Consider the following 144,179-nt stretch of genomic DNA (forward strand, 5'->3'; position numbering starts at 1 on the left):
GAGTTCGATCCCTGGGTCAGGAAGATTCCCCCGGGGAAGAAATGGCTACCCACCCCAGGATTCTTGCCTGGAGAATTTCATGAGCCTGATGAACTACAGTCCATGGGATCGCAGAGAGTCAGACACGACTGAGCGACTAACACTTTCACTTTAGGGTCCCTAGGATTTTCAGAATGGTAAGTGAATACGAAACTTAACTTAAAATCACCAGCTGTGTTTCACCCCTAATGACAGAGTCAACCTGTCCCCTGGAGCTTTGAAGCCAGGCGCTGACTTCTCCTCTCCAGCTCGGAAAGTGCTAGATGGCATCTTCTCCCAATAGAAGCCTGATTTGTCTACACTGAAAATCCATTATTTAGAGTAGCCACGTTGATGGATTATCTAGATCTTTTGCACATGATGCAGCTTCTACGTCAGCACGTGCTGTTTCACCTCCAACTTTAAAGAGACGGCTTCTTTCTTTAAACCTCATGAACCAACCTCTGTTAGCTTCAGACTTTTCCTCTGCAGCTTCCTCATCTCTCTCAGCCTTCCTAGAATTAAAGAGAGTTAGGACCTAGCTCTGGATTAGGCTTTTTTTTTTCCCCTGCTTCAAGAAAAGTGTTTTGATCTTCTTTCTACACAGACCCCTAAAACTTACATATCAGCAATTAGGCAGTTTCCCTTTATCATTCTTCTGTTCACTGGAGTAGCGCTTTTAATCTCCTTCAGGAACTTCTTTGCATTTGCAACTTGGCTGTTTGGCACAAGAGGCTGAGCTTTCAGCCTGTCTGGGCTTTCGACATGCCTTCCTCATTAAGCTTAATCACTTCTAGCTTTTGATTTAAACTGAGATACATGTGCCTCTTCCTTTCACGTGAACACTTAAGAGGTCATTGAAGGGTTATTAACTGGCCTAATCTCAATACTGTTGTCTGAGGGAACAGGGAGGCCTGCGGAGAGGGAGAGAGATGGGGAACGAGCAGTTGGAACACACACATTTATGGACTAAATTCATCATCTTATATGGGCATGGTTTGTGGTGCCTGAAAACAAACAGTAACATCAAAGACCACAGATCACTGAACGAAGCATAATAATGAGAAGGTTTGAAATACTGGGAGAATTACCAAAATGTGACACAGACATGAAGTGAGGAAATGCTATTGGAAAAATGGACTTGGCCCACATAGGGTTGCCTCAAACCTTCAGTTTGTATAAAACACGGTGTCTGTGAAGTGCAGTAAAGTGAAGGGCAATAAAATGAGGTGTGCCTGGATTGTTTTTTTTCCTGTGAAAATCTCTTTTCAATTTAAGAATTTGCTGCTGCTGCTAAGTCACTTCAGTCGTTTCCGACTCTGTGCGACCCCATAGACGGCAGCCCATCAGGCTCCCCCGTCCCTGGGATTCTCCAGGCAAGAACACTGGAGTGGGCTGCCACTTCCTTCTCCAATGCATGAAAGTGAAAAGTGAAAGTGAAGTCGCGCAGTTGTGTTCGACTCTTAGCGACCCCATGGGCTGCAGCCTACCAGGCTCCTCCGTCCATGGGATTTTCCAGGCAAGAGTGCTGGAGTGGGGTGCCATTGCCTTCTCCAAAGAATTGTCAAGGGAACAGAAATTCAGACTTTTAAACTGATTTCCTACCCAGGGCTGCATCTTCAGTTAGTGTTGTTAAATGACTGTACTCTATGCAGAGATAGCTTGTATATTTAACATGCTTATGCACTGATACCCTGTGGGGAGTTGCCTATGAAGGGAGAATTTTAACATGTACAAAAGTAACTGATGCTGAACATTCTTGCCTCTAGATTTTCTTACAGTTTTAAAATATTGGCCAAACATTTACCTTGTGGGGCTAAGAGTTGGAAATAGCCATAGAGAGAAATTAAATGCCTAAAGCATTTCATTGATTTGTCATGAGTGGGTAAATACATCAAATGAAACCCGCCCCCCTCGGGTTTCATTCTATCAAAGAGAATGTGATGTTTCTGGAAGGGCTAAGAGGTGAATGCAGACAACAGTGTAAGCACATTCTATTATACTTGGAATAATATTTTTCATCCCCAGAAAACTACTCTTCTTGTTATGCTAGCCGTGTTGCATGTGGCTTTACTTTTTTTCCCCCCTTCTTTCTCCAGAGAAAAATTAAGCCTAGTTCAAAACTTATAGCTTCAGCAGAAAAACAGAATCATTTTGTTGTCTAAAAATTCACACTTAAAAATTATTCATGAACAAAGTCAGTATTCAAAAGAAGAAATAACTTCCTTTCAGCTAAAAATAAATGTTTTTTCGTTTTCTGGGTGGTTTTTTGGAGGTGAACTTTCAAGGCAACGCTAAGCGTCATGCTCTTGAAAAGCCACAAACAGAGACATGACGGCAAGTCCCCCCACCCCACATGGACACAGATGAAACACTGATCTCTTGAAACAGATCCCTTGAAATTGATCCCTTTGGTGCTTCCAGTTTAGGAAAGGTCCACAGCTGGTTGCAGTCTATTTGGAGGCTATTTCAAGTTGGCTAACGAAAACTTTTACCCCAGAAGCTACTTCCTATAAATGTGGCCATGGCTGTAGAAATCTCTCTCTCTCTCTCTCTCTCTCACACACACATACACACACACACACACACACATACACAGAGAACATAAAAACAGGCTTCTTCCTCATGACTGTTTCCAGAAACAGACCTCTTAGGTTACAGTTTCTCTGCCTTTCATGGAGACTTAACTGCAATACAAAGCACTTAAAAATGCACCCAGCAATGTGAGATAATGTAAAAAAAGAATATATATGCTTATATATAAAGTGTATCACTTGCTGTGCTCCTAAAACACAACACTGTAAACCCACTGTATTTCAATTTAAGAAAAATTGACACACGGCAGGTACGTGGAAGGTGAATATGCTTCTGCGAGTGTGAGAGGGGAAGATGGACAGGGAGGCGGGGCACACAAACCCTGACTAGTTATTTCAGCTTTTCCTGCAAAACCAGCAAGTCGCAGGCTGTCCGGGTGACGCCTGGGAACAGAACTCCAGAAAGATCGCAGGCAGGGGTGAGCTGCAGAAGCCGAAGCATTGAGACCACAGGTGGGGCTCAGACAGGCCTCCCGTGCCCCCATTCCCGGCCCCCTCCCCGCAACCACTTTGGACCCACAAGCCAAGAACATTCTCTACTGCTCCTTTCAAAGGTCTGGGGTGGGTGTCATTAGACACTGGAGAAATCCCAACTCTCCTTCTCATACAGGGGGAAACAGAGCTTGGATGAGGAATCAGAGGAACAGGAAAACCAGCATGAACAACATACAACAGAAAGAAAACAGCACCGCCACACGAGCAGAACGGTGGGGGGCCAGGTCCACGGTGTTCGGCGGAACCGCTCCTGCTCACCAACTACACTAACATTTCTATGGTTTTTTGTTTTTCAAAAGAGGCTCAGTTTGAAAAATCACCCAAGGTACACTGCCGTGCCAGCAAGAGCCATCTTGCCCGAGAACACTTCCTCTGAGCGCACATCTGCCTCCCAAACGGGCATCTTCCTACTGTCTCCTAAGAGCTGATAACAATGTTACAAACGATTCAGGCTGGAGCCTAGAGATTTGGGACCTTCGGGTCACACATGTTCCACTCAATATGGGACCTCTGTCTCTGGGATCAGCAGGATGGTTTTAAGGTGCATGCAAGTATTTATTCTTTTAATGGTTACGAGTTTATTGTAATCAGTGTTAGAAACCAAACCACCAGCGCATCAGCCACGGTGCTCAGAGCATCACTTAAGGGGGGCTCATTACTAAGCTTCAAGGTTAGGCTCATGAGATGCTTTTGATGCCAACCGGTCAGCGTGTGAGAATCATGGATGCCAACGACCCCCAGGCTTGGGGAGATGGATCTCTCCGACACACTGGCCTGTGGACAGTGTCTCCCGGCAGTATCAACCCTGGGCAACACTGTGAGGGTGAAGAACTCCCCGCAGCCCCCAGCCTCAGGCTTCAGCAAAAGGTCTCCTTTCTTGAACGAGACACCATGTTACCCTGGATTCTGCAACATTTAATCAAAAGAGAATCTAGCATTTTTAAAAGTTCGGTTTATAAACTTGATGCATTCTTCGTATCAGCAGTTCATCTCTTTCTACATTGCCTAAGAAAATAAGGTCTATGAAGACAGCAACAAGATAGTTAAAGAGTTCATCAGAAGCTACAGCAGATAAGTATCCAGTTTAATTGTAACAAACCAGTGTGAGCAAATTTAACTAAGTATATAAAAACATTAGTTAAATACAAATCTCTGGAAATATACATTATACCTACAGGTTTGTTTTTTGTTTGTTTGTTTGTTTACAGTGAGTCTTCCTTTTTTTCCCCCCTTTTAATTTTCAAAATGGTGAATCACTGTATGGTCCTGGATCTCCAAGCTATAAAACTGAAATAAGTGTTTCCAGCGTAGCAGATGGTAACCAGGAAGGCAAAGAACTGGAGAAAACAAAACACAATAGAAAGAGGGTTTAGGATGCATCCTAATTAGCAAAAGTCATCACTTTACTTCCGTCGAATAATGTACTTATAGCACCCCTTGACTCCAAGTTTTCTCATCTAAAACTGCTTTATTGGTTCAATTACCTTCCTTCTGGAATGGATTTGGGCTGTTTTTGTTCCTTGGGACTATCTGGGAAGCCTGTCGTTTTACACCAAACCCCTGCCCTCCTCCAGGGGATCTTCCCAACCCAGAGATCGAACCCGTGTCTCTTACATCTCCTGCCATGGCAGGAGGGTTCTTTACCACTAGCGCTGCCTGGGAAGCCTATATATATATATTCTTTCTCATATTATTTTCCATTATGGTTTATCACAGGGTGATGAATATAGTTCTCTGTGCTATGCAGTACGACCTGGTTGTTTATCCATCCTATAGATAATAGTTTGCCACTGCCCAGCTGATTCTGGCTGTGTGTGTTAACTACAACAGACCATGATTTTTAATCTCATGTGGACTCATGCTGTTTACCTTCAAATAGGGTAAAGCACCTGCTCCATCCTTACCTGGAGAATCCCATGAACAGAGGAGCCTAGTGGGCTACAGTCCATGCGGTCGCAAAGAGTCAGACATGAATGAAGCAACTTGGTATGCATGCATGCAGAGATTTTGAAATATAAGTTTAAAGCACTGGCACAATAAACACCCATGTATCACCCATCAGCTTTAACATCATCCTGCTGGCCTTCCTGTGTCACTGCCCACTGCCCCTAACACTTCTGATGCTGGTGAAATATTTTAAGGCCAATCTCAGAGCAACTTGAAAAATTCGTTTTTTAAATTTGAAAAATACACACGATTCAAAAATGCCAACAGTACAGAAGTACATGAATTAAAAAGCAGAAGCCTCTCATCCCACACCCCTCATGGTCCATCACAGTCCCTGGAAGGAACCTCCGCTAGGGTTTATCCCTCCAGGCATCGTTGGGGCGTAAACAACAATTTCTACTTAAATAGAATCCTAGAGTGCTCATCTTCTGTCCCTCCCCACAGCTGATGCTGTAGGCAGCAGAATTATTCTTAGAATGCCTCAAATGTTTTCTCTCCCACAAATATTTATTTTGTTCCAGAGTCTGGCTTTCACTCCAGTGCACTATTCCAGCCTCTTCATGCTCCAGGCCATCGGAGGCCCCATGATACGCAAAGCAGAAGTTCGTTGCCAAGAAGGTCCCCTGGAAGGTGACGCTTTCCCTACAGGTGAGCTGTCCTCAGTCGCTCAGTCGTGTCCGACTCTTTGTGACTCCATGGACTGCAGCCCACAAGGCTCCTCTGTCCATGGGATTGTCCAGGCTGTAATACTGGGTTGCCATTATACTGGGGAGTGGGTTGCCATTCCCCTCTCCAGGAGATCTTCCCAACCCAGGAATCAAACCCGCGGCTCCTGCACGTCCTGCCCTGGCAGGCAGTTTCTTGACTGCTGAGCCGCCTAGGAAGTCCTGCAGGCAACTCTGTCCTCTGCCCTCTGATCCCCAGCCGGCCTCAGAGAGGAGGAGACCCCCGGGATGACAGGCTCACTCACCGACGAAGCCGCCCAGCTGTTGAAGTTGTGACTGTCTCTCTCTGGGGAGACGGAAGATGCGTCCACAATAGCGGCTGAGAGGTATAAGGCGAAGGCGCTGCCGTTAAACCACAGACCCTGGAAAGCAGAGGTGCAGAGTGTTTAGGGAGCCTGGGAAGGTCTGGGCACCCCCAGACCCCAGAAGCAGCTAGAATCGCACTTGGCAAGGTGCTCATGTGGATGCAGGAAGAAGGCAGTGCATCAACAAGGATGCATCAACAAGGCTAATGAGAAGGCGGCTCCTTGGTGCCTAAGGGGTCCCTGGTGCATGCCACTTCCTCCACTTACACAGGCATGAGGGTTTGCAAAAGGGCTCCTCAATGAAAGCAGCAAATAAAATATCCCAACTAGAAGACAGACACACCTGATCTTTATTAGCATCCACTGGCAGTACATGAAATTTTCAAAATTTGGCTGCAAACATCTTCGAAATGGGGGAGCTGAAACAGAAACCCAGATTTCTGGATTCTCCAGGGAGGAGGAAAAAGCCAACAACAGAAGACCTAGTGATCCTGGAAACACAGCCTATTTCTAGTTGAAGACTATTCTGCAGGTGTTTAAGTCCGTGGGCCTGGGTGGCAAGGATTCTATACTGTTTGAGTTTACACTCACTCGTCTGACCTTCTGGTCTCCTCACATGTGTGAGCATGCAGCTCCTGATGCAAAGGGGTCTCCTGGCTGCTGGCCAGGGTTCTAATTACTTCTCAGGCAGAGAAACACCCAGAGCAGGATGACGGCAGGAAAAAACTGCTGGGTGGAAGTCGAGAGACATGGGTCCAGCTGTGTGTGAATGTAAGCAAAGTCAGGAAGCTTCAAACCTCAGCTTCCTTATGGTAGAATGGGGACATGCCTCATGATGACAAATTCTGAAAATGCAAATCAGAGCATTTTAAAACCAGGGAGTTTCAGAAGGAAGCATCGTTAAACAAGTAAAGAAAAAAAAAAGTAACATTACAGGCAATGTTTTAAATTTTTAATGTAATAGATCAATGAAGGAATCTTAGGCTTGGCGGAGAGAAAGAGACTAACAGATGTTGTAGGCTGAAGGTCAGCAAGATAAAGAATCCTGACTAGCCGTCAGCAGAACGAGACTTGAAGTCCCTTCAGAAGCGTTTAATCCCTTTGTTGCATCAAGAAAGACCATCGCCTCTCTCTCAGGGCTGCTCACCCACGTGTGAAAAGGCCAGAGAAACTCAGTCTACCAGTTTTTTTGTTTTTTACTTTTTTGCCTGCACCGCTCACAACATGTGGAGATCTTAGCTCCCCAATCAGGGATCGAACTCGTTCCCCCTGCATTGGGAGCACTGAGTCTTAACCACTGGACCTCCAGACCTGCCAGTCGTTATGTAAAAAGTTTTGCTGAAGCACAGTCATGCTTGTTCATTTGCTAAGTGTCTAAGGCGGCTCTCCCATGGTGAGCGGAGCTGAACGACTGCGACAGAGAAAGTCTGCCAGCCTCTGGTCCAGAGCATCGGCTCGAAACGGAGACTTGGGCAGAGGCGGAAGTCAGGGTCCTGCCCATCCCCATGTCTGGACCACTGCCTCCCATGTTACCTCTTCCAGGCTCATCTTCTTTCCAGCACTCAAGCATTTCCTTCAAGACCTAGCTCAAGACTCTTCTTCCTCCAAAACAGCTTTCCTTAAATTTCCCCAACTCACTGTGATTGCCCCTCACCTGGATCCCCTGTGCCATAACTTCGGGGTGCCTTCTGTGACTCCCTCATCTAGATGAGGCCGTCTTTCCTGCGCCTGCCTGGGAAGCAGGGGGCCAGTTCCAACAGGGCTGCCTCCACTGCCCCAGGCCTGTGTGGGACCACTTTGGACTTAACTCTCAGAAACTGCACCCAGTTCCTGAAGGTCTTTATGGGGAATCCTCACTTTTGTTTTTGGGTAAACAGACAGGAGTCAGTCAAACTGCTTCCCCAAATACAAACGTGGGCACCCCACTTGGTACATCCCCCCACGCTAGTATGTATCACAGAGTGCTGGGATGGTTAATCTGACATGTTAACTTATGCTGGTACACTATTCTGGATGTGTACCAAGGTGTTTTTAGATAAGATCGATGTCTGAATCAGCAGACCGACCGGGTAAAGCAGGCTGCCCTTCCAAGTATGGGTGGGCCTCACCTAGTCAGTAAAGGTCTGACTACAAAAAAAGGCTGGCCTTCCTGTGACTAAGAGGGAACTCCTGCCAGACTGCCTTGAGCTGGGACCACCAGTCTTTGTTCCTGCTTTTGGACTTCAACCGAAACTTCAGGTCCTCTTGGGTCTCAAGCCTGCTAGCTTTTTTTTTATTTTTATTTTTTTATTAGTTGGAGGCTAATTACTTCACAACATTTCAGTGGGTTTTGTCATACATTGAAGCCTGCTAGCTTTTGGATTAGAACTTACAGCAGCAGCTCTCCTGGTTCTCAGGCCCATTAGCCCTCCTAGGCCTCCAGCTTGCTGTCTGCAGGTCTCGGGATGTCTTAGGCTCCATAAGCCCATGAGCTGATTCTTAGAGCAAATCTTTTTATATAGATAAACATTCTATTACTTCTATTTCTCTAGAGAACCCTGATGAATACAGAATTTGGGGCAGAGAGTTGGGTACAGATTTTGGAACTAGAATTAGAGTGTGTCTGTAACAGGAAAAACTATGACCAACCTAGACAGCGTGTTAAAAAGCAGAGACATTATTTTGCCAACAAAGGTCTGTATAGTCAAAGCTATAGTCATATATGGATGTGAGAGCTGGACCATAAAGAAGATTGAGTGCTGAAAAACTGATGCTTTTCAACTGTGGTGTTGGAGAACACTCTTAAGAGTCCCTTGGAGAGCAAGTAGATCAAACCAGTCAATCCTAAAAGAAATCAACCCTGAATATTCATTGGAAGGGCTGATGCTGAAGCTGATGCTCCAAATACTTTGGCCACATGATGCAAAGAACGGACTCACTGGGAAAGACCCTGATGCTGGGAAAGACTGAAGGCAGGAAGAGAAGGAGGCAACAGAGGATGAGATGGTTGGATGGCATCACTGACTCAATGGACATGAGTTTGAGCAAACTCTGGCAGATGGTAAAGGACAGGGAAGCCTGGTATGCTGCAGCCCATGGGGTCACAAAAAGTTGGACACGACTTAGCAATTGAATAATAATCTCAGTAGAAGCCATGAACAAGTAAGGGATTATACCAGTAGAAACACTGCCAGTTTGAACAGAAGGGGATGGAAATAGGCCAGAATGAAGGAGGGGTGCTGAACGTCTTGGATTCTGCAGGACAGAACCACAGAACTATATGCCTATGACATAGCTTTATCTTTCACAAAAAGAAAGGCGATTCAGAGATCATTGGGGCTGGCACTCCTGTCACGGGCCCACTGATCAGGCTGGCTCCTCCTCAGTTTCAAAGGGTGGGGCTACCTCTCTGGTTTCTGTGATCCGGCATGTCCCCACCCAGTGTCCCAGGGGGAGGTCACCCTGCAGAGGCACTGGGGTTACTGTGCTCTCCCGATGGATCCAGAAGATAGCACACTGAACCAAAAAGGACTATGATGGCGCCTTAAGATCAGATGGAATTTGTCTTGTAACTTTCTGGGCTTGCTGGAGACCTCTCACCCCTTCCTTCTTTCCTATTTCTCCCTTTTGAAATGGGAGTGTCTGTCCTGCCACTGTATTTTGGAAGCATTCAACTTGCCTGGTTTCACAGGTTCTTAGCTGTAGAGGAATTTTGCCTCAGCGTGAATTGTACCTCAAGTCTCACCCATATCTGACACAGATAATATTTAAAGGAGACTTTGGTTTGGGGGGAGGTTTTTGTTTGTTTTTTAAGCAGGATTAACACCTGTCTGATTTATCTTTATTTTTTGTTTTATTTACTTTTACGTGCGGCATGAGGGATGTTAATTCCCTGATCAGGAGATCAAACTCATGTCCCCTGCACTGGTAGTATAAAGTCTTAACCATTGGAGCACCAGGGAAGTCCCTTAAAGGAGACTTTGGATCTAGACTTTAGTTGATGCTGGAATGAGTTTGAGGGACGTTGAGATGGAATGAATGCACTTTGCATGTGAGATGGGTGTGATATGGGTGGGCAGAATATTATGCCCACCCAATTTTTTTTTCCCCCGAATTCATATGCTGAAGCCCTAACCCTCAATGCAATAGTATTTGGTTAAGGGGCCTTTGAGGTACTTAGGGTCAGAGGAGGTCATGAGGGTGAGGTCCATCTGAGAGGGTTAGCACCCTTCTAAGAAATGAAAGGGAGTTCACATCCTCTGTTCTCTTTCTGCCACGTGAGGACACAGCAAGACTGGCAGGCATCTGCAAGCCAGGAAGAGAGCTCTCACCAGAAACCAACTCTACTGACACCTGATCCTAGACGACTAGCCTAGACGGCACGAAATTTCTGTCACTGAAGGTCTAGGGTATTGTTCTGGCGTCCAAGCAGACTAAGGTTCTGTAATCTATACGTTTTCTTAGCCATCCACGGCCCGCATCTCCGGACTCTGTTTCCCTTTGTTATCCTGCATCCCGCATGGAGTCAGGACCACAATCCAGTCACTTTTGACTACTCCTGCTCCCAAATATGAGCACACCTAGTTGTCCTAACAGTGCTTTTCATTTTTCATTTTAACTCTTTGCATCTCAATATCAAAGAACTCTGCTGCCCAAAGAGTTAAAGCCACGACATCAGAAGGGGCTGGAAGGATGAGAGATCTACTGCGGTTGTGCCCTGACATAGCTGTATCCAGCTGTCACTGTTTATTGAGAATTAATAAAACAAGAGGTTACACAAAAGAACAGAGCTTCTCTTGGCTCAGTCTTCTGAGGACCGCTTTGCTACTTTGCCTAAGAGGAATTCCTGGACCTTCCCACACGATGCTCCACACTCAGGCGTAAAACACCAGTGCGGGGCTCTCCCCGGCTCTGCCCTCTGCTTTACTGGCATAGAGACAATCGCAAATTGACTGGAGGACTAAACTCCATCCCACCTCAGGGGCAACGGGCAGGAAGAACACTCATGGTTGGCTTACCACCGTGGTCCAGGGCACCTGGGGGATCCTGGTGTAGGTCATCGTTAGGTAGATGATGAGGAAGAAGACGGTGAGGACCCAGTAAAACACAGCTACGAACATGACCCAGCCAAAGGCAGGGACCCGGAAGTACTCCGTTCCAGCGATGAGTGTCCATACCAGCAGTCCCAGAACCTGTCAAACGGGAGAGACAGTGGGAAGGAAAAGGGAGATGGAAGAGAAAATAAAGGAGGAGGAGGAAGTGGAGACAGAGAAAAAAAACAATCAGGCAAAGTGTCAACTACAAGTTTCATGCACACATATGGATACATGTAACAAATGTGACTGGGGCGCAAACTCACATTCCCAGGAATACCAGAAAGGGAAAATGAATGAACAGGGCAGGCTGGGCAGAGACCAGGGCAAGCAGGAAGCCCATGCCTTGTCTCTGCCCAGCTCCGGCCAATTGCTGTGGGCTGGTTTTCTCGCTCTTTCTCCCCGCCTGCCCCCAGGAAAACACAGAAACTCAAGTTTGTATGTGCTGGTAATCTTGATTTTTAAATGCCAACCCTGGAATTCCCTGGCAGTTCAGTGGTTAGGACTCGGCACTCTCACTGTGAGGGCCTGGGCTCAATCCTTGGTCAGGGAACTAAGAGCCCGCAAGTCTCATGGTGCAGCATGCATGCATGCATGCATGAATGAATGAATCAACAAATGTTAGCGCTAATAAAGAGGGACAAAACAACACACATTTGTGGCTGGAATCTGTTCCCGACACCTGTCAGGGGAACAAGAAACAAGCTGTAGGTTTATTCCAGCAACACTCTCCCGACTTCACCGCTGCTGCTGGGTAGGACCAGCCCGAAGCTCTGTCATGTCAGCACTGAGTGAAAGAAGGATGCTGTGGGGGTTTCTGGTTCTCAAGGAGGGAGGCCACAACGAAGTGTCTGTCTCCCACCAGGGAGGCCCTGACTCCCTCCAGGGCCCAGGAGGACTGCATTCCTGAGTCACAGGCAAGTTGGCATCTAAACCCTATCCCCAGGGGACAGCATCAGGTATCTGGGACAGGCGCTGGCTGCTATGACTCGGATCAAGCAGTTTCCTTCCTGTCTCAGCTCTCTCCATGGGATGTGACACAAAATGGACTCTGATCACTCTGGTCATTCGGCCTTGACACCTGAGCACCTACCATGGGCCAGGCTTCCTGCTCATGGGCCCCGGGGACAGAGCCAGGCAGAAACCAAGCAGACCTGCTCAACACACTGCTTAAGAGTCTTGTGAGGGGAGATACACAAACAGAACAGTCACAATTGTGAACATGCTATGAAGGAAATGAAGGGTGTGACCAGAGTCTCTAATAGGGGGCCATGAGCTTGCGGGCAGGAAAGGCATGAATCAGAGGGGGCCATGCTGAGGAAGAGTCTGAAGACCCACTAAGAGCATGAAGACGGCTAGGCGGATGCTGTCCCAGGCAGAGGGCATGATGTGAGCAGAGAGCTGCAGGGGAAGGGGCTTCTAGAACCTGTAGAAAAGTGGAGAATGTTAGGACATGGGTACAAGATGTTAGAAGGCTTGGCGATGGTCAGATTCTGTGTGCTGGGACACCTAAGGACTTTGGACTTTATTCTAAGAGATAAGGGAGGGTGTTGAGCAAGACAATGATATGAACAGGTTAAGTTTTTGTTAAGATCACTTTGGCTGCATGGCAAGAACGGGTATGTAGGTGGCTGGGTTGTGGGGTGGAGAGACAAATTCAGAGACTGTTGTAATAATCCAAGTGGAAGAAGAAGACGATGTGTTTAAGATTAAGACACTGGTGAGTACTGGGAAGTGAATGATTGAAGGCAAATTTCAGAAGGAGTCAGGACCTTCATGGATTTGATGGATTAGATTACGATAAAGTGGAAGTACACCCGGGTCGCTGGAAAAACTCCCCAGTGGATTAGGTGTCACCTCCTCAGCTGAAAAGATGAAATACAGGAACAGGTTAACAGGGCTGATCTGGGCTCAGGTTACAACCTTGCCCATTGGAGCGAGCCTGGGACCTTGGGATGGGGTTAGAAGTGGATGGTCCAGGGGAAGAGTTCAGGCCCTGCTTTAGGAAGGAAGACTTCCTGGGAGCATCACTGAGTGAGCATCACTAAGACAGGTTTCCAGGGGACCTCTGAAAGTGCTCATGGAGACAAGCCCACCTCCCTGTCAAAGTCTGGATGTCTGCACTGGGGAGCAGAGAGCAGACTCTGAACACTGCTACTTTCCCCCCCTGGAGCTGAAAGCTGAGGTTCTTCTATCTGCCTGATGTCCTATGTGAATCCAAAGAAGTGTTTATGTACTTTGGGGCGCACACCTGTGGCAAAGGAATTTATTGAAAGCAAAGAAGTATCAAACAGGATAAAATTCCAGAAAGTGTCAAGACTCCCACCCCTGGGGTTATGGTCCAGAATTCATCATAACTGACAGGTAACCTACACACACACAGATGTGACATTCCATTGTATCAATAGGACAGGTAGCACATGTCATCTGGCATGGCAGGATCTGAAATAACATCAAGGGCTTCTTGATTCAAACTGAAGGGGTGGGAAGGGTCCTTTGTTGAGGATTCACCCAGGAAATAACCATGGGAGGAGCCACTGCTAATGGGGCTGGTATCTCTCCAGGAGCATGGAAGGGTTTGAGAGTTGCCAGGATAAGCTCATATCCAGCTACATGGGCTTAATGAAAAGCTCTTGACTCTGAATATGAAAATGCTTTTCATTACTAAAAGCAAGTGGAGTCCAGCAGTGGTCATCTTTTACAGACAAGGATGGTATCTCTAACTGAGCTATCAAAGAGTAGGAATCTTTGACCCAGTATCTCATCAGCAAACACAGGAAAAGAACCGTCAAGAAAAGACAGTTTTCTTGGAAATTGTCTTCAAGAAAATTCCTACTCAAGTGAATGTCTTGGGCAACTGAAATACACCCGGAAGCAACTTTTGTCTCTCACTATAACCAACGCTGATGAAAACCACTCTACAAAACCACTCATCTCCTGTTGTGTGTGTGTGTGTGTGTGTGTGTGTGTATGTATTTAAGACAAACTCTACATATTTATTTGCTTAGACTTCAAAAATACTGTTTGTTTTTCACTGACAAGCATTATTTTAGGCTAATACTTTTTTTGGAATGGTAAATCTGAGACCTAAAAAAAACTTTTGAAAGTGATAAATGCAGGCAAAAATAAACATGGCAGTAGACAAAGCATATATAAAGCATAAAAAGAAGTTATAACCCCCAGCTACCAGTTGTAAATTCTCAAGAGAAACCAACATAAAAATTTTATGTCTACCCTTCTTAACTTCTTCCGCTTGCATTTATCACTATCATTACCACCTGCCAATTCTTTTCTCTTTCCTTTGAAAATATGGACCACTCGGTACAGGGTGCCTATAACTTCTGTCTTTCGGTCAGCCGTACCAAGGAGGCCTTTCGTCCAGATCTATTTCGATTCTAACAGCTGCCCAGTTTTCCATAATTCATGGGACCTGTTCCCTATGGAGAAAAATTTAACTTGTCACTTTTATGCTTCTACAAAACATGTCCAGGGAACATTCTTATAGGATGTATGCTGCTGCTGCTGCTGCTGCTAAGTCGCTTCAGTCATGTCCGACTCTGTGTGACCCCATAGACGGCAGCCCACCAAGGCTCCCCCATCCCTGGGGTTCTCCAGGCAAGAACACTGGAGTGGGTTGCCATTTCCTTCTCCAATGCATGAAAGTGAAAAGTGAAAGTGAAGTTGCTTAGTCGTGTCTGACTATTAGTGACCCCATGGACTGCAGCCTACCAGGCTCCTCCATCCACGGGATTTTCCAGGCAAGAGTACTGGAGTGGGGCGCCATTGCCTTCTCCGATAGTATACACCCCTGCAAACCCGAATTCCCGAATAACAGTCTTAGAAATGCAATTTCTAGGCTATTTTAAGCTTCAGAGGTACTGTCAAATTAGCCATCAAAAATCTTGTGCTAACTCATCTTCTCATCAGAGCATGCCTGCTCTTCCTTTCCAACCTCATTAAATGCCCAGGTCTTAAATGATTAAAAACCTGATTTTAAAAAAGAGAGAATGAGATCTTGTTTGCCTTTCACTGCTTGGCTGAAGTACAGCGCAGAGGAAAGTGCATAAACCCTAAGCGAACAGCCCAGTGGATTCTCACAAACTGGACTAACCTCTGTCACCAGCACCCATCTCAAGAAACAGAGCACTTGGGGGCTCCATCCTCTCTCCTAGTTAACTTCTTCCTTCCTCCGATGGGAGCAAGGCCCCTGGCTTCTATCATCTGTGGTCTGGGACTTCAAAGACATGGAATCTTATCATCCACGCTCCCATGTTTGGTTTCTCTCACTCAGCAATGAGAGTTTCATCCACGACACTGGCCACTGTGTTTTCACAGCACCAGTTCTCAAACATCAGAGAACCGCCTGAAAGGGTCATTAACCCTCAGGTGAAGAGGCTCCGTGCCAGAGTTTGTGATCAGGAGCAGATCTAGGAAGGGACCTGAGAATCTGTGTTTCCAACAAATTCCCAGATGGTGCTGTTGGTCCAGGGACCGCACACTAAGAACCACTGATGTACAGTATTCTTATTTTAGTCTGCATTTTCCTGATCAGTTGTGAGGATGGAAGACATCAAAGGCTTATTAGCCACTTCCAGTTCTGATTTACGGATATTTTTACAAAATCATGTCCTTACTGATCTGTAGAGATCTTTACGTAACAGGAATGATAACCACCAACACTTGCGGCAATCTTTTCCCATCCAGTTTTTTTCTTAAACTTCAGTCTTCAGTCACATGGGAGTTTAAAATTTTTACACAATTAATAGGTCACTCTCTGAGCCTTCTTTTATTCCTACGTGCTTAGGAAGGGCTTCCTCAGCACCAATATTATAAAAATATTCTCTGATATTTTCTGAGAGCTTTGTGTGTTTGCTTAATCTTCAAACAAACTAGAACTGAGTTCCACAGATAGGGTGAAGAAGGTCCAATTTTCTTTCTTTCTCGCAAATGGTCAGGTGATCTGTTATCACACACTGGTGACGTCTCACATACTGGATCAGTGTCTGAAATCTTTATTCTGTTCCACGCATCTGTACCGACTGCTATGAGCTGTGCTCAGATGCTCAGTCGTGTCCAACTCTTTGCGACCCCAAGGACCTTAGCCTGCCAGGCTCCTCTTTCCATGGGATTCTCCTGGCAAGAATACTGAAGCATGTTGCCATCTCCTCCTCCAGGGGATCTTCTCGACCCAGGGATAGAACCTGCATAACCTGTGTCTCCTGCATCGGCAGGCAGGTTCTTTCCCACTGAGCCACCAGGGAAGCCCTATTGTGTCCACCTGGCAATGCTATGCCAGTGCCAACTTCTATAGCTTTGGCGTATATTTCAGGTTTGGGGAGAAAAGATGTCAAAATGAACACATTAATCTAATTTTGTTCCTTTCCCAAAGCCTTTTAAAACTTTCATCAGAATGAGATGAATAGGAAAGGAGACAAAAGTAACATATTTTTCTGAGCTTGGATGCAGAAGGGGCCCCCCTGAGTACCCAGCACAGTGGATGAACACAGACTCCACTGAGGCTCAGCATGAAATCTTAGAACCTCAGGTGCAAAGAGAAGATGCTTCAAACGACCAAAGACTCACCAAGGATCAGAAATCAGAATGGCTTTTCACCTTTTCCAAAAGCAGACAGGATGTTAGAAAATAATGACAAACGGTTTCAGATAGGAAAGTGATTTCTAACCCAGAAATGACCCAGGAAAATTACCAATCAAGAGCAAGAGACAGACACTTTTTTTTTTTCCTCCAGATATGCAATGTCTAAAAAAATCCACCTTCCACACATTCTTTCTCAGGAATCTACTGAAGGATATGACCCAACAAAGTGAGGGCATGAACTCTAAAAGAGGAACAAAAGAGTAAGCCAACAGAACTCTGGTAAGCTCCCAGAGGAGGGGAAATCTAGACATGATAGGCACCCCAGGCACAGACAGTAACCAGGTCAGACTGGAGCCAAGTGACTCAAAAGACAGACATGGTGACGGCCGTCAGCTGAATGCTATTTTCCCTACTTTTTCACCTGGTGAGACTATTGGGGAACTTGCTCCACCTCAAGTGAGGGAGGAAGCCAAGAAAGAGGAAGATAAGGGATCCAGGGAACAAGACATTCAGCCCAACAGAAAGGTATAAGGGGTTTCAAGGTGAAGGGAGATCCCCAGGAGAAATTTGCCCAAGTGAAAAATGAGAACTCTGATTATCGGATGGGACTGGCTTGTGGGAGACTTTACTGAAAGGCTATTGGACAAATGTGAGAGCAATTAGCTACAAAGACAAGTGAGCAAATTTTTAAAAATTATGCATGCTACTGACTTCAGTAAAAACGAAAAGAGAGTTGTTTGTAGTTATGAGTTCACTCTAATACGCGACTCTGATACTCACATAGAGATGATAATAAATATTGGATACTGACCTGAACAAATGATAATACAGAGGAGGAAAGCAATAGGGATGGGACTTCCCTGGTGGTCCAGTGGCTAAGACTCTGAGCTCCCAATGCAGGGGGCCTGGGTTCGAATCCTGGTCAGGGACTTAGATCCCACCTGCCACAGCTAAAGATCCCACATGCTGCAACTAAGAAGCAGCACAGCCAAATAAATAGATTTTTAAAAAGAAAAGCAATAGAGATGATGCAATGAACTGAATTCTTCAGTTACTACCTTGAGGAATAAGATTCCTTGCCCCATCCCCACTCCCAGCCCCAAATGGTACCAGATATCCGTGTTTTTCTATGAAGAAAAGTTTTTTAAATTGAAAGCCTTCCTCCTGGTGACCTCTTGAGGTTGTCACTGAGCCTGGATGGCCCTCTGCGTGTACTCGCCCACACACAACTTCCATACCCTCTGTCCTGTGAACCAAGGAAACAGATGCCTTAGGTTTTGCAAAATGACACTGAGTTTGTCCATGAGGACTCTCCTGCCTGTGAAGCCTCTGAGCCTTTGACAGCTGTTCTGCTATAGAGAGGAGTTCAAAGGGCCTCGTTTATTCAAATGTCTACTGAGCATCTCTTATGAGCCAGGGCTTTTTCTAGGCACTACCGGCTGGCTGATTTCTTTCTGACTTTAGCCTGGAACCAGCATGATTACCATCTGTCTTTCAGTCTTCAAAATAGACAGGTGACTTCTGATGACGAACTAGGCTACCCCGGGAGCAATGTACCAGCTGTTCCCAGCTGCCTTTGCTCCTCGGAGCTGCACTGATCCAGCAGGTGAGCTCAGCACACCTCTGAAATACCTCATTGGACTTGAGATCATTTACCATATTAATTCCTTGCAGCAAAATAGCATTGGAGACCAGCTCCTGTAGATTTACTCTTACGTGTCCTACAAGGAGAAAACAGAATAATATGACCACGCTGAGTGGTCTCCTCTTGCTATGTTTAATACCACACACATGTGACAACATTCAATCAAAAAGCTCAGAGTGTGCCCTGGTGGTGTCATGATGAGCGAAGCAGACATTTCTGCCCCTGGAGAAGGTCCATCAATGGATATCTGACTATGAACTGTAACAAGTTCTACACAAGGAAACTAGGCTGATGCAAGACCATTAAGCACAAGGTCCCAACCTCATCTGGATGGTCAGAAGCAGTTGAAGACTGAGTAGGCAGGGACTTCCCTGGTGGTCCGGTGCTTAAGAATCCACCTTCCAATGGAGGGGACGCAGGTTCGATCCCTGGTCCAGGAACTAAGATCCACATGCCAAGGAGCAACTAAGCCCTCACAGTACAACTACTCAGTCTGCATGTGCTAGAGCCCATGCCCCACGATGAGAGACGCCTGTGCACCACAACTAGAGGAAGCCCGCATGCCACAACGGAGACCCAGGAGAGACCCAACAGAGGCTGACACCAGAGCATCTCTGCTGCAAGCCAGATGCAGGGCTGGTGCTCAAGGGTCCAAAGGTGAGCAGGGCATGAGTGCCTGCCCCTGAGGACTTGGCTACCTCATGTGAGAGATGAACACAGTCCAGCTCCTTCTTCTGCACAGGGGTTGATAACCATGGTCCATGGCTACCCTCAGCCCACTGCCTGTTATGTACAGTTCACAAATGTAGCCAGTGCTCATTCATTTAAGCACCATCTAAGGCTATGACAATATAAGTTAAATAAGCAGGGTGATAATATACAGCCTTGACGTACTCCTTTTCCTATTTGGAACCAGTCTGTTGTTCCATGTCCAGTTCTAACTGTTGCTTCCTGACCTGCATACAGGTTTCTCAAGAGGCAGGTCAGGTGGTCTGGTATTCCCATCTCTTTCAGAATTTATTGTGATCCACACAGTCAAAGGCTTTGGCACAGTCAATAAAGCAGAAATAGATGTTTTTCTGGAACTCTCTTGCTTTTTCAATTATTCAGCGGATGTTGGCAATTTGATTTCTGGTTCCTCTGCCTTTTCTAAAACCAGTTTGATTATCTGAAAGTTCATGGTTCACGTATTGCTGAAGCCTGGCTTGGAGAATTTTGAGCATTACTTTACTAGCATGTGAGATGAGTGCAATTGTGTGGTAGTTTGAGCATTCTTTGGCATTGCCTTTCTTTGAGATTGGAATGAAAACTAACCTTTTCCAGTCCTGTGGCCACTGTTGAGTTTTCCAAATTTGCTGGCATATTGAGTGCAGCACTTCCACAGCATGATCTTTCAGAATTTGAAATTTGATGCCAGCTCAACTGGAATTCTATCACCTCCACTAGCTTTGTTCATAGTGATGCTTTCTAAGGCCCACTCGACTTCACATTCCAGAATGTCTGGCTCTAGGTTACATCATGAGAAATGCTGGGCTGGAAGAAGCACAAGCTGGAATCAAGATTGCCAGGAGAAATATCAATAACCTCAGATATGCAGATGATACCACCCTTATGGCAGAAAGTGAAGAGGAACTAAAAAGCCTCTTGATGACAGTGAAAGAGGAGAGTGAAAAAGTTGGCTTAAAGCTCAACATTCAGAAAACGAAGATCATGGCATCTGGTTCCATCACTTCATGGGAAACAGATGGGGAAACAGTGTCAGACTTTATTTTTCTGGGCTCCAAAATCACTGCAGATGGTGACTGCAAGCCATGAAATTAAAAGACGCTTACTTCTTGGAAGGAAAGTTATGACCAACCTAGATAGCATATTTAAAAGCAAGACATTACTTTGCCAACAAAGGTCTGTCTGGTCAAGGCTATGGTTTTTCCAGTGGTCATGTATGGATGTGAAAGTTGGACTGTGAAGAAAGCTGAGTGCCGAAGAACTGATGCTTTTGAACTGTGGTGTTGGAGAAGACTCTTGAGAGTCCCTTGGACTGCAAGGAGATCCAACCAGTCCAGCCTAAAGGAGATCAGTCCTGGGTGTTCATTGGAAGGACTGATGCTGAAGCTGAAACTCCAATACTTTGGCCACCTCATGCGAAGAGTTGACTCATTGGAAAAGACCCTGATGCTGGGAGGGATTGGGGGCAGGAGGAGAAGGGGACGACAGAGGATGAGATGGCTGGATGGCATCACTGGCTTGATGGACTTGAGTTTGGATAAACTCCGGGAGTTGGTGATGGACAGGGAGGCCTGGCGAGCTGCGACTCATGGGGTCGCAAAGAGTCGGACACGACTAAGTGACTGAACTGAACTGAAGTGAAGGCTATGATGGCAGGGTCCATGGTCTTTGGCTGCAAGGCCTAAACTATCTATTATCTGGCCCTTTATAGAAAAAACTTAGCCAATCTTGTTGACCACCGGTCCCCAACCTCTGATATCTAATGCCTGATGATCTGAGGTGGAGCTGATATGATAATAATAGAAATAAAGCATACAATAAATATAATGCGATTGAATCAGCCCCAAACTGATCCCTGGTGCCAAAAAGGGTGGGGACCACTGCTGTGACCATCGCACTTAGTCTCTGCATCAGGAAATATATACACATGCACATACTGTTGTTTTATTTGTTTCCTGCATTGTTTCAAATAAATCAGATTATTAATATATTGGGCCACAGGAGATGACAGAACAATAGCCTGTATCTCTTCTCTGCACCATCAAAGAATCACACCCTCCTCAAGATGATGGCTCCCAACACCAGTGGGGCTCTGTTTAGTCACCCCCACGTCACACATCAGCAGTGCTTCTCTTTTTTTGAGTTTCTATTGTGTCAGCTGTGTCCAACTCTTTGTGACCCCATGGACTGTAGACTGCCAGGCTCCTCTGTCCATAGACTTCTCCTGGCAAAAATACTGGAGTGGCTTGCCATTCCCTTGTCCAGGGGATCTTCCCGACCCAGGGATCAAACCTGGGTCTCCTGCACTGAGGGCAGATACTTTACCAGCGGAGCCACCAAGAAAGCCCAAGTTTCTATTAGTAATCATCAATAACTATGTTTTATCACATGCCAGTTAGATTTTAAGAAATTTTCCATCCATATGGCAAATGTATGTATCTTAAATTTTTAAGAATCTATTTTTCTCTTTTTTTTATTTCTTTTAATTGGAGGATAACTGCTTTACAATATTATAAAGCAATTATCAGCAGCATTTCTATTCAGCAAGCATGGCCACGTTTTCCATTTATCCACTAGAGGGTGACCAAACCCTGCTTATGCAAGAGTCAGGAGCTCCAGTCCCTGTTCAGTGGGAAGAAATCAGAGTTTACCATCTGTCTAGAGGCGTTCTTCCACTTGAAGCACATTCCACAGAGGTGGCAAGACGCCGAATAAACTCGGTCCAGAACTTATCCATTAGACCCAGACGCAGCCTGGAAAGAGATCCGACAAGAAATGTAGCCAGCAGCTGCGGTAAGGATTAGTCAATACAAAGACTTGGGAAGGCAAATTTAATCTGTGCACCCCTACGAAGTTTTACTGAAGTGTGCTTAATACCTGCTGCTTTCACCAACAAGAAACTGTGCCTCTTTGGGCCTCTGATTTCTGATCTGGGAGGCGGGGAAGGTCTAGTTAGAAAAACTGTTTTCAAATGGGAGTAGGCGGCCAGGACCTAGGAAATGCAGACCGGAATGAAATGCAGATCGGAATGACCCGGGGAGGGGGTGGGGGTGGGGGGGTGGAGTGTGCTTCGAACCACTTTCTTCTTGGTCATCTTCCCACTTTCACACATGCCAAGGAGGTGGGTGTCTCCCCCTGGCCCTCCCTGACCCCTCCTCAAATGCCACTATAGGAGACCCTTAGGTGCTGCAGAGCAGAACGAGGCTTGGCCTTAGGTGATGCTAGTAGTTTGTGACTTCACTTTGCTTTTACTTAGAACTTTAGTCTGACATGTATGACCAATTAAATCACTGAGGGGGCCTTCTCTGCTGGTCCAGTGGTTAAGAATCCACAGTGCAATGCAGGGGATACGGGTTTGAGCCCCGGTCAAGGAACTAAGATCCCACATGCTGCAGAGCAACTACTAAGCTCGTATGGTACAACTAGAGAGTCCATGCTCTGAAACAAAAGGTCCCGGATGACACAGTGAAGACCCCATCTGCCACAACTAAGACTCAACACAGTCAAATAAAGAAACAAATAGTTAAAAATTTAAATCACTGAGGGAATCCACAGAAGCCCAATAGTGCCATCAGGCAATGGAATGGAGATCTGCATACTGGGCTGGTTTAAAAATGTATCTGTGTTTAATGGGAGGTTGCCTGTCTGAATGGGAGTGGGGTTTGGGGGAGAACAGATGCATGTATATGGTATAGCTGAGTCCTTTCACCGTTCACCTGAAACCATCACAACATTGTTAACTGGCTACACCCCAAAACAAAATGGGTTTCCTGGGTGGCTCAGCAGTAAAGAAGCTGCCAGCAATGCAGGAGACCCAGGTTCGATCCCTGGGTCAGGAAGATCCCCTGGAGGAGGGCATGGCAATCCACTCCAGTACTCTTGCCTGGAGAATCCCGTGGACAGAGGAGCCCAGCAGGCTACAGTCCATAAGGTCACAGGACTAAAGTGACTAAGCAGCAGGAGCAATGTAAAATGCTTCTGGTGTTAAAAGAAAAAAATTTTTTTAAATATATCTACGAATTCTTTGACTCACTTCTTGGATACAAGCGTCCCTCAAGTGATTCTTATGAAGTGTGTGGCAGAAATCATGCTGTGTGATTTGGGAGACTAAGTCATGGAAAGGGTCATGTTGTGAGCACACACAAGCGGTCTTGAGGGGAGAACCAGAGAGAGAGGAACAAGGTCTCCACCAGCTTGCCAGCCAGGTGAGCGGCTGCCCTGGAAGTGGATTTCCAGGCTCAGTCAAGCCTTAGCTGGCTGCAACCCATGAAGATACCAGACTGACCCTCAGGTAAACACCTGATCCAGAACTGCCCAGCTAAGCAGAACCTGAATTCCTGGTCCACAGAAACTGCGAGTTGTAACACGTGTTTACTGCTGTTTCAAGCTGTGATGCTTGGGGATAATCTGTTACACAGTAAAAGCTTCCCAGAGGACGCTAGTGGTAAAGAACCTGCCTGCCAAAGCTGGAGACATGGATTCGATCCCTACTAGGTCAGGAAGATCCCCTGGAGGAGAGAATGGCTACCCACTTCAGTATTCTTGCCTGAAGAAGCCCATGGACAGAGGAGCCTGGCAGGCTACAGTCCATAGAGTTTCAGAGTTGGATACAACTGAATCAACTTAGCATGCACGTAACAGATGACTAATACCCCAAGTGCATCCAACATGAACTGTATCCAAGAAGCAGAGTGGTAGGTAGAGAGAACCAAAGACCTAGGTTCATCACTAACTTTCTGTCCCCGCTAAGCCTCAGTCTGTGCCTCCATAAGATGGGTATAGCACTACCAAGGTTGCTGCAAGGTCTGAAGGTGCTTTGTGATCTCCAAAGATCTAGGTAAACAGCAGTCATTACCAGTCTCATATTTTTCTCCTCCAGAGGATGCTTAACAGAGTCAGCATCTTGGCAGTTAAGGGTCCAAGAGTAGCCAGTCGAAGAAAGTGGGGTCTGTTCTTGTAGTTAGAACCATGGGGCTCAGGTGTCAAGGACATGCTACAGTAGGTGCGGGCACATTTTTTTCTGGGAAAGGCTACAGAGTGAACATTTTGGGCTTTCTGGGCCACATGATCTCCATCACGACGACTCAGTTCTGCCCCTGTGGCATGAAAGGGGCCACAGACACACGCAGGAGGATGGGAGTAACCGTGTTCCAAGAAAACTACAAAAGCAGGTGGCAGGGACTTCCCTGGCGGTCCAGGGGATAGGAATCCACCTTTCACAGGAACAGAGATGCAGACACAGAGAAGAGACTTGTGCACACAGCAGGGGAAGGAGAGGGTGGGGCGAATGGAGAGAGCAGCACTGAAACATACACACTGCCACGTGCAAAGCAGCTGGCTCGTGGGAAGCTGCCGGGTAACACAGGGAGCAGGGCTCGGGGCTCCGTGATGCCTAGAGGGGTGGGATGGGGGTGCTGGGAAGGAGGCTCAAGAGGGGGGGGACAGATGCATACTTAAAGCGAATTCACCTTGTACAGCAGAAACGAATGCAACGTTGAAAAGCGATTATCCTCCAATTAAAAAAGCAAAGAGAACCCATCATTCAAATGCAAGGGACTCAGGTTCAATCTCTGGTCGGGGAAACTAAGATCTCACATGCTCCGGGGCAACTAAGCCAGCACGTCCCAACCAGAGGATCCAAGTGCTCTAGAGCTCACGCTCCGCAGCACGAGAAGCCCCCTGCAGGCCACAAGAGACCAAAGGCAGCCAAGAACCACTAAATAGATGGCAGGTGGGCCATCGTCTGCCGCCTCTGCCCTTGAGCCTTGCAGAGGCAGAGGGTGTGGTCCCCACTGCAATGCGGTCACATAGGCGCCCCCCATCCTCCCGCCCTGCACCATTGGCACCCCACACCCTCCCGCCCCGCACCATCCTGAGCTTGTTAGAAATGCACTCTCGGGCCACCCACGAGTTCTCACAAGTCTCCAGCAGCTTGCCTTTGAGAAGGCCCTTCCTCTTCTCTTCCTTCTGACTCCCTCAGGAGCCCCATGGCGCCCGGGACTTACAACGGATCTTGGGTGACAATGACTTGATCAGAGATCTCCTCACAAGGGACACACACCAGCTCCAATATTCTCCAGGAATCCGTGAATAACACTTGATTCATGGTCCTGGGTAACCAATAAGCAAAGGAGAAGCCAGTCCTGGTCAGAAGGCGTAGAGTCTTCCAGAACCGAGAGTGGTAGCCACACTCTCGGGGTGAGAAGACTGGATTTGGCGACACCCCCAAGGCCGCCTACATCCTCACGGCTGAGGGAGCCCTCTGAGGTCAGATGCCCGCCTGGCTCCCAGCCCTGCTGGCTTCTTTCAGCAAAATTCCTTGCTGATTTCCTTCCGTTTGGGTGAAGTGCAGGCAAAGCGGGGAAGGAAAAGGGATACCTTTTAAGGGACAGCAAAGAGATGACAGGCTTATAGGGGACGTCCCTGATGGTTCAGTAGCTAAGGATCTGCCTGCCAATGCAAAGACATGGGTTCAGTCCCTGGTCTGGGAAGATTCCCACATGCCTCGGAGCAACTAAGCCCATGAACCACAACTCCTGAGCCCACACTCTGCAGCATGAGGAGCCCCAGCAATGAGAAGCCCCAACAGTGCAACCAGAGAGGGGCCTCCACTCGCCTTAACTAGCGAAAAGGCCTCCACTCGCCGTAACTAGCGAAAAGGCTTCCACTTGCCATAACTAGCGAAAAGGCTTCCACTTGCCGTAACTAGCGAAAAGGCTTTGCAGCAGTGAAGACTCAGTGCCTCCAAAAATAATCTTTTTTAATTTCTAAAAAAAGAAGAAGGAGGAGGAAAAAAAGGCTTATAGGGAGGAAGCAGCAGGAAGGAAAAGGAAAAAGGAACTGTGGGGTGCGGGGAGGTGAGAGTCGCTACGAAGCAGCACCTCCCTCTTCTCCATGGGGGAAGCTCTCAGCGGCATCACTGTCTGTCCATGGTACCGCCACTCGTAGCACGCATCTCATTCAGACACACACAGCCGCATGGTGCAGAGGGTCACGGCCCCCTGGGCAAGGTCAGGTCCAAAGCCGCGGTCTCCAAAGCCGGGTCTGGGGTTTCTCTTGGCTACGGGCCCTCCCAGGACCGCCCACAGGGGCACAGCTCCACCTGAGGTCAAAAACCCATCTTTGATGAACTAGTCTTCCTGTATGCTGCCACCGCTGCATCAGGGCCCCCTGCAGGCACGTGCCCCTGGGTGAGTCCGTGTCCACGATGCGGGCAGGGATTGCCACCTCTGTCTTCCCTCCGAGGCACCAGGAAGGGAGGAGATTAGACGGAGCGGTTCACACACGGTCAACACTACAGCATCAGGAGCCATACGTCCACTCTTTAATGTCAGCCTTAAAAGCCCTGAAATAAAAGCCAAGCACAGAGGTATGACCTGCTTCCCTCTGCCAAGGGTGGCAGACACTCGCCCCACAGCGGTGGGTGTGAAAAGTTACTGACATGTCAAGGAAGTTGGACCACTGCATTCCAGGTCAGGGAGCTCTGCAGCTGTCTGTCCAGGCTGCTGTCCTTCCCTCGGTCCACACGCTTTGTGGGTATCTGACTGCCTCTGAGTGTAGAAAATAAGGCTGTGCATCTTTGGCCGAGAGCTCGGATCTCTCGAGTGGCAGATCCCTTTCCTTCTAGGAAGCTGGAAAGGCCATTCTTGATTCCGTGGTTTATGATTATCAGGCCTTTTTGTTTCAAACAGAAGGAAACTGGGGTGAGTTATACACCATAATCCCTGGAGAAGGAAATGGCAGCCCACTCCAATATTCCTGCCAGGAAAATCCCATGAACACAGGAGCCTGGCGGGCTACAGTCCCTGGGGTCGCAAAGAGTCAGACACGACAGAGTGAGCATGCAAGCACACATACATCATAATGGTCAGTCCAGGAAACACCTGGGGCCAGGCAACCTTCATCACATGCTTGACCCAATTAGCCTTTGCCCTTGGCACCAGCTAGACCAGGCTCAGAGGGGGCTGAAGGCCACGGTCAGTGAGGTCAAAGCTGAGGAAATGGAGAAAAACAACCATCTAGCCCCTAGAAACAATCAAGAATGTCAAACTCTGAAGGTGAGTCCGACCTCCACGTTTTTATGGACACCTCCTCGGAGTCCCACCACCTGCCAGCTAGTGCAACTGACCCCCAAATACCAGCTCAGTCTACACCTGTCAGGACATGAGCACAAACACGCTGCAGGCAGGAAGACTGGCACCAACAGGAAGGCACCATACTGTTCCCACTCTCCCAGAAAGAGAGCTGTGAGGGCTGGTGCAGAGGGGGCAGCCCCACACCAGCTGGACAGACCCATGAGTATCCCTGGAGATCAGCTCTGGCCCTTCCTTCCTTCCTTTTCAGCCAGGAAAGCCCTGGAGTTCTTGCCCCAGGCTGTCAGAGAGTAAGAAAGAGGTGTATTCTTTTTGGGGAAGGTGAAGAGGGTTGAGAGGCATGTGGGATCTTGGTTCCCCAACCAGGGATCAAACCCACGCCCCATGCAGTGGAAGTCACCAGGGAAGTCCCCGGCAGAGGTGTGTTCTTACTCAGGGAGCAGACAGGCACCTAAGGAGAGACCTAGCACCTGAATGTTAATTCTATTTTTAATTTTTTGATGAAGCTTTATACACTTTTTTCCATAGCAGCTGTAGTATTTTACATTCCTACCAGCAGGGCACATGGCTTCCCTCATAGCTCAGTTGGTAAAGAATCTGCCTGCAATGCAGGAGACCTGGGTTCAGTCCCTGGGTCAGGAAGATCCCCTGGAGAAGGAAATGGCAACCCACTCCAGTTTTCTTGCCTGGAGAATCCCATGGACAAAGAAGCCTGGTGAGTTATAGTCCCTGGGGTTGCAAAGAGTTGGACATGACTGAGTGACTAAACCGCCACCAGCAGGGCACAAGGGTTCCAATTTCTCCACATTCTTGGCAACACTTGTCATTGTGTCTTTCTGACAGCTGCTACCCTACTCAGTGTGAGGCAACATCTCATTTGATTTTGATTTGCATTTCTTTAATGATCAGTGACGTTGAGCAGCTTTTCATGAGCTTGTTGTTGACCATCTGTGTATCTTTTTTGGAGAAATGTCTAGCCAAGTTTTTTGCCCATTTAAAAACAGAATCTCTTGTTAAGTTGTAGGAGCTCTTTATATATTCTGGACTTTAATCCTGTATCAGACACTTGACTTGCAGATACATCCTCTCATTCTGTCAGCTGCCTTTTTAGTCTACAGATGACGTCCTTTGCTGTGCAGAAATTTTTAAAATTTGATGTAGTCCTATATTCCCTACTTTGGCTTCTGTTTTGGGTGTTACATCCAAGAAATCATTGGTGAATACAAAGTCATTAAGATTTCCCCCTATGTTTTCTTTTAGGAGCTCTATAATTCAGGTCTAACCTTGAGGTCTTTAATTCATTTTGAGTTCCTTTTTGTATATGATGTAAGGTAAGGTGTCCAACTTCATTGGATGTATCCAACTTCATTATTTTGCCTGCGGATATCCAAATTTCCCAATATCATTAGTTGAAAAGACTGTCCTTCCCCGTTGCTTAGCCTTGGCACTTGTGTTGAAGATCATGTGACCATAGATGTGCATGCTAAGTCGCTTCAGTTGTGTCCAATTCTTTGCAACCCTGAGGACTATAGCCCACCAGGCTCCTCTGTCCATGGGATACTCCAGGCAAGAATACTGGGGTGGGTTGCCATGCCCTCCTCCAAGGGATCTTTCAGAACCAGGGATGGAACCCACGTCTCTTAAGTCTCCTGCACTGGCAGGCGGGTTCTTTACCACTAGCACCACCTGGGACCATAGACATGAGGGTTTATTTCTGGGCTCTCTATTCTGACCCACTGGGCTCTATGTCTGCTGTTGGGAAAGACAGTCTTGTCTGTGCAGTCTTCTGACCCTCACTCAGCTGTATAAGAATGAGCCTCGGGCCTGGAATGCTGCATTACCCAAGATAAAGAACCCAGAGAGCCTAAGCAGGGCTTATCACCTTGCCTGGGAATATCTCTTCCTGTTTCAAGTGCAACGAATGTTCCTCTGTCCTCTGTTAGTATGTACACAACAGCCCTCAGGCACTCCCCCAGCTTTCAGTGTTTCAGACTACACAGGGGAAGGGTTGAGGTCTTTCCACTGTGGCTTAAGAGGGGTGCTCACAGGCCAACTGCCCTGTGTTGGCTAATGAGGAGAACCAGTGAATGAGGAGTGACTGATGTCTACTATTGAAACTGGTGTCTGTTCACCATATAGGTAAAGCCTTGGTAACTCTAATACCAAGATACGATGGCAGAAGAGTCTGGAGTCCTTCCTGAGATTGGTAATCAGTAAGAGACATTCTGCTCCCTTGGGATTGTTAAATAGTGATAGTACTCAGCTTGACATCTGTCTTTATGCCAGTACCATACTGTTTTGATGACCGCAGCTTTATAATAAGTTTTGAAATCAGGAAGCGTAAGGCTGCTAGCCTTACTTTTCTTTCTCAAGATGTTTTAGACATTTCGGATCTTTTGAAATTCTATATCAATTTTAGGATTTTTTCCTGCTTTTGAAAAAAAAAGTCCTTTGGGGTTTTGATAGGATTATATAGAATCTGTAGACTGCTTTGTGCAGTATGAACATTTTAACAATATAAAGCCTTCCAATCACAAACACAGATGTCTTTCCACTTATTTGTATCCTCTTTAATTTCTTCCAGCAGTGTTTTGTAATTTTCACTGTACACATCTTTTGCCTCCTTAAGTTTATTCCAATGTATTTTATTCTTTTTGATGCTATTATAAATGGGATTATTCCTTTTTGGACTGTTCCATGTTAGCTTATTGAAGTAGAATGGATTTTTGTGTGTAGATTTTGTATCCTGAAAGTTTGTTTAGTTCATTAATTTGTTCTAACAGTGGCTTTTTTTTTTTTTTTTTTTTTGGTGGAATATTTAGGGTTTTCTACATACAAGATTATGTCATCTGTGAAGAAAGGTAATTTTACTCCTTCATTTCCTATCTGCTGCTGCTGTTGCTGCTAAGTCGCTTCAGTCTTGTCCGACTCTGTGCGACCCCATAGACGGCAGCCCCATCAGGCTCCGCCATCCCTGGGATTCTCCAGGAAAGAACACTGGAGTGGGTTGCCATTTCCTTCTCCGATGCATGAAAGTGAAAAGTGAAAGTGAAGTCGCTCAGCTGTGTCCGACTCTTAGCGACTCCATGAACTGCAGCCTACCAGGCTCCTCCGTCCATGGGATTTACCAGGCAAGAGTACTGGAGTGGGTTGCCAAGGCCTTCTCCGCATTTCCTATCTGGATGACTTTTATTTCTTTTTCTTGACTAATTTCGTTAGGACTTTCAGTACTCTGTTGAATGGAAGTAGGGAGAGTGGACATCCTTGCCTCATCTCAGACGGAAAATTTTCAGTTTTTCACCACTGAGTACAATGCTAATCATGGGTCTTCATAGACAGTCTTACGTGGAGGTTGTTCCTAGTTTGCTGAGCATTTTTATCTTGAAAGGGTGATGAATTTTTTCAAATGTTTTTTTTTCATCAACTGAAATGATCACGTAGTTTTTGTCCTTCATTGTGTTAATGTGGTGAGTTATACACTAATTAACTTTTTTTTTTTTTTTTTACTAATTAACTTTCATATGGCGAACCATCCTTGTATTCAGTAATACATTCCATCTGGTCATGATGTATAGTATCTTTAACATGTTGTTGAACTGTGTTTGCTAGTATTTTGCTGAGGATTATTTGCATCTGTGTTCAACAGGGACACTGATCTACAGTTTTCTTGTAGCATCCTTGTCTCCTTTTGCTATCAGGGTAACACTTGCCTCCACAGAATACATGTGGACATGTTCTCTCCTCTTCAATTTCTGAGAAGAATTTGAGAAGGACTGGTATTAAGTCTCCTTTAAATGTTTGTTAAAATTCTCCAATGAAGCCATCTTGTCCAGGGTTCTTCTTTGGTGGGAGTTTTTTGATGACTGATTTAGTCTCTTTTGAAGTTATAGGTCTGCTCAAATTTTTAATTTCTTTATGACTCAGTCATAAAAGACAGTATGTTACAAAAAATTAGTGTCTTCTGGATTGCCCAATTTGTCGATGTAAAATTGTCTGCAATAATCTCAAGAGCATTTTTATTTCTGTGGCATCAGTTGAAATGTTTCTTTCATTACTGATTTTTCTCATTTCTGATTTTTTTCATCTCAGTCTTTTTTCTCTTTTCTTAGTCTAGTTAAGGATCTGTCAATTTTGTTGATCTTAAAAAAAAAAAAATTAAGTGTTGCTTTCCTAATGGTGAGGATCACATATCTCTGTAACACAGATATAAATATATACTCCTGGGTTTTAACACTCACTGATTGAAGCTTTACCTAATACTGCAACAGAAAAGAATTCACATGGAGAAGGAGGCCATTCACCATGTTACTGAAGATTGACCAGGCAGTTTCTCTTATCAGTATATTCCATACTTCAATATTTCTGACCTGTCATCTAAAAATTGAAATATCTCCTACATTAAGGACTAGTGGAGGCTGTGGAACAGGTTATATAATTTGATAGTTTGGAACGGACCCTTCCAGCTGCCCTCCAAAACTCCCCTGTGTGCCAAATCTGATATTCTGCAACTAAGAAAAATACAATGGGATTACTTTGGCAATTTTATTTCACAGTTTCAAATTCAAGTTCTTTTCCTGAAAGAGTATCAAGTTGCTGTAAATCAAAATTCATAAACCTTAGAGAAGTGCCATTCACAAGATGCCTAAAATCCTGTTTGGGAGCAGAATTACCTTTTAATTTAGTTTCCATGTAAACTTGAGTTTTCCTGGATTGCACCTATTTATAGCACATCTGTGTAAAACTCCATTTTTTCCCTCCTTCCAACAGCTGATGAGGGTCACTAAAATTACTGGACACCAGGACAAGCAAAGAGACAGGCTTTCACGGGGCCAGAGAATGTGTGCAAGGAAAAAGACACAGCCCTTTCCCTTGCAGAATGTTCAATGTGGCCAGGGAGATGAAAGAATCAGAAAACCCTGTAGCACAGCCCAAGGGAAGGGCCAAGAAAGTGCAATCACGACAAGAAATGCTGGGCGATTCATTCAGGAAGAGCAATAAATGAGTCTGGGTGCCCAGAGATGACTGACAGCCTCAGGAAGGCCAGGATGGGAGTAGCCGCCCTCCAGGCAGGGGCAAGGCTGGGACTTGGAACCCACCTGCTTTAAGGATGTGGGCAAAGGCCAGAGGGTTGGCAGGGAGATACACGGGGTGGCTGGGGCCACATTGTAGAACTCAAACCAGCAGGTTAGGGAGTTCAGATTTGATTCGCCAGGCAGGCGTCATAGGACCAGAGGCACTTTTGGAAACAGATATTTCTGGCATCAGTGTTTCAGACTAGGCACATTCTCAACATCTCCTTTGGCAACAGCTGCAGGGGAGAGCCAGTCATGTCACTGAGCGTGGGCGAGCTATCGGGAGGATCTGTTTCAATGTAACGTCGCCAAGACAGCCAGCGGATGGGAGGAGCGCAGCGGGGGCCCTGCTGGGCTGGCCTCCACACCACCTGGCTGCCTCTGCTTCTTGGGAACAGATCTGCGTCCCTAAGAGTAGGCTCTAAGCCAGCCATCCTGAGCCGGGTTCTTTCATGGGTACCATTAAAGTGTTTGCATCCTAGGTGATGCCATCGTCTACCACTGCTCCTAGGAGGGTGATGGCCCTCCACGCAGTGGGTTCAGATGCCCCACCTGGCATTTTACAGTCAACCCCTGGCCCCCGGGGACATCCTTTGATAAGCAGGAATACCGTACACACATCTAATCTTGGGGAGAACCTGGCACTCTGCCAAAGTATGAAAGTGAAAGCTGCTCAGTTGTGTCCGACTCTTTGCGACCCCATGGACTATACAATCCATGGAATTCTCCAGGCCAGAATACTGGAGTAGGTAGCCGGTCCTTTCTCCAGGGGATCTTCCCAACCCAGGGATCGAACCCAGGTTTCCCATATTGCAGGTGGATTCTTCACCAGCTGAGCTACCAGGAAGCCACATTATCTTAGCAACAATTTAAGCCAAAGATTCAGAGGTAAGTTAGGGGAAAGGTATTATCACAGATAAATAACAAAGTACCTGCAACAGACTGAATGTCTCTGTCTCCCCCCACCAAATTCATATGCTGAAATCTAACCCCCAACATGATGGTATCTGGAGGTGGGGCCTTTGGCAGATGATTCGACCATGAGCCTGGAGTCGTCATGAATGGGGTTAGGATCGTTATGAGTCACCAGGAGGCTCCCTCTCCCCTTCAGTGAGAAGCCAGCAATCTATCAAGTAGGAAGCAGGCTCTCACCAGACACCTGCTCTGCCAGTGCCGTGGCCTTGGCGCTCCCATCTTCAGAACTGTAAGAGAGAAATTTCTGTGGCTGCAACCTCCCTGGTGGTGCAGGGGTTAAAAATTCTCCTTGTAATGCAGAGGGTGGAAGTTCGATCCCCGGTCCGGGAAGATTTCACATGCCATGCAGCAAGTGAGCCCACATGCTCTGGAGCCCACGTGTGGCAACGACTTAGCCTGAGCGCCACAATTAAAAAAATAAAAAAGATCGCACATGGTGCAGCGAAGATCCCACATACCATAACTAAGACCCAACACAGTCAAATAAATACATAAAACAGTCAAAATTTTTTCTGTGGCTTATCAGCCCCCTAGCCTATGTTATTTTGTTACAGTAGCTGAGCAGACTGAGAGAGTACCTTTTCACTAAGAATCAGAATCAGAAATGCTGCAGAGGGGAAATCTCGCAGGAATTTTAAATATAAAATACAAAAATCACCCCTGTTAAGAAAAAAAAAAAAAAAAACGCACCTGGGTAGCTCCAGGCCTCACCCTCAGATCCTCGAGTTTGCTCTCAGAGGTTGGGGATCTTTTTGGTTGAAAAACTTGATAAGCCCAGGTTCATGGAAACAACACTGGTTAATTTGGACAGGTACTGTCACATCTTCCTTCCACTAAATGTTGGAAGACAAATCCCCTCCGTCCCCGGGGAGAAACTTGTCGTCCAAGAAACTTGTTATCTTGTTTCCCTAAAGAGGAGGCACCATGGAGGTGTTTTTCGAGGCAGTCAATAACAATGCATCTCTATTTCTGGAACTTTTCCTCCTAGCTGAGTTACACCAGGAAGCCCTAGGTCTATTTCACTATTTCAATAGACAGGTGATGAAACCGGTGCTCCTGTGGGGAGAGAGCAAGTTATCCAAGATGGTGTGTTCAGACTCTCTCACCCCACGTAGTGTAAATGAGGACTATTAACACTGAGATCACGTATAGCGCTTTGCATGTGCATCACAAGCTACCGGCTTGGTCACGGACTATTCTGTGTGGTACGCCCGTCTGAGCTTCACCAGGAAAGCCCTGGCACTGCGGCTACACTGGAGCGATATCACGGTTATGTCATATGAGGCTATGTTGTGACTACATTACGGTTATGCAGTGATGGTTATGCTGCTAGGGCTGCTGCGTCAGCCAGGAGAGACTCCGTGTCATGGCTACCGTGCCAGCCAGGGGAGAATAAACGTGTTCACAATTACTACGGCTCCCCGAGTCTCCTTCTCAGCTCCCATTAAAACTGGAGTGAGATGCTGTTGCCAGCCGAGCTGAAACCATAAACAGGTCACCAAGCTCCTGCCTGGGCATGATGATGTGAGAGACCCCCAACCTCCTTTTCCCTTAGATGAGCTTAACAGTGATAATTCCCTAAATGAGAAAAAGAGGTCCAACCTTCACTCTTGCAGAGAGGCCTAGTAAAGCCTCACGTAAGAAGAGGACAAACAGGTCAATAAACCCGAGATGATTACACTAAATTGGCAGCATGCCCACTGGAGACAGAACATTTCAGCAAACAGGCATTTATAATCTTTATAACAAGTTCATGTTCTCTCTTTGGAAAGGAGAGGCCCAGAGAGTATTTTTCACAGGGGATAATTTGAGGGCATGTGTGGATGGAAGCAGGTTACTGAACCCAGGAGATACAGCTCCTAGACTTGAGAAATGTTTCCATGTTATAAGCAAACAGCGTTGAGCCCAGGCCCCAGACACCACACTTGACCATTCCTAAGTAGACGACCCAATAGGTGGTGTTGCGAACCACCAGTAAAATGAGAAGTCAGATCACTGTGAACAGACGGAAAAGGAAGGTCAGTCCTCATGGAGAAATAAAGCTCAGCCAACTCAGCTGTAGAAACATGAGGCTGGTGTACAAGCCCAGGTTCACCAGAAATGCCCCAAATCCACCTGGCCCGTTCAAAGCCATTCAGTGCTGTGCGTGCGAGTGGGCTTAGTCGCTCGGTCGTGTCTGACTCTTTGTGACCCCATGGACTGTAGCCAGCCAGGCTCCTCTGTCCATCAGAATTTCCAGGCAAAATTTGCCATTCCCGTCTCCAGGGCATCTTTCCCACTCAGGGAACAAACCCAGGTCTCCTGCATTGCAGGTGGATTCCTCACCACCTGGGCCACCAGAGAAGCCCACTGCTGAGTTCACCCAAACATGCCGGCAACTGAAAGAACCAATCGGCCTTGGGTGGGGCCTGCATCATTTTACAGGAGAAAATAAAAAGAAACAGCCAGCATTCCCAGAGTCTGTACTGTGGGCCAAGGGATTTCTAAGTATCACCAGGACTCAATTTCCAAGTACCACGGACCAGGCCTCTTCCTGGGACCCCCATGGGAAGGGAATTCCATCACTGAGCACTGTAGTTCACCAAGTTTTTTTGTGAAGGGCCAGAGTGTAAATATCTCAGGCTTTTGCAGGACAGACAGTTGCAGTAACCCATCTCTGGCTGAGACCTGGGAGCAGCCTGTATCTAAACAAAGGGGCGTGGCCGTTTGGACGAATGTTCCTGAAAACTGGCACCAGGACAGGCTGGACCCCCTGACCGTGGTTTGCCTACTCCTGATCTAGCAAATTACAGCCACCATTTCCCTGCTCTTCAAAAGTAGTTCGGGATGCTAAGGTCGAGCTCCCCTACCTGGGAGTTCTTCACCAGGATGCTCCCCTGAAGACGTCAGGGCAGGACATGTCTCTCCCTCTGCTTCCCAGGAGGGAGGTCCGTGGAGTCAGTCCACACGCACACACTCGAGCACACATACACGCACACTTTCACCAGCTGTGTGTTCCTCCCCCTCTCCCCAAGTGCGGTGCTAAGTCGCCTCAGTCGTGTCCGGTTCTTTGCGACTCCATGGACTGTAGCCCACCAGGCTCCTCTGTCCATGGGATTCTCCAGGCAAGAATACTGGAGTGGGTTGCCATGCCTGCCTTCCTGGGGATCTTCCCAACCCAGGGATCAAACCCATGTCTCCTGCATTGCAAGTGGATTCTTTGTGGCTGAGCCACTGGGGAAGCACCCCCTTCTCCCCATACAGTTTTCAATTTTCAGCAGATTGTCAAGTGAACAAGCTGGTGCACGACCTAAGTCTCACTTAGGTCCCCGATGCCATTTAAATAGCACCACGTTTCCCAGGGAAGTATGCTGATACAGCTTTTTCACCAGCAGGAAAATACACCTCTGACTTGGGTGTTCTTTTATTTTTTTGGTCACAAAGCCACTTGGCTTGCAGGATCTTGGTTCCCCAACCAGGGATGGAACCTGGGTCCCCTGAAGTGGAAACTTCGGAGTCTTAACCACTGGATTACCAAGGAATTCCCTTGGGTTCTTTTCTTTTCTTTTTTAAAATATTTACTTATTTATTTGGCTGCGCCAGGTCTTGTGACATGTGGGATCTTAGTTCCCTGACCAGAGATTGAACCCGAGCCCCCTGCATTGGGAGTCTTAGCCACTGGATCACCAGGGAAGTCCTACAGGTGTTGTTTTTAAACTCTTTCTCTTTCTTGGGTCACATAAATAAAAGGGGCAGTCTTTTTCATACCAGCACTGATTTCTGAAGACCAAAACAATTGCCAACACAGGAAAACTCCAGAAAAGCAAAGTCACTGACTGTCACCCAACAAATACAACGATACTTTAAAATCAAGTTTTGGGGTGGTGGTAGAGAGAGAAAAAAAGAAGTCATTAGCTGCTAAAGGAACCACTGTCCTAACCTCAAATGAAAAGTGGGAAGTAAAATAAGACCATGGGGTCAAATAAAGTCACTTCTGTTTCCCAGTGATCTGGGAGGGAGAGAAACAAGATTTGCATGGAGTTTCAGAGAGGAAAGGAAACCACATCTCCTTCCTCCCTCATCTCACCTAACATGCCCCAACCCCGGGGTTGCACCACACCCCGAATCCAAGACAAAAACCGAAACAGACGCCGAGGAAGAGACTCGGGTACATTTCAAGGCACTGTAAGTAAATCCAATGCCTTTAAAATATACCTTTCTTTCTTTCTTTCTTTTTGGTTGTGCTGGGTCTTTGCTGCTGCACAGGCTTTTCTCCAGCTGTGGAGGGAGGGGGCTACTCTCTAGCCGCAGTGCAGGGGCTTCTCACTGCAGGGGCCTCTCTTGTTGCGGAGCGCAGGCTCAGCTGGTCCTCAGCACGTGGGATCTTCCCAGATGCAGGATCAAACCCGTGTTTCCTGCATTGCCAGGTGGATTCTTTATCACTGAGCCACCAGGGACGTGCCAATGGTATTTAATAAGCGCTTTACTGAGATATAATTTATTTTTTTAATATTTATTTATTTGGTCGTACTGGGTCTTAGTTGCAGCATACTGGATCTTCAGCTGTCCCAATAAGAACTCTTAGCTGCGGCATGTAGGATCTAGTTTCCTGACCAGGAATCAAATCTAGACCCCTGCATTGGGAGTACAGAATCTTAGCCACGGGACCACCAGGGAAGTCCCTATTGAGATGTAATTTACAAACTATACAACCTACCCATTTAAAGCTTACAATGCAATGCATTTTAATGTATTCACAGAACTGTACAAGTGTCACCATGATTCTGGGATATTTTTATCACCCTAAAGAAACTCCTTCCCCACTAGCAGTCTCTGCCCCTTTCCTGCCACCATCACCACCTTGAGCCCCGAGCCACCAGTGACCTACTGTCTCTGCAGATGTGGACATTTCATATAAACAGAATTATGTAATACGCAGCCCTTGCGCCTGGCTTCCGTGTTGTAGCATGTGTCAGTAGCATGATTCTTTTCCAATGGCTGAATAACATTCCATTGTACGCCTCACTGCATGTCACTTGTCCATTTATCAGCTGATGGACATTTGGGTTCTTTCCACTTTTTAGCTTTTATGATTTACGTCCAAGTGTTTGTGTGGGCATATATTTTCGTTTCTCTGAACTCGAATTCCATTTCAGATGCACAAGGAACCTGATTAAGGACTAGAGGCAGCGGCATTGAAGTCAGTTTAGGTTTTCGACAACAGACTCACAGCTCTCCAGTGAGAAGCCTAAGTTTCTCGTGGAGCTCCCTCTCTGACACAGCTGCTCAGCGCAGAATGCCTGCAGGAGGAAGTCTACAGGGGCCTTGACTTTCAAGTTCACTCTGCACATTACCGACTGCAACTCCCAAAGCCTTTTATGTCAAGCGTCCTGATGTGAGCTGACCTATTTCGCATTGTGGGTTGTTTTTTCCGAGGGTGGTTTTGACAGCTCTGCCATGCCTGCCTTCTCAGCAGAGCTAGTCTACACAAATATCTGAGTATTTTGTTGCCTCTTACCCTTCTTAGCTCATCAGAGTGAGTGTTAAATGGAAGAGTGGAACCACCGATTAAGGCAACAGCATCGTTAACTACATGTTCACAGGACCAAAGTGAGCAGACTGTCCAGCTGAGAACAAACTTCGTATGTAGGAAATGCTGGAAGTAGCTCTCTGGGGAGCATCTAAAAAGCAAGGTGCAGAGATGAATGAAGCGGTGAAATCTCTTAAAGTACAGACTGAGAATTAACATTTCGAGAAAAGAAACTCATGGTCAAATTTCAAGTGGGACAGTATTGTGACCGGAGAAGGGGTTGAGGAGTTGACAGTTTTTTAAAATATAATTATTGCCAAAAATATTAAAAGATAATTCCTATTTTTTAGAGCTACTTACTAAATATTTACAGGTGAAATGACATTTCCTTCTAAATCCTCCTGGAGGCAGAATGGGTAGGAATATAGAAGAAGCATAAATTAACAATGACTGAAGCTGGGCGGCAGGTAGATGGGAGTATATTATACTCAGTTTGAAATTTCTCATAATTAAAATAAATTTTAATTAAAATTAAAATAAAGCCATACATTCCCAAGACCTAAACCTAGAGAGAAATTCCCAGGGTCTCAGCCCCAGGGTCTCAGGTGACAGTCTGCTGTCACCTTTATGAAAAGAGGAAAGTTGGGCTGGAAATTCCTTCTAATTAAAAAAAATTTTTTTTAATATTTATTTATTTGTATTTGGCTGCACTGGGTCTTAGTTATGGTATGTGAGATCTAGTTCCCAACCAAGGATTGAATCCAGGCCCCCTGCATTGGGAGCTCAGAGTCTTAGCCACTGAACCACCAGGGAATTCCCGCCTCCTGATTATTTTACTTTGTCAAACAGGCAATACGCTGACATAGCTGGAAGTGGAGAAGTACAGAGTCAGACAGTGAGGCGCCTCCTGGTCACCAGATCCCTCTTGGGTTTCTTTTGCCACAGTGGATCCCTCCTGCCCTCCTTCTGCCCAGAGGCAAACGCTGCTATTAGTTTCTCCTGCAGCTTTCCCAAATTATACTTAACTCTCCCCCTCCTCCTCCCCTTGCTGTCCTGACAATACGTTTCAGAGATCTTTTCCAAGAAATTAGAAAGCATCTTGTGTGTGCATGTGTGCTAGGTCACTTCAGTCGTGTCCAACTCTGCAACTCTATGGACTGTAGCCCGCCAGGCTCTTCTGTCCAAGGGATTCTCCAGGCAAGAACATTGAAGTAGGTTGTCATGCCCTTCTTCAGGGGATTTTCCCAACTCAAGGATTGAACCCATGTCTCTTAAGTCTCCTGCATCAGCAGGAAGGTTATTTACCACTAGTGCCACCTGGGAATCCCAGCAAGTATCCTTAGGTAGGTAGTTAGTTCAGTCGCTCAGTCGTGTCTGACTCTTTGCGACCCCATGGACCACAGCACGCCAGGCCTCCCTGTTCATCACCAACTCCAGGAGTTTACTCAAACTCACGTCCATTGAGTTGGTGATGCCATCCAACCATCTGATCCCCTTTTGTCCCCTTCTCCTCCCGCCTTCAATCTTCCCCAGCATCAGGGTCTTTTCCAATGCGTCAGTTCTTCACATCAGGTGGCCAAAGTATTGGAGTTTCAGCTTCAGCATCGGTCATTCCAATGAACACTCAGGACTGATTTCCTTTAGGATGGACTGGTTGGATCTCCTTGCAGTCCAAGGGACTCTCAAGAATCTTCTCTAACACCACAGTTCAAAAGCATCAATACTTCAGCACTCAGTTTTCTTTATAGTCCAACTCTCACATCCATCAGAGAAGGCAATGGCAACCCGTTCCAGTGTTTTTGCCTAGCAAATCCCATGGACGGAGGAGCCTAGTGGGCTGCAGTCTATGGGGTCACAAACAGTTGGACATGACTGAGTGACTTCACTTTCAGTTTTCACTTTCCTGCATTGGAGAAGGAAATGGCAACCCACTCCAGTGTTCTTGCCTGGAGAATCCCAGGGACGGGGGAGCCTGGTGGGCTGCCGTCTATGGGGTCGCACAGAGCCGGACACGACTGAAGCGACTTAGCAGCAGCAGCAGCACATCCATACATGACCACTGGAGAAACCATAGCTTTGACTAGACGGACCTTTGTTGGCAAAGTAATGTCTCTGCCTTTTAATATGCTGTCTAGGTTAGTCATAACTTTCCTTCCAAGGAGTAAGCGTCTTTTAATTTCTGCAGTTACCATCTGCAGTAATTTGGGAGCCCAAAAAAATGAAGTCTGCCACTGTTTCCACTGTTCCCCCATCTATTTGCCATGAAGTGATGGGACCAGATGCCATGATCTTAGTTTTCAGAATGCTGAGCTTTAAGCCAACTTTTTCACTCTCCTCTTTCACTTTCATCAAGAGGCTTTTTAGTTTCTCTTCACTTTCTGCCATAAGGGTGCTGTCATCTGCATATCTGAGGTTATTGATATTTCTCCCGGCAATCTTGATTCCAGCTTGTGCTTCATCCAGCCCAGCGTTTCTCATGATGTCCTCTGCATATAAGTTAAATAAGCAAGGTGACAATATACAGCCTTGACGTACTCCCTTCCCTATTTGGAACCAGTCTGTTGTTCCATGTCCGGTTCTAACTGTTGCTTCCTGACCTGCATACAGGTTTCTCAAGAGGCAGGTCAGGTGGCCTGGTATTCCCATCTCTTTCAGGATTTTCCACAGTTTGTTGTGATCCACACAGTCAAAGGCTTTGGCATAGTCAATAAAGCAGAAATAGATGTTTTTCTGGAACTCTCTTTTGCTTTTTCTGTGATCCAACGCAAAGCATCCTATTTCTCATTAAACTGCTACATAATGTTCCCGAGTATAGAGTCTCTGCTAGTTGCTTCTGGTTTCCTGCTCTGCCAACAGCGCTGCAAGGAATCACCTTGTACAAATATCACTTTGTACACAATCAGGCTCGCTGTAGGGTAAATTTATACAGCAGTGTAACTCCTAAGTCAGAGTACCTGTGTCTGTCCTTACAAAGAACAGCTGTTCAACTGCCCTTCATAAAGGTTAGACTTCTGCTCACTTTTATTTACTTTTCCACTGGCAGTATGTGAATTTCAAAATAAAATCCAGACAACGTTAGGAGTATCTCTTGCCTCCTACCCTTTAACAGTAAGTCTTTCCTCCAACATGAACACTTATTTTCCTGCCAAATGTCATTTTAAGTGCGATGGACCAAGTCAGATGTGAAGAGTTGACTTTAGAGAAGTAATCACTGTTGACTACATTTACTGTTTAATCTATATTTTAAGTCTTACATAAAAAATAAGCTAACATTTACTGAGCAGCCCCTAAGGGCCAGGCAGGGCTGCAAGCATCCAGGGCTTCCCTGGATCCACACGCTTAGACCTGGCACGATTCTGAGGTCAATTCTACCACCAATCTCAGTTCATATGAAGAGAGATGCCCGAACCGACTGACTGTCCCAGGACACATGGCTGGAGAGTGACAGACTGATGTCAGGGGTCCCCCTCTTCCCCCTCCACCACCCTGAGAGTTGGAAAAACTTACAAATTCAGATCCCAGGCCACTTCCCAATATCCAGGCCTCTAATAGTAACATGTAAGTCTGTGGTTCTGTTTCCAAACACAGTCTTGTCCTGCATTTTTAGGAATAAATTATACACAAAAGTATTTTCTTATCAGAGCAAAATATCTACCATATTGGCAAACAGACTTTCAGATTGGGTTCACAACTGGTCAGATTTCAGCTGAGGGTGGAGTTCTGAAATATTAATAAATGGAAGATGTTTCACATAAAAAAAGGAGAGAGACTTCCCTGATAGTCCAGTGGTTCAGACTCTGCCTTTCAATGCAGGGGGTGCAGGTTCGCTCCCTGGTCGGGAAGCTAAGATCCCATATGCCTCACGGCTGAAAAACCAAAATATAAAATGGAGCACTAGTATAACAAATTCAATAAAGACCTTAAAAATGGTCCACATCAAAAAATAATTTTTTTTTAAACCCATAGCTATCCATATATTCTATGATGTAGGAAAAAAAAAAAAACAAAACTGAACTTAGCACTGAGGAGGTCTCTCACCATGTAAGCAACTGGTTTCTAAAAACTGAACTGAAAAACTCAGCCTTCAACTCAAGTGATTCAGTTCTCCTTCACATCTCATCCCCCTCAAATACATTTTGAGTCTCAACAAAAGTTGCTGCTGTCCAAGAAAACTACTCCCAAATTCGAAAAGCAGGCACTTGTTTATTCAGCTTCCGTTTCATATTCACAGAGCTTCAAGCTCACAAATAACTCGACACCTCTGTAAGACCCTACACGTTTGGCCACAAACTCTCTTACAGAGAAGTTCACATTCCTGTCCTGCCTTTTGTCAACTGGCTCCTAAGTTCCTCTGAGAAGCTGTCCATCTGTCAGGGCTCGAGACCACCCTTGAAAACACTAGGCACGTAAATCCATGGCTGATTCATGTCAATGTATGGGAAAAACCACTACAATTTTGTAAAGTAATTAGCCTCCAACTAATAAAAATAAATGAAAAAAAAAAAAACAAAAACAACACTAGGCCTCCGGAAGGGTCTGAGTTCATCTCCAGGGATATTTTGAAAAAGACAATGGCCTCAATCTCATCCAATCGGCTCCACCAGGAGATGGATCCCAGCAAGTCAAAGAGGTGGAATGAGAGGAGTTATTGAGTACAATTTTAGACTTCAGTGAATTTCCTTTTGGAACTTCCCAGAGGATGTCTAGTTATTTCAAGGAATGTCAAGAGCGTCTCAAAAGAGAGCTAATTTAAGACTTCCCCGGGGGTCCAGTGGTTAAGACACCATGCTTCCAATGCAGGGGCTGTGGGTTCAATCCCTGGTCAGGGAACTAAGATCCTGCACGCTATACAGCAAAGAAAAAAAAAAAAAAAAAGGTAATAGAGTAAACTTTTTCAAAAAAAGAAAAAAAAAAAAAGATAAAAAAGGGGAGGTGGGGGAAGGGCATTTGGTTTTCTTAAAAGGAATAACATAGGTTGTCAACCCCAGATAATGTAGGAATTAGTGTCTAACACCACAAGTCACCAAAAACTATGCCACCAGCTCCGTAAGTCACATTTTTCAAAGTATGTTCTAAGACAGTCCAAAAAACAGGGTTCACAGTCCAATTAGTCTGGGAAAGGCTGGACTTAGTCTTAGAAATGTAGCCCATTACGGCCTCAGAAGGGCCTCCCAGGAAGCCTGGCCTTTTCCAAGCTGACTCAGCATGGACCCTCTTCCACGTCCAAGGTAACACTGCAGGGATCCCAGTGTGATCTTCTTGGTACACTGGTCCCTCTTTTCTGACACTCTCTTCATCCTGCCTGTGCCTGGTCAGTGTCCACATCTCTTCTTCCTTTAACTGTAAGGTTTTGAAAACAGCAAAGGCGGCTTAGCTCCGTTTGTTTCCCCATTTACTTTACCCACCGAATGGATGCCCAAAGGCCCACTGAGGTGCTCCAGAGTCGGCGAGTAGGAACACAGAAACGGATGGATGTGACGGGAAGTTCCCCCACTTACTCAAGTATCAAGCTCACTAGAACTCACAATTCAACATCTCTGCAAGAGGCTGTCAATGTCTCCATCAGTGATGCCTCCATCAAACCCACAGGCACATTCTAGAAAACTCTCCCTCCTTACCAGTGATGGAAAGAAAGAAAAAAAATATATTAAGAGTCCAGTGGCTAAGACGCAGCACTCCCAATGCAGGGGGCCCAACTTGAACTAGATCCCTCAAGCCACAACTAAGACCCAGCACAGCCAAATAAATACTTTTTTAAAAAATAAAAAATAAAAAATTCCTGCCTTACTCTTCTTACTCATACTCCCTGAGTGGAACTCTGCCTTCAAGTCAGGGTATTTTCTAAATGGTTAGTCCAGAGGCCCAGAGGCACTGTTCAAAGCCTGTGCCCAGAGCTGATAATAAAGGATGAGCAGATAATCCCGGCAGTGAAATTCTCAGCTTCCCATGAGGAAACCCCCACACAATAGCAGTGTGACTGCTCTCTTGCGTTGCAGGAAAATGCCCCTAGAACAAAGCAGTCAAGGGCTTGTAAGTCCAACCTAGTTTCACTGAACTCCTGTCTTCCATGGGCACCCCTTGCAGTCAGGGACGAAGCTCCTAATTAAGATGTCATTTACTGAATGGGACATCTCTAAAGCACCTCCAGAGGATGAGAGGATTCGAGGATCAGGTGTACTTTCCATTAGAGCAAAAGTATGCTGGACTGTAAATTCAAGCTACTGCCTTGCAGTGCAGGCAAAGTTCCTCTGCTCTTCCCCCCACGATGGAATTCTGATGGGATCTTCCAACAACCTTCCCTCAAAGATGTACCCATGTGACTTCTTTTTCTTTTGGCCACACCTTGCAGCATGCAGAATCTTAGTTCCCTGATCAGGGATCAAGCCTGTGCCCCCTGCAATGGAAGCACAGAGTTCTAACCACAGGACTGCCAGGGAGTTCTCCAATGTGGCTTGTTAAAATCCATGTAGTAGTTTTGGGATATCTGAATTGTTGAGAAAAACAAAAAACAAAACTCAAAAAAATTTTAAAGATCACGCATACCTTCACTGCTCCTTCCCCCACATGTAACTTACATGCAAACATTAGAAAGCAGTGAATTTCCTACTCTACTTTTGTTTAGTCCTATTTTGAAATGTCCTTTGTTTGCTACCTCTCTTCTAAAGATCAAGCCAGGAAAAGAAAGACTGGATGTGAGAATCCCAGACGATCCTGTAAGATGCAGAGCCAACCCAGCACCGTCAAGGGTTGCAGCAAACCCTCCCCTCACCCGTGGAAGGAGGCTCCCTGAGTGCTGGTGCCGCCATACGAAGCTCCCGGCCCCTACTGGACTTCATTGTTCACTCACTCAGTTGTGTCCAACTCTTTGTGACCCCGTGGGCTGCAGCACGCCAGGCTTCCCTGTCCTTCACCATCTCCCGGAGTTTGTGCAAACTCATGTCCATTGAGTTGGTGATGCCATCCTACTGTCTCATCCTCTGTCACCCACTTCTCCTGCCCTCAATCTTTCCCAGCATCAAGGTCTTTTCCAGTGAGTCGGCTTTTTGCATCAGGTGGCCAAAGTATTGGAGCTTCAGCTTCAGCATCCGTTCTTCCAATGAATATTCAGGGTTGACTTCCTTTCAGATTGACTGGTTGAATCTCCTTGCTGCCCAAGGGACTCTCAAGAGTCTTCCCCAACACACAGTTCAAAAGCATCAATTCTTCAGCGCTCATGGACAAGGCTGCCGCAGGGTCTTAGTGTCCACTCCCGACTTCCTGCTGGACCAAACCCTCAGCTAGAATCGCTGCATCACCAAAAACATGACTGGGCTCTCAGTGAGTGGGACTCCGAGGCAAAATGAGATACCAGGATGCCCCAAGTCTGGGACCCTTTGTGGGCCGTGAGTCCAGCATGGGGGCAAAAGAAGAAACTGGTTTTCAGCTCAGGCATGAGTGCTTCCCAACTTAAACTCAACTCAGCATTTCTTGCTGCAGCACTGGGGCAATGGAGGGAGGCTTTTCACAGCTCAGAGAAGGGGGTTACAGGTGTCTAGAGATCAGCCACTCAAGTCGTATGACCTGACTGCCAACAGCCCGGGGCACCTCACTCTGTTTCTGTCTACACTTCCTCACGGCTCCCTGACCCCACAGGCCGGGGCTGCGCCCACGTGGGTGCTATCCACCCGCAGGCACTGCTGACTGCAATGCTCTCAGGACAACCTTCTGGCCACAGTGCATCTCCAACCGGCGGGGCTGCAGTGACCCCAGACTGTGAAACCGTTTTGAACCTTAAATTCCAAGGGATGGTACTCCATTATTTTCATTAAAAGGTGACACCATGGGATCTAGCAGATAATATATGAAAACTCACTAAGCTCCACGGTTCCTATCAACCCATACTCAAATCTAATAGCAGGTTTTAGAAAAGAATCTGATAAAGAATACATATATTATATATATGTAACTGAATCGTTTTGCTTTACACTCGAAACTGACACAATTTGGTAAATGAACCATACTTCAATTTTTAAAAATCCAACAGCAGTAAATGCTCAGATTTACTCTAAGCATTCACTACGTGCCTGGCAGTGAGACATGAAGAGTTCATGTAACACTGAGGCTGTGAACGAAGTCGGAGTCCAATCTCCCCATGTCCTATGTCAGCGCCCCTCCCGCGGGCTCACCCAACACCCGAGCTTCGGGGAAGGACCTGCGTGGCAGAGGCACCAAGGATGTGCCAAGGGTTGCTGCTGTTGTTTAGTCATTGAGTCCTGTCCAACTCTTTGCAAACCCATGGACTATAACCCACCAGGCTCCTCTGGCCATGGGATTTCCCAGGCAAGAATACTGGAGTGGGTTGCCATTCCCTTCTCCAGGGGATCTTCCTGACCCAGGGATCGAACCTGCATCTCCTGCACCGGCAGGAGGGTTCTTTACCGCGGAACCACCTGGGCATTCCTACAAACTTGTCTTGTCTCCTTCTGGGCACAGACACAGACACGGGGAGGAAGAGCTTGTACACGTGTTTCTCCTCGTATGGAAAGCGTGACGGACTACTCTGCAGCTCGATTGTCTTTTCTTCTTTAAGCCACTAAGGTCCCTAACAATCTGCAGACACGATCCTGCTTCTGTGTTGTCTGAAGCTGCTGAGAGCAGGACCATTGAGCCTGAAGGCATCTTCCCACCCAGATCAGATCAGACACGGGAGGAGGTGCGGAGGGAGGGGGCGCGTGACTCTTCATCTGTTTTATTTTTCTGGAAAGGAAGCTTATGCCTCCTCCATCCTGAAGGGGTAATGTTAATAGCAATGATGGTCATAATAAGAATAGTAGTAACAATACTGTGTATGGGTGGGTGCTCAGTCATGTCTGACCCTTTGTGACTCCCCAGGCTCCTTTGTTCATGGGATTCTCCAGGCCAGAATACTGAAGTAGGTTGCCATTTCCTACTCCAAGGGATCTTTCCGACCCAGGGATGGAACCTGCATCTCTTACGTCTCCAGCATTGGCAGGCAGGTTCTTTACCACTAGCGCCACCTGGGAAGCCCATAATAGTACTACTATTAATAGGAGAAAAAAAAAAATCCCACTCTCCATCTCCCTTTTTTCTCTTTTCTTCCCGAACTGAGTTCCTAAGAGGAATGACCTTAACTTTCATCTCAGTTCCTTCTTGAAGCAGCATCCTCTTGTCTTCCCAGCGTTTACATCTGCCGGACCCTCTGCAGCTTTATTTCCCTTTGCACACACTTCTTGAACATGGGCTCCCAAGTGTGCTTTAGTCCCACACTGGCGGTTCCCAAAGTGTGGTCCCCAGGCCAGCAGCAACATCACATGCAAGTTTCACTCCAGACCTACCAAGTCAGAAACCCCGTGCGCGTGGGAGATCAATGAGCTTCGATTTAATCATCTTCTGGATGATGCTGAGGTTTCAGAATCACTGCCGTGAACAGTCTCCGCCTCGAGGTCCCTTCCCCCACTGTCTCTGCCATAGCCTGAGCACAACTAACCAACATCCACTCCAAGGAGGGCCATGCGGCGACGAGAAGCAACACAACGGATGGGTGTGCCGCAAAATGAACTGATTCAACAGCACGGAGCTGACTGGAAAAGAAACGAAGTGAGAAGATTTATGCAAATACAGTTGTGTTAAGATATCCTCGAAAGTCAATAAAACATTTTATGGGTTAAAAAAAAAAACCCAAATCCAAGACTTATGTTTAAACCCTACGTACAGTTGCCATTGGAGAAGGAAAGGTAGTTAAGGGGTAAGGAATAAGATGCCTCGCAGGGGTCAGCGCTCATGTCCAAACAGAAAAGTGGTTTTGTAACGCTCCACACTGACTCACCCTGTAAACGCCAACTCAGAGGAAGTTTCTGTTCACAGCCGGCTGCACCAGCTCCTCTCCAACAGCTAAGGTGGCTTGTAAATAAAACCACGAATGTACCAGAATTTGGTGATTCTCTGCCGTCTCTTTTCCCAACGAGGTGATCAGCTTTGCTGTTGCTCAGTTGCTCAGTTCTGTCCGACTCTTTGCGACCCCATGGACTGCAGCACGCCGGGCTTCCCTGTCCTTCACCATCTCCCGAAGTCTGCTCAAACTCATGTCCATTGAGTCGGTGATGCCATCCAACCACCTCATCCTCTGTCGTCCCCTTCTCCTCTTGCCTTCAATCTTTCCGAGCATCAGGGTCTTTTTCAGTGAGTTGGCTCTCCACATCAGGTGGTCAAAGTATTGGAGCTTCAGCTTCAGCATCAGTCTTTTGAGTGACTTAATTTTCTTCAAACATCCTCATATACTGCAAACATTTGCTGATAAATCACGTAAAAAGGAGCTTTCCCACCTTGGTACTCCTGACATTTTGGACCGGATATTCCTTTGTCATTGGCAATATGTGTGTGTGGCAGACGATGGTGTCTGTTTACTGCAGCATGTTTTAGCAGCTCTCCTGGTAAAGAATCTGCCTGCAAGGTGGGAGACCTGGGTTCAATCCCTGGGTTGGGTAGATCTCTGGAGAAGGAAATGGCAATCCACTCCAGTATTCTTGCCTGGAGAACTCCATGGACAGAGGAGCCTGGCAGGCCACAGTCCGTGGGGTCAAAAAAAGTCAGACACGACCGAGTGACTAACACACTGCCTCTACTTGGTAGAGGCCCATAGCACCTTCCCGGCTGTGACAATAAAAAATGGTTCCCGATTTTGCTATATATTCCTTACGAGTCAAAACCACTCCCTGGCTAAGAATCAGTGTCATAAAAGATTGGGCTACATGATGCTACGATGCTGAGATGGAACTTCACAAACAACACGTATGTTTGAAACAAACATGTGAGATGACCAAATTACACCAGGCTCTGCAGAATACCTCTCCAGGAGGATTCAGATGGCCAGCATCTTCCCTTAGATGGTTCACATCCACTGCTCCAAGCTAAAGTCTTAGCTCACTTCCCTAAGGGGAAAGAGGAAATACAAAATCCACTTGATGTATCTATAACTGATACACTTTGCCATACAGCAGAAACTAACCTAACACTGTAAATCAACTATACTCTAACAAAAATTTAAAAAATAAAAAACAAAATCCACTCAAAGTTTCACATCCATGCAGAGATATTTCTAAGATTTTAGCCAAACCTATTATTTTATTTTAAATTTGAATACAGTTTATTTACATTATTGTGTTAGTTTCAGGTGTATAGCAGACTGATTCAGTTACACTTTATTTTTTTTTTCAGATTCTTTTCCCTTATAGGTTCTTACAAAATATTGAGTATAGTTCCCTGTGTTACACGGTACGTCCTTGTTGGTTATCTATTTTGCAGTCAAACCTTTTATTTACAAAGTTTCAATGTCCCTTTAAGTCAGCAGTAGACAGTGCTGACTCTTCTCTCGACTCTGCAGAGGTTATTTATCCAGCCGGGGCTGCTGAAGCCCACGTCCCTGTTCTGTCTATTAACTAAACATGAAAACCGACGTGTGACCGTGCTCACACAATTCTGCCTCATTTGTCTTGTGCACGCCACCAGGGCAAACACCAGGCATTTCTATAACCTCACCCAGACTTTCAGTAATCACTGCAGGCTACCGACTCCAGACAAATATTTGCCTTGGAGGTCTCTCTATGGGGAGACGGAGCCCAACTAAGCTTCTTTTGTTCACAGAGACTGATTGTACACTCTGGCAACTACACAGCGCTCACAGCATTCATTTCTTGCAATTATACAAATAAAGCAGCAATAGGGATGGTTCTACACAGATCTAATTGGACGTCCTTTTCTTTTCTCCTTTTTTTTCTGCTTTTCTTTGCAGCCTCCTGCAACAGATGCAACAGGGCTAAGAAGAACATCAGCGGGTGAAAGCGCATTAGGGTAAAGTACATGCATATGGTTTCAAAATAGGCCCCCACAGACTGAGGACAAGAGGGCCCCATTTTACAAGATCTCGCAGATACGCCCGGAACCCAGGGACCACACGCGGCAGCGCTGTCATGGGAACTGCCCGTGATCACGTGCCTCCTGAGGGGCCCTGATCAGAAACATGCAGCACCACTCACCTGTATTCTCGCCCACATGGTTTAACCTGAATCTCATCACGAGGAAGCAGACAAACCAGGCTGTGGACCATTCCAGAAAATGGCCTAGACTCCTAAATGTCAGTGTCCTAAGACAAGAAAAGGCTGAGGACACTCCCAGATGAAAGATGATCAAAGAGACATGGCCACCAAATGCAACGTGTGACTCTGACTGGACCCTTAAACAGAAGGCAGAGGGAAAGGACAGGATTGGGACATATTGGGGTGGTAAAGGACATTTGCGGGCTGTGAATATGAGCTGCATTAACAATCAAGTATTTGGTCCCTGGGTCAGGAAGATCCCCTGGAGAAGGAAATGGCATCCACTATAGTATTCTTGCCTGGGAAATCCCATGGACAGAGGAGCCTGGCGGGCTACAGTCCATGGGGTCGTAAAGAGTCAGGCAGGACTTAGCAACAAAACCACCAGCACTGAACTGATGCTATTAATAAATGCCCTCAGTGTGATGAAGGGACTGTAATTATATAAGAGTACCTTTGTTCTCGGGAGATACACTAGAGTATTTAGGGAGTGTCATACCTGAAAATTCATAGCAACTGAACAAAAATTAAAATAAATACATATAAGGAGACACAGCAAGTGCAGCAAAATGCTAATTGAGAATTTAAATGGAGTCTACAAAAGTGGATTGAAATGTTCTTTCTTTCGTATAAAAAAATTTTTTTTGACATATACCATTTTTAGTCTTTATTGAATTTGTTACAATATTGCTTTTGTTTCATGCTTTGGTTTTTTGGCCGAGAAGCATGTGGGATCTTACTTCTCCAACCAGGGATTAAACCCACACCCCCTGCATTAGAAGGCAAAGTCTTAACCACTGGACCACCAGGGAAGTCCCTGAATTGTCCTTTCACTTTTCCTACAGATTTGAAATTTTTCAAAATTAAAGTTGGGAGTAAAAAGAAAGCTAAGTATAGATCTGTTGCTATCCATATGCAATCAAGCCAGAATGCTTCAGAAATGTATCACATGATGGGGAAGAAAGTATTAAGAACCTTATTTTCTTCCTTAAATCCAAAGATAAGTAACCAGAGTTACTTTAAGTGTTTGGAACCTAAGATTTACAATTAAAAAAAAAACCAAAATCTTGAATCTAATCATGTTTTGACTCTGTTACCACATTAAGAATGGGAGCTGAAATCCAAAGTTTTGATGCATCAGAATTCTCAAAAGTCCTAGAAATTTCTCATGGCTACATTAACAGGCTTCAAGACGTAGGCATGTACCAAGTGAATCCTTAGCGAAGATTAAAGTCATCCGTACGAAGATTAAAGTCATCCGTACGAAGATTAAAGTCATCTTTGCAACATGTTAACACAAGTGTTCTCATGAGAATATAGGGAAATCTTGCCAGGAAAGGCCTTTATTCCAGCAAGCAGTGACTCTCAGCAACTTAGAATAAGACAACAAAGATTTTCTTCAAAAACCCTTTCTTCTTTACAACCCAAATTTATTTTGGATTCTGGGACTTATGTAGTTGGACTTTGAGTGGGGAGTTCAAGTAATGGTGACCAAGAACAATTCGCTGAGAAAAGGAGGAGGCTGCCCAGTTGGGTGTGTGGCTGTTTGTGAGGGTTAGGGGTTAGAGAGAGAAAATCACTTTAACAGGTTTTTATTTGTTTTTGGCCATGCTGTGCGGCACGCATCTGATCTTAGTTCCCTGATCAGGGACTAAATTTGCATCACTGCAGTGGAAGTCCAGAGTCCTAACCACTGGACCACCAGGGAAGTCCCTATTTTAATAGTTCAATAGGGCCACTGGGCATTAGGCCAAAGACGACAAGTTTCTACACCAAAGGCCCTGAATTTTTTGTTTAAATTTAGTGAGTCAATATCTTTCTATCTGGGGTTTCAAAAGACCCTGAAGTTACAGGCAAAACCTGGTGTGTGTGTGTGTGTATGTGTGTACAACTTTATGAAGAGAAGAACCTTAGATTTCCCTAGTTCTCAACAGACCCCTGACCTCCCCAAAAGGTTAAGGGCCAACGCCTTCTGAGAGCTGCTATGATCGCTCCTCTGGGCTTGAGTCCTCAGGGGGCTTTACGCACCCACAAGGGTGCTGCTTAATTAAAGAGGGCCTCTGACCCTTACCTTCTGTCTCCATCTCTCTCCCCAAGGTCCTGGCTTGCTGGGATGCCAACCTGCCTTTTCGAAGCTGTGTTTCATCTTCTCCTCCCTTAGCCCAGGAAATCTTTGCTCTCAGACTCAAAAACCAGCTTTGAACCAAGAAGTGACCCTAAGGTATAAGAACAGACAGATCCTGTGAAAGACACTTGGCACCATAAACTGAACAGCCAACAGAGGCACACAATTCCATTTTGTACTTTTCCACCGCTTTCACTAAGGTTTCACAAGCTGTGCCAAAAACAAACAAAAATCAAACAAAAAACTAGTTAACGTCCTATAGGGCATAAAGATTTTACCCTTGATGGGCCTTCCCTACATGGGAGAAATCATTCTACACCTTAATTGGACAAAAATCATTTGCAACTTATTAATATCAGCTTGCTTTCATAGGGCTTGTGAACGAAAATGATTTTTATATTTTAAATGGTTGGAAAAATCAAAAGAAAAATATTTTATGACACAGGAAAATTACATGAAATTCAGATGTCAACGTCCATAATAAAGTTTTATTGGAACACAGCTGAATGCATTTATTCATGCATTGTTTATGGCTATGCTCACAAAACGAGTTCACTGGTTACCTCAGAGACCAAACAGGCTGCAAAGCCTAAAATATTTACTAAGTGGCACTTTACAGAAAAAAACTGCTGGCTTCCGCCCTAGAATGCTCCGCCGGAGGCTTGTTAAACAATGCTCCAGTGGGATATTGAAAGCATACTCAGTAATCTCTTTTTGCCTTATATTTAAGTTTTGGATAAATTTTTCTTAAAAATTCCTTTCCACTGGTTTTTGATGTTTCTCAACGACCCCCTTATAAGAAAAACCTCTCTCTAGTGTAGGAACACCCAAGCTAGATAGAATCCTGGCACTCCTATGATTAACCCGAAGTACTCCAACCTGTTTACAAAATACTGGGTAACCTAAGCCAATATTATCATTGAGTTAATCCAATGCTCCATTTTGAACTCTTCTCCAAAAAGGAGGAGTAGAAGGAAGAGAACTTACATTTGGAAACGGTGCCCTGACATCCTCTAACCTCATGCTCTATGTCCTAGACCGTGGACTGTTCTCCACAGGAAACACACCACACTCTTTAAGGTGTGAATCCAACCAAGATGGGCTTAAACTAGCCATGTGGGACTGGCTGATAGGAGCAAATGAAATATAAAATCAGGACTGTTTTCATTTTATAAGCAGAAACTGGATGTAAGGAAATTCCTAGCTAGGGTTTCCCTGGAAATAGACCCAGAATTCTAAAGAAAAAATTTTAAGAGAAGGGAAGATTTTTAAAAGCAAAAAGTCAAATGTCTATTGCATGTCTCATATTTTAGATCTTCCAATACGCAAAGCTTTTAGCCAGGGGATTATTGAGATTATGCAGAAAATCTATGAGCAAGGAAAACTGCCAAATGACCATGATGTGTGCTGGGAACACAAACCAGACCTCTTTACCTCCATCCACACTTGGGTTCCTTCAGCATCTTTAACTTTTAACTGTTATTCTTAGCTAGGGCTCTCTCAGGAACAAACACTTCAAATACTTAAATTTGTACCCAAACTACTCCAAATTCTTCCTACATACAGATCTTCTTTTCCTATTTCAACTGCCAAAGTCCCCTGAGTTTAACAACCTTATTTTCCTTAACTACCACAAGCTGGTAATTAAATGTTCCTCCAGATAAGGCTGTTGAACAATAGAAGAAATTGTTATCTTTCACCACCACCATTTTGCACAAGACACTGTAAGGACATCCCTGGGATTTCAGGCAAACAAAGCAGCCTGCAGTGTTCACCCCAGCAGCAGACAGGGCTGAGACCAGCCACGAGGTTTTCTGGGTGAGGCCACCGTTTATCCCACAAGAGCCTTTGACGTCATGAATGCTGCTTCATAAAAGAGAACAGCCTGTAAAAAAATTAAAAAAAAAAAAAAGAGAACAACCTGGTTAAGAAGTTCAAGTTAGTGTCCATTCAAGGCCAGGAACTGGTGCAATCCCTCTTCAAAAGTAGAGGGCAACGTCCCTAAAATCATCTTTCTACACTAACACATAATAGTGACTTTTTCTCTTTGTCCAGTGGCTAGAACACAAATATTCCAGAAAAGCAACCATCTTTTGAGAGCAAACATATGGGGAACGAGCTGAAAAGGTAACCTCATGAAGCTTATTAAAATAATGAAAATATGGACATTAGGTGGGCTGCTCTGCTGCCCTCTACTGGCGGGGCCAAGGATCAACAACACACTAAGGCACCCAAACACGCACCCCTCCGGCACCTATGTGGTTAATCTAGCCACTGTTCTTCCCAAGAGAAACCTGGGTGAACAAAGCAGGGGTCACGACCTTGGAACCTCAAATCCAACAGGAACATGTGAAGCAACACAGCACATTACACTACCCTAAGGGCATCATTCCCATGGGATAATGTTGACAGAGCTCCGAGTGAAGCCATGCCACAGCCCCAGCAGGTCGTTTAATAACGGCTCCAGGAGTGCGGCTGGTCTCTCCAGGGTCACTGGGCCAGTAATGCACCAGAAGCAGAACCCCACTCAAGGCAGCAGCAGAGGGAAACCGGGTTCCTACAAAGCAAAATGTCCTCCAAGTGGGCTGGGTGAACACACGAGAACACATATCTACGGTCCATCCTAGGCTTCAACCATCTTTGCATGAGCAAAGACCTGGAAACAGACGTGTGGAGGACACGTGTCACTCAGGGGAAAGCAGATGAGCCTGAGTTTCACTGAGTGCCCTGTTCAAGATGCATAAGACTCAGGACTTCCCCGGTGGTTCAGTGGTTCGGGCTCAGTGCTGCCACTGCAGGGGATGCAGGTTTGATCCCTGATCGAGAAATGAAGATCCTGCATGCCACATGGCAGCCAATAAAGGGGAAAAAAGACAGCACTTGACAATGAACAAATAAACACACAGACAAATAAATAATGTCAAAGGAGGCAGGATGCGGGGCCCAGGACTTAACTGTGCAGGCCACTGGCTTAACTTAACTCACCACACACCAGGCGGGTGCCAGGTATCTCTGACTGTTAGGTGGGAACAGGAAAATTCAAGAAATAAGGTTTCCAGATTCATTGCTTCCCTGGATCCAGCCGTCACCACCCAGTGAGGCCACCGATCACCCCTGTCTGACAGCTCGGTAGAAGGGATTCGAGCTGAACTGGTGTCCTCCTTTCACTTCCAGCTACGGGGCTTTCAATAAGCCACTTAACTTTTCTCGGTTTCTTCATCCGATTAAGTGAAACGCCTAAAGACTTGTCAACAGCTGACCCAAGACAAGTACACTTCTCCGCTGAAATTCATCTTTCCCTCTCACCTCCCAACAGATTGCCAGTGGAGAAAGAAAACTGAAATCTACATCATAGTCCCGTCCTATTCAGCATGTCTCAGTATTTCTGAGTCTTGAAAAGTACATGGGCCTCTTTCAAGTGAAAATAGGGAACTCCCTGGTGGTCCAGTAGTTAGGACTCCGTGCTTTCAATCCAAGGGCCCGGGGTTCAATCCATGGTCGGGGAATTGAGATTCCACAAGCCACATGGCACGGCCAAAAAAAATTTTTAATGAAAAAAATAAAGTGAAAATAATTGTTACAATAGCCCTCAGCGACAGCTAAGTCGTGTAATGTCAGTGTGAACAAGGGCTAAACATAGACCTTTTCTTTTTAACTTTCTATTTTGTACTGGGGTGTAGCCAATTAACAAACAATGTTGTGATGGTTTCTGGTTCACAGCTGAGGGACTCAGCCATAGATACACATGTATCCATCTCCCCCAAACTCCCCTCCCATCCAGGCTGCCAGGTAACATTGAGCAGAGTTCCCTGCACTATGGAGTAGGTCCTTGTTTGTGCTCATCCCTTTTAAATACAGCAGTGTTTACAAGTCCATCCTAAACCCTGTAACTATCCCTGGCCCCCATCCTTGCCCCTGGCAACCAGAAGTTTATCCTCTTTAGCCTGTGAGTCTATTTCTTAAATGCACGTCTTCTACTTATGGTTCCTTCCCATTGATAAAACAAAACCAAATTTGCAATTTAATAGAACAAAAAATCACAAATCCAATAAACTTCAAATCAACACAACCAGTTATTTTTTGGTGGCCAGATTTTATGAAACGAAACACTCTGAAATGCAGATGTGGGACCAAGCGCAGTGTGGCAGTTGTTTTGTGCTCACTAGCCATGTCACATCCTGTGTGACAACACAATTCTCCGGTCACTTTACTCCAGCTGCTGCAAGCCCCTTGGCGAACTCTGGCCTCGCTCGGTCTAAGCTGCCCTTTACAAAATCAGTCTGCTTGCTCTTCTGTCATTAGCCCATGATGGATGACTACAGCTCAGCACCGAGGTGACGCAAACACAAATACAAATGTCTCCCCTGAGCATGCCTGGCAACCCCCGGGTAAACCCAGAATGTCCAGAATTTGCTTATAACATTAAAGCTATGCAAAAAAAAGTTTGTTTTACATTTCTGACCCAGTCTAATAAACACTGACATATTAATCATATCTAAACTCCATAGTCTAGCACCAAAGTCCTCTAAATTTGGTCTCAGACTGTCATCCTGCTTCACATGGGTTTAGAAGCAGCCTAATTTACACATACCTTACACATACCCACACAAAGATTTTGTGGTTTGGATTGTAATTACTTTGAATGAAATTATTTGCAAAAGAGTTGGCATCTGTGCAATATGGATGCTTCCCATTTATGAAAATGGTATAGCTTTCTTTTTTTCCTTAGATCTTTATCTTTCAATGAATTTCATAGTTCTGCACTATAAAGGTCTTAGTAAGTTTTAAAAATTGTATTTGCAAACTATTCATTGTTTGTGTACAGAAATGGAATTGATTTGGCCATCTCTATATGGTTGGGAGAATATATGAAACATGCAGATTTTTAATCAAAGAATAATTTTCTAAAATATTTACTCAGATTCTACCAATCCAATCAACTTTTAAAAGCTTCCCAACAGACATTTAGATATTTTGCTAAACTTTCATCTTCCTAAATCCAATGTCCTAATTTAATTGTATTCTGAATTGGCAGCATAACTATAATTCTTGCCATACACAAAGACAAAATAAAAAACTTTACTAGTGGGCTTCACCCAATCAATAAAACACTAAAACTTATTTGACCACTAAGAAAATAATTTACCTAGTACTAGCTTAAAAGTATTAGCCACTAAAGTGTTCCATGATTTTAAGAGTAAAAGTAGTCACTACACTGGCTATTTAGGAACAAAATATCTAGGAGGTTTAAATAAAACTTTTGAGAAAAAAAATTATGACTATGTGTCAGGCTAGTTTTGATAAAGACAAAACATTGAAGAAAAACATCCAACTAAGAACATTGAGTGGCTGTGTGTGTGTCTAAAGGCATGGAGACAGTCTTACCTTATTCCCTTCTAGCTGGGAACTCCCTTACCTCATCTGGGCTCAATTATTACAGAAGGTACCCAATAAAAATAGTGGTTATGTGCTAGAGACCTCATCTATTGTCGGGTGTCAGTTCTCAAAGCAGCCTGTTGATGTCCTCATTGCGTGAGTCTAACTACTTAGGCAGGAAAGGGGATTCAGTGGCTCCTGGCCAGCCCAAATTAAAAGATGAGAAGCACCCCAAACCTGACTCCACTGCATATCGCAATTCCAACCCCAAAGTGGGCCCAGTGGGTGACCAAGGGCCTGAAGGCCCTACCGCGCCCCCTGGGGCTGAGAGGGGCTGAGCAGGCTGAGACCAAACCCATCTGACCTTCCAGGAGACAAGTCACCCGAAGAGACCACCTCGAGGGGCCTGGAACTGAGCGGGCTTCTGTGAAACCCACGCAGGGGAAAGGGGCTTCCCGAGGGCGACGCAGGCTGGGTCTCCTGAGGCCAGAGGAGCAGCCTTCCTCCAGGCCGAGAGAGGGACCATTATGCCAACCGCTTGTGAGGGGAACATTAACTCTGCCCCCAGAGGCTCGAGCTTCCAGAGCTTCCGTGTGTGCCCATGGCCAGTGATATGGAGAGGGGGTCTGGGGAAAAGGCAGAGTCCACAGGCCCAAGAGCTAACGGTGGGTCCTATTTTCAAAGTGGGGGGCGGGGAATAAAAAGAAGGCACACACTTCATAAAGTGAAAACTATATGAAATTCAAGTTCCAATGTCTGCAAGTAAAACTGCACTGGAGTACAGGCAGGCTCACTCAGCTACAGATTATCCATGGCTCCTCACCGTCCCGCAGAGCCGCATGGCCTGCAAAGGCCCAAACACGTTCTCTGGCTCTTTAAGGAAAGCGTGCCAACCCCTATGTGACATGCTAATTTTAAATTAGCATGACACACAGTCATGATGTTTTTCTCAAAGTTTTTGCTCTCAGGCAGGCCCTGAGTTCTATCCACATTGTTGTCATCCGTGTTCAGTTGCTCGGTCGTGTCCGACTCTTTGCGACCCCGTGGACTGCAGCACGCCAGGTTCCCTGTCCTTCACCATCTCCCAGAGCTGGCTGAAACTCATGTCCATCGAGTCGGTGATGCCATCCAACCATCTCCTCCTCTGGCGTCCCCTTCTCCTCCTGCCTTCAATCCTTCCCACATCAGGGTCTCTTCCAATGAGTCAGTTCTTTGCATCAGGTGGCCACAGTATCAGAGCTTCAGCTTCTATCCACATTATGGACATTTAACTCTCCCGATGCCCGGAGGAAGCAGCATTGCTCTCCTCAACACAGGTCAGAAGAGCCTCAGATTCTAAGTCACCTGTGCTACGTTCACTCAAACACCTGGGTGCAAACAACAGGCGCCAGGCTCCACGCTAGGTGGAGAGGAATTTAATAGTGAGCAAAACAGATACAGCTTTCAAGGAGTTTATATTCCCAAGGGGAGAAAGCAAAGAGCAACATGTAGCTATCAGTCGGGACAAGGGATGGAAGTCACTGCTCCGCACAGGGTAGTATGGGACTGACGCCAGCCCTGCTGCCAGTCCCTGCTTTAAAAATTAAATTCAAAACGTTGTTATTTTAAATGAGAGACTCATAAGGAGTTGCAGAAATAGTACCCAGAGCTCTTTGGTACCCATCACCCAGCTTCTCCCATCTTACATAACCGTAGTACTTCGTTAAAAACAGGACTCTGATACGTTAAGACAGGCACAAGACACCTAACCAGTCTACAGAAATTACATGGATTTTATCCACTTTGGCATACGTATTTTTTGGTATATGTTTAATATTCACCTCTGTGCAAGGGCCCTGCTTTTTCACTACTGTATAATGTGCCTTGCAACTGAACCGCCTCCAGCAGGCACCCACGGCTGCCCGGAAGCAGGAACACGTAGGGGCTGCTCTCCACATGCCCTGAGGGTTCGAAGCTTCCCTCCCGGGTCAGGTCGGATGAGCCGAAGTGTGTGCCTAGATTGCATTGTCGGGGCCTCTGAAATGCTCCCCTCACTTCAACCGCTCTGTGATGCCAGGCCTGCAACTCTCCCTCAACAAGGAAAGGCCGTGTGGACCCTACGTCTGAAGGTTCTCCCAAGTTTCCTTGAGGACAAGATCCAGGATGCCATTCAACATTCCCGATATAACCGCTCATGTGAGAGAACTCTCAGAAAGACTTGGGGAAGGAGGGAGCTATAAATTAGGAGGCTGGGATTAACATATACACATTAGTGTATAGAAAATAGATAATCAACAAGGACCTACTGTATAGCACAGGGAACTATATTCAATGTTCTGTAATAACTTATAAGGGAAAAGAACCTTAAAAAAGAATACACACACACACACACACACACACATATATATCTGAATCACTATGTTGTACACCTGAAACTAACACAACTTTAAAAAAAATCCACACACACACAAAAAAAACAAAACAAAACGAGCCAGGAAAAAAACCAACCAACCAAACTCTCCCTCAAACAACTGACTGGCTTCTTGCTTTCCAGTAAAGAGAACCGTAACACCATTCATTTACTCAATAAAATATTTATCGAGTTCCTCCTGCCTTCCAGGGACTGGAGCACCGAGATGAACAGTCACAGTTCATGGCCTCGGGGAGCCGTGATCTTGGCAGGAGGTGGAGATAGACACCAATCATCTAGAATGTCTACTCAAAGTCCTATATCCACCTTTTTCAATGATGCTATAGAGCCAGTTATTTAGACTTCTCAGTAAAAAGCAACCTGATGCCCAAAGGGGAAAAAAAACCACGCTGTGTGACCAACCAAAGTATGGCAGTCATGAGCGGGAGCACACCTCCCCAGTTTCTGGTTGGTGGGCAGCAGGTGACCCCCCACTGAGAACCCCACTTCACCGCCCTGCCCCCACCCCCAGCGCTCACTCACCTGCCTCCTCCTGCTCTCCCGGGGTAGGGCTTTCCCCACTTTTGTTAAGTTTCAGTGTATATTTGCACGGGGGTGGGGTGGGGGGGTTATATATACTCAAAAGGCTACTTCAAACTCTTTTTAGAAACAAGTGAACTACAAATAAAATACCCAGTGAATTACTACAAACTGAGTTTCAGAAAATACTCCAGAGGCATTGCAAATATCCAGAGCATCATATTCCAGCCATAAACTAAGTGCACTGGAGCCTTTGCACGGATTGGGTCACTTCTTCACTGTTCCTTCTAGAAGCCTCTCTGATACCCCAGTTCTCTTATGGGGGGGAGGGAGTGGACATGTGCGTGAAACACACTTAAGATGCTTTTTTGCTGTCAAATGAACCCTGGGAGCCAGAGGTGATAAACATCCTGCCACGGGGTGAGGGGCGGGGGAAGTCCCACGTGATGGTCAGTATTAGCCACACTGGATGAGTTCAAGAGACTGTGGTTCAGTCCAAGGAGAAGAAATTCACGCAGCCTTTCCCTGGTGGTTCAGACAGTAAAGAACCTGCCTGTAATGCAGGAGACCAGGATTTGATCCCTAGGTTGGGAAGATCCCCTGGAGAAGGGAATGGCAACCCGCTCTTGCCTGGAGAATCCCCACGGACAGAGGAGCCTGGTGGGCTACAGTCCATGAGATCGCAGAGTTGGACACAACTGAGTGAGTTCCACTTCCTTGTTAGAATTGATTAGCCAAGTTCTGCTCAGTGACACGCAGCTGTCATAGATGAGATGACGGGCCGTCCCACACGGGAAAAGGCAACAGAACAACACAGCAGAGGGGGTGACAGCAGCCCCGAGGCAACCACGTGCTCTGCCCAGACTTGGGCCGGGCCCGCTTCTCAGCCGTTTCTCAAGACGGTCCTTCACTCCCCAGGAACCTCTGTAAACATTTCTGTCCTAAAGCCTTCCGTTTCTCCCCACCGTGAAACGTGTCTTTCTTTTAACAAACATTTACTCAGAGTCTACTATCTGTGAGGAGTCCTTGGGGTACAGAAATGAACAAGATAAACAGTCTCAGTTCTCACATCACTCTCATTCTAGTGGGAGTATCAGCCCCCCAAATTACACGTCAGATAGTCAGATGGTGATAAAAGTTTATGCAGAAAAACAAGGCAGGTGCCAGGAGGCTGAGTGGCTGACCCAGAAGGGGAGTAGGACACAGGATTTTGAAGATTGAACAGACTTTGGCTTTTATTCCACGTGAGATGGATGGGGTATAATGTGACTCATCTTAGTGGGATCTCTCTGGCTGCTTTGCTGAAAACAGGTAGTAAAAGCATGGAGATCAGTTAAAAGGCAAATATATATATATAAAAAAAAAGAAGAAGACAAAAGAGGACCTAGTTTGACTTTTGGTAGCAATACTGGAGGTGGTGAGAACTGATAGCATTCTGGATAGATTTTTTAAAAATGTTTTTTCAAAAAAAAAAAATAAAAAATAAAAAATAAAAAATGTTTTTTCCTAATATAATCAAATCAGCATTATCATGGCTACAAAATTAACGGTAATATTTAATATTAATATTTATCAATATTCAAATATCCCTGATAATCTCATAATTTATTTTTTTAACCATTTGCTTATTTTAATCAGTATCCAAGTAAGGTCCACATATCACGACTGACATTTACCTCTTAAGTCTCTTAATTTATAAGGTTTCTCTTCCATCACTCCCTTTATTTTTTTTTAATTTTTTTTTTAAAGAAATTGGGTCATTTGTCCTATAAACACAGTCTGGATTTTGCTCACTGCATCCTCATGAGTTCTTTTAACTTGGTTCTCTATCCTGTGTATTTCCCCAAAATTGGCACTTAGCACTGAGTTGCTGATGAAATATACAAGAGATAGTAAGTTGGTATATACAAATCTGGGATTTGGGGAAGAAGTTCAAGCTGAAGATAGAAACTGGAAGTCACAGACATAGAGAGAAAGTGTAAAGCCATGATTCTGGAGATCAATAACGATAGATAGGCAAGAAGAATATCCTAAGGCCTGAGTCCCCACGCTCCCATGTTTAGACTTGGGGAGATGAGGAGGTACCAGGAAAGCAGGTGAGGAGCACATCCAAGAAATAAGAACAAATTTAGGACAGCAGCCCAAATCCAAGAAAAGGAAGTACTTAAAAGAAAAAAAGCAGAATCGTCAACTGGGTCAAAGTAGGTTCAGTAAGAAGAGAACTGAAAGTTTGTGACTGGGTTTGGCAAAATGGCACCATTGATGACCCTGACCAGTGGTTGGGTGGGATAGTGACAGGCTGACTAAAGTGGGTCTGAGAGTGAATGGGATGAAAAAATTACAGGCCAAGATTTCTGATGAACATAGATGCAAAAAAATCCTAGGTAAAATATAAGGAAACCAAATTCAAGAAAACACTAAAAGGATCACAGACCATGATCTAGTAGGATTCATTTCAGGGATGCAAGGATGGTTTAACATCTGCAAATCAATCAAGGTGATATACCACATTATAACAAAGGATAAAAATCATCTCAGTAGATGCAGAAGAAGAGTTTGACAAAATTCAACATCCATTTATGATAACTCAATAGCTCCTTGACATCAGTCTTACCCATATCTTTCTGTGTATGTCTCCTCAGGCAAGTTCAACTAAAGCAAAAGTACAAAAAAAAAAAAAAAAAAAAGTGGGACTACACTGAATAAAAAGCTTTTGTACAGCAAAGGAAAACCACCAATAGTGGAATTTGGATTGGAAAGGCAATTTACTGAATGGGAGAAGGGATTTACAAATGATATATCTGATAAGGGGCTGATGTCCAAAATACACAAAGAATTCATACAAACATCAAAAAGACAAACAACCCAGGACTTCCTGGGGGTCCAGTGGCTAGGACTCCACGCTCCCAATGCAGAGGGCCCGGGCTTGATCCCTGGCCAGGAAAACAGACCCCATGCGCTGCAACCAAGGATCAGCACAGACAAAAAAATATTTTTAAGAAATTGCAAAGTTACTAAAAACCAGTGAAGTGTACACTTAAAAACAGATGAACTAAAAAAAAAAATAAAATAAAATAAAAAAATAAAAAAAATAAAAAAAAAAAAACAGATGAACTTTATGGTACAAAAATTCAGCCTAAATAAAACTATTTTTAAAAATAGCACAGATAAACCATACATGTATTTATGTACTATATGTACATATGCTGCTGCTGCTTAATCACTTCAGTTGTGTCTGACTCTGTGCGACCCTACGGATTGCAGCCTGCCAGGCTCCTCTGTCCATGAGATTCTCTAGGCAAGAATACTGGAGTAGGTTGCCATTCCCTTCTCCAGGAGATCTTCCCGACCCAGGGATAGAACTGGGGTCTCCTACATTGCAGGCAGATTCTTTGCTGCTGAGCCAGAAGCCCATGTCCATATGCACTTATACATAAATAAGAGTAAGGTTTTTTTCACTCACCCCTAGAACTGGAACCAGTTTTCCTTCCCTTGCAGATAACATCGCCTCAATTGGGAATGTGTGTGCTAAAGTAACCAACACATTCCAAGAAAAGAATCCAGCTGCCCCACTCCTCCTACTTCCGTGAAAGTAAAATGAGTTCTATACTGGCCAAGGAAAGTCTTTTCAGGTACAGCACCAGAAGTATTCCAGGGAAAGCAGAGCTTATAGCTAAATCTGTAGTATTTTTTTTTTTTTGTAGTTTTTTTTTTAAGTCTTTATTTAGTGTGTTACAATATTACTTCTATTGTTTATGTTCTGGTTTTTTGGCCACAAGCCATGTGGGATTTAAGCTCCCCGACCAGGGATCAAACCTGTACCCCTGACATTGGAAGGTGAAGTCTTAACCACTGGACCACTAGGAAATTCCCTAAATGTGTGCTTCTACACAAATTCCTCCCATGGTGGGGGCTATGAGAAAATTCAGTATTCTGACGGTCATACATACGGGCACCAAATCTCAGTTTTCCCCATACAAAGATGGCGTTCCAGGGTCATTCACTCTCAAAAAAGTTAGGTGCAGTGAATTAAGCACCCACCATCTGGAGTCAGAAAGACCTGGTTTGAATCCCAGTTCTGCTACTTTCTGGTTGTGATTTTAGGTCTCCATAACCTCTTTTAGCCTCATCCGTAAAATAGGATAAGGGTAGTTCTAGATGTAATGGGCATGTGTTCTTGCCTGTTATCTCCCTCCTTGGAGATCAAGCTTCTCTGAAATGTAATCTGAGTGAGGTTGACTCCGTTCCCTAGTACCAGAAGTAGACAGATGACCGGGGTGTGGTCACTGTGCTCGATCTCGCTGGCCATACTGACTGGACCAGGCATGGCCATATGACTTAAGGCAGGCCCATGCGAGGCTTCCTCCAGCACTTGGTTATCGCTATGAAGAGAAAGATTCATGTTCTTCTTCTTTTTTTTCCTGGAATCAGTAACTATAAAAATAATACAGAACTGTGGGTGACATCTATGTCATCCTGCAGAGAAAGCCTTCCTAAGAATAAAGTCTACACTGAAAAAAGCATGGCCAAGAGATGGAGAGTGAGACTGCGATTTGCTATCATTTTATTTCAGCTCTTGGCTTCTGCCGTAACTGAAGCTAGTCCCACACCTCTACTTCTCAGATACATGAACCAGTAAATGCTCCTTTCTGTTGTTGTTCAAGTCAGTCTGGGTCAAGTTTCCATCATCTCCAACTGGAAAGGCCATGACTAGCATGCTATTTCATTGTGGCACATTAAAAAATGTTTATAGAAGTTCTAGACAATGCCTTTCTCCGAACATTCAATAAATGGTACTGATCATTATTCTGTGTTATGTACCAGGAACCTTGCAGGCTTTCAGGCTATGAAGGTAAGTAACAGGTTAACATGTAGAATTAGCAGTTTGTGTATTAGGATGGGACAAAGCAGAGAGAACTCAACTTGGGAAAGGAAGGAGGTGAGTTATCCTCAGCAGGAGTTTGGCAGGCCTGAAAGGGAGGGAAAGTGAAGATGGAAAGTCAAAGTCACTCAGTCTTAGATTCTTAGAGACCCCATGGACAGTAGCCCGCCAGGCTCCTCTGTCCTGGAAAGGGAGGGAAGGGAATTCTAAACAGAGGCAGCAGCAGTATAAAAGCCGGGGGTGTCATATTGAAAAAGATCATCAGGGCACAGTTGAGAAAGCAACCTTAAATGTCTCCTGGGACCAAGCAGGTAATACAAGTGAGTGAAGCCCGCAAGGAATAGCAATGACTCTTCTCAGTCATGAGAAGACTGCCCAGGGTGGAGGGCTGCAGAAAGGTGAACATGGGGCCTAGGGGGAATAAAGCAAGACCCACGTTCACCTCCTCTGCTCACGAAGAAGTGGGCTTTGGCTATTTACATGGTCATACAGACAGAGACCACATTTCCCCAGCCTTCGCTGCAGCCAGACGTGGCTACACCAAGGACGTGCTAACAGAGAAGCAACGACATGCGCAACTTTCCAGTAGGATCCTGGAGGGCTGCATCCTCCACTCTGCCTTCCTCCTGGAGCAGAAGTGATGGTGAGCAACAGCACCGGGACCACGACGAACCCCCTGTGCAGGGCACAGTGAATCAGGCCAGGTGTGGCAGGACCCCTGGCACTTCAGAGCCACCCTGTCTGCTCTGAGCCACTAGCACGTGGTTGCTGAATGCAAGAGAAACACGTTCCTGCCTGGTTTAAGCCCCTTATCTCAGGCTTTGTCACAACAGTCAAACATGCATGCAAGCAGCACTCTCACAGGCAGAGGCCAGAGGATGATGCCACAAGGGACTGGGAGCCCAATGTTGTGCCTTGATCCAATTTTCCAAGAGAAGATGGAATTCTAGATTTTTTATTTGAGGGGGAGGGTTGTGCTAGAGGGCATGCAGATCTTAGTTCCCAGACCAGGGATCCAACCTGTGCCCCCTGCACTGGAAGCTGGGAGTCCTAACTACTGGACTGCCAGGAAGGTCCGAGGAAATCTAGATTTTCCTAAAATTTCTGACTTTTACACATTGGTGGTGAATTCTGATTTTCAATGCTATACAGGCCAGTCTTGTTTCTATTCCATGGGCTTCTCTGAAGCAAAGACTTCATTAGAAACAGTAATATAATTTAGGGTGACAATAATACCCAAGATGGTGGAGTAGAAGGATGTGTGCTCACCTTCTCCTGCAAGAACTCCAAAATTACAACTTACTGCTGAACAGCCATTAATAGGAGAATGTTGGATCCCACCAAAAAAAGACACCCCATGTACAGGGGCAAAGCAGAAGCCCCAGCAAGATGGTAGGAAGGGTGAAATTGCGTTTAGAATCAAACCCCCCATACCCGCCAGAGACGCTCAGAGGGCTCAGACAAAACCTGTGTGCACCAGGAGACCCCACAGACACTGAGCCAGACCTGCCTTTGAGTGTTTGAGTGTCTCCTGCAGAGGTACGGGTCAGCAGTGGCCTGCTGCGGGGGCAGGGGCTCTGGGTGCAGCAGACCTGGGTGTGGCATAAGCCCTCTTGGAGGAGGTCGCCACTGACCCCACCACAGAGCCGCCAGAACTTACACAGGACTGGGAAACAGACTCTTGGAGGGCACAAACAGAACCTTGTGTGCAACCAGGACCCAGGAGAAAGGAGCAGTGACCCCACAAGAGACTGGCCCAGACTTGCCCGTGAGTGTCCAGGAGTCTCCGGCAGAGATGTGGGTCAGTGGTGACCTGCTGCAGATCAGGGTCACTGCGTGTGGCAGTGCGTGCCTGGGGCTTTGTGAAGGAGGTCGCCATTACCTTCATTACCTCCACCATAGTTTGGTCTCAGGTCAACAACAGGGAGGGAACACAGCCCTGCCCATCAACAGAAAACTGGATTAAAGATTTACTGAGCATGGCCTTGCCCATCAGAATAAGACCCAGTTTCCCCCACAGTCAGTCTCTCCCATCTGGAAGCTTCCATAAGCCTCTAATCCTTATCCCTCAGAGGGCAGAAAGAATAAAACCACAATCACAGAAAACTAATCAAAGCGATCACATGGACCACAGCATGTCTAACTCAATGACACTATGAGCCATGCTGTGTAAGGCCACCCAAGATGGACGGGTCACGGTGGAGAGTTCTGACAAAACGCAGTCCATTGGAGAAGGCGAAGGAAAACCCCTTCAGTATTCTTGCCTTGAGAACCCCACAAACAGTAGGAAAAGGCAAAAAGATAGGACACTGAAAGATGAATTCCCCAGGTCGGTAGGTGCCTGCAGAAGAGCACCAGAATATGCTACTGGAGAAGAGTGGAGAAATAACTCCAGAAAGAATGACGAGATGGAGCCAAAGTGAAAACAACACCCAGTTGTTGTGATGTGATGTGACTGGTGATGGAAGTAAAGTCAGATGCTGTAAACAGCAACGTTGCGTAGGAACCTGGAATGTTAGGTCCATCAGTCAAGGTAAATTGGAAGTGGTCGAACAGGAGATGGCAAGAGTGAACATTGACATTTTAGGAATCAGTGAACCAAAATGGACTGGAATGGGTGAATTTAACTCAGATGACCATATATCTACTACTGTGGGCAAGAATCCCTTAGAAGAAATAGAGTAGCCCTCATAGTCAACAAAAGGGTCTAAAATGCAGTACTTGGGTGCAATCTCAAAAATGACAGAATGATCTCTGTTCATTTCCAAGGCAAACCATTCAATATCACAGTAATTCATGTCTATGCCCCAACCAGTAATGCTGAAGAAGCTGAAGTTGAATGGGTCTATGAAGACCTACAAGACCTTCTAGAACTAACGCCAAAAAAAGATGTCCTTTTCATCACAGGGGACTGGAATGCAAAAGAATAAAGTCAAGAGATACCTGGAGTTAACAGGCAAACTTGGCCTTGGAGTGCAAAATGAAGCAGGGCAAAAGCTAACAGAGTTTAGCCAAGAGAATGCACTGGTCACCCTCTTCCAACAACACGAGATGACTCTACACATGGAAATCACCAGATGGTCAATAGAGAAATCAGATTGATTATATTCTTTGCTGCCAAAGATGGAAAAGCTCTATAGAGTCAGCAAAAACAAGACTGGGAGCTTACTGTGGCTCAGATCATGAACTCCTTATTGCCAAATCAGACTTAAATTGAAGAAAGTAGGGAAAACCACTAGACCATTCAGGTATGACCTAAATCAAATCCCTTATGATTATATACTGGAAGTGACCAATAGATTCAAGGGATTAGATCTGATAGACAGAGTGCCTGAAGAACTACAGTTGGAGGTTCCTGACACTGTACATGAGGCAGTGATCAACACCATCCCCAAGAAAAATAAATGCAAAAGGGCAAAATGGTTGTCTAAGGAGGCCTTACAAATAGCTGAGAAAAGAAGAGAAGCTAAAGGCAAAGGAGAAAAGGAAAGATACACCCATCTGAATGCAGAGTTCCAGAGAATAGCAAGGAGAGATAAGAAAGCCTTCCTCAGTGATCAGTGCAAAGAAATAGAAGAAAACAATAGAATGGGAAAGACTAGAGATCTCTTTAAGAAAATCAGAGATACCAAGGGAACATTTCATGCAAAGATGGGCACAATAAAGGACAGAAATGGTATGGACCTAACAGAAGCAGAAGATATGAAGAAGAGGTAGCAAGAATACACAGAAGAACCATACAAAAAAGATCTTCATGACCCAGATAATCACAATGGTGCGATCACTCACCTAGAGCCAGACATCCTGGAATGTGAAGTCAAGTGGGCCTTAGGAAGCATCACTAGGAACAAAGTTAGTGGATGTGATGGAATTCCAGTTGAGCTATTTCAAATCCTAAAAGATGATGCTGTGAAAGTGCTGCACTCAATATGCCAGCAAATTTGGAAAACTCAGCAGTGGCCACAGGACTGGAAAAGGTCAGTTTTCATTCGAATCCTAAAGAAAGGCAATGCCAAAGAATGCTCAAACTCCCGCACAATTACACTCATCTCACACGCTAGTAAAGTAATGCTCAAAATTCTCCAAGCCAGGCTTCAACAGTACATGAACCATGAACTTCCAGATGTTCAAGCTGGTTTTAGAAAAGGCAGAGGAACCAGAGATCAAATTTCCAACATCCGCTGGATCATCAAAAAAGCAGGAGAGTTCCAGAAAACATCTACTTCTGCTTTACTGACTATGCCAAAGCCTTTGACTGTGTGGATCACAACAAACTCTGCAAAATTCTTCAAGAGATGGGAATACCAGACTACCTGACCTGCCTCCTGAGAAATCTGTATGCAGGTAGGGAAGCAACAGTTAGAACTGGACATGGAACAACAGACTGGTTCCAAATCGGGAAAGGAGTACGTCAAGGCTGTATACTATCACCCTGCTTATTTAACTTATATGCAGAGTGCATGATGAGAAATATTGGGCTGGATAAAGCACAAGCTGGAATCAAGATTGCTGGGAGGAATATCAATAACCTCAGATATGCAGATGACAGCACCCTTATGGCAGAAAGGGAAGAGAAACTAAAAAGTCTCTTGATGAAGGTGAAAGAAGAGAGTGAAAAAGTTGGCTCAAAACTCAACATTCAGAAAACTAAGATCATGGCATCTGGTCCCATCACTTCATGGCAGATAGATGGGGAAACAATGAAAACAGTGAGAGACTTTATTTTGGGGGGCTCCAAAATCACTGCAGATGGTGACTACAGCCATGAAATTAAAAGATGCTTGCTCCTGGGAAGAAAAGCTATGACCTACCTAGACAGCATATTAAAAAGCAGAGACATTACTTTACCAACAAAGGTCCATCTAGTCAAGGCTATGGTTTTTTCAGTAGTCATGTACGGATGTGAGAGTTGGACTACAAAGAAAGCTGAGTACGGAAGAATTGATGCTTTTGAACTATGGAGTTGGAGGATACTCTTGAGAGTCCCTTGGACAGCAAGGAGATCCAACCCATCAATCCTAAAGGAAATCAATCCTGAATATTCATTGGAAGGACTGATGCTGAAGCTGAAACCCCAATACTCTGGCTACCTGACATGAAGAAATGACTCACTAGAAAAGACCCTGATGCTGAGAAAGATTGAAGGCAGGAGGAGAAGGGGACAACAGAGGATGAGATGGTTGGATGGCATCACCGATTTGATGGGAATGAGTTTAAGCAAGCTTTAGTAGTTGGTGATGGACAGGGAAGCCTGGCATGCTGCAATCAACGGGGTCGCAAAGAGTCAGACACGACTGAGCGACTGAACTGAGGGTGATGACAATGACAAGACATTCAGAGTTCTGCATGTTTGGGCCACACTGGAGAGTTCCTACCAGCTCTAACTACTCTCAGTAAGGGCCCCAGGGCAGTTCTGCCCCCGGGCCACCAATTGCCCTAGTCTGACAGCAACAGTAGGAGTCCTGGGGTCTTACCTGCCTGCAGCCCACACCCACCATGCGAGGCCTTCACCAGGGTGGACGCTTCCCTTTCTCTCTCTCTTCCCCTTTGTTTTCAAGATTAAGGGACAAACGGCAGTGTCATGGAGATGTCACTCATTTGTGCGAAAAACAGAAAGTGAAAAAGGCATCCCTCATATGACAGACCATATGGAAGGTCTGGGAGCTTCACCCAACAGGTTCACCCAGACAGACAGCTCCCTGGAGAAGGACTGGGAGGTGGCAGGAAATGCAGAAGGTGTGAAACCCACTGCTCAGCCTGCAGGATCCAGGCATGAGACAGGCTGCGGAAAACCACCTGAGTGCCCCCAGGCATGGCTCCAAGCGATCCTTCTAAGTGGTAATCTCCTGCTGATGCAACTTCAGCTGAGCCCTCCTTCTGCCCAGGAATGCAGGGGAGTCACTCACACTAAGGTCCACAGGGAGCCGGAGCCAACCCCTCCCCCTGCCCAGAGGCAGTGATGCCATCAAGGTACCTACCCTGTGACATCCTTGAGAGCTGATACAATGATACGAGAAACACCAGGGCTTCACTGTCGGACAAGCAACGCCATGAACAGAACAAAACTCAATCACCTCAGAGAAGACGAAGTTCCTATGTCTAACGCCATCCCTCTAGGGAGCTAGTTCCTAGCTCACGGGGCAGCCTATGTTCTGAGGCGCCCTCCGTGGGTTAAGACACACAAGTTGCAGGTAGGAGCTGGAGATGGTTTCCCTGCACAACAGAGGCAGAAGGATTTGGAGGTGAGGAGGGTGAGGAATCTAGGAGGAAACACAAGAAGGGGAAAGGAGGGAGTGGTCAGTTTGCACTGGCCAGAGCCCCACACCCATCACTGGTCACTATCTGAAACTCACCCAGCACGTGGACAGCCAGGCTTCTTATGGACACTGGAGCTGGGCCACACGGAAGGGCAGGGAGGTGGGGAGGAAGCGGAGAAGACCGGGAGAACACTGGTGGGGGCCTTGAGGCTCCTCCTGCAGGGATACTGAGGTCCTGAGCAATTTCACCAGTACCCTTGGCAACTGGTAAGGGGGTTAAAAAATCTGCCTTTCCATTTAGACTCATATGTAGTCTCTCCTTTGGGTCTGGTGTGAGTCTACATAGACTATGATGGGCACAGTGGATCTGAAAAAGGTAAAGAATCTCTAGAAATGTAAAAGAATTTAAATTTGAATATATGAATTAAACAGGGATCCCCCCGCTAGTGACTCAGAGGTAAAGAATCTGCCTGCCAATGCAGGAGAACTGGGTTTGATTCCTCGTTAGGGGAATATACCCTGAAGGAAATAGCAGCTGACTCCAGTATTCTTGCCTAAAAAATCCCATCGAGAGAGGAGCCTGGCAGGTTATAGTCCAAGGGGTCACAAAAGAGTTGAACACAACTCAGCAACTAAAAAACAACAATATGAATTAAACAGCTAAAGAAAGAATCACTGAATTGGAAGACACAGCAGTAATATTGATATGTATATCATGAACACACAGTTGGAAATTATCAATTTAAAAGATATGGCAGGGACTTCCTCAGTGATCTAGTGGCTATTCCACATTCCCAACACTGGGGGCCCAGGTTCGATCCCTGGTCAGAGAACTAGATCCTGCACGCCATAACTAAAAGCCAGCACAGCCAAATTAATTAATTAAAAAAAAATTTTTTTTAATACTGCCAAAAAATATAAAAGACATGGCAAATAAAGCCTAAGGATCTAATACACATTAAGAATTTCAGAAGGAGATGAAACAAAATGAGCAAGGCAATACTTCCAACATTTCAAGATCTAAAGACTGAGGATTTTTCAATACTGTTGAAAGATCAATCACTGGATTCAAGAATTCCAACTAAACCCAAGAATAAATAAAAAGAAACCCCTCAGCTTGACTGATCACAGTGAGATTGCTGTATATAAAGACAAAGACAGTTTTAAAAGCAAAAACAGCTCAGTTAAAGAGAAATGGCGAGCAATATTTTGACTGCCGACTGTGACAACAGCCATGGAAACCAGTGAGACAAAGAATGATATCTTCAATGAACTGGGACAAAAATGATTGTCACTGTGGAATTTGGCCTAGTAATCTTTCAAGAATGAGGAAGAAAAAGATGTTCAGAAAAACAAAGGCCGATGGGAGGTCTGAGATGGAAGAAAGAACAGTGAGCACGGATGTCAGGCAACTCTGTGGGTTGTGGATAAAACCAAACTGCCGATGGTATACAAGTGTCATGCCTAGCTTGCAGGCGGGAAAGAGGACAGAACTAAATTCCTAGAACAATTTTAGATTGTGAGGGATGTCATCTGAGTTAAGAGTTCCAAGGTCATCTTTTTGTTTGGGAGCAGGGGAAAAATACAGACTCATTTTGACTTGGATGACAGACTGTTATGCCTGTTAGGACGGCTGGAGAATCAACTGACAGAACAGACAGAGAATAATTCACAAACAAAGAGGAGAAAGAAAAAAAATGAGAAATACAAAAAAGAGAACTTAATTCATCTAAAACATGGCAATCCAGGCGGTCATCAACACAGAAGAGGGAGATTACACTATATTCATGTAAGGAACTACAATACAAGTTCTAAACTGAGTGAACAGCCACATGTAGCAACATGGAAAACACTGAGTGATGAATTAAAGTAGCAAGTCATAGAAGAAAATATGTGATCCTATATTCTCTTAACATTCAAAAGAAGTCCAGGTTGGGACTTCCCTGGGGGTCCGGTGGTTAAGACTCTGTGCCCCTACTGCAGGGGGTGGGGTCAATCCCTGGTCGGGGAACCTAGACCCCACTTGCAGCAAGGTACAGTCAAAAACAAAATTCTAAAATAACAATAATAATAATTGTTTTTAAAAGAAATGCCTTTGAAAAAGGTCAAGGCGAAACAACAGCCAGACCATGAACTTTACAGAATACAAAGCCAGGACAGCGGTCACCTCTGCAGAAGTGGGCAGGGCACACCAGGGGCCTCTAAGATCAGACAATGTTCTGTTTCTTACCCTGAGCGGATAGCATATGGTTACTTGTTGTATCATTCTTTAAATCATACACAGGTTTCAGTACTGTTTGATATTCCATACAAAGAAGTTTGAAGGAATCTTAGTCCTGGGGGCATGATTAAATCTTCAGACAACACTTCCCTACTTCTCAACTGTATGTCAGCAACAAAAGGATCACGGCTCCATCTTTCTGAAGTCCGCAAGAGCTGGAGAACAGGGACGACTCCTATCCAAGCTTCATTCCCCAGCTGGCAGCAAAGCCAGCCTGATCTTACTAGGTAAGCTGAGCTCTGGTCTCCCAACTCTCAGGAAATCATCCTCATCACATGAAGGCAAGTTAAAAATCCAACCTTCGAAAAAAAAAAAAAATCCAACCTTCGCTTCCCAGGGCAGTGTGAACATCAGCTCCTAATTTGAAATGTGAGTGAAAAGAAAAACCACTCAAGATTCATGTCACAGTTAAAGGGGCCATGACTTCCAAAGTACAAGCTAGTAGAGGATTAGATATTGCTATTATAGATCTCCTCAAACATCCATCTCTAAGGCAACTGCTGGGCCTTGAAATCAGAAGGCCAGAGCCTCAAAGCACACAGACTTTTTCCTCCTCAAGTAAATTTAAAGCTGAAGGAAGACGAGCTGACAAGTCTTCCATATTTTCTCCCTTGACGGCTGCACATGGTGTTAGGCCACTGACAGAACCGCATTAGTTGACTTGCCTGTGTTAGACACAACGGCGGCTTTCTGTCTCTGGGAACTTCATTCAAGAATGGCCCTGGGAGTCTGTTCAAGGTTTAGTGCTTCAGATTAAGTGTTTCTTTTTCTAAAGTGATCTTTGAAACTTGTCGATCTGTGACTGATATAGATTTCTAGTTGTATTCTTTAAAAACCTCAATTCAAAGATTTTTGTCCTGCCTCGAGTTCTTTCCGGAAACAAAGGCGGGTTATAAATCAACGATAGAGACGTCTTTCTCCTCTGAATTACTTTTTCCCTGGAGAGTGGCATTTCTGGTAATTAGGTTTTGGATAGACGAAGGAAAGGGTGAGGCAAGATAAGAAGGTCGATGACTTGCCTGTTTTCCAAAACAGGCCATTCAACTCAGACCTTTGGAAAATGAAGCCACCCAGTGGTTTTTTAGACCTTCTCTGAGTAAAGTCTACACAGGGACACAAATCGATGAAACCTTCCTACTACATCTACAAAGCTGGCATCCCTCATCACTGCGGCCAGATCCTTCTATTAATCTTTCACAGTCTAAATGAACTACCAGTGTTGAAGTTAAAATAAGCAGGTCTTTGTGGTTCTCAATGTAACTTTTTAGCTTTTTTTAGTTAAAAGCCTGATCCTAGGACTTTCTGTGGTGGTCCAGTGGTTAAGACTCCATGCTCTCACTGGAGGGGGAACAAACAGGTTTGATTCCCTGGGAAGATCAGGCATGCCTTGCGGCAGAGAAAGTCTGATCCTAACCCTAATCCCACTACATGCCACAGAGGGCAAATTCTATATTCTTGCTCATTGCTGGGTGCATGAGAACTCACTAGAAACTAAGATTTGGCCACTCATTCCAAATGCAGCCCCATTCAAATGCAATTAATCTACAAAGTCTGGACCTACTGAGGGAAGAAGGGAAGAAATAAGCCGACATTTACCCAAGAAATTAATTAACATTTCCCTCTTGGATAGGGCTTATGTGTATGTTAGCTCACTTCATCTGCCAACCTATAAAGTCATCATTACCCTTCTCATTATTATAGATGAAGTTCAGGAAATCTTTGATCGGTTGTGCAAGGTCATAGAGCTAGAAATCAAATGCACATCTAGAGGGAATTCCCTGGCAGGCCAGTGGTTAGGACACAGAGCTCTCACTGCTGAGGGTGCAGGTTCAATCCCTGGTCGGGGAACTAAGATCCTGCAAGCCACGTGGAAGAAAGGAAGGATGGAAGTGAGGCAGGAAGATGCACATCTAGATGTAAAAGGAGTGAGTTCCTTAGAATGTTCTGGAAGTGTGACAAATCACAGGAGGTCTTCCACCTCGGCTGCAGTGACCCTGGTAAAACCCAATGGAAGTGGCTGCAGGGAGCACTGCATGGAGCACTCAGTTCCACTCCCCTCCCCTTGTAGCACGGCTTCCTCTCAAGAGACACGGGAGTCAGACTAAAGTTCAGGCCCCACACACGATGGGGTTTGGGCAGACACAACCATGCAGGACTTAAGACGCCAAAGACAACATCGTGGGGCCAGAAGACACGCTTTGGCACCTTCTGCATTCCCACTGGCAGACTCAGCCAAGGCAGCGTTTGTTTTTTTGTAGCAGCTATAACTGAAATCCCAGTTCCCCATCCCGAGCTTCAGAGTATTGAGAGATAAGCAGGGGGCTCGTGGGGGCCATGTGTCACAAGGGAGGTCCAAGATCCAGGAGCCCTGAGGACATCCTGCTTCCACTTCCTGGGACAGGCAGGCCGGTTCTGGGCTGACATTCTGGGAGGTGCCGGTCAGCCTCCAGCCTCACCGAAAATTCTGGAAGCCATCCAGTAATGTATAATCAGTCTCTGGCTGCTCCCACTAGCTACAGCAGATGTTGTCTGCAAGTGAAACCTGACCGAGACAACAGATCTATTACTTTCCCGCAGAAGGGAGATTCCACCAGCCTGGTTACCACGAATGTCTTGGGTGAGTATGGAACAGGGAGAAGCAACCAATGGAACTGTTTCACTTGCACCCTACAGGGTACGGCTGACTCACTCACATATAATTTGGGAACTGTTTCCTCAGTGGCTTAACTAGAAATGGAAATGAAAGAAGGAATTCCCCAAAGTCTGGGGCTGGTTCATACCAAGTGTGAAAAATCAATGACTTCTAAATGCAGATGAATGGTAAAGTGTGCATCTAAGGAAAAGTACTACCACCTTCCTGGGAATACCTCTAGTCATAAACCTTAGCAAAAATAGAAAGAAACTGTATTTTACATCTGTTAAATTTTAAGATTTAAGTCTGTGAGGTGAGTAAAAGACAAAAGGCCAGCAAGGAATAAATGACTCTTGAGTTTCTGCTCAAATTTGAAAATTTGCGAGTTTAAAAAAAACTAGCCTTCAGTATCATCCTACGTATATGTTTCTTTTCAAGTCTTACATCTTATCATTGACCATCCATTTAAATAAAAATAGAAAAGTATTATACCACTATATTCTAAATGTTAGACAAAGGTTCTAGAACACAATTATTCAACACACATTTGATGGCTGAATAAATAAGATACACATAATTAATTTACATTGTAAAACTCACATTACAGATTGGAAAAGACCTTGAAGAGCTAAGAATCAACAGGAATACGTAACAGAAGACAAAGGAACAGCTGAGGCATCTTCTTATTAGAAACTATAGAGTATAAATCTCTTTTCCAAAGTTAATATTATATAATAACCCATTCAAAAGCCAAGACAGGGATTTCCCCAGTGGTCTAGTGGTTAAGATTTCACTTTCCAGTGCAAAGGGTGCGGGGTTTGATCCCTGGTTGGGAAACTAAGATGCCACAAGGTGAGGCCAAAAAGTTTAAAAATTTTTTTTAAAAAGCCAAGATAATTTCACAGAAAAGACAGGGCACGGCAATGAATGACTTCTTAAAAAAATTCTAAAAATTATGGGTGGGGGTGGTTTACCTTGTCAGATGTTAAAATGTATCTTTAAAACTTGGGAACAAAGACTGGAATAGACTAGGAAGTATAGCATTGAACCCCAGTAGATACATGAACCAAATCAATGAACTAGAGGGAGCAATCCACATTAGTTAATGAAAAACTGACTTACAGATTATCAATATATCATGTTGGGGCAACTGAGAAGACATCTAAAAACAAAGTTAGAGCCCAACTTTCTACCTCCAGCTAAAGTAAATTTTAATATTAAGGCTAAACATAAAACACATACTACAAGAAAAATACAGGTCAAAAATTAACGTGTAAGGACTTCCCTGGTGGTCCAGTGGTTAAGAAGCCACCTGTCAACACGGGTCACACAAGTTCCATCCCTGGCCAGGAAGACCCCCACATTGTGGGGGCAACTAAGCCCCTGCACCACAGCTTCTGAGCCTGCAGGCTGCGACTACTGACGCTCCACAGCAAGAGAAGCCACCGCAGGAAGAAGCCCAAGCAACACACACCATGAGGAGCCCCTGCTCACCGCAACCAGAGAAAGTCCGCGTGCAGCCACGGAGACCCAGCGCGGCCATAGATAGATGAAAATTTAAAATTTTAAAAAGCAATGCATACTTAATGATATTTAGTTCTGTTAGGGAGGTAGGGCTTTCTAATGAACCAAATGTAAGGAAAAAACACCACAGACAGACTTAAAAGATAAGCTTTTATAAATAAAGTCAAAGCACCAAAAAGCTGGAAAAATACATTTTCAACTCAGAAAGAAGGTGACTATTCCTTATATTACATTCAAAATGCCTTTACAGGGCTTCCCAAGTGGTCTAGTGGTTAAGAATCTAACTTGCAATGCAGGGGACGTTTGGTCTCTGGTCCCAGAAGATCCCACGGGTCTTGGAGCAATTAAGCCCATCACCACATCTACTGATAGAGTCTGAGAGCTACAACTACTGAAGCCTGTGTGCCCTAGAGCCTGTGCTCCACCACAAGAGAAGCCCCTGCAATGAGAAGCCCCCGCACTGCAGTGAAAGAATAGCCCCCGCCTGCCTTAACTAGAAGCCCACGTGCAGCAACAAAGACTCAGCATGGGCAAAATAAATAAAATGATAAAATACGCCTTTATATAAATAACAAAACAGCAGAACTCTCTCAAGGCAGCTGACTAGACCTGTATGTTTCTCTCTCCATCCTCCCTAAATCCCCTTGAAATGACAAAAAATAAAAAAAACACCATACATATAAATAATTTTAAAATATGCAGTAGTGCTGAAAAGCTGGAAAGAGCAATAGCAACAATATGTAACCATGAGGGAATCCTGGGAGGTATGTGGCAACAAACTAATGACAAGCAATAAGATTTCCAGTCTTCAGCCCTGGAGAGGGAAATAGAGAACCATCAAAAAGGGAAGTTTCCAATCAGAGACTCAAAAAAGTCCAATGATTAAAGGTAACAGCAAAGGTGGGGAAAAGAATGAGCCAAGGGTTATTTGATAAGGAAAAAATTTAAAGACTTAGAAAGCTGCCAAGTTAATCATTCTCTCCACACCCTCTCCAGCAGTTAGTTCTGGAAATAGCCCCCAAGGTAAAGCCTCAAGACTTCCAGATGCTCCAACAAGCTATTTGCACATCTCATAGCAAAGTCCGAGTAGCCACACTGCCCCCAATGCTGCTCCCACCCTATTAATAATTCCTTTTCTCTAAAAAAAGACATTAGATCATGTCTTGAAAGGTCACATGATGAAAACCTGCCTTCATTCCTGGGGGCTCATGGATTCTCACGTAAGCCAAGCAGCCTCCAACCATCTACAGTTACAAACCGACTGTGCTGTGATGTGCTCAGTCACTCCGTCTGTCCGACTCCTTGCGACCCCATGGACTCTAGCCCACCAAGCTCCTCTGTCCATGGGATTCTCCAAGCAAAGATACTGGAGTGGGTTGCCATGCCCTCCTCCAGGGGTTATTCCCAGCCTAGGGATCAAACCAAGGTCTCCCCCATTGCAGGTGGATTCCTCACTGTCTGAGGCACCAGGGAAGCCCTACAAACCGACAATCATCAACAAATGGTTGAGGAAAACAGCCATATGGGAAGCAACAGACTCAACAAGTAGAAGTGGTCTCTCTATAAACTAAGGAAAGCTTAAATATGGTTGACGTTTGACCAACACAGGGGTTTGGAGCGCCTCTGACTCTCGGTGGTTGAAAATCTAAGTAAAACTTGTAGTTGGCCAACCTTGGATCCTGTGGTTGGATACTCCAAAAAAAAAATCCACTTGTAAATGGAACCAGGCAATCGAACCTACGTTGTTCAAGGGTCAACTGTATACCAACAGTCTTAGAGTGATTCAATAAAAAACAACCAGACTGCAAACTAAAAAGAATGACGAAACATTAGGAATTAAAACTATCACAGCCAAAATTAAAATTCAACAGCTGGGGTACTTCCCTGGCGGTCCAGTGATTAAGACTTTGCTTTCCAATGCAGGGAGTGAGGGTTCCATCCCTGATTTGGGAACTAAGATCCCATAAGCCACAGGGTGTGGCCAAAAATTAAAAATAAATAAACACAACATTATAAATCTTATACGTCAATAATTTTTTTTTTTTTTAATTCAGCAGTTGGACCGAAGAGCAGAACGTAGTCAACTGAAAATCTGACTTTAAGCCGTAAGTGTTATTTCCCTAGGACTCTGCAAGAGAACACAGAGAAGGAATGTATAAAAGAAAAGTTAGAAGATATTGAAGATAGTTTAACCTCTCCTGGAACTTCTGGATTGAATAAAGACTTTTTTGAAGGAGAAAACAGAAAGAACAGATGTAAGAAATACACGGAATTTCCCTGCACTGAAGACAGATCTGAGTAATAGTTATAAAAGGGTCCAAGGAGTGCTGGGGGAGATGAATTTTAAGTCACCCTCTAAACAAGGGAAGAAAATTCCAAAAGGTTTCAAAGAGACTTTTTTTTTTTTAATTTGGTTACTTAAAAGGACATTAAAAGAAAAAAGGAAGTGAGAACCTGATTCCCCTAGAGTTGTGGGTTTGAAAGCTGGTAAAACAAGCCTGTGACTTAAATACCATAAACCTCATAGTTCACTGAAATAAATGCAAAGGTTTGCTCTCAGCAGGGAACATCAGGCTACAGCTGTCCTGATAGGGTTTCAAGGTCTTCTGGATTTCTCCCAGGATGGGGTGAGGGTATTCAGCCTGCCCAGGGACAAATCTCACCAGGATGCAGGAAACTCCAAGTGGAAACTCAACAATCTTGTTTTATTCCTAACCACATCAACCTGAAGCTCCAGTATAATTACCTCATATGGTTGCAAAACTGCCTTTCATGAGCCATTTCACCCTGATAGTATAATGACAATCCACCTACCATTTCTTGCTACACCATCCACACCAACTTTCTACATTCTTACGGTTATTGAATATGCAAGGCATCATTCATGCAAGGTTATACTGCAACTAAATCTGTGGGAATGGCAATCACAAGGTTAGGGGTTGGGGGTGGGGTATGGTATTATTGAAACCAACAGGCCTGTCTAGGGACTACCAGACCATCAGGTCTCTTATTAACAGCCCGGGATACTAGAAGACAATGAAGCAACATCTTCAAAGGAGTAATGAAAAGAAATTTTAAGACCTATCATTTTACCCAATGAAATTACTCAAGTGTAAAGGTAAAAAGAAAGACGCTCTTAGAAGTGCAAAGGTTCAAAAAAATTCAACACCTTTAAACCTTTGCTAAAGGAATTACTCAGGGAAGTACTTTGAAAGTGAAAAATAAACCAAGAAAGCAAATGACACAAAAAGTAGCACGAAAAAATTTAAATTTGTAGTCATCAAAACAGTCATTTGGTATCACAGGTGTAATATCAAATGGTATTACTGCTTGGTGGCTCAGCAGTAAAGAATCTATCTGCCAACGCAGGAGACATGGGTTTGACTCCTGCGTCAGAAAGATCCCCAGGAGAAGGAAGTGGCAACCCACTCCAGTATTCTTGCCTGGGAAAACCCCATGGACAGAGAAGCCTGGCAGGCTACAGTCCATGGGGTCACAGAAGAGTCAGACGTGACTAGTGAATAAACAACAATGTTATGGGTAAAAGCGTCAGACAACTGGCAAGAAATCATTCCTAAGAAATTAGTTTTTTAAACAGTAGCCCAGGGATTGTAAAATTATGCATTCACTTTGGAAAACAGTCTGGCAACTCCTCACATAGCTAAATATAGTTATCATATAAGCCAGCAAATTCTACTCCTAGGAAGACATCCAAGAGAAACAAAAGTATATGTCTACACAAAAACTTGTACATGTATGTTCTTAGCAGCGTTACCAATAGCTAAAAGGTGGGAAACAACCCAAATGTCTATGAACTCATGAATGGATGGATAAAATGAAGCCACACAATGAAATAATATTTGGCAATAAAAAGAAATGAAGTACTCACTCATGCTTCAACATAGATGAATCTTGAAAATGTCAGCTTAAGTGAAAGAAGTCAGGCACAAAAGATCACATATTATGGGATTCCATTAATATGAGATGTCCAAAATAGGCAAATTTTATAGACATAGAATGTAGAATTAGTGATAGCATAGGAAGAGGTTGTGGGGAAATGGAGAATGGCTGCTAATAGTATGGAGTTTCTTTCTGGGGTGATGAAAAATATTCTAAAATTGATTATGATGATGGTTGCGCAACACTGTGAATATTCCAAAAGCCACTGAGTTGTACACTTCAAGTGGGTGAATTGTATGGTATGTGAATTATATCTCAAAAAATGTTATTTAAGAAAAACATAAAAAACTGTCTAACACAAAGAGCATGATAAGGAAAAGGTTAGCATTATATTTTGAATGGAATTATGTGGTGACATATCTTAATTCTCTGGGTAGTTAGCAAAATATGGATAAATACTTTGCGTAAAATTTAAAAGATAACTCCAAACAAAATAGAAATAGAATTTATAACTTACAATCACTAGAGAAAAAAATAAGGAAAACTAAGAACTCTAAATAAGTTATCACAACAAATATAAATGTGTTAAAAATTTCCATATTGAAAGATGAATTCTCAGACCGGGTATAGAACTAAAATCTAGTTACATGATCAATATAGAAGACTTAACAAGATGACAGAGAAAGGAAAAAAATTAAAGGTACAGTTTCCTTTCAGAAGACGAAAATGTTCTGGAACTAGATAAAAGTGATCGAACGACATTGTGAATGTATTATGCTAAACGCCATTCAATTGTTCATTTTAAAACAGCTAATTTTATGGACATACCTCATTCCATTACACTTTACTTTCATGTGCTTCAAAAATACTGTGTTTTTCTCAATTGAAGGTTTGTGGCAACCCTGTATCAAACAAGTCTTACTGACTTTTTCAAATAGCACTTGCTCATTTCGGGTCTCTGTCACATTTGTTAATTCTCACAATATTTCACACCTCTTCATTATTATTACATTCGTTATGGTGACCCGTGATCTCTGATGATACAATTGTAACTGTTTTGAGGTGCCACAAAGCTTGCCCATAAAAGATGGTGAACTTAATCAACTGCTGACGATCCAGAACATCATATAAACTTAGTTGATAAAGCAGTGGCAGGGTGTGAGAGGATGACGCAAACTCTGAAAGAAGCTCTACTGGGGGTCAGGAGCTATCAAAGAACACAGCATGCTACAGAGAAATTGTTCATGAAAAGAAGAGTCAACGAATGCAGCAAACTTCATTGCTGTATTATTTTAGGGAACTGACACAGCCACCCCAACCTTCAGCAGCCACCACCTGATTAGTCAGCAGCCATCAACATCCAGGCAAGAGGCTCCATCAGCAAAAAGATGATGGCTCGCTGAAGATTTGGGGATGGTTAGCATTTCTTACCAATAAAGCATTTTTAATTAAGGTATGTACATTGTTTTTTAAATGTATTGAATTAAACACTTATCAGTCTACAGTATAATGTAAACATAATTTATATGCACTTGGAAACCAAAAAATTCATTTGACTAGCTTTATTTTGGTACTGCTTTATTACACTGGTCTGGAACCACAATATCTCTGAAGTATGCCTATATGTTATGTGAATCTCACTTCAATTAAAAATAAAGGGACAAGAACATATCAGATAAATGCTGGCCAAAAAAAGCTGGGGGGACAATAGTAAAGTCAGACAAAACAGAACACAGCAAAGCGATCTAGAAGGCTGGTCTTCTATTAACACAAACAGAAAACCCTCAGATACGATACCAACAAATCAAATCCAAGAGTTAAAAAAGAAAGTTTTAAAATCCAATACTTTCTTTAAAAAATACATTATGACTAAATAGAGATTATATCAGAAGTACAAGAAAGAGTCAACGTTAGATTTTCTAATGTAATTCACTCCCTTAACAAATAGAAGGAAAAAAAAACCTATATGCTGACCTAACGAAAGGCACCCTCCCAGCCAAATACTACCTCCCAAATTCAACAATCATTCCTGATTAAAATATGTACAGTTAAACCTCCCTTTCTTAATTCAATAAAGAATATCTACCAGAACCCACAGTAAAACCTGTATTATAATTAAAGCATTGGAAACACTGCAGTTAAAGTTATGAGTCAGCCAAAGATATCCATCTCGTCTCAATCATTCAACACTGCACTAGCAGTCCTAACCTACACAATAATGAAAAACAGTATAAATATAAAAAGAAGAAAACCACCCTTGTTCAGATATTACTATAACTTGTAAAATAATAATATAACTAACTATAGTAATTAGGACAATAATAATTAGAACTAATTATCCAAATAAAATGGCTACATATAAAATAATCAACAGCTTTTTTCAAACTACAAACAGTTAAGAATTGCCAAATCCAATTCATTTTTTATAAATCCTATTTATCAAATATAGTAAGAAATACATAGACTCATCTGGCAAAAACTTAGGACTTCAAGAGCATAAAATGACCTTAAATAAATAGATACAATAGTCTTAAGTGATAAGATTCAGTATCATAAAGATATCTCTTCAAAAAAAAAAAAAAAAAAAAGATATCTCTTCAAATTAATGTATAAATTTAATGCAGTCTCAGTCAAAATCAGAGTGGAATGTAAGGAACAATGATTTTAAAAATCACCTCCAAGTGTCAGTGTAAGTATACAAAAGTAGAGCAAGAAAGAGAAAAACTGGTATGATTTATATCAAGGAGATCCAACCAGTCCATCCTAAAGGTAATCAGTTCTGAATATTCATTGGAAGGACTGATGCTGAAGCTGAAACTCCAATACTTTGGCCACCTGATGCAAAGAACTGACTCATTTGAAAAGACCCTGATGCTGGGAATGTTTGAAGGTGGGAGTAGAAGGGGATGACAGGATGAGATGGTTGGATGGCATCATTGACTCAATGGACATGAGTTTGAGTAAGCTTCGGGAGTTGGTGAAGGACAGGGAGGCCTGGCAAGCTGCAGCCCACGGGGTCATAGAGTCGGACACAACTGAGCGACTGAACTGACCCTACTGAAAATTTAAATGCATGATAAAGCCACAGTCAATTTAGAATTGACTCAGAATCAAGAAATAGTTACATATATATGGGAATATGATTAACGGTGAGACAACTAGCTACCCATTTGGGGGGAAAAAATGAAACTACATTCTTTTAAATTTGCTTTTAATTGGAGGATAATTGCTTTACAAAGTTGCGGTGGTCTCTGCCATACAACAGTGTGAATCGGCCACAGGTAAACACGTGTCCCCTCCCTCGGGAACCGCCCTCCCACCGCACTAGAGTACCAGGTTAAGCTCCCCATGCTATACAGAGACTTCCCACTAGCTATGCATTTACCCATGGTAACGTATATATGACAGTCGTACTCTCTCAGTTCATCCCAGCCTCTACTTCCCCTGCTGGGCCCCCTGCCCTGTAAATAGGTTCATCAGGACCATATTTCTAGATTCCATACATTCCACAGAATATATGATATCTGTTTTCCCCTTTCTGACTTACTTCACTCTGGCAGGGGAGATAACCATGATCACGAAATTACATTCTTATCCACGCAGAAAGAACTTATACCTTCAGATCACAATTTTTTAAAATGATAACCCTATATGCAAGACAGAAAAAGAGACACATATATAAAACAGACTTTTGGACTCTGTGGGAGAAGGTGAGGGTGGATGATCTGAGAGAATAGCATTGAAACATGTATATTATCAAGTGTGAAACAGATCTCCAGTTCAGGTTGGATGCATGAGACAAGTGCTCGGGGCTGGTGCACTGGGAAGACCCAGAGGGATGGGATGGGGAGGGAGGCGGGAGAGGGGATCGGGATGGGGAACACATGTAAATCCGTGGCTGATTCATGTCAATGTATGGCAAAAACCACTACAATGTTGTAAAGTCATTAGCCTCCAACTAATATAAATAAATGGGAAAAAAAAAAGGGAAAAAAAGTGTTTATTTATTTTTGGTTGCACCGCATGGCTGGCAGGGTCTGTTCCTTGACCAGGGATGGAGCTCAGGCCCTGGCAGTGAATGCACCGAGTCCTAACCACTGGACAACTAGGGAACTCCTGCTGGTAAATATTTTTAACATTTAAAAGCATGGTATTTTCTTCAAATATCTGTATAATCCTGGGTATAAGGAAGGCATGTTTAAGCAAAGTAAACCCAAGAAAGCTGAATAAGGGTAAGACTCTAGATTTCATGCAAATTAGAAACTTATTTTGATGAAAATGGCATGAATGATACTAACAAGTGACATGAGAAAGTTAATACTTATACAGGAAACTTACAAATCAACAAAAAAGCAATAGGGAAAAATATCAAGGTATCATTAAGTGAATAAGAACCTGCAGAATATGTATACTACACTCATTCATGCATGTGTGCACATCATATACTATGTGTAAATACATGCACACATACAGAAAAGGTCTGTGAACACTAAGTAGATGGGGGTAGCTGCTGGATAGAGTGAAGGAGGTAAGTAAGCAGAGATGCTCCGTTTTCACTCTATATATAAACGGTGTGAAGTTTTTTACAATGAACACACTGCTGAATTTCTTTAATTACATTAATGCAAAAGTACATTCTCACTACAAAAAAATTAAAACCATATAAAAAATAAGGAGTTAAAAAGCAAACCTCCCTATTCAAATACATCCCACAAACCAATCTTATTTCCCTCCTTGGAGGTAAATTTTCATAAATGTCTTCACTCCCTGGTGGTTCAGACAAGAAAGAATCTCCCTGCAACGTAGGAGACATGGGTTCGATCCCTGAGCTGGGAAGACCCCCTGGAGGAGGGAATGGCAACCGACTCCAGTATTCCTGCCTGGAGAATTCCATGGACAGAGGAACCTGGCGGGCTACAGTCCATGGGGTCACAAGGAGTTGGACAGGACTGAGCAACTAATGCTTTCACTTTTTCACTCCCTTTTATATCTTTAAAACACTTTTAAAGAAAGAGCCCATTTTTTTAAGTGAGTAGAAGGGGAAAAACAGGCATTTACTGAAAGAAGAAATAAATGGCTAATAAGCATATTTTAAATGTTAAATTTTAATCATCACAGAAATACAAATTAAAAAAATTTTCTTTTTTCACAAGTCCAAGGCCCCCCTGATATTAGCTGATGCTCTGACTGGTGGGTGTCTATGCCAAATCAGGTTTTATTAGAGTATCTCCCACCCCAAGAAAATGAGAAAATGTTAAAAGTTTGAGCATTAGACGAAACAAACCCACTGAAACACTACTAGAGGGAATGCCAATTGGTATAAACCTTTCTGTTCAACTTGGCAGTAATACCAAAAGCCTTAAAAATACATAAAGCAACCCCACTCCAACACAAAACTATTAGAACTAATAAATGAAATCAGCAAAATTGTAGAATATAAGGTTAAGGATACAGAGCTCAACTGGATTTCGATGATGTAGCAATAACAATCTGAAAATGAAATTACGAAAATAATTCCATGTTCAATAGCATCAAAAAGAATAAAATACTTAGGAATAAATTTAACAAAAGATATATGATATGTATGTTGAAGACTACAAAACATTGTTAAAGAAATTAGAGGAGATGTCAATAAACAGAAAGGTACCCCATGTCCATGAATTAGAAAACAGTTATCAAATAGCAATACTCCCCAAATCGATCTACAGATTCAGCACAACCCATATTGAAACCCCAGCAGCCCTTTTTGCAGAAATTGGCAAGGTGATACTAAAATTCAAGGAAATGCAAGGGACCCAGAATAGCCAAAACAATTTGGAAAAAAGAACAAACTTGCAAACTCACAGTCTGATTTCAAAGCTTTCTACAAAGCTACAGTTAGTGTGGTATTGGCATAAGGACAGATATTTAGATCAATGAAACAGAACTGAGAAAGCAGAAATAAACCCTTACATTTATGGCCATATGATTTTCAACAATGCGTGCCAACACAATTCAGTGGGGGAAAAAATTGTCTTTTCAACATATAGTGCTGGGACAATTAGATATCTACACGGACGTGAATGAAATAACCCTCCTTCCTCACATTCAATATAAAAATGAACTCAAAATTAGCCACAGACCTAAATGTAAGACATAAAGCTATACAACTTTTGACTTTACCAGCAGTCCAGAGGTTAAGACTGTGCTTCCACTGCAGGGGGCACAGGTTCGATCCCTGGTCAGGGAAGTCGTGCCTGCAATGCAGTGCAGCGCCAACCCCCCGCCAAAAAAACCTATAAAACTTTCAGCAGAAAACAGAGGAGCAAATCTTTTGACCCTGCATTAGGCAAAGTCTTCTTAGATATGACATCAAAAACACAAACAAGAAGGGAAAAAAATAAACAAATTTCACTTTATCAAATTAAGAAACCCTTGTTCTTTAAAGGACACCATCACATAAAGTGAAAAGACAACACACAGAATGGAAGAAAAATATTTGCAAATCATGTATTTGATATATGATAAGGAACTTGTATCCAGAATATGAAAAGCATGCCTACAAGCCCACAATAAGAGAAATTAGCTTTTTAAATGGCAAAGGATTTTTTGGTTGTTAACATTATCTTTATTAGGTTGCTGTTGACATTATTTTTCAACTTTTCAGGGCCTGGTTGTTCCTTTTAAATGGCCAAGGATTTGAATTGACACTTCTCCAAAGAAGCTAGACAAATGACATAAAGAGATGCTCAACATCATTAGTCATCAAGGAAATACAAACTAAAACCACAGTGAGATATTACTTCATACCTTGTAGGATGATTAGAACCAAAAAGGCAGAAAATAAATCTTGGTGAGGATGTGGAGAAATCGGAACACTCAACCAGTATTGGTGCTGGAATTGTAAGTTAGGGTCACCATTTTGGAAAGAGTCTAGCAGTACCCTGACAAATAGTAGACAAAGACCTACCATATCATTGAACCCTCCTTCCCTAGGTAAATGCCCAAGAGAACTGAAAATTAAGTCCACACAAAACCTGTGCATGGAGGTTCACAGCAGTGTGTTCATAACAGTCAAAACGTGGAAACAGCCCAAATGTTCATCAATTGATGAACAGATAAACTATACATATATATATATGTATACTACAATGAAATATTCTTTGGCAATAAAAGGAATGAAGTATTGAGACATCCTGGAGCATGGATAACCCTTGGAAACATTATGTTAAGTCAAAGAAGCCAGACAGAAAGGGCCACATACTATAGGATTCCATCTGCAAGAAATAACCAGGACAGAAAAATCCACAGGGGCAGAAAACACATTAGTTGCTACCAAGGGCTGAGGCAAGGTGAGACCAGGGAGTGACCGCTAACAGAGAGAAGGTTTCTTTCTGTGGTGAAAAAAATGTCCTAAAATCAGATAATGATCAAAGTTGTACAACTCTGTGAATATCCTAAAAAATTTCTGAATTGTACACCTTTGAAAGGTCAACTTTTCGTGTATATTTTTACTTTTCTTATTTTTTTTGTTTTTTATTTGATTATTTCTTGAAGTACAGTTGATTTTAAATGTTTCAGGTGTATATTAAAGGACATACACATCCTACATGTAAGCAATACCACATGATAATGGTCTTTGACTTACTTCATCTCTACATCTATCCACATTGCTGCTAAAGGCATTATTTCATTACTTTTTATGACTGAGTAATATTCCATTGTATGTATGTATCACTTCTTTATCCGTGAGTCTGTCAATGGACACTGCGGTGGCTTCCATTTCTCGATTGTTGTAAAGAATGCTGCAGTGAATGCAGGAGGGCACGTGTCTTTTCTCCCAATATATATGCAGGAGTGGGACGGCTGGATCAGATGATAGCTCTATTTTTAGTTTTTTAAAGAAAAATCATCAATCTGTTATGGCTAATATCTCAATAAAGCTGAATCTCAAACCTGGATATGCCCAAACTCATAGAACAGTACACTAAAAAGGGTAAATTTTACTGTATACATCGACAAAATTTTACTTTAAGGAAGATTCATATATCCTGTTACTCAATTCTAAGTACACATCCATAGAAAATCTGAAAAGAATATCCAGAAAGATGGAGCTTAAGGAATGTTTGTTACATCCTTGTTACAGGAAAGAAAGAAACCTAAATTGAACAGTAGGAGCCTAGATATTTATGGAGGTCATTGGGATTCCCCAGTGGCTCAGAGGTAAAAAATCCACCTGCAATGCAGGAGCCACAGGAGATTCAGGTTCAATCTCTGGGTCGGGAAGATCCCCTGGAGAAGGAAATGGCAACCCCCTCCAGTATCCTTGCCTGCAGAATCCCATAGACAGAGGAGCCTGGTAGGCCACAGTTCATAGGGTTGCAAAGAGTCAGATATAACTGAAGCAATTTAGCATGCACGCACGCAGGCAGCCATTAAGAATGACTGAAGAGCTTCAATAATTTTTTAAAGCCAGGAGCAGAAGAAAAAATGTTTTTAAAAATTGGAAAAACAAAACAAAACAAAACACAATGCCTAAAGAAATGAACCGCTGATGCGGAAAGGTAATTCATCAGGTCTTCCCAGGAAAACTGGCACATTCAGACTGGGTAATCTGAGCAGAGTTTTATAAAGGTCTTATTTAGAAGGTAGGGTGCGGAAAACCACAAGCCGTTGCGCAGGCCCTGGCAATAGGAAGTGGCTGGGAGTGACCGGATAACAGAGCCAGGGAAAACAGCCCAGGGCCGAGGGCTGCCAGAGCCCGCCTTGTACAGAGGGACACAGCTGGGCTGCTGAGCCCCGGCAGGGAGGGGTCCCAAGAACGAGTGCCCTGAACCTGCTCCCCTCCCACCTGCCGCATCCTCCAGGTGCCAGGAGGACCCTGGAATCCAGTGTGACATCCGAGGGGACCCTGGAGACGGCCGGGTCCATGCAAGTCACCCTACGGGGTGGAGAGCCAGGTGGAGGGTGCCTCTGAGCGACAAATGGAAGACGTCCAGCACAGATGGTCATAGCAGGAAACGAGGAGTAGTTCAGAAGGGACTGCATTTTTAAAAACTGCACATAATACACAGCCACTGTAGAAACCCTGAAATGGTTTACTCCAAGGGGTAAACAGTGGTTCGCCCAGAGTTTCTCAACAGTGGGGCTGTAGGCAGCGGGCGAAGCAATTCTTCATGGCTGGGGACCGTCCCAAGCGCTTTAGGACATGAGACTCCCTGGTCCCCCAGGGCGCTAAACACCAGGAGAGACCCCAGGCATGACAATAACCCAAAGCCTCCCCACGCCCAAACATGGGTCAATATTGACACGCCTGACAGGAACCACTGTGGGGAACACAGTTCAAGGGGTTTTTTTTTTCCTTACTTGCATTTTTCTCATTTTTCTACCAAGATTAGGAAACTGTGTTCATCCTTCTTTGAAAAGAAATCACCAGGATAGACTAATTTAACTCCTCCTGGCCTTACCGCACCACATGTGAGATCTAGTTCCCCCCACCAGGGATCGAACCCTTGTCCCCTGCATTGGGAACTTGAAGCCTTAACCACTGGATTGCCAGGGAAGTCCCAGGATAAATTAATTTAGATGCCAGTTCTCAGGAAACCCTATCTGTCCTCCCCCAACTGAGTTTGCTCATGACAGTAAGTAAATGAGAGGCGATCTGACACTATTACCTGCATGACCTAACTCATTTTGAAGTTGCCAATTAACAGGAAGGCTGCAATTTAACTCAGCTTCTGACAAATCACTTTTATTCTTCCAATCCTCATAACTGTTATGAGATCACAACATCCTACAGGTCATAGGTCAAGTCCTGGATTGCTTCTAGCTTGTTACAAAACTTTAAGAGGAAGGAAACCACTACAGTTTGGTTCCCATGCCATCTTACACCGGCACCGTCTAGGGTGTTTTAGCAGGTCGCCTCTGTGAGAAAGCCAGGCCAAGGGATCCTGACAACAGATTTGGGGAAACACTGTGTTTTACTCTCTATTATTTCCCTCAGGCTCAAGCAAGAAGCCAGGTTCTTCATAATTCTTTGTCTCAGTATTTTGTTTTTTCAAGGCAGAAAGTAACATTCTTCTGGGGACAGGTCTAACTTAATCTGAGGGCTGGAACAGCAGAAGTTCGAAACCTGACCTGCCTCCACCCCCAAATAAAGAATCCATGGTTCCATTTTCCTTACGGTTCAAAAAACCATCCACTGTAAGCTACATCCTGACTCAGATGTTAAAATATAAACAAATGTTAAAATATAAACAAAAATAAACATATTTATAAAATATAAACAGTATACTGGATCAATAAAACATAGTATATACTATTTAGGGTGATTCTTAACATTTTCAAGAGTTCTACGGAATCCTCTGGTGATCCAGTTGTTAGGACCTGGCGCTCTCACTGCTGGGGCCCTGGGTTCAATCCCCGGTCGGGGAACTAAGATCCCACAAGCCCCGTGGCATGGCCAAAAAAAAGAAAAAGAAATTTTTAAGAATCTCTTTGGAGTAGGAAATGGCAACCCACTCCCGTAGTGCTGTCTGGAGAATCCCATGGACAGGAAAGCCTGGCTGGCTACAGTCCACGGGGCTGCAAAGAGCCGGACACAACTGAACTATGAGCACACAGTACGGACAGTGAGTTCGGGAAGCGTTCCTCCCATGAATGAAGACACCCTCTCCCATCCCACATGCCCAACCTCTATGTAGATGAAAGTAATCTACGAAACAGCACAACTGGAAGAAACTCTGCAATCATCAACTGACTCACTTGAAATATCAGAAGTAATTGGAATTTTTAAAATAGCTAGCTATTGACATTTGTTTTATAGATAATAGTATATTATGATAAAAGAAAGTATCTAAGCATTCTGTAGCTGTTTTCTCAAAGGATCATCCAAGAACACTTTGCAATAGTATCTAGTGAGCTTGTTAAAAACCCTGTATCTGTCTCACTGCAGCAAACTTGCTGAAATAGAATTTCTGTAGTCAGCACTCTAGAATGTGCATTTTAGTACAGTGCTCACTGTGATTTTTTATGCTCATTAAATCTTTAAAGTCACTGTGCTAGAGGCTAAGATGGTGTAAAAGAAATTTTAGTTAAAACAGCATTTCAGTGAAGGTTTCTTAACTTTCTACAGCAATTTCCACTACAATGGATAAAGCAGGCTTAGAGAATGTTTCTTACTTCCTCAGGCCATTCTAAACATTTGACATAGGCAAACTGGAGTATGCTTAGAAAAAGAATAATTAGCTTGGCTCAAAATTGCTGCTCAATATATTTGTTGAATAAATGAATATAACATAAACAGAAAAAAAAAATCTCTTTAGGGGACTTCCTGGTGGTCCAGTGGTTAAGAATCTGCCTTGCAGAGCAGGGGGTGTGTGTTCGATCCCTGGCCAGGGAACTAAGATCCCATATGCTATGGGGTAATTAAGCCCAGGGGCCACTACTAGAGAGTTTGTGCACCACAATGAAAGATTCCATGTGCTGCAATTAAAACCCAGTGCAGCCAAATAAATTTTTAAAAAAATGTTTTAAATCTCTTTAAATGTCCATGAGTTTTCCTGATCGAGAGAACAAGTTCTTGGTATCACGGAAGAAAACACTCATGTGAAGGCACACCACTGTGATGTCACAGCTCTCTGGGAAGAAAATAGATTCTATAGGTTTCCAGAAAGGGGGTGGGGGAATCAAGAATTGGAATCTTTTAAAAAGAATTAGAAGAGCTAGAAGATAACAGAGGAATACTTTCATAATTCTGAAGGAAAAAATTTCCAATCTACCATTCTTCACCTAGTCAAACTATTAATTATGTGTTGCAGTGGAATGGAGACATTGTGAAAGATGCGCCTCTTGATTTACACATGCATCCTTTTTTAGGAGACTACCAGAGGGTGTGTGTTTCCCCTGAGTCAGAGTGAGTCCAGACGGAGGAGGACACTGGTCCTGGGAGGCAGAGGATCCAACCCAGGAGAAAGGGGAAAGGGCTTTCAAAAGGCACATGCAGGAGACCCCAGGCCATCAGCTGTGTCCAGGTGAGAAGGCCGGGTGAGAGGAGGTCAGACGCTCCCAGAGAGGGCTGGTCAAGAGGACAACCCTGATAGAATACCTGCTGTCTCTCAGTTTCCTGAGTGAAGACTCAAATAGTAAAGTTAGTGACTAAGTATCTAGAGATCTCAGAAATGGAAAATTACAATCTCCAGGAAAAACCAGAAATTGGACAGCAAAGGAAAAGCACTCACAGACCGCTCAGCGGCTCCTCTTGAAAGTGTTTATGATACCTAAGGTCAGCACTGGTTATTGATCTAACCCAAAGACATAAGGGTGTCTGTATAATGGGCATGGGGAAGGGGTGGCCCAAGAGGGCTAAAGCCCCATTTGTCAGAGTGCAAAGCCAAGGATAACAGCATTGGTGGGGGAAGGATCAGGAACATTATAAACACATTATTTAGGTCTAAGAGACGTGACTGCGGGTACCTCTGGTGCAGCAATGGTGGGGGAAAGTTATATGTCTACCTGTAGGCCAAGGACTCTAAAACCTGTGCATATAGAGATCGCCAAAAATAGAAACTCTCGTAGTAATTCAGGATAATTTTTCTCACATGTTTTTCCATCAGTTTCCAAAAACATATTGAAATCAAAAAGTCTACAAGCCAACACATTAACAGTGGTTATTTCTAGCAACAGAATCGTGGGCCATTTACATTTTTTCTCTCCCTTTCCTATTTCCAGAGAAAGCATGGAACATGGAGTCTGTTGATCATAAATCAGAAAACAAGAGGTGTTTTACTTTACACCTGGTCCGCATCCACACCAGGGGAGAAGCCCCACCTCTGTCACTGTAGCTGCCACTAGCTCAGGTGGAGCAGAGGAGCCTGCCAACTCCTTCATCCACACAGCAAATATTTGTTGAATTCCTATAAGCCAGGCCCTGCAAGGTGATTCCAATACCCGAGCTTTCTATTGGATCTCCCAAAAGCCTCAGTGCCAGCTGGGGGAACGAAATGGGGGATGGGCTAAGCCAACACTTCAAACTCTCTGTACACTGGAACCAACCAGGATGTATTCATTTGGTCTGGGGTGGCTCTGCGTCTCTGGAAAAGTGGATGAGCTATGTTGCACGCTTTGCTGCAGGTTTCTCAGGGCAACTGGGGTCCTCAGGCACTTTGGTACCATCATGGCCCCAAGCTCATATAAGCTAGATTTCAATCCCACAAAGGTTCAAGTGAAAGTATGAGGGATATGGGGCTTCCCCCAGGTGGCATAGTGGTAAAGAATTCCACCTGTCATTGGAAAAAGCCATGGTCCCCTTCCCTTTTGTATGACACCCTTTTTGAAACACACCAGTCTGGAAATCAAAAACAAAAAAAAGAATTCGCCTGGGAATCCAAGAGATGTGGGTTCAATCCCTGGGTTGGGAAGATCCCCTGGAGTAAGAAATGGCAACCCACTCCAGTATTCCTGCCTGGGAAATCCCATGGACAGAGGAGCCTGGTGGGCTGCAGTCCATGGGGCCGCAAAGAGTCAGATACAACTGAACAGGGCCCAAGTAAACAGTGTGAGCTATGGCAGAAGGAAGGGATGCCCCATTACAGTTAAGAGCGGGGCCCTGGAGACAGGCAGGCCTGGGTCTGAATCCCACCTCCACCCCCAGGTGTGACCTACTTCCTCTCTAAACCTCAGTTTCTTCACATGTAAAATGGGGTCATAATCAAAGTTCCCTTCACAGGGCGGGCTTCCCACGTGGCTCAGAGGGTAAAGAGGCTGCAGTCCATGGGGTCACAAAGAGTCGGAGACGACTGAGCGACTTCACTTTCTTTCACTTTTCACAGGATAGGGCTGTTGTGCGGGAAATGAGGGCAGGAGGGTATCTAAAGGGCTTGTGATGAGCCCCTGGCACCTGAAGAGAGTAAACAGTAGCCTCCGTTAGCTGTTAGTAAGCCCGGGACCTTTCTCCGCCAGGAGGAAACCTGAAGGGGCGATAACTGGATGTCTCAGCGTCCACGTTCTCCTCCAGAGAGGAGAAGGCTGGTTCTGTACCCCCTCCCAGCAACGGTCTGAGTCTTCAACCAGGATGTGCAAAGCACCAGACAAGAAACTCTCTGATCCTCAAAAAGCACCAGACAGGAGACCCTCGGAATTTATTCCGTAAACGCTTCCCGATTCACCTCAGTTTTACTACCAAGGAGATAATCAGGAAAAAGAAGAAGTCTTCTCCCCTGATCTTCGAGAAGCTTTGCTTTTGGGGAAAAGGCCACCCGCGTGGACATCGGGTGAGGGAGGCACCAGATATCCCTGACACTCATGAACAAAAACTCAATGTTCACCGAGCATCCCGCTCCGGGAACACGACACGGCCGCAGAGAGGGCCCAGCAGGTCGGGTTTGTTCCCAATAGTCCTCCCAAAGCTCCTGACCCTCTCCCCTAGAAGAGCCCAGGGGGAGACGGGACTGTCTCCTGAGAGGGGGTCTCGGAGTCCGGCACCTTGGGATGACGGCGAGGCTGAGCCTAAAGCGTTCCTCCGAAGCCGTCGGAAGGATGTGAACAAGCTCCCAGGCGAGGAGCACGGCGCGGGGTCCACCTGCGCCCCGGCGCCGCCCGCCCGCCCGCCCGCCCCGAGGCACTCACGATCTCCGCCACGATGAGGAGCCCGGGCAGGGTGCGGAGGAAGTCGCGGTCGTAGGAGAAGCTGCTGCTGGTGGTGGAGAAGTTCTCGGCGAAGGAGCTGGCGGTGGTGGTGACCGTGTGGGAGCGGGCGCGCTGCGGCTCCTCCATCGTCGCGCCGGGGCCGGGCAGCGCCGGCCCCGCCTCGGGGACCCCCGGCGCGTCCAGGCGGGCCGCGCGGCTCCGAGCCCGGGGACACCGGCCGGGGGCGGGGGGAGGGGAGCGCGGCGGCGGCGGGACGGGGGCGCGCGGGGGCGCCCGCCCGGGCCCGTCCGGCCGCGGCGCGAGTCTGGCGAGCGCGCGGCGCCCCCCTCTCCTCGGCGAGAGCCGGCTCTCGGGCTGCGCGGGGGCGCCGCGGCGGGAGACCCGGTGAGGGGGAAGCCGCCGGCGGCCGAGGGAGGCGGCGGAGGCCCGGCCGAGGGGAGGGGGCGTGGAGAGGGGCGGCGCGCGGTGGGCGGGGAGGGACCGCCCCGCGGAGGCGCCGCCGGCCGGCGGGCGCTTCACCTGTTGCTCGGCCGGGAGGGCGCGGGGGCGCGGCGGAGCGGCGCGCGGGGGCTGCAGAGGGAGGCCCGGGGTCGCGGCCGCCGGCTGCTCGGCTCAGCCAGGCGCCGCCTCCCGGGGGCGGGTCACCGCTGACCTGTCTCTTTGCACCTGGCGGCGGCCGGCCCGCGGCTCGGGGGCCCCCGGGAAGAGCGAGGCCTCCGGGCCGCGTGGCTCCGGGAATGGAGGGGTGGGCGGGGCGATGACTCCAGGTGGCGAAAGAGTGGCTGGAGTTACGACCTGGCCGGACCTTCGACCCGAACGAGATCGATGCGTGGCCGCCGGGACAGCCCGGCCGGAGCGTCTCCCCCTCCCGCCGCGGCGGCCGCCGCAGCCGGGCGGGATTTCCTGCCCCTCCTGCCGGGAACAATTTGAGGAACCGGCTTCATCGCCGGACTTGGAAGGCGAGACGCTTCCAGGCGCTCTCAGAGGCTCGATCGCGCGGATGCGGGGAGCCTCGGGGCCGCGCCTGGCCCGGAGATGGGAACGCGGAGATCTCTGGGGGCCCCTAGTCACGATGAATCAGTGTCCCATCACCCTCGGGAGGAAATGTTGGGGGAGAGCTTGAAAACTGTGCGGGTTGTGCAAAGTGAAGTTTCTGACTTTCCGCTGTGCTTTCCGGGGGTGCGGGAGGGCATGAGGGAGCCCCACGCATGGAGGCATGTCAGGCTGACCCGAATTTCAACACTTGCATTTCTCAGCCGTGTGACCAGGAGCAAGGGGCCCTACGTCTCTGGACCTCAGTTGAACCGTCTGTAAAATGCCTAAGTGGGCACCTTGCCAACAAGAACATCTTCCTGGCACACTCTCCTTCTGTCTGGTGAAAGAATGGCAAGAAATATTCTATTTTATTCAGGAACGCCCTAAAGGAAAGGAAATAATCCTTGTTCACAAATAGAGGGTTGCTCTCAGGCATTCCATTCCCTCTTTATCTGTTCCAAGACACCTTTGGGAAAAGGTCAGAAGGGACATTTTTTTTTTTTTCCACAATGTCCTGTCAGCTGAGTGAGCGAGCAGAAAGCAAAAACGATCGATCCAATCTAGTAAAACAAGGAATTCGTTTCTTTTGGGTCTAGGGCCTACGCAGGAGGACCTCAGGAAGTAAAAGACTTCAAAAGCATCACTGGACTTCCCTGGTGGTCCAGGGTTTAAGAATCCGCCTGCCAATGCAAAGGACACTAGTTCGATCCTAGGTGGGCGAAGAGCCCACATGCCATGGAGCAGCTGAGCCTGTGCTCCACAACTGCTGAGCCCACACACTGCAACAAGAGAAGCCAATACAATGAGAAGCCTGGGCAATGAGGGGCCCACGCACCACATCGAGAGTATCCCCTGCTTTCTGCAACTAGAGAAAGCCTGAGTGCGGCAACCAAGACCCACCGCAGTCAAAAAATTAAATAAATCGTTTTTTAAAAATATAGGCAAAAGCTGCTAATAGACATTTCACTTCTAGGAAGATACACGGATGGCAAATAAGCGGCTCCCTAGCTTGCCTGTGGTCATGGTGGTGACAAGGGTGTGTGTACATTTTTGTTTAAAAAAAAAGCATTGCAAAGATGATGATATTTAGAGCAATTCCATCTGTGAACATGTGCTGAGCATCTCTGGTAGGTAAATATGACAAAAAATATAGCCCTTTCCCCTTGAGCAGTGGTTCTCAAAGTGTGGTGCCTGGACCAACAGCATCAGTATCACCCAGGAGCTCTCAGAAAGGGAAGTTCTCAAGCCCCACCCTAGATTCACTAATCAGAAACTCTGAGGGCAAGGACCAGGAGGCTGTGTTTGAACTAGCCTTCCAGCAGACTCTGATATGCACTGAAGTTTGAGAGCTAGTGGATTAGAGGAACCAATCTCGCAGCTGCAGAAATAAAAGATACACATGGAATGGCTTGAGAAGTAGTTTGTGGCATCACGAAGGACATTATCAAAGGCAGGAAGGGAGGAAGGAAGTTAAGACAGCTCTATTTCTGTATCACAAAGGACAAGCCCATCTCAGAAAACCCCTGAGACCAAATGGACTTCAAAACTCAGATCTTTAATTTAGGAAAGTAAAAATGTACATATACCATACACTCTATGACACCTTTGGTGTGGTGGAATGGCACTTGAATCAAATACACTCCTCTGGGGCAACGAAAATACATGAACGAAATAAGTGTGTGTTTGGCTTTTCTACTGCCATGTGATAAATGCTTCCAAACATTAGTGGTTTAAAATAACAACCATCTTACTCATGAATCTGTGGGTCAGGAATTTGGGTGGGACTTGGCAGCAGATTCGGCTCCTCATGCCTATTGGAGTCATTCACTCAGCTGATTTCAACAGGGTCAGGGCAGGCCTGGAAAGTCTGAAAAGCCTTCATTCACATTCTGTTTGCTTCCTTTCTGGCACTTCAGTGCTCCACTACCTGGTCTCTCTCTCTCTCTCTCTCTCTCTCTCTCTCCATGAAGCTTGGGCTTCCTCACAGTATGGTGGGTTCAGAGTAGATGGACTTCTACACAGAAGCTGGCATCCAGGAGGGGGAAAAAAAGCAGAAGTTTCAGATCTCTTAAGGTCCAGCCTTGAAAACCACAGAGCATCATTTCTGCCCCATTCTATTGGTCAAAGCCAGTAACCAGGGCAGCCTGATTCAGACAGGGGGGAAACAGATGAGAGGAGCAGAAAACGACTGTGGCCGTGTTTTCATCCATGAAGTGGAGCAAATAAAGACAACGACTAACTTCCTACCAGGTTAAGTTGGCTATTTCTCCAGATATATTTTCTGCCAGCTTGAGAGGAAGCTTTTGGGTTTCAGCATCTTAGATTTCAGAATTACAAAAAAAGAAATTCTACACTGGTTGTTGACAAATGTCCTCTTCTTCCCAACCTCTGCCTAAACTCACGTGCTCATCTTCTGCCTGCAAGCCTCCCAATGGGATGCCTGTTCCTCCAATGAAGTATTTTTTCAATCCACCCTTCATTTTGCGGCAAGAATTACTGTCCCGAAACGCCAGGCTCAGATCTGGGCTAACGTCTCACTGTGCACAGTGTAAAAGCCACGAGGAGGAGGTACACCCCACACTTCTGCCCCTTTCCCAACTGCTCTGTGATGCTTCCCATCCCAACCCCAAATACATTTTCACATGTCTCTGTAGGTATGACCGCTTTATACCCATCACCAGCTTTTCTCGGCCTAGAAAGCCTCCTACTTCATCCACAGCTCCAGTCTGCATCCTTCAGGCCCATTTCAAAAATCACCTTTCTGTGATTTATTTCCTCTAGGTTTTCATAAAGCTTGCTCTTGTTTTCTTTCATTTACATTTCATTAATTTTATGCACCTCTCCTTACCTCTTCTTGAGGGACTTGAGTTACCCTTCCTTGTCTCCCTCCCTGCCAGAGGAGGTGTTGAGTGAATGCAGAAATGCAAACTTTATTCTTTCTTTCTTTGTCTTCATGGGTCTTACCTGCAGCACGTAGGATTTTTCGTTGCGGCACACAGACTCTCTAGTTGGGAAGTACAGACTCAACAGCTGTGGCGCCCAGGTTTACTTGCTCTGAGTCATGTGGGATCTTAGATTCCTGACCAGGGATCGAACCCATGTTCCCCTGAATTGCAAAGTGGGTTCATAACCACTGGACCACCAAGGAACCCCCCCAAACTGTATCCTTAAGTGCAGAAAAGTATCAGAGCAAGAAAAGGTCGGCCCTGCCCTCCTGTGAAAGACTTCATGCAGAACAGAGCTTTGAGCTGAGACTTGTGGGAGGTATATAATTTGTTAAACTGGAGGAGAAGGTGGATAGGTAAGAAAGACATCACCCCAGCCTATGGGACCAGGCCAGGTGACACCACAAGTCCCCCATGAGTAGGCCAGGTACAGATAGAGAATCTAAGGAGATCTGTTTGCATGGAAGAAAGGACTTGTGTGGGGTATGTTGAGGGTTTATACACAGTCAAATTATGGCTTCCACTAGGTCATAATACCCAACAAGCAAGCTATGAGACATAGTACTGCCAAGAGTCTGCGGAGCCCAGGCCACTCCATAGAGATGCAAGGCTCATCAATAATCCAGTGAAAAGGGGGGCATCTTGTGATTTCCACCTGTTATCTAAAAGGGGATCAAGGGACATTTTCATTTATAAAGAATTTTTTAGAGATATGCCTAACACTTGTTTCTCTTCCTTATTATTCTAGTTTAAAACTAATTATGGTTGTTTCAGGCAATCACCATCAATGGATATTAGAATTAGTGGATGAAAGTATGATGAGAATGAAAAGAATATTTGCATCATCTCAGAGTATCTCCCCAGAAGATGCAGTTTTCCCTTTGAATACTTATGAATTTATAAGCAACTTTACAGGGGAGGAGACCTGTGAGACACCACCAGACGTCAAAGGCACTGTCACCAGATAGCGTTGTAACTCCCGATGTGAGGCATTGAGAAGGAGGTAATGTCACTTCCATGGGCTTCTTATCAGGATGAATAACCCAACTTCAATCACGAGGAAGAAACAGACAGACCAAAATCAAGAGACATTTTACTAAGTATCAAGGTCAGGAAAGACAAACACTGAGGATTTGTTCCACACTTGAGAGCCAAGTGCAAAGTGAAATTGCTAGAGGACTCTAAAAAAAAACCTCAGTATGATAGCGGGGGAAATCTGAATAAAATTCTGTACATTAGGTAACTGCATTGTATCCATGTTAATTCCACAATTCACATCTTATGTAAAATGTTAACATTTGTGGGGTCTGGATGATACTTTACAGGAAGTCTTTTTTTTTTTTTTCTTGCAACTTTTTGGTTAGCTCGAAATTATTTCCCAAAGTTAAGAAAATCAAAATAGTGATTTATGGTTGATCACAAATAGAGTTCTCCAATTCCAACTGTATGTAGTTCAGATCCTCCAAGCACAATTGACTGGGTGATTTATCCACCCCAGAACTTCCTGTTTCCCATCCACTTATTATTAAGGTCTTGTAGGGAAACCAGGAGCTTGGCTGAGAAGTGAGAATGTTCTTTCCACTCAGCCCTGAAAGCTATCAGTCAGTCTGGTCTATTCCTCAATTTGAGAACAGGCAGACATTGGGCCCAGATCCATTCACCTGGGTCTGGGTGTAGAGAGGGTCTGTTTGAATTCCAAGATACTCTATCGATTTGACCAGAGGCTTTAAATCCTCTGGGGTTTAGGCAGATAAGTTCAAACAAGTAGATGCATCAGTCTGTTTTGTTTCAGAATGGCTTCTTGAATTATGGTCTTCTAACCAGATACACTGGGGCTTAAATATTAACTTTGTAGACAGTTCTTCCCTCACACAAAGGAGTCAGTTCACTCCCTTTTTTCTTCAAGTACATGCTCTCCTGGGTCACACTGTATTTTGGTGCTTTAGTTTGAAACACAGGGACCAGAAATGTTTCATTTTGTTCTTACCATAAAGCCACATTTGGGAATCTGAGAATGTAATGAAATCAGTTGTGGGGGATGTAACACAGAGTGGTAGGGTCTGTGATGAACAGGAGCAGGAATGCTTTAGAAGAGCCAGCTGGGTTTCTGCTCCGCCTGACTGCTACCTTGTAAAACTTTGGGCCTAGTATTACTAGAAATCCCAGTATTCTATTTTATTTTACTTTATTCACACCATGCAGCTTTCAGGAGCTCAGTTCCAAAACTTGGGGCCTAGTATTGCTAAAAAATCCCAGTTTTTATGTATTTACATTTACTGTTTGGCTGCACATCTTGGCTTGTGGGAACTCAGTTCCCTGACCAGGGATTGAACCCTGGGTCATGGCAGTGAAAGCCTGTAATCCTGGGACACCAGGGAGCTCCCGATTTAAAAAGTACCCCAATTTTTAAATACTGGTAACTAACATTCATCATTTTAAAAAGACTGTATGTGTCACCTCTGCAGGCTGAACAGTGTATCCATCAGTTGGCTGCCTCTGAGACAAAGGGGGCAGCCCTCTTCTCCCCTCCCCCTCCCTCTGGGAGGCTCGCTAGAAACCTGGGGTGGGGGTGTTGACTCCGAGCCGGGAGGGGGCATGCAGGACCTACTGAGGAGAGGTGAGTGCCTGCTAGGGTTTTGTGGGGCCAAGGAAGGTTAAGAGTGGGAAAATATAGGGGGGTTAAGAATCAGCTGATTGGGTAGGATGATTTGAGAGAATAGCATTGAAACATGTGTATTACCATATGTGAAAGAGATGACCAGTCCAAGTTTGATGCATAAAACAGGGCACTCAAAGCCAGTGCCCTGGGACCACCCAGAGGGATGGGATGGGGAGGGAGGTGGGAGGGGGGGTTCGGGATGGGAGACACATGTACACCCATGGCTGAGTCATGTCATTCTATGGCAAAAATCACCACAATATTGTAAAGTAATTAGCCTCCAATTAAAATAAATAAATAAATAAAATTTAAAAAAAAAGAATCAGCTGATTCAGGGAATTCCCTGGTAGTCTAGTGGTTTGGACTCTGAGCTTCCACCCAGGGGGGCATCAGTTTTATTCCTGGCCAGGGGAACTAAGATCCCACACGTGGTGTGGTTAAAAAAAAAAAAAAAAAAAAATCAGCTGATTTAGGAGTAGGTATTAATATTTGGAAGGTGTAAAAATAATAATAAGTAATAACTAATTTATTATTGGTCTGTTTTGGGTCAAGCACTGCCTTAACTTGAATTCTGTTTGATTTTTTAAAAACCTTCTTGGGAATTCCCTGGTGGTCCAATGGTTAAGACTTAGCGCTTTCATTGTAGAGGGCCTGGGTTAGATCCTTGGTTAGGGAACTAAGATTCCACAAGCTGTGCCGTACTAAAATGAAACTAAAATAAAATTAAAATTAGAAATCTTCTTAGGTGTCTTGATCTCAATGAAAAAGATGGATCTCCCAGAGTTCTTGGCTGCAGCCACTGGTTCAAGAAACACTGATCTAATATCCACAAGGTCCATGCATGATTGGGTTACACAGCTCGGTACGACTGTCCCTTCCTTTACTGAGTATGATATCAGGAGCGGGGAGAGAGCAGTTAGTGAGTGAGTGATGGGGGGAATCTCTGCCAGGCCAGGGGAGGTCAGCGTGCACTGAGAAGGCGGCATGGTCAGCCTGGGGACCAGGGTTCCTTTCTTCCAGAAGCAGACATTGAAGTGTTTTCAAGGGCCATTCAAAGTTAGCTAAGCAAAGAATCAGGGACTAGAGGAGGAAATTCCAGACGAAGGACACAATTCCCCTTCAGGAAGCACTGGATCTGTTTGTTTGCTGAGAGATGTGCCGACAGGGGGTTTCAGCCCACCTGACTGTCCAGGGTGAAAAACAACTGGCCCTCCCTGCCCCCTCTCCATCTGGTCCATAAACAGTAATTGCACTGTGCTTGGCAAAAGGGGAGATAGGGAGAAATTCCATCAGCGACACTGATAAAGCTCATGATCTTGCCAGACCCTGAGAGGTACAGGGGTGTGCCTGTGTGTATATGTATATATCATCTTCTTAGAGAAGTGAATAAAGTCAAGGTCAGGTACTTGAGACTTTCTTGGTCTGTAGGTTTTTTACTTTCTCTGCAATTGCTTTACAAGCCGGTAGAAAATTAAATGGGCAATACATGTACCATTCCTACCAAACCAAAGATCAAGAAGAGGACTGGGAGGTGGGGGTTGTGTACCAAGTCACTCCCCCAAGAAGGGCAGGTTAGTTAACCACCCCCACCTCTCCCCCCCGACCCCCCACACACATATCAGGTCTGAGAGTGGAAAATAACTGAGGTTTCTAGGAGGAAGGGCAAATTTTCCTGCAATATGTTGCAGGGACCCATTTATCACATTCAAACAACAAAACAGACAACATTGCTCATAAATGAATGGAAACCCTTGAATGTGTCTGAGAATGAGGCCCACGTGGCTGGGTGCTGGATTTAGAAAGGAGACCCGCTGAGTTTGGAATGCCACCCTAGAAAGTTCCAAAAGTGATGGAAAACCGGAAAAAGTGGCAGTTAGCAATACCCTGGGCTTGTGAATAGTGCCTCATGGAGGCTCTGTGGGCTAAATCTACAGGCTTTTGTAGGACCGGAAAAAAAAAGTTCTAGGCTCTTATAACAATTTGAAACAGAGGTGCATCTGAGGTTCCTGTTGCCAGCACCTTTTAATGAATAAAAGGTAATTAATGCTAATGAATAGTGTTAATTAGGCGCCCACGTGCGAATTCCTCTGCCCCAGTTACTGGATGAGCAAAGACCTGTCCCCACATAGCTGACTACACCCTAAGAAGCGCCAGGAATCTTCCCAAATGAGATCAGAAGCACGCCCCAAAACTGGACAGCAGAGATGAAAACGCAGGATAATTATATCCATCATGGTTCTCTCCAGAACACTCTCTGAGAGGAGCGTATTAAGCAAGCGATTTAGGGAGTGGGTGTTTGCTTACCAAGTACATTTGCTTTAGAAAGAATTAATTGGAGGGTTTGTTTCTAGATGGTTAACTATTTGACTGAAGAGAGAGGATGGAGCTGAGATATTTAAAGGTGGCTAGGATCTTTAGCCGAAGAGTCCGAGAAGCACTAATAAAACACCCCGTTGGAGTACTCTTGCCTAGAGAACCCCATGGATAGAGGAGCCTGGTGGGCTACAGTCCCTAGGGTCGCAAAAAGTTGGACACGAGTGCAGCGACTTAGCAGGCAGGCAGGCATGCAAAATGAAAAGCATGCATTTGTACAAAAAGATACACTGAAATGCATTCTTGAAGAGTTGCTGGCAAATAAAAGGTAGAAGGCATTATGAGGTGGCTCTAGAAATTCTATTGCCTGTTAATAATAGGGTTTCCCTGGTGGCTCAGACAGTAAAGAATCTACCTGCAATGTGGGAGACCTGGGTTTGATCCCTGAGTTAGGAAGATCCCCTGGAGAAGGAACTGGCAACCCACTCCAGTATTCTTGCCTGGATAATCCCACGGATAGAGGAGCCTGGCAGGCTAGAGTTCATTGGGTCGCAAAGAGTCAGACGTGACTGAAGCAACTTAGCAGGCAGCACGTTAATAATGCCAAGAATCACCCCTGTTTATTTGTCTTGGAATTCCCACGTTCAGATCCCTGTGTTCACAGGTAAGGTACTGGTCCTTTCGGCACAACGCGTGCTTGCCTTGGACAGTGGGAGAGAGGCTCCGAGCCTGGGTCACATGGCCTGGGCCTCGTCTGCATAAGGTTTATTAATGGATGGATGACAAACTGCACTTGGGTTTCTCCCCTCCCTTGGCCTGGTGAATCTGCAACCAGAAAAGCCAGTTAGATGTCCTGCACAGTCAGAGGTGGGGGCTGATGGAGAAGAAGCAGGTGGACTGGCCCTGTGGGGTGCTTTTCAGAGTGGGGGATCGTCTGAGAGCTTCAGGTGTTAGTCGCTCAGTTGTGTCAGACTCTTTGTGACCCTCCATGGACTGTAGCCCTCCAGGCTCCTCTGTCCATAGATCTCCCCAGGTAAGAATACTGGAGTGGGTAGCCATTCTCTTCTCCAGGGGATCTTCCTGACCCAGGGATTGAACCCGGGTCTCTAGCATTGCAGGCAGATTCTTTACCATCTGAGTCATCAGGGAAGGCCCCTCCCCACCATTGCACAAGAGCTTCAAAATGTATTGTAAACTTGAGAATGAAATTCATCATGGACTCCCACCCTGGTGCCTGCAAGGTGATAAGCACACAGGATCTGGGGAGGGAACTGGGTAAAAAGAATACTTTTCACAAAACCAGAGGATTGTGGGATTTCTAAACAGGTCGTCACAGACAATTGAGACAGTGCTCAACACAGAGGCTCACGTGTTATTCTTATTTTGATTATTGTTCCATGTCTAGAAATGGATCACATCAACCCCCCATCACACAAAGAGCAGTTGACATAGGTATTTTAGGCCCAAATCGGATATTGCAATCACTCATCACCAACAGTACTTTCATAAAAGTTATTTTAGCAACTCTTACATGAGAGACCCTAATTGTCTTCAGATGTCCTCTGTCCCCTCCTTCCTTTAATAATAGAACCCCAGAGTTTTAGCTGGACACACAGTCATCTAATTAAGGACATTTCCCAACCTCCTTCAAAGTGAGGTGTGGGCATGTTGCTAAACAAATAACAACAACAATAATAGTATATCTTACAGTCTAATATGTGTTAGGTAACTATTCGAAGTGCTTTACATGTACTAACCCATTTAAATTTCACAATAACCCCATAAGGATTAGGAAACAGAGGTACAAAGACATTGACTTGGCCATGACTACAGATGGTAAGTGGGAGAACTGAGGATTTTTTTAACCCAAAAAGTGGAACCTCAGAGATTGCCTTCTAGCTCACATTCAGCCCAGTGGAATGTGAGTAAACTTTCTAGGTCATACCCTCAAAGGGGAGAGGTTCGCTCCCCATCTCCCCATCTTTCCTTCCTGCCAGTGGGAAGTCACCATCTTAAACTACAAGCTGGAAGCCGCCTGGGCTTCCCTGGTGGCTCAGTGGTAAAGAATCCACCTGTCAGTGGAGGAGACAAAGGTTCAATCCCCGGTCCGGGAAGAATCCACATGCCGCCAAGCAACTAAAGCCCTTGCTCCGTAACTACTGAGCCAGAGCGCTGGAGCCTGAGAGACTGCTGACGCCCACACGCCCTGGAGTCAGCGCTCCGCAGCAAGAGAAACCACTGCAGTGAGAAGCCTGCCCACCACAAACAGAAAGTAGCTCCTACTCTCAGCAGCTGGAGACAGCCTGCGCAGCAACGAAGAACCCAGTGCCGCCAAAAATAAATAAATCAATCTTAAAGTGAAAAAAAAGAAAAGAAGGAAGCTGCTCGTTGAAGATGGTAGGATAAGATGAAAGGCTGGGTACCGGACACCACATAACCTATCTGCCTAGATGCCTTTGTGATCAGCTTGTGACAGGAGAGAGAGAAAAATCTTCGTCTAGTTTTAACCATTACTGTTTGGGGAGAGAAGAGCAGTCTTCCTTACAGTAAAACTGTAAGAACATAACCTAATGAACCCACCTTAGGTCAAGAGTGAGGTTGTGAAAGGAAGGTCATGTCTTTGAGCATCTACTGCACACCCAGTGTCTTTACAGGTCATCTCATTCACTCCCCACAGAAGCTCTGCAAATAGGCATGGTTAGCCTGTATCTGGAATGAGGAATCTGAGGCTCAGGGTAGTTAAGGAATTTGCCTAAGATCACACAACTTGTAGGTGGATGGGCTGAGATTTCAACAGCCCTTTTCCACAGGCCTCTTTTCCACTACTCCCAGGGATGCTCTGGGGAAAGGTGACTCATTTACGAGAAGCATTTCTACACCATCTGTATCGTGATCCATAACCCTATTATGAGTTGCTCCAAAAAGCCATCTGATCAGATTGGTACTCTTAATTCCATGTTGTAGATGAGAAAATAGACAAGACAAGCAATTATACCCCCAACATCCACAGAGGGTCTAGATTTAGAAGTTGCAGCTGCAGAAATTCAAGGCTGATGATTGCTCTATAAAGAGAACCAATTTGAGAACCAAGACGTCCTTATTGTTGAAACTTAAGACGTGTCTTCTCATTTTTCAAGAATTTTAATGGTGGGGGATAGAAGTGGAGGAGATCAGTTGCTAATGAGGTGGAAGTGTTGTGTTTAAGTTTTAGAGATTTTTCCTATTTGACTATTCAAGGTTTGTTGGTCACATCAGAGCTTCTGAATCACAGGGGACAGTCACATAAAGATCCCCAACCTGGAAGCTGGCCCTCTTATAGAGACGGAGGTGGTGGTCACTGAGGTTCTTAGCCACTCTGGCCACAGACAACCTCAAGATGGCAGACCTGAAGACCCCCAAGTCCTTAGAAATGTTTTGCCTTATCTTGTGTTTCCAGTAGAAAACCAGCTTTCTCTGTTCCTGGTTTATCTGTAAGAAATGGTGGCCAAAAGTTCTCTATTCCATTTCTCTTGGGTTAACAAGGGCAGCCAGACCATGCTGGACGTTACATCTCCCACCCAAATTCCCAAGGAGGGGCCCAAGAGAGTAACTTATGCCCACTGCCTGCCCCCTCATCCCATCAACATCCAATGGCTGGTGCATCGCAACCCTGGAAATAACAGCCACCAGATAACTTAGTGCAGGAGTCCTGGAGCCTAGCTGCATGTTGGTCATCTGGGGAACTTAACAAACTTAACAAAGAAACCAAAGTCCAATCCCCACCCCCAGAAACTTTGGTTTCATTTCTCTGGATGAGGTGGTATCTGGAACCCTGGCATCAGTGTTTTGGGGAAAATTTCCCAGGGGATTCCTTGTAGCCATAGAAGGGTGTTTGCAATGTATCTCTACAGCAAAGGGGAACATTTTCAGAAAGATTTTAAGCAGTGTGTTCTGAAAAGTTGTTTGTTTTGCTGTGATTTGTCACTGGCTCCATCCCTCTCTTACATTACAGAAACATCTGAAGATCTTGCTACCCTGGTCCCTAGAGCAGCCACAACAGCATTGGTACCACAGAAGCTTGGGCCCCACCCCAGACCAGTTGGGCTAGACTCTGCATTTTAACAAAATCCTTGGTGCTTCCGTGCTTACTAGAAGCACTGCTTTAAGCCCTGGTTCTCGAACCTGGTTGCACATGGGAATCACCTGAAACTGAAAGTCATGTCCAACTCTTTGCGACCCCGTGGACACGGACATGGGGTGGGTAGCCTTTCCCTTCTCCAGGGGATCTTCCCAACCCAGGGATCGAACCCAAGTCTCCCACATTGCAGGCAGATTCTTTACCAGCTAAGCCACAAGGGAAGCCCAGAGTCACTTGAGGAGTATTAAAAACTACTGAGGCCAGGCTCCACCCCCAAGGATTCTGATTTAATTGGCCTGAAGTACAGCCTGGGTGGAGGAGGAAATGGCAACCCACCAGTATTCTTGCCTGGAGAATCCCACGGACAGAGGAGCCTGGTGGGCTACAGTGCATGGGGTTGCAAAGAGTCGGACATGACTTAGCGACTAAACCGACCATAGACCTCCCCAGGTGATCGTAATAGACAGCAAAGTTTCTGAACTATGGTCTTAACAGTCTTCCCTTCCCACACACCCTATCCCACTTTTCTCCATGTACCCTCCCCCCTCCCCACAAAAAAAAACTAGGGAAGTAGTCCCAAAGCTCCCACATCTATTAGGATGGTGAACTCCAAGAAAGCAGTTATCTTATTTGTACTGTTTGCTTTAGGCTTAAGGATGGTAAACAGTTTCAGGAAAAAATACAGTCCTAAAGATTTGACTTGAGCTTTTACAAGAATTGATTTGGCCTGTCTAATTCTCTACCCCTTCCCTCTCCAGAGCCGCACCCCTAGGTGTCCACCTGGAGTTCTTGCCAAGCCACTGCTTGAGGACAGGGGCGGCTGCTGCTGTTTAGTTGCTAAGTAACGTCTGACTCAATGGAAGAACTAAAGAGCCTCTTGATAAAAGTGAAAGAGGAGAGTGAAAAAGTTGGCTTAAAGCTCAACATTCAGAAAACTAAGATCATGGCATCCGGTCCCATTATTTCATGGTAAATAGATGGGGAAAGAGTGGAAACAGCGGCTGACTTTATTTTGGGGGGCTCCAAAATCACTGAAGATGGTGATTGCGGCCATGAAATTAAAAGAAACTTACTCCTTGGAAGGAAAGTTATGATCAACCTGGACAGCATATTAAAAAACAGAGACATAAAAAAAAAAAAAAAAAAAAAACAGAGACATTACTTTGTCAACAAAGGTCAAGGCTATGGTTTTTCCAGTGGTCATGTTTGGATGTGAGAGTTGGACTATAAAGAAAGCTGAGTGCCGAAGAATTGACGCTTTTGAACTGTGGTGTTGGAGAAGACTCTTGAGAGTCCCTTGGACTGCAAGGAGATCCAACCAGTCCATCCTAAAGGAGGTCAGTCCTGGATGTTCATTGGAAGGACTGATGTTGAAGCTGAAACTCCAATACTTTGGCCACCTAATGCAAAGCGCTGACTCATTTGAAAAGACCTTGATGCTGGGAAAGATTGAAGGCAGGAGGAGACGGGGATGACAGAGGATGAGATGGTTAGATGGCATCACGGACTCAATGGACATGAGTTTGGGTAAACTTCGGGAGTTGGTGATGGACAGGGAAGCCTGGCGTGCTGCGGTTCATGGGGTCGCAAAGAGTCGGACACAACTGAGCAACTGAACTGTACTGAATGTCTGACTCTGTGACCCCATGGACTGTAGCCCTCCAAGGCTCCTCTGTCCATGGATTTCCCAGGCAAGAATACTGGAGTAGGTTGTCATTTCCTCCTCCAGGGCATCTTCTGTGATTGAACTTGCATCTCCTGCTTGGCAGGCAGATTCTTTACCACTGAGCCACCTGGGAAGGGAGAATAAATATTAGGCTTCCAGACACTCACCTCTGTGTCCACAGCACAGGACTGCATTATTGTTTTTTAAATTGATTTGACGTCTCAACTCAGGGAAATTTTCCATTTTGCTTTGAATCTCAGACTTCTGGGCAGCTCGGTTTCTGCTTTTCCCCTTCTCTGAGCAGTTAAACTGGAAAGCACTCCAGAGTCCATCAACCAGGGCAGATAGCATCAGAGGGAAATAATCGAAAACCATGGCAGAACAATTGTCCTTTTATACAAGGTGACCTTCGCTGGGGGAGGGGACTTCTTTGATTTATTATTCTCTAAATTAACCTCACAGGAAAGGGTCTGTCCTCTTCCCTGAATGCCCATCACCCCAATCCTGGGCTTTTCTATGTCACCTTTCAATTTCACCAGCTCCTTCCTTTTCCTTTTCTTGGGAAAAGAATCATGTTTCCTGAAATGGGTTGAAGCAGATGTTGAAATCAAAACCAGAGAACTTAAATCTGTAGGAGCTTGTCAGCCTTAGTGAATGATGAAACACTCACACAGTAGAGGAAAACAAAATGATCTGAGAGGTAGGTCATCTTCCCATATCTGGCTCCAAGAAGCAGCCATCTGGAACTGTGAAAACAAGACGCCGTTCCTTAGATTTTCCTGAACCAGGCCTTGAAGTCAAAGGGTAATCTCCTGCGTGACCGGGTGGGTTTGAGGTTGCCTGTCCAACTACCACTCATACTCCTCCTTCACTGTAGGCTGAGGATGGTGGGAGAATGAGTTTGATCTGTCCTTTAGCCCCATGGCTGGTCCCTGATTGGTTCAAAGCAGTAGGGGTAATCCTATTTCTGCATCCTGATTGGTTGGATCGAACCTCGGTCTCCTGCATTGCAGGCAGATTCTTCATCATTTGAGCAACCAGGGAAGCCCTGATTGGTTGGAAGAGAAGCCTATCGGGTGAAGGGGAGCCGGACTGAGGACCAAACCTAATAAGGGAGGAAGACAGAGCAGGAAAGCAGAGGTGCAGTCCTCAACGTGGCCCGGAGGAGTCAGCGCATCCACAGCCCAGCGTCCTCAGCCCTTGGTCCAGACAAATCTGTGGCGTGTGTCCCATCCCACTTCTGAGAGCTTCTCAAGGGACCAAGCTTAGGGGTCCAGAGCCTGTAACTAACTTAACAACGCCCCCTTTATTGGCCGTCTTCCCTTCCCTTCATCTCTTCCTAGCTCTTTTCTCCTGTTTTCTTCAGATTCCAAAATAAACTACTTGTGCTAAAATCCTCCTCTCGTGTCTGTTTCTGGGGGAAATCTAAGCTACGGCAGGTTTGTTCAGGTCGAACTTTTAGACCAAATGGGTAGCTTTCTCTTCTGGGATGCTGTTGTGCTGTTTGGCCCTCTGCTTGGATTTCCTGATGTCCCTGGTCTCTACTAGACAAACTCCTACTTATCCTTCAGGATCCAATTTCGGCCTGTCCTTCTGTGCTAGTTCTTCCTAGGAGTCTTAGTCATGGCCTCCCTCAGACCATCACTGGACTGTGAACCACACACGACTGTTGGAATGAACTTATCAGACACAGACATTTACCTGGCAGCCTTTCTTCTGGACTGAGAACCTTGAGGTCAGGCACATTTTCCCCAGGACTTGCACAGACCATGGCACACAGCTGTCACTTGAATATTTGTTGAGTCAATGTATGAATCCATGTCCTGATAGCAAGGTGGTTGTTTTACATCATCAGTTCTGGATGGTTCGCTACAGAGCAGGAGCCAACCAGAACAGCCACTATTAACTTCTCACCTGTGCAAGGTACTTTTCACCTTGTGCAAGCTACTTGGGTTTCTCTGGGGACTCCGATGGTAAAGAATTCATTTGCAATGCAGGAGACCCGAGTTCGATCCCTGGGTCAGGAAGATCCCCTGAAGAAGGGAATAGCAACGCACTCCAGTAGCCTTGCTTGGAGAATCCCATGGACAGAGAAGCCTGGTGGGATACAGTCCATGGGGTCGCAAAGAGTCAGACACGACTTAGCGACTAACATTTTCACTTTCACGCTACTTACACTTTCAGATCCTCATCAGAAAAATGGGGATGATAAGATAGTACCTTCTGTCTAACTGGGCTTTTGTGAATCTAAGTTAAGAGATTCGTGCCTAACATGAAGTAAATGCCCAAGGAATACTTTCCCTGGGGCTCTCACTTGCAGGGCCAAGCACTGAACTCTAGATCCTGCAGAGATGTTTAATAACCAACACAGGTGGCTTTCCAACGTGACCCTTTTCAGCAGCTTCAGTTCTGAGACTAATTCCTCTCCCAAAAGTTTAGGTCTTCACCTGCCACAGGTGGTGTTTATCTGGGCTGTAGGAGGCAGGGGCTTGTGGCACATGGGCACTTCTGCAGCCTTTCCCTGGCCCCACCCAAGGCCCAGAGGGCTCCCTTTAACTGCTGGTAGAGGAAACACACTTCCAGGTTGCCTTAATCACTGATTTTCACAACATCCTGCTGCCATTGTACAGAAGCTGAAGCAGCCAGCCTGTGACGGCCTGGCAAAGGCCTCATCTCCTCTCTCTCCCATCACCTGCTGAGGCTCCCAAGCGGCTCAAGAGGGCAGACTCCAGGGCAGTCTGGTACCAAAACAGGATGGGAAAGGGTAGAGAGGAGAGCAAAGCAGGGCAGAGCAGAAGTCCTCCAGCCTAGCATCAGTGTCCTGATGGAATTTTCAGGCGGAAAACCGGAAAGGCTCAAAAAAGATGAAATCACTCACCCAAGGATACAAGGAAATAGATAGTGCTCCCCGGAGGGATGGCCCAGTCATTCTCCTTACAAATAGGTCTTTGAAAGCAAGTTCCTTGATGTTATCAGAGCAAGACTTTTTAAAAAAATCTTTTGGTGGTAGTGGAGGGATGGGACACAAGCGAAATATATTTGAATCTTCTTTTAAGTCATATTTATGTCAAGGGCTCTCTCTCTCTCTCCCTCTCTCTCTCCCTCTCTCTCTCTCTCTTTTGGCTGCAGCTCAAGGCTCGTGGGATCCTAGTTCCCCAACCAGGGACTGAAACCCCCCAACTCCCACCCACCAGTCCCAGCAGTGAAACTGCAGAACCCTAACCACTAGACTACCAGGGAATTCTCCAATGTCAAGTAGTCCTGTTGGGAAAATGTTTCCCTCACCAGCTGGGCCTGAGGCTGGGCTGAGAGTGGGGAGACACTAATTCAGGTCACTCCCCCGAAACAGAGCGGGACCCTGTGGTTCTTGCCCCCGTCCCACCCCGTGTCCTTTACCTGCCTTTTATCTGTGGAAAACTTTAGTCAAATAATAAGCTTAATCAGAGATGTGAGAAATGTGGAAACAAAGGAAAACAGTCAAAGGAGACCAAATAATACTGCAGTGATTAAGCACAGTCAAGGACCTTTACTTCTTTCTCCAGGGCTATAGATAATATTCTGAGCCATATCCTGTGAGCTATCTTATAGACACCAAAACCCCAGGTGGAGAAGTTAACTATATGATGACCAGACTGTACCCAGGACATGAGCTGCCACAATTCTGAGAACTGGCCTCAAAGAAATGGGAACAAACGGACCCTGGAACTGAAGATTAACGGGACCTCAAACAAGATGACGCTGAGCAGACCACCGATGACCAGTCTCAAGACGACTGTCAGAGATGACTGCTATTTCTGCATCTAGCCCCCACCCCCGCACTCTGTGTATAAAGGCTCTTGCCCCACAGGTTGCTTGGGGATCGAGGGATGAAGGAGAGAGTCGGCCTTTGGACAGATGTCCACCCTCCCCTTGCCCAGTTGCCAGCAGCTGAAATAAAGCAAACTTGGTAGCTCAGCTGGTAAAGAGTCTGCCTGCAATGCGGAAGACCTGGGTTCAATCCCTGGGTTGGGAAGATCCCCTGGAGAAGGGAAAGGCTACCCACTCCAGTATCCTGGCCTGGAGAATTCCATGGACTGTATAGTCTATGGGGTTGCAAAGAGTCGGACATGACTGAGCGACTTTGACTTCTTTTCTTTCCTTTCCACCAACCTGGCCTGTTTATTGGCTTTTAAGCAGAAAGCAGCTGGACCCCACACATCTTTCAGTGACACCTTTGAACCCTGGAAATCACTGGTTTTGAAAGGAAAGACACCCAACATTTTTGCCACTTTTCCAAGTAGGTTGACAGAATGATTTCCACTCAGTTCTTCCTTTCTTCATATGTTTCAACTAAGTCTGGGTTCTAATAAAGACTAAACAGACATGTTTGTCTCTCTTGCTAGTGAGCAGTCAATATTTGCAGTATCTAAGGACTACATACTGCAGGAAAATGCCAGAGGCTTGGACCTACTTCAGACATGAGCAAAAGTCGGCCCATTTTAACTATCGCTGGCCCCTTGATCTCCCCGAGCCTTATTTGAGAGGCAGGAGTGTAGTCAGAAGCACAGATTCTGAAGCCAGAAGAACTGGCTTTGAATCCCAGATCTGCCATTTCTAGCTGTGTGACTTTTGGCAACTAACTTAAACTCTCTGTGCCCTGGATTCCTCATATATGTATACATACACACATAAACACACACACACACACACACACACATATGTATAACTGAGGGCTTCCCAGGTGATGCTAGTGGTAAAGAACCCACCTGCCAATGCAGGTAGACATAAGAAACGCAGGTTTGATCCCTGGGTTGGGAAGATCCCTGGGAGGAGGGCACACCAACCCACTCCAGTATTCTGGCCTGGAGAATCCGATGGAGCCTGGCAGACTATAGTCCATGGGGTTGCAAAGAGTCGGACATGACTGAAGCGATTTAGCATGCATGCTTGTATAATCGAATCACCTTACTGTTACTTTGAAATACTGTAAATCCACTATACTTTAATAAAGTAAAAAGAAATCCCTGACCTCTGGAGCTGACATTCTAATGCTGTTGATTGTAGACTCAGAGGTAGAGTTATCATGAGGTCATGGCCACAAGCTCCTCTGTTGCACAGGCCCTTCCAAAAGCTCAGTGAGGGTCCCTATCAATGCCTTTACATTTCTTGCCTAATTTTGTATTCATCATTGTGTGTCTTCTTTTTTCAAGAGAACCCTCAAAACTGCAAAAGCCTGGGACTTCACTGCGGTGCAGTGGTTAAGATTCTATGCTCCCAATGCAGGGGGCGCAGGTTCGATCCCGGGTCAGGGAACTAGATCCCACACACAGCCCAACTAAGAGTTTGCAAGCCACAACCAAAGATCCCTCACTCCCCAACAAAAACTGAATATCCTGCAGGCTGCAACTAAGACCTGTGCAGCCAAAAATAAGTAAATAAGTGTGAAAAAAGACTAGGACCTGAATCCAATATTCTTCTCTACAGTGGCTTGGATCCAGCATCCAAGCCAGAGACAACCCATATTTGTCAAAATATCATGTAACAACTATTCAGGGTTTTTTTTTTTTCCTCTCACAATGTACCTACTACTCAGGTATCTGCAATACACATGCAAATATAATTTCTAACCTGCCCCCATGGAGTGGCCTGTTTGGAGGGCAAACAAGACTTTGCTCCAAGTGCCTCTGTACACAGAGCATGCGCAGCCCACCTCAGCCCCACCCCCACAGCTGATGTGGGAAAACACGTATTTGTCAATAGGCACAGCCATTAAAGACCCATGCAGAAAATTTACTTTATGGGTTCTAAGTCCTTCTAGAAAAATGTTTGCTTTTTCAACTGGGAATATCTCAGCAAGTACATTTTATTTTTAATGTGGACTGTTTTTTTTTTTTTTTGAAAGAAGAATAAAGTTTATTAGAGTGGGGTGGGGGTGGGGAATCACTGAGAGTACAGCAAACTGGCTTCCTGATAATCGGGGAGAGGAACTCTGAATTGGGGGGGGTCTTTGGTCTGTTTTGGTCTGGGCCATTTTTAAAGTCTTCACTGATTTTGCAATATTGCTTCTGTTTCGTATTTTGGTTTTTTGGCCCTGAGGCATGTAGGATCTTAGCTCCCCGACTGGGGATCGAACCCGCACTTCCTGCACTAGAAGGTAAAGTCTTAACCACTGGACCACCAGGGAAGTCACCTAAGCAGGTAGATTTTAAATGGTTGGTTTCATATCAGTTATCTTGTGCTATTTATTGCCATTATGGGGGAAAAAAAGTATAAAACAGAATTGCTTGTCATATAGATCTCTGGGGGGAATTACATGCAAAATTAATTTGCTCTTTAAGCCAGACAGCATATATAATTACCTGCTGTTGTTAGGACTGCAGTTTTAAAAACTTCTGGGAATAGCAATGGGTGAAAAAGGAAGGATTTGGATGGGTGCTTTCAAATAATGACTCCATTGGCCTTGGTTTATTAACTCTGATATTAAACTACTATATAGATAGCATACTTGTTCCAGGAATTAATTATATTTAATCTTCTCCATGTATCCAAATGCCCACACAACTTTCAAAAATTGTGCTGGGCAATCTTGCTTTTAAAAATGCCTTTCAAGTGTTGGGGACAAGGATAGATTGCAAGTTTGGGACTGACATGCACACATTGCTATATTTAAAATAGATAACCCACGAGGATCTATTCTATAACACATGGATTCTGCTTAATGCTCTGTAATAACCTAAATGGGAAAAGAATAGATGCATGTATATGTTTAACTGAATCATTTTGCTATACACCTGAAACTAACAAAACATCGTTAATCGACCTGGTCACCCTAATTCTACTGCAGGTCACGCTGGGTCTAGGTGTCTCCCAATAGAGACAGATGTTTACTGAAGGATTAACTACCAGTCACAAATGGACCAATATTTCCTACTGAGTTAGATTGACTAAGCCCATTGTTAAGGATTTCATTCTATTTACTGCATCATGCTGGAGCCCATTAGCTAATCAGCAACTGGCCATTAGTATGCTGGGAAAAAAATAAATGAGAGTTACAACCATATCCCAAGCAGAGGAAAACAAAGGAGATGAATGTGACCAAAAGCCAGGGAGTGTTCCAAGCACAGGAGTGACCCCAGGATCTGTTTTTATTTTTAACGTTGGCTGCACTGGCTCATCATTGCCCCTTTGGGCTTCTCTAGTTGCAGCACCCAGGCTCCGTGGTCCTGACCGGGGCTCAAACCCGGCACCCCTGTATTGGAAGGTGGACTCTTAACCACTGGACCACGAGGCAAGTCCTTGTTTTTTTAAATTGAATATAGTTGATTTACAATGTGGTGTTAGTTTCTGGTGTATAGCAAAGTGATTCAGATATACATACATATACGTATATCTGTACGTATAAAAGGAATATATGTGTAATACACATATATATTATTTTCCATAATGGTTTACTACAGAATACTGAATATAGTTCCCTATGCTATACAGTACTACCTTGTTATCTCAGAATCTCTTTATTTAACAAGATCTGCTACTGGGACTTCCCTGGTAGTTCAGTGGTTAAGACTCTGCGATTCTACTTCAGGGGGTGTGGGTTTGATCACTGGTTGGGGAACTAAGATCCCACATGCCAAGTGGTGCTGCCAAATAAATAAATAAGTAAAGTATACCTGGTGGCTCAGACAGTAAAGAATCTGCCTGCGATGCCGGAGACCTGGGTTCGATCCCTGGGTCAGGAAGACTCCCTGGAGAAGGGAATGGCTACCCACTCCAGTATTCTTGCTTGGAGAATTCCATGGACAGAGTAGCCTGGTGAATTACAGCCCATGGGGTCACAAAGACTTGGACACAACTGATTGACTAACACACTCTCCCACAAGCATGTCTGGATGTTAAAAAAATCCAACCACCAAAGTTTGGAAGAAATGCAGTCCCCCCTACAGTCAAAAATTATTAAGCTCTTTGAATATTTTCAGTAATATCACACCTGGAAACATAAAATTATTTATAGTGTATGACAGCTGTGACTGGAAAATGATATATTTTGATCTTGAAAAAATAAAAATGATGCTTTATGAAATTTTAATAACCATCTAATCCTTTATGAAAAAAATGTAGACCACTTGGGGAAAAGCATACGAAGATTCAGTTTTAATTCAGTAGTTTGCTTTTATTTATCAGAGTAATAGAAATCATTTTGATGTATAAATTTATTCATGTGGAAATTATTCCCAAAACATAAATTATAGGGCCACTAAAAATGGAATAAGGTTTCCCTCTGATAATGAGGATTATTCAGGAACATTTTCACTGGGTAATTTGAGACTTAGAGCTGTTCAAGAAAAGTCTAAGGTTTCCTTCCCCAAATTATTAAAGCAATAAAAATTTATTGTATAATATTCTATCAATTAAAGAAATGACAGAAATGAAAATTAGTTCTTCCCTATTCTGCTCTCCAGAAGTAACCATCATTTTCACTTTCAAGTTAAGTGGGATTTTTTTAAAGTGGGATTTTTAAAAAACAAATCTTTAAAGCTTAAAGCATTATGCTTTGTGCACAAAAGTGAAAAAAATTAGTAACAGCAATGCAGAGATACTTTTTCCAAGGGGCAATTTCTCTTTTTCTTCTTGATGGCATAAAAATCAATTTCCAATCAGAAAGCTAAGATATAGTGATCCAAAAAAAATCACTTCTTTTTTAAATTTTTATTTTGAAATGATTATAGTCTTGTTATGGACTAAATATTTGTCTCGCCAAAAATTCATATATCAAAGCCATAATCCCCAATGTGATAGCTTTAGAAGGTAAGTTAGGTCATGAGACTAGAACCTTCACAGATGGGATTAGTGGCCTAAGAGTCCAGACAGCTGGCTTGCAGCCTTTCTGCTCCGTAAGGATACAACCCAGGGGAGGCCTCTCACAGATCCAGATCATGGCAGCCCTCTGATTTCAGAGTTCCAGCCTCCCAAGCTGTAAGAAATAAATTTCTGCTATATACAAGCCACCTGAACTAAGAAAAGTCTCAAAAGAAGTTGCAAAAATAGGAGAGAGAGGAACTCCCTTGGTGGTCCAGTGGTTAAGAATCTGCCTGCCAGCATAGGGGACACGAGTTCAATCCCTGGTTTGGGAAGATCCCACATGCCTCAGAGCAATTAAACCTATAAGCCTCTGCTCTAGAGCCCGCACTCCGCAACAAGAAAAGCCACTGCAATGAGAAGCCCGTGCACAGCAAGTAGAGAGCAGCCCCCTTTCCCTGCAACTAGAGAAAGCCTGCGCACAGCAGTGAAGAGCCAGCATAGCCAAAAATAAATAAATAATTTAAAAAATAGCACAGAAGTACCAGGTACCCTTCCCCAAGACTACAAAGTTATATCTGACATAACTATGGTGTCCTATCCAAACCAGGAAATTGACTAGATCATTTCTTTTTGAAACACCAAGTATTTGGGGGGGAAATCCTGCCATAAATATGATGAGGCCTATTGGATTTTTTATATTCAAATAAGATTATTCTACAAGGTATCTATCCAGCAGAAGGACCCAGTAACCACCATCACTATTATATGTAACCTGAGATCAAGTCACTGTCCTAGATAGATGTCAAAACAGAATATTTCATGGGCTTTGATGGACTATGTATTGGTTTAAATATCATGTTTAAATAAGCTGAGGGCTTCCCCTGCAGTCCAGTGGTTAAGACTCCGTCTTCCAGTGCAGGCGGTGAGGGTTCAATCCCTGGTCAGGAAACTAAGGCCCCATATGCCTCAAGGTATGGCCAAAAATTAAAAAAATAAATAAGTTGACTTTAAAGTAACAAAATATACTGATGGAAATTTTCATTTATCCTTAGTGGTTATGAGACTGTAAATGCATTTTTCTTTAAAGTACTATTTAAATGCATCAAGTACACTTTGGAACTGCTTCAAATGGAAGTAAATAGCATACACAATCACAGAACTTACTGCACCAACATTTTAGCTATTAACAGAAAAGCCTGCCTCCCAGGCCACATTGAGCATTAGTTCCTCAAAAGCACTGTTTAAATTTACTTTGGAAACACCTACATTTGGTGCATCTTTTCCTTCATTCTTGAGGTTGCCTTTAGGAAAATCCAAGAACACAAACAATAAGTTAATGTGGGTATTCCCAAGTACAGTTTTATAGTTAGTAAGCAAATGGTTTGGGGCTTGGAAAACATAATGACAGTATATTTTTATATGCCAGAACTACTGAACAGGAGAACACAGCAGATCAAAGGACTTTTTAAGATTAAAAAAAAAAATCAATTTATTTGTTCAAGAAATACTTACTGATGATCACCTGGTAGGCAGGCACAGGCCTGGGCATTGGATACACGATGCTAGATTAACGTTTTTTTTTAATTCACAAGTTTTTACATTGACCCCTCTGGTAGGATCTAAAAAAAGTGAAAGTATTAGTTGCTCAGTTGTGTCTGACTCTTTGTGACCACGCTGACTGTAGCCCATCAGGCTCCTCTGTCCATGGAATTCGCCAGGCAAGAATACTGGAGTGGGATGCTATCCTCTTCTCCAGGGGTTCTTCCCAACCCAGGGATCTAGAAAGCACCAAAATCAAAACTTGCAAAATGGGTGTGAGGTCACTGGAAAAAAATTCTAGAGATAAAAGTGGAGTACTTTCTAAAGAGATCCTGAATATATGATATTCTTCATATCTTAGAGAATACTATGTGGAAAAACATTCACATAAAGATTGTGGATAGACTGAAAAGTGGTTCAGAAGAATAAGACTACAAATGGAAATTTTATTACTCATATATATGTTATATCTACATGCATGGTATGTATATATGTGTAATATGTATCATATATACACATGATATATATGCATGAATCAATAAATATATTCTCCTACATAAATGCAAGAGGGATATATGCTAAAATCTATGTCTAAATAAGTTTATTAAAAAGGCCAAAGACATCCAGAAAGAAAAAAAAATCTTTTTCAACAAATGGTATAGAAACAATGGACATCTATAAGAAAACAAAAATGAATCCCATCCCCTACTTCATACCACATACAAAAATTAATTGTATGGTTGAAAAATTTCAAAATAAAGTGATGGAAATAAAATATGTCTAAAACAGCTCCTGGAAGAAAAGTTATGACCAACCTAGACAGCATATTAAAAAGCAGAGACATTACTTTGCCAACAAAGGTCCGTCTAGTCAAGGCTATGATTTTTCCAATTGTCATGTATGGATGTGAGAGCTGGACTATAAAGAAAGCTGAGCACCGAAGAATTGATGCTTTTGAACTGTGGTGTTGGAGAAGACTCTTGAGAGTCCCATGGACTGCAAGGAGATCCAACCAGTCCATCCTAAAGGAGATCAGTCCTGGGTGTTCATTGGAAGGACTGATGCTGAAGCTGACACTCCGATACTTTGGCCACCTGATGTGAAGAACTGACACATTTGAAAAGACCCTGATGCTGGGAAAGATTGAAGGCAGGCAGAGAAGGGGATGACAAAGGATAAGATGGTTGGATGGCATCACCGACTCAATGGTCATGAGTCTGAGTAAACTCCGGGAGTTGGTGATGGACAGGGAGGCCTGGCGTGCTGCAGTCCATGGGGTCGCAAAGAGTTGGACATGACTGAGTGACTGAACTGAACTGAACTGAAAACAGCTCAATCAATCAATATAAAATAAAAATTCCAAGTGGTAAGGAGTCAGTGTCTCCTAATTTAATTGACAGGGCTTTTTTTTTTTTTTTTTCCTTTCTCAATTGTACATACGATAATAATGTACTTACAGTTCACAGAATTTCAGATTTGAAGAAATACGGTCGTTTTTAGGGTGGAGGAAAATGTACTCCTCTCTCACCCTGTGGGACATGAATCTTAGAGTGTGTGGTGTTAAGTGTTATAACATGGTGGGTGGTAGGAGAGCACCCCTAAAGTAAGCCTTACCTTTTAGCTTTACAGTTTGTATTAGGCATTCATATTATAGTTGCAATGAATTATAATTCCTTGTAATTTCTTAACCATCTTGCAAGTAGGTCACATGATTAGCCCAGTGTACATTAACGAATGAATGAAAGAATGAATGAACGCATAAAGTAGCTAGGGCCCACATCATTAAAAAGTCTACAAACAAGAAATGCTGGAGAGGGTGCAGAGAAAAGGGAACCCTCCCTACACTGTTGGTTAGAATGTAAGTTGGAGCAGCCACTATGGAGAAGAGTATGAAGGTTCCTCAAAAAACTACAAATAAAACTACCATATTATTCAGCAATACCACTCCTGGGCATATATTCAGACAAAACCTATAATTCAAAGAGATACACCCCTATGTTCATAGCAGTACTATTTACAGTAGCCAAGACACAGAAGCAACCTAAGTGTCCATCGACAGACGAATAGGTAGAGATGTGGTACATATACACAGTCGAGTATTACTCGGCCATAAATAAAATAAAATAATGCCATTTGCAGCACCATGGATGAACCCAAAGATGATCATTTTAAGTGAAGTAAGTCAGATAAAGACAAATATTACATAATGTCACTCATATGTGGAATCTAAAATATAATACAAAATGATACATCTACAAAACAAAAACAGACCCACAGATATAGAGAACAGACGTGTGCTTGCCAAGGTGGACGGGGGTAGGGGAGGGCAGGATTGAGAGTTTGAAGTCAGCAGAGGCAAACCCTTGTATACAAGATGGATAAACAACAAGGTCCTACTGTATAGCACAGGGAACTATATTCAATACCCCGTGACAAACCGTGATGGAAAAGAATATGAAAAGATATATTTTCTGTACAGTCACTTTGCTGTACAGAAAGAAACTAAACACAACATTACAAATCAACTATACTTTGATAACATTTTTAAAAAAGAAACCAGGGCCCAGAAAAATTAAGTTAACCTAAAATTAACCTAAGATCATCCAGCGAGTAAGGGCTCTAAGACTTGATTCTTCTGCCACCTCTTCCTCCTAAACCATTTATCTTTGATTGACTTCCCTAAAAGCAGAGCCTGAGCTGAGGATGTCCTGTGCATGTGATTTATTGAGGTTGCTATCTCAGGAAAAACCTGTAAGAGATGAAGGGAGGCAGGATAGGGCCAGGGACTGAAGGCCCATGAAGATGCGAGTTCAGCCAAAGTCCAGCCTCAGCCTGCTCACAGGAACCCTGGAGCAGAGCATCCACCTTGGCGCAGGGCGCGGGGCTTGTTTATTTAAACTCCTACATCAGCCTGTTCATGGCTTGTGGGGGGCACCCACCTTCTCATGCAGGGGGCAGGCATCTCTGAGCCAAAACTCAGCTGCAGCTAGAGAATGGGGGTGCCAGCCAGGAAAGGGAATTTGGCTCGGGCTACACAGCCTCCACCTACCGGTGGGAGGAGCGTTCTCTTTAAGATTCAAAAGAATATGCAGTGGCCCAATGGAATACTGTGTGTGTGTTAGTCTCTCAGTTGTGTCTGAGTCTTTGCGACCCCACGGGCTGCAGCCTGCCAGGCTCCTCTGTCCGTGGAATTCTCCAGGCAAGAATACTGGAGTGGGTTACCATGCCCTTCTCCAACAATGGAATACGACTCCGCCATAAAAAAGAACACAATTCTGCCATTTGCACAACATGGATGGAACTAGAGATGATCATATGAAGTGAAGCAAGTCAGATGAAGAAAGACAAACACTGTGTGATACCACTTACATGTGGAATCTAAAAAATACAACAACCTAGTGGATGTAACAGAAAAGCAGCAGAGTCACAGATACAGAGAACACACATGGTTACCAGCTGGGGGGAGGGGTAATAAAGGCATGGGGGAGCAGGACATACAAGCCCTTGGGTATAAGTTAGGCTCAAGGATGTATTGTACAACACGGGGAATATAGCCAATATTTGTAATAACTGTAAATGGAGTGTGACCTTTAAACATGGAATTAAAAAAAAAGACTTGAGAAGAGGAGGCCTGATTTAGCCCGCTTGGGTTACCCTTGGCTTTGTACTTTGGTCATGAAGAGTTAAGACATGAGTTTGAGGGACTTTCTTGGTGGTCCAGTGGTTAAGACTCTGCACTTCCACTGCAGGGGGCAAAGGTTCAACCCCTGGTCAGGGACCTAAGATCCCGAATGCCATGAGATGTGGCCAAAAGGTTTAAAAAAAAAAAGCTGAAGTCTGAGCCTGGCCAGTTCTGCTTCTTCCTTTAAAGGATGACAGCTACACAGGACCGTCAGTGCTCCCTAGACTGCCTCCTCTCCGTCCTCCCCTCTTCCTCCCCCTTCATCCTCCCCTCCTCCTCCCCCCTCCCTACTTCCGTCTCCCCTCCCCCTCCTCTTCTTCCTCTTCTCTGCCTTGTCTTTCTTCGTTTTAAATTACCAAGTGACTAAGAGCCAAGCACAACTAAATGAGGTGCTAAGAACGAATATCATCCCCTAGTTGGTGCTGCCCGCATTTTACATCCCTTGGGTTTCCTGACCACTTCCCTGCATACAAGCTCCCTAGTCTAATTCTCCTGGTGTCCTGTCCTCTGCCTGGCGGTTTACAGAGCTTCCCCAGGAGCCCTTAACCCCTGAGGCCCTGAGGCCACCGGGTCCCACCATCTACTTCCCCTGTGGGTTTCTCCTGGGAACACTTAACGAATACATAACTTTCACATGAATCCTACTCTTTGGGTCTATTTATGAGAAATCCAACCTAAAACATTCCTACTTTACAGTCAGGGAAACTGAGAAGTAAGTTGTCCAAGCTATTAATTTAAAAAAAAAAAAAAAGTGATAACACTGAGATTGAAACCTGGCCCTCTTCTGGTTCTCAAATCCACATACCAACCTTTATATCCAATGTGGCTTCGTGAACCCAGGTCCTCATTAACATCTAGATCTCTCTGGAGAAGGCCAGTTCTGGACAAAATGCTGCTAGGAAGGGGTCAGCCATGCCAAGCCAGTCACCTCTTTATCCACCATCCTAGGGTATGTTAAACTTAGTTCTTTAAAGTTTGTTTGTTAGTTGAATAGACTGTGCCATCTGTCCTCAACTCTGCTCCCCTCTGCCTGTAAAACCCAGAAAAGTTTCCAATATCCAGCTACCAATGTCCAAGTCCTGGCAATGATAAACTTTTCACTGGGCCATAATGAAAGGAGAAAAGGTCAATATGGCAGAAACCAACAAAACATTGTAAAAGCAATTATCCTCAATTATAAATAAATACATCTAAAAAGAAAAAAACAAAAAAATGCCAATGTGGTAAATTTTGCTTGATGCCAAATATATTCACTTAAACCCCACCTCCCCCCCCTTTTTTTTTTTCAATTTTTGGCCATACCTCGAAGCATGTGGGATCTTAGTTCCCTGACCAGGGATGAAACCCCTGCCCCCTGCAATGGAAGCACAGTGTCTTAACCACTGAACCACCAGGGAAGTCCCCAAATATAATCAATTTAAAAAACTCTATTCTGGGGTGATGTCTTTCCTTTATTTTGTGGGGTAGGAGGTGGGGAGGAGCCACTGGACCTGTGAGATCTTAGTTCCCCAACCAGGGATTGAACCCAGGCCCTTGGCAGTGAGAGCACGGAATCCTAACCATTGGACTGCAAGGAATTCCCTTCCGACATTTTTAATGTTCAAATATCTTCTTTTGTACAAGATAATAGTAAAAATAGATAGACGTTGATTTTTTTTAAAGTGGTCTAATGTAGCAAGCTTAAAGTTGGCAACTCTGTAACTGTAGATTTTTTTAAAGGTGATGGTGGGTGGGTTGGGGGGCAGTTTTCTTCATCTTGAAATCCAGTTGTCTGGAGGTTAGTACCGTGGGGAATGTACCAGGACCCGCGGGTGTCAGGAAACTTTCTTATTTCAGCAGAACCCTTTGTTAATCACGACCACCAGTGTTAACCACGATTCTCTTGATAGCAAGTGACAGAAACCCAATGATCTCAGATAAAAGGGGATTTTGCAAGGCTTTCATTATTTCAAGAAGGTGCTGGTAGACTTTACAGATGTTGGAACTAAGTGCTCAAAAACCACTGTGACTAGGAGTTTGGGATTAACGGATACACACTACTATACTATATATAAAATAGGTAAATGACAAGGTCCTATTATGTAGCACAGGGAACGCTACTCAATAGCATGTAGTAACCTAAGACAGAAAATATATGTACATACATACGTATGGATAACTGAATCAGTTTGCTGTGTACTTGAAACTAAACAATACTGTACATTAACTATACTTCAATTAAAAAAAAAATCTGCTGTGACTTCCCATGTTCCCGAGTATAACAGCTGTGTACTGTTACAAAACCAACCACCCCAAAAATCAGTAGATTAAATCAATAACAGTAGGACTTCCCTGGTGGTCCAGCGGTTAGGACACTGCACTCCCACTGGGGGGCACATGGGTTCTACCCTACCCTGGGGGACTAAGATCCCGAATGTCATGTGGTGCCGTCAAAAAATAGAAAAAAAAAAAAAGATTAAAAATAAAGTAAAACCACAACAGTCACTTATTACACTCGTGAATCTGCCTGAGATAGAGTCTAGCAGAGAAGAGAGACATCACATCTGCTCCACGTGGTGTCCGACTGGCGGCCTCAGCAAAGGGCTGGAACTCTGCTCCTAACTCAGGGCAACATGCTGTAAGCTGGTTCTGTCCGCTGGGCCGAGGGCCCCAGGGACGGGTGTCTCCATGTGGCTACTGACCATGAGAGCTGGATTCTGAGGGCAAGTGCAAGAAGGGGTGCTGGGGGGAGCTGTGTGGTGGGTCGCCTCCTATGAGCTGGCCTCAGAGTCAAGAGGGCACCCCTCCACCCTCCTCCATCAGGGAAGTCAGTGACAAAGTCTCACCCTATTTCAAGGGTTGGGGATAGTTATAAACTCCTGCTTTTTTTTTGGGTGGGGGGGCACCTCGAAGCTTGTGGGATCCCAGTTCCCAGACCAGGGATGGAACTCGTGGCCCCTGCATTGGCAGGTGGATCCTTAACCACTGGACCATGGGGACGTCCATAAACTCCCCCTCTTGCTGGGGAGTGGCCAGGCTCTGGAAAAGCATGTAGCATGAGACACATGACCTTGGCCACCTTCTGGAAACACGATCTGCCACACCTGGCAAGGTCTTCACTCTGCAGTGAATCGCTCCCACGCATGGACGGCGTGGCCATCCGTGATCTCAGGCGCTCATCTTCAGCTCCATCGTCTGAGAGGGGTGCACTCTTGCCTCTGGCCCAGTTTGGGGTGAATCTTGGTCCCAGCTATAGCGGGAAGAGGTTGAATAATGTGATTGGCTTATTTGGGGTCAGAGACCTGTGACTGTGGCCTACAGGATGAGATCTGAAACAACATGGGCTTGCTTCCCTGGTAGCTCAGACGGTGAGAAATCTCCCTACAGTATGACAAAACCCACTGAAATGTTGTGAAGTAATTAGCCTCCAACTAATAAAAAAAAAAAAAAAAAGAAATCTCCCTACAATGCAGGAGACCCAGGTTCGATCCCTGGGTTGGGAAGATCCCCTAGAGAAGGGAATGGTTACCCACTCCAGTATTCTTACCTGGAGAATCCCACGGACAGAGGAGCCTGGCGGGCTGCAGTCCATGGGGTCACAAAGAGTCAGACAGGACTCAAGGACTAACACTTTGACTTTTCAAGCATGGGACCAGAGGCAGGATGGGACAAGCCACAGAACCAGCAAAGGGGAGGAATGCTTTCCTGAGGAGACAGGTCCATAGCTGTCCACGACAGGGCTTGCTCCTAAAGGCTCTTCCCTCCCTGGTGGGGTGACAAGGAATGCAACCAGGGTCCCAGTGAACAGGCTCTCTGGTTACAACCCCAAGAGAGGACTTGTATTGCCTTATAGGTCCAATTCTGATAATACAACAGGTTTGGGTGGAAGTTGCGGAGAGTTACGTTTAAAGAAACAAACCAGACAGGCTTGGCAATAAATGGGACTCATTTCCTTCTGGAAGTTCCTGCCCTGAAGAGGTGCGATTGTTTCAAGCAATCTGATCCTGAGGGCTGAGAGCAACTCACAAATGTTTCTCAAAACAGCTTCTTTGGTTGAACACCTCAGCTTTTGGACGCCAACTTTGACCCCCAAAGTGCAAAAAACCACTTGAGTTCATCTGAGTAAAATCGAGATTCAGGGATTATCAAGACCTTCCACCACCTGGCTCCAGCTAAAAATCACAAGCCTCCATTTCCACTTCCAACATAAACTAGAAAAGGTAAAGTTTAAAATAATAGTTTTGAGAATTCCCTGGCTGTCCAGTGGTTAGAACTCTACACTGGTGAGGGCCTAGGTTCCATCCCTGGTCGGGGAATTAAGATCCCATAAGCGGTGCAGTATGGCCAAAATAAAACAAAAACACCCCATTTTAAAATGCATTTCAAGAGACTTCCCTGGTAGTTCAGTGCTTAAGAATCTGCCTTTCCGCTGCAGGGTACACAGATTTGGTCCCTGGCTGCGGAACTTAGACCCACATACCCCCATAGTACAGCCAAAAAATAAATCAATAGAAATAAATTTAGGACTTCCCTGGTGGCGCAGTGGATAGGAATCCGCCTGCCAGGGGCAGGGATCACAGGTTTGATCCCTGATCCGGGAAGATTCCACATGCCTCAGGGCAACTAAGCCTGCGCTCTGGAGCCTGAGAGCCGCAACTACTGAACCCAGGAGCCTAGAGCCCGTGCTCTGCAACAAGAGAAGCCACCGCAATGAGAAGCCCGCACGCTGCAACTAGAGAAAGCCCATGCACAGCAATGAAGACCCACCGCAACCAAAATTAAATAAATTCATTCATTCATTCATTCAAAAATAACTTGAAACACTTTTCAAAAATTTTTCACCTGTGCTAGTTTCCTAGGTAGTGGATTAGGGACCTTTTTTTGTTTTCTTCTTCATCCTTTTCTATATTTGAGGAAATCTAATAAGCATCACTGTAGGGGGAACAAAATTCTTCCCTGGGTAGAGGGGTCCTCTCAAATCTGCGGGTGAGGCTGGAGCTCTGCCATGGGGAACTGCTGAGCTGAGCTGCTTCCATCCGCAGCCAGCCATCCCTGTAAGAAGGTGATCACAGCAACCCCCAGCTTGCCTGTCCCCTGCCCGGGAGTGCAGGACTGGGCTCTGGAATAAGATGCACAATCCTCCCCCACCTTCCCAGCACTGCCCTCCGGGTATCTGAAGATCCTTATCCAGGTCAGCCCACACCTCAGCCGCAGCTCTGTCGCCAAGTTAACCAGACTCAGGATGGTGGACGGGAATGCCGCCTGCCCTTCTGGTCAACCAGGAATGCTGCCCACTGTCAAGCCGTCAGCCACTGCAGCACCCCCTGATGGTGTTATGTCCAATTTACCTTCATTCCCAAGGGTCAAAAGAGTAAGTTTAAAAAATGTCTAATGTCAACTAAGGCATCTGCTAAACCATTCTGTTGGTCCCTTTGAAGCCCTGGATGACTCAGGAAGAGGCTATTTTTGTGCCCATTGTTGAGGGCGGCAGGCATCAACAGGAAAGGGAGCCCTGTGGAGTGACATCACGCCATCGCAGACCATGGAGGGGGCAGCACCACTGCAAAGCTGCTGGTTGAGCCTGGGAGCTAGGGTCCCCCCTCCCCTACTGAAGCGCTCCCCCGGTGCTCTAGAGGAGCTTTGCAGAGCAGAGGTCAGAGGCAGATCGAGGGGCCTGGGAACCCACCAGCCTCTGATTTGTGTGGGGTAAAGGGTCAGTGAGGGGAGACAGGGAAAGAGAGAGGGTTTCTGCTTCTGCTGACCCAGGCCGTGCCCTTGGTCTGGAGTGTATGAGCCTTTGTGTCTGTATGTGTGTGTACATGTCTGTCTGTGTGTATTTCTCTGTGTGTGTCTGGTATCTGTGTATGTTTGTGTAACCCTGAGTGTGTGTCTGTGTGTGTCTGTGTTTGTGTCTCTGTATGCCTCTGTGTGTGTCAGTGTATCTGTGTGTGTGTCTGTGTATGCCTCTGTGTGCCTATGTATCTGTGTGTGTGTCTGTGTGTGTGTCTGTGTGTGTCTATGTGTGTGTTTCTGTATGCCTCTGTGTGTGTCAGTGTATGCCTCTGTGTGTGCCTATGTATCTGTGTGTGTGTCTGTGTGTGTCTATGTGTGTGTCTCTGTATGCCTCTGTGTGTGTCAGTGTATGCCTGTGTGTGCCTATGTATCTGTGTGTGTGTCCGTGTATGTCTATGTTTGTGTCTCTGTATGCCTCTGTGTGTGTCAGTGTATCTGTGTGTGTATCTGTATATCTGTGTGTGTGTCTGTGTATGCCTCTGTGTGTGTCAGTGTATCTGTGTGTGTATCTATATATCTGTGTGTGTGTCTCTGTATGCCTCTGTGTGTGTCTGTGTATCTGTGTGTGTGTTGTGTATGCCTCTGTGTGTGTCTGTGTATCTGTGTGTGTGTCTGTGTATGCCTTTGTGTGTGTCTGTGTATCTGTGTGTGTGTATCTGTGTATCTGTCTGTGTATGCCTCTGTGTGTGTCTGTGTATCTCTGTGTGTGTATCTGTGTATCTGTGTGTGTGTCTGTGTATCTGTGTGTGTGTCTGTGTATCTGTGTGTGTGTCTGTGTATGCCTGTGTGTCTGTGTATGCCTGTGTGTGTGTCTGTGTATCTGTCTGTGTATGCCTCTGTGTGTGTCTGTGTATCTGTGTGTGTCTGTGTATCTGTGTGTGTGTCTGTGTATCTGTGTGTGTGTCTGTGTATGCCTCTGTGTGTGTCTGTGTATCTGTGTGTGTGTCTGTGTATGCCTCTGTGTGTGTCTGTGTATCTGTGTGTGTGTCTGTGTATCTGTGTGTGTGTCTGTGTATGCCTCTGTGTGTGTCTGTGTATCTCTGTGTGTGTCTGTGTATGCCTGTGTGTGTGTCTGTGTATCTCTGTGTGTATCTGTGTATCTGTGTGTGTGTCTGTGTATGCCTCTGTGTGTGTCTGTGTATCTGTGTGTGTGTTGTGTATGCCTCTGTGTGTGTCTGTGTATCTGTGTGTGTGTCTGTGTATGCCTCTGTGTGTGTCTGTGTATCTGTGTGTGTGTCTGTGTATGCCTCTGTGTGTGTCTGTGTATCTGTGTGTGTGTCTGTGTATCTGTGTGTGTGTCTGTGTATGCCTCTGTGTGTGTCTGTGTATCTCTGTGTGTGTCTGTGTATGCTCTGTGTGTGTCTGTGTATCTGTGTGTGTGTCTGTGTATCTGTGTGTGTGTCTGTGTATGCCTCTGTGTGTGTCTGTGTATCTGTGTGTGTGTCTGTGTATGCCTCTGTGTGTGTCTGTGTATCTGTGTGTGTGTCTGTGTATGCCTGTGTGTGTGTCTGTGTATCTCTGTGTGTATCTGTGTATCTGTGTGTGTGTCTGTGTATGCCTCTGTGTGTGTCTGTGTATCTCTGTGTGTGTGTCTGTGTATCTGTGTGTGTGTCTCTGTATGCCTCTGTGTGTGTCTGTGTATCTCTGTGTGTGTATCTGTGTATCTGTGTGTGTGTCTCTGTATGCCTGTGTGTGTGTCTGTGTATCTCTGTGTGTGTATCTGTGTATCTCTGTGTGTGTGTATATATATGTATATATATCTATATATATATATATCTCTACAGATGATCATACTAGGTGAAATAAGTCAGACAGAGAAAGACAAATATATGATATCACTTTTAGGTAGAATCTAAACATTGATACAAGTGAACTATTTATAAAACATAAGCAGACTTCAAAAACAAACTTCTGGTTACCAGAGAGGGAAGGGGATGGGGAGGGACAGATTAGAAGTTCGGGATTAGCAGATACAAACTATTAAACACAAATAGAAAAACAAAAAGGCCTACTGTATAGCATGTGTGCTAAATTGCTCCAGTTGTGTCTGACTCTTTGTCACCCCATGGACTGTAGCCCACCAGGCTCCTCTGTCCGTGGGATCCTCCCGGCAAGAATACTGGGGTGGGTCACCATGCCCTCCTCCATGGGGTCTTCCCACCCCAGGGATCAAACTCGAGTGTCCTATGTCTCCTGCATTGGCAGACGGGTTCTTTACCACTAGCGCCTACCTGAGAAGCCCCACTGTAAAGCACAGGTAACTATAGTAAATATCCTGTAATAAACCATAATGGAGAAGGAACGAAACTGTGCCATCTGCAGACACATGGATGGCCCCAGAGACTGTCATACAGAGTAAAGCAAGTCAGAAAGAGGGGCTTCCCTGGGGGGCCAGTGGCTAAGACCCCATGTTCCCGCATGGAGCCTGGGTTTGATCCCTATTCAGGGAACTAGATCCTGCATGCCACAACTAAAGATCCTGTGTGCCACAATTAGGACCTGGCACAGCCAAATAAACACATATTTAAAAATAAATATATGTATCTATGAACATTGGGGTGCACGTGTCTCTTTCAGATCTGGTTTCCTCAGTGTGTATGCCCATCCATGGCTGATTCATATCAATGTATGACAAAACCCACTGGAAAAAAATAAATAAATAAAATTAAAAATAAATAAATAAATAAATAAAAATAAAAATAAATATAAATGAAAATGAGCAAAGGATCTGAATATCAATTTCTCTAGGAAGATATACAAATGGCCAATAAGCACATGAAAAAATGCTCAACATCATTAGTCATCAGGGAAATGCAAACCAAAACCACAATGAGATACTACTTCACGTCCACTAGGTTGTCTCTAATCAAAAAAGCAGAAAATAACAATTGTTGGCAAGGATGTGGGGGACTTGGAACCTTTGTATTCTACTGGTGGGCACTTAAAATGATAGTTACTGTGAAAAACAGTATGGCAGTTCCTCAAAATGTTAAACGTAAAAGTTCCATACGACCTAGCAACTCCACTCCAAGGTGTATAGCCAAGAAAATTAAAAAACCTATGTCCACACAAGAACCTGTACACGAGAGTTCATAGCAGCATTACTCGCAATAGACAAAGAGTGGAAACAATCCAGATGTCCATCAAGTGATGAATGTGGAATATCCATACAATGGAATATTATCCAGCCATAGGAAGCAATAAAGCACTGATACCTGCTACAATATGAATAAACCTTAAAAACAATTATGCTAAATGAAATAAGCCAGACATAAAAGGCCACAAATATGAAATATCTAGACTAGGCATATCCATAGACTTGGAGGGCTGCCCAGGTGGGACTAGTGGTAAAGAACCCGTCTGCCAATGGAGGAGACTTAAGAGATACAAGTTCGATCCCTGGGTGGGGGAAGATCCCCTGGAGGAGGGTGTGGTTACCCACTCCAGTATTCTTGCCTGGAGAATCCCATGGACAGAGGAGCCTGGTGGGCTACAGTCCATGGGGTTGCAAAGAGATGGACACAAATGAAGCAACTGAGTTCACACACACAGACATGGAAGGTAGATACAAGTGGTTGCCAGAAGCTGGGAGCAGGGCAAAGGGGAGGAATTGCTAGTGGGTTTCCATAGAGGGTTTGTCTGGGACTGAGGGATTTCCATGGTAGGTCTCTCAGGGCTAAGCTTGGATATTTCTAAGCAAACCCTGAAGAAGTGGTTTCCCTATTCCGTATCTGTAAACGAATGTGTTAGGTTGTCACTAAGGTCCCTTCTAGCTCACAAATTCTTTTGAGATTTTATTTGTGAGGAAGAAAAAAAACAAACAAGCAACAACACATGATCAAAGCCTCAAACCAGAAAAGCCTGTTTTTCTTTCCCCGTCTGGTAAATGATACGCCCTGGGGCCAGCTTGTTGTCCAGACCTCTTGGTCATTCCCAGGGTGTCGTGGCTCCCCCTGAGTGTGGAAGAAGCAGCATGGGTCCCCTGTTTTCTAAAAAAGACCCCTGCTTAGTCTCTAATTCCAAGCCTGTGAAATCAGGACATCTGGGCGTGGGACCCAGGCCAGGAGGACTTTTTAAAGAGCTGGCCAGGGGATTCAGCTGTGCAGCCAGGTGTGAAAGCCAGGGGCTGTGCCATCTGACACCTGCTCTGCTCCTCCCTCCCAGGCCCTCCCACGACTGGGCCAAGGGCTGCCAGGAAACAGCAGATGAGTCAGTCAGGCTCTCTCAGGAAGCCGAAATAAGACACTCTGGGGGACGCTTGAGAAAGGCAGCAGAGACCATAGTAGACCACAGGTGAGGGGGTGTGGGGCTGCGGGTGGCTGGGACGAGAGCAGAGGTCAAAAGAAATTGAGGAAGATCAAGAAAAACGAAGCACAGAGGCACCCAAGCAGAAGGAGGCCACAGACTAGTGATTGCTGGTCCCTCTAGGCTTCCTTTCCAGGGTTTTCCTAACTCTGTTTTTGTTTTTTCAAATTTATTAAAAAAAATTTTTTGGCCACATCACACAGCATGAGGGATCTCAGTTCCCCGACCAGGGATCGAACCCTTGCCCCCTGCACTGGATACTCAGCCTTAACCACTGGATCACCAAGGACGTCCCTCTGCTGGCTTTTATAGTAAATTCTCTTCTTCTTAGTAGCAGGAGATACTGTATTTTCTAAAGATGGCTACAACAGTGTCTTCAGCCCACAATGCTCTCCTCAAAGTGATCTCACCACTTCCCCATGGAAAGGTGGCAGGTAATTTCTGTCCCCTTGAATCTCGGGGTGACTTTATGCTGTAACCACCAAGACACAACACAAGTACTATATGCGACTTCCAAGGCTAGGTCAGAAAAGCCATGGAGGTTCCATCCTGATCTCCAGGCACCTTCTCTCAGGGAGCCCTGAGCCACCAGCTAAGAAATCTGACTGCCCGAAAACCACCATCACGTGTAGGCTCTCCAACTGACAGTCTCAGCTGAGCCCAGCCTTCCAGGCATCCCCACACTAAAAGTGCCATATTGGATACTCCAGACAAGCCCAGCCAGCAGCTAGCAGTACTGGGCAATCTCAATCAACATCATGAGAATTGCTCGGTTTGAGCCCTGCCCATGTTCCTGACCCACAGCATCTATGTGATGCAATAAGAAGGCTGTTCTTAAGCCACAAAATCTGGGGTAGTTTGTTACACAACAAAATTGAAACAGGTAGTCCAAGAAAATCTGTAATCCTTTTCATCAGAACATGATTGCCACACCAACCCCCTCCCAGGGTCTGTCACTGTCCCTAAGTCACCTTTGGTTTAGTTTTCATCAGGCCTCCAACCACTGACCTCCTACCACCAACAGGTGAAGCTTGCACTGTAGAAAGGAATTGCTGATACTTTTCACAATCAGAGTGGTTCCTAAAAGAACACAACACAATTATAAAGTATTAAAAGAAAATCGTTCTTGTTGCTGTTCGGTTGCTAAGTTCAGCTCTCTGTGACCCCATGGACTGCAGGCCTCCAGGCTTCCCTGTCCTCCACTATCTCCCGGAGTTTGCTCAAGTTTATGTCCACTGAGTCACTGATGCTATCTAACCATCTCATCCTCTGCTACCCGCATCTCTGTTTGCCTTCAATCTTTCCCAACATCAGGGTCTTTTCCAATGAGTTGGCAGTCGGCAAAAGAAAATATAAGCAACATATTTTTTTTAAGTTGTAAAATATATATGAAATGAAAGTCATGTCTGACTTGTTGCGACCCCATGGACTATACAGTCCGTGAAATTCTCCAGGCCAGAATACTGGAATGGGTAGCCCTTCCCTTCTCCAAGGGATCTTCCCAATCCAGGGATCAAACCCAAGTCTCCCACATTGCAGGCAGATTCTTTACCAACTGAGCCACCAGGGAAGCCCTAAAATACACAAAAAACCATTTAAACCATTTCGAAGCGGCATTAAGTATATTCACATCATTGTGCAATCACTACCACCATACATCTCCAGAACTTTTTAATCTTGCAAGCCTGAACCCCACATCCACTAAACAACAACTTCCCATTTCCTTCTCCCCTTGGCCCTGGAAACCACCATTCTACTTTCTGTCTATGAACTGGATTACTTGAGGTACCTCATATAGATGGAATTATGCAGTATTTGTCCTTTCGTGTCTGGATTCTTTTACTCAGCATAATGTCTTCAAGTTTCATCCATGTGGTTGCAAATGGCAGAATTTCCTTCCTTTTTAAGCTCAATAATATTCCATTGCATGTATATACAGAAGTTTTTCTAGCCATTCATCCATTGATAGCCATTTGGGTTGCTTTCACCTTTTGGCTATTATAATAATGTTGCTATGAATCTGGGTGTACACATATTTGCTTTCAACTCCCTGAAGTGGAACTGCAGGATCATATGGTAATTCTTATTTAGTTTTCAGAGGAACTCCTGTTATTATTTTCCATAGTAATTGCACCATGTTTTCATTCCCATCAGCAGAGCACAAGGGTTCCAATTTCTGCACATTCTCACCAATTCTTCTTCTTATTTTTCAGATATCCATGGGATAATGTATGGGAAGTTGTATCTCACTGGAATTTTGATCTATATTTTTCTAATGACTAGTGACATTAAGCATCTATTCATGTGCTTTTCATATGCTTATCTTCTTTGGAGAAATGTCTGTTCAAGCCCTTTGCCCACATTTTAACTGTGTTGTTTGGTTTTTCATCGTCAAGATGTAGGAGTTTTTACCCCTTATCATTATTATTATTATTATTTTAATTTCATTTATTGATTTTTGGCCACACTGCTAGCTTTCATTTTCACTAGCTTGTAGGATCTCAATTTGCCCACCACGGATTGAACCCTGGCCTTGGTAATGAAAGCGCTGAGTCCTTACCATCGGACCGCTGGGCGACTCCCTTGACCGCTTGTTATATAAATGATTTGTAAATATGGTCTCCCATTTCATAGATTGCCTGTAAGCAATATTAAAAGAGCTAGGATGAACACAACACTGTAAATCAACTATACTTCAATTAAAGGGAAAAAAAGAGGATCTTCCCTTTGTGGTCCAGTGGATAGGACTCTGCTTCCACTGCAGGGGACACAGCATCGATCTTTGGCTGGGGAACCAATATCCCAAAAGCCACATGACCTGGCCAAAACACAGACCAAAAAAAGAGAGAGAGCATGAGTGAGCTGGGAAACAGCTGGGTACTTTCTAAGCATGATACCAATGCAGAAATAATAAAGGAAACAGTCAGTGGACTTGTGTACATAAAAATATGTTAGCCATGATTTAAAAACACCACAAACAAACATATCAAAAGTCAAGTGATGCAGAAAACAATTTTTTGCAATATGCAGCAATGTATTTTAAATATACCGCAAGTAAAATCCAAGAAGTCCAGTAAACAATAGCTAAACCCCAATAATATTAAACAGGGCAAAAGACACAATATACACTTACAAAAAAGAAATACACTATCCTTTCTACACATGAAAAGCCTTGTGGAAGCAAAGCTGACATGGTGCTTCCATGAAGTTGCAGGCTTAAGGGAAAACACACCTTCAGGCCTGTCAAATTCAGCCCCTCAAATCAATGGACTCCTGAGCATTGCCTATAAGGAGCTGCTACTTAATGTGAACAACTCTATCCCTGACTTTTGCAGTGCTGCTGTCTGAAGTCTGGCCACAACCCCCTAGAAATGATAACCCTGTAAATTGCTGGGCTGTGGTCTGAACATACCAACTATAAGTTCAGTCGCCTTGGTAATTTTGCAGTGCTTGGCTTTAATGACCTGTTGCGTTTTTCATTTGAATAGCAGGTCCTTTTGGCTGTCTCGTGTTTCTTGTAGGTAAACATCTTTTCTTACTGCTGTTATCTGAGTCTTCAATTCACCCAGAATCAATGAGATGCAGAGTAAAATATCAAGGTACCATTTTCAGCTATTAAATGGGCAAACTATTTTGCCAAGATATTGTTCAATGCCAGTCGGGTGGGCAGTAAGCTGGGCCCACCTACGTGACGGCTAACTTCGAAAATATACGCTTTAAATCCTGTAATTCTAGTACCTGCAATTCAACAATGGCTATCATTAGGTTGTACATCCTGAAATTAGAAACAAACAAACACTAAAGAATCATCAATTTACAGTCAAATACATTTTCTAAGAATATCTAAAACTCTGCAGAAATGCTCTTGATTTAATGTAAAATGAAAAAAGTGGGATGGGGGTGGGATGAACTGGGTGATTGAGATTGACATATTAATATATATACTATTGATAATATGCATAAAACACATAACTAATGAGAACTTACTTCACTGCTCAGTGCTCTGCAGTGACCGAGATGGGAAGGAAACCCAAAAGAGAGGGGATATATGTATATGGATGGCTGATTCACTTCCCTCTACAGCAGAAACACACGACACGGTAAAGCAACTATACAGCAATAAAAATTAATTTAAAGCCAAAGCGGAATCATACTGGATGATGGAAATTTGACACTAAAGTATGATAAGAAAGCATTTAAGTTACCACCCTTTTCTTTAAGGAAAGAAAAAAATTATTTTAATCTGCTGCCATTTAATAACAGAGCACCCTAGAACTTCAATTAAGTTCTTAAGTTCAATTAAGGTAGAATTATATATAATGTTGTGTTTTAAGGTCAGTTAAGGTGGGTGGATGAGGGAAAGAATCAAGAGGGGGAGAAAAAGGGACCTGGCATAGTGTGGGGGGATGGGAGAGACAGACAGATCTAGAAACTCAGGCAGAACGATCAAATGAAATCAATTCATGGACACTGTTTCATATCCTCTCTCTGTCTCTGTCTCTCTCTCTCACACACACACTCCAGGCTGTTGTTTCAGGTTTTCTAGCAGAAACCAATGAAGAAAACAGCTTCTGAACAGCCAAGAACATAGGCTCTCCTGCAGGTAGGAGCAAGTGAAAGGATGTTCACATCAAATCCCTGTCAGAACAGCAGGGCCAGGACTTTGCAAAGGACCTCAGAGGTGGCTCAGAAGTTGTGGGGGGCTGTGCACACACCCCCTCCTCTGGGAGGTGGGGACTCGGGCTCAGGTTACTGAATAATTTACCAGAGCCCTCATTTACAAGAAACCAGTTTAGACACATTAAAAGGGCTGGGTAGGGGAGTAAGCAAGCACCAGGCTGAAAGAAAAGAACAAGCTGTTATTTACAAAGGACGCACACCCACAGGCGCATACCTGTCATGTGATCAGAGAAGCAGTGTACCAGCAAATTAAGCAAACGTCTTTTGCAAAGATCAAAAACAGGAGTAATTGCCCACAGCCAGCCCCAGTGTGAGCCGCTGAGCAAGCGATCCTGGCTTCTGTTGATCCACAACTGGCTCCGTGGAAAGAGCTTTGAAATGCTGGGTCAGGGACTTCCCTGGTGGTCCAGTGGTTAAGACTCCAAGCTTCCACTGCAGGTGATGAGTTCGACCCCTGGGCGGGGAACTAGATCCCACATGCCACAAGATGCAGCCAAAAGGAAAAGAAAAGAAAAGAAATCTGGGTCAGGCAAGGTCTGTCCTCCCTCAAAAGCAGACTCATACTTTGAATTGCCCAGGTTTGGGAACTCCTGACTGCATGAAAACGCTCCAAGGAGTCTGTTTTAAGTAATAGGGAGCATCTCAAAGCTGTAATTAGCAAAGTGTCACCAACACAAGAGATTTAGCACTGGCTGCCTGGAAAACAAAGCAGGGTTCCTTGGCGAAGTATGAGAGAAGCAGGTCAAGTTAGCAGCTTAGCAACTTAGTCACCCCTGGAGAGAACCCAAGAAGCGATCCGACACCCATGAGTGCCCTGCGGGGTGTATATTTCAGGCACCTTGGGGCCTTTGATTCTTGCGTGGTCACTCCTTCCAATAAGTCAAAGCAGCCCAAGCTCTCAGGTGGCTGAAAATAATGTAACAAGGTTCAAAAGGACCTCCCACAGGACTTGCCTGGAGGAACAGTGAGCTCCCAACACAGGGGACCCGGGTTTGATCCCTGGTCAGGGAACTAAGATCCCACATGTCACAGTGAGGATTCCTCATGCCACAGCTAAGACCTGGCACAGCCAAACAAATAAATATTTTCAAGGGGGAGGACCTTGCACAAGTTGTGGTACATATATAAGATGAAATATATTTTATATTGAACGCAACCAAAAAAGAACAAAATAATACCACTTGCAGCAACATGCATAAACACAGAGATAATACCACTAAAGTGAAGCAAGTCAGGAAGAGAAAGACAAATTTCACATGATATCACTTATGTTGTTGTTCAGTCACTAAGTCGTGTCCGATTCTCTGCGACCCCATGGACTGCAGCCCGCCAGGCTCCTCTGTCCATAGGATCTCCCAGACAAGAATACTGGAGTGGGTTGCCATTTCCTTCTCAAAGGAATCTGCCCAACCCAGGGATTGAACCCGCGTCTTTTGCATTGACAGGCGGATTCTTTACCACTGAGCCACCAGGGAAAGCCCTCTTGGTACACTGACATGGAGAATCTAAAATAGGACACAAATGAGCTCATCTATGGAACAGAAACAGACTCACGGATGTAGAGAATAGGCTGGTGGTTGCCATGGGGGAGGGGGTTGAGAGAGGGATGGAGCGGGGAGGTTCGCGTTAGCAGATGTAAACTTTTCTGTATAGAAAAGACAAACAACAAGGCCCTCCTGTATAGCACAGGGGACTATATTCAATATCCTGTGATCCACCATAATGGGAAAGCACATGTGTTGCTTTTTGTTTTCTGGCTGCACCTTGAGGCATGCAGGATCTTAGCTCCCCAACCTGGGATCGAGCCCATGCCCCCTGCACTGGAAGCGCAAAGGCTTAGCCACTGGTCCACCAGGGAATTCTCAGAAAAGAACATTTTCAAAAAGAATGTATATATATGACTTCCCTGCTGGTCCAGTGCTTAAGACTCCTCACTTCCAATGCAGGGGACTCGGTCAGGGAACTAAGATCCCGTATGCCACATGGAATAGCCAGAAAAAAAAACACAGGAAAAAAAAAATGTGTACATGTGTGTGGGTGTGGGTGTGGTGGGGGGGGGGGCTTCCCTGGTGGCTCAGACGGTAAAGATTCCTCCTGCAATGCGAGAGACCTGGGTTCAATCCCTGGGTTGGGAAGATCCCCTGGAGAAGGGCATGACAACCCGCTCCAGTATTCTTGCCGGGAGAATCCCCGTGGACAGAGGAGCCTGAAGGGCTACAGTCCATGGGGGTTGCAAAGAGTTGGACACGACTGAGTGACTAAGCACGCAGCACATGCACACACACACACACACACACACACACACATTAATATAAAACGGAGTGACTTTGCCATACAGCAGAATTAATGCATTATACACCAGCTACTTCAATTAAAAAAAATAAGAGGATGTCACGCACGCATCTGTGAGTTGGATAATGGCAGGATGCACAGGACAGAATTATCTTCCTTCCCCCTTCCCTCCTGTTTTCTTTAACTCAGAAAAGTGGCCCCAGCACCAGCACAGGCTGTGACCCTATCTGAGACAGATGTAGGGCAGGATTGCAAGTGACAAGGGGATGTAGACTGCACCCAGGAAAGGGGTGAAGCCTTTTACCGACATGTAAAGTAGAGCTGTACCGCCTGCCTGGACCCAGGAGCCAGTCGGTCCCTGTAGCCATGAGATCATAACAATATGACAGGGCACATAAGCAGGACACACAGGAAGCCTGGGCATGGAAGGAAATCACAGAGAGAAGAAGCCGGGGAAACAGATGTGACAGTTTGTTGCTGCCGGAGCTTCCTCAGCAAAGATCAGGATTGGGCTTATTTTTAAAAGAGGCAAATCCTGGTATCTACCCAAGATGTTTGTTCCTATTGTCTTTAATCTGTTGGCAGGAGCAGGAAAGAAATCAGTTTGGGGTAAATACTGCTTCAAGCAGTAGCCGTCTGTAGAGCGAGTTTGGACACTGGATACTGAAAATGGACCAAGAAAAACCAGCACCTTGTCAGCACACCCAGCACAGGGGCTTCAGTGGCGTTTTCTCTTTTTTTGGCTGCACCGTGCTGCAGGCAGGATCTTCGTTCTTCAAACCGGGATGGAAACTGCGCCCCCTGCAGTGGAAGCGCGGATTCTTAACCACTGGACCGCCAGCGAAGTCTCATCCGCTGTGTGCTTAGAAACACAGACCATCTTTGTCAGCAGAGCTTTGAAACCGGCTAAGATGAGACCTCAGAGAGCAGAAGGTGAAACTGGCCATCTCACTCCAATTCCTTAGAAAATGGACACGCAAGTCCCTCCCTGAGAGCTGT

The 144,179-nt window shown here is 44.9% G+C and overlaps 1 protein-coding gene across 2 annotated transcripts; it reads right to left on the minus strand.

Annotated features, from left to right (window-relative positions):
- Positions 1-4,170: 4,170 nt before the first annotated feature.
- CMTM8 (CKLF like MARVEL transmembrane domain containing 8) lies at positions 4,171-98,245 on the minus strand. Of its 2 annotated transcripts, none has more exons than XM_043442978.1 (4): positions 97,377-98,245; positions 11,082-11,255; positions 6,025-6,141; positions 4,171-4,444 (listed from the first exon to the last, which is right to left on the minus strand). In XM_043442978.1, exons 1-4 carry the CDS (start codon positions 97,521-97,523, stop codon positions 4,361-4,363), a joined length of 522 nt encoding a protein of 173 aa, XP_043298913.1. In that variant the 5' UTR covers positions 97,524-98,245; the 3' UTR covers positions 4,171-4,360. The 2 variants fall into 2 exon arrangements, with proteins under 2 accessions (XP_043298913.1, XP_043298914.1); XM_043442979.1 differs by lacking the exon at positions 97,377-98,245 and adding an exon at positions 52,938-53,062.
- Positions 98,246-144,179: the final 45,934 nt, after the last annotated feature.

The sequence above is a fragment of the Cervus canadensis genome, chromosome 22, assembly GCF_019320065.1.
Source record: "Cervus canadensis isolate Bull #8, Minnesota chromosome 22, ASM1932006v1, whole genome shotgun sequence".
In the NCBI taxonomy this organism is placed as follows: domain Eukaryota; kingdom Metazoa; phylum Chordata; class Mammalia; order Artiodactyla; family Cervidae; genus Cervus; species Cervus canadensis.

Excerpts from the sequence above, each read along its gene's own strand:
- CMTM8 (XM_043442978.1), bottom strand. The coding sequence starts at position 97,523 with ATGGAGGAGCCGCAGCGCGCCCGCTCCCACACGGTCACCACCACCGCC. Across the intron at positions 11,256-97,376 it reads TCCTCATCGTGGCGGAGATC|GTTCTGGGACTGCTGGTATG; the intron begins GTGAGTGCCTCG and ends CCCGTTTGACAG. Across the intron at positions 4,445-6,024 it reads ACAGCTGGGCGGCTTCGTCG|TTCTTTGCCTTCCTGGTTAC; the intron begins GTGAGTGAGCCT and ends TGTTTTCTCCAG.